General features: G+C 42.7%; 1 protein-coding gene across 4 annotated transcripts; it reads right to left on the bottom strand.

Annotated features, from left to right (window-relative positions):
- Positions 1-31750: 31750 nt before the first annotated feature.
- Positions 31751-140388, bottom strand: AIFM3 (AIF family member 3). 4 transcript variants are annotated; one of them, XM_068271644.1, is made up of 20 exons: positions 140127-140388; positions 99619-99845; positions 96449-96662; positions 90009-90118; positions 86805-86914; positions 85899-85943; positions 82221-82317; positions 82029-82141; positions 80721-80807; positions 72110-72201; positions 69387-69517; positions 67562-67677; positions 64489-64560; positions 60596-60659; positions 57970-58046; positions 55903-56020; positions 53170-53268; positions 52277-52352; positions 36777-36881; positions 31751-33120 (listed from the first exon to the last, which is right to left on the bottom strand). In XM_068271644.1, exons 2-20 carry the CDS (start codon positions 99647-99649, stop codon positions 33081-33083), a joined length of 1797 nt encoding a protein of 598 aa, XP_068127745.1. In that variant the 5' UTR covers positions 99650-99845; positions 140127-140388; the 3' UTR covers positions 31751-33080. The 4 variants fall into 4 exon arrangements, 3 of the variants coding, with proteins under 3 accessions (XP_068127745.1, XP_068127746.1, XP_068127744.1); XM_068271645.1 differs by lacking the exon at positions 140127-140388 and adding an exon at positions 111205-111254; XM_068271643.1 differs by lacking the exon at positions 140127-140388 and adding an exon at positions 102627-102696.
- Between the last annotated feature and the right edge of the window lie 3791 nt (positions 140389-144179).

Raw genomic sequence — 144179 nt, 5'->3', positions numbered from 1 at the left:
AACATATCTGTGAAAAAGCTGAACAGCTGACATATCTGAATAAAAGAAATGAATTTTTCATTTTGTTGTTATACATTCCATCGAATTTCACCAAAAATCTCTGCAGCCAAAATTGTCATCGCACCCATCGAAGGATATCTAAGGGGGTGTAGTTTACTAAATGAGGCCATTTTTGGCGGGAATTTGAAACTCTCTGTACCTCAGACTTCATTGTAAGTGGTCTACGCTGGAAAATACAAGCATGTGAATTATGCTCTGTGAAAGCTCAATTATTGACAACTTTCTCTGGACATTGGTTTTTACTACAGAAACAATGTAGTCACATATATCTTATATCATTTTTGTTCAGAAGGAGTTACTGCATCATACTCCAAAACATATCTGTGAAAAAGCTGAACAGCTGACATATCTGAATAAAAGAAATGAATTTTTCATTTTGTTGTTATACATTCTATCAAATTTCACCAATAATCTCTGCAGCCAAAATTATCAATGCATTCAACCAAGCGTACCTCAGGGGGTGTAGTTTACTAAATGAAGTCATTTTTGGTTCGAATTTGACAATCTCTTTACCTCAGGCTTCATTGTAAGTGGCCTACACTGGAAAATACAAGCATATGATTTATGCTGTGTGAAAGCTCAATTATTGACAATTTTCCTTGGACACTGCTTTTTACTGCAAAAACAATGTAACCACACATATCTGATATTGTTTTATTTAAAAGGGGTTACTGAATCATTTTTTGGGTAGATTTTCTGCCATATTCCAAAGCATGTCTGTGAAAAAGCAGAAATGTATATACTACCATTGAATTGCAATAGGTAACATTTGATTGGCTGTTCTAAGCTCCGCCCAGTTTTCTGAATTTTAACTCCAGTCACCCAGTCATGGTCTGTGCCAAGTTTGGGGTCTCTGGCTTTAAAACTGTGAGAATGGCAATATTTAAAACATTTACATTGACGTCAATAGGTGAAATCTGATTGGCTGTTTGTGGCTCCACCCACTTTTGCTAAATTTTGACTGCAGTCGCCCAGTGAGTAATTGTGCTAAGTTTGGGATGCCCGGCATTTAAACTGCAATAATAGCAGTAGTTAATCTTTTTTCATTAAGGTCAATAGCTGAAATCTGATTGGCTGTTATTGCCCTACCCCTTTTTCCCCCTATCTGTGAACCACAGTCACTCAGTGGCCAACACTTTAAGGTTTGGGAATCCTGGCATTCAAAGTGTCGAAATGGCAGAAGATTTAATTTCTCCATTGAAAATCAATGAGTGAAATTTGATTGGTTGTCGGTGGCTCCGCCCACTTTTTCTAACCTTGAAGTGCAAACACCCAGTGAGAACATTTGTAAACTTTGGGGTCCTTGACATCAATAATATGAGAATAGCAGAATTTTAAATGTTACCATGTAAATAAATCACTAAAATTAAGTTGGCTGCTTGTGGCTGCGCCCACTTTAAAAAATTTCAACCCAAGGCCCAACCCAAGCTGCAATTTAAATTTTCCCATATAAAACAAACAGCTGAAATGTGATTGGCTGTCGACGGCTCCGCCCACTTTTCCAAAGTTCTAACCATAGTAACCCAGTGACCCATGGTGCCAAGTTTGGGGACTCTGGCTTTAAAACTGTTAGAATGACAGTTTTTACAATTTTCTAATTGAAGTCAATAGGGAAAATCCGATTGGTTGTTTGTGGCTCCGCCCACTTTTGCAGTCCCCAAAATGTGACAGAAATGTTACGTCAACCCCATGACTAAGTGACCCAAGTTTGGTGAGTTTACCTTCATATCTGTCTGATTGGTGAAAGTTTAACATTTTCCATTAATAGTCTATGGGAAAAAATGGGGTTTTCGGGGGCCGCCCCAGGGGTACCGAGGGTAAGATCGCTTAACAGAGCACAAGCAACCTACACGGCTATGGGCCGAAGAAGTGTGCAAAATTTCACACATGCCCTCCTAAAACTCTTAAAACTGTGGGATGAATAGCATTTCCATGTTAAAAGGATTATTTGCACCGATTAACATTGGGCAGGTGTGTAAGCGAAGGGGAACTGTGGCTGTCTACCAAGCGGAACGTTGTGAGTTCGACTCCTGGAGCTGGCATGGGCAACATGGACGTGGGTTAATGTCCATGGCGGGAGCTGGGACATTGACTCAAACACCCTGGGGACGAAGCAGTAAACCTCACACACATGTCACAATACTTTCTGACTGATTTTAGCAGCAATTAATTTTTTCCCTTTGGCTGTTGCTGGTTCCACCCAGTTTTTTTTAAAGTGTACACCCCATTCTGGCTTCAGGTACTTTAAAGGTCTTTACAGCACACATACAGTACCTGTTGTCCTGGTCTGGACCGCAATGTCCCGTGATGCCTCCCTGTCCCTACAGTGCCCGTGAAAGTACAGTAGGGAGCTCCACCCACTCCCTGTCTACTCCCCCCCTCCCAGCCCTCCTCTCCTCTCTTTAACATCAAGTTGGGGAGGGCTGGAAAAGGTGGAGAGAGGGCAGTGGGTGGGAGGAAAGCAGGGGGAACAGGAGAGAAGATCTGCCCCTACATGCTTCTCCAAATTCAAAAATATTGTTGAATTTTTTTAGATGGGCGCCACAGGACTGGGATGCAGCATATCAGAGGATGGCACAGACAGAGTAGCAGGTAGGTGTTCTGTAAAGGCACATACCTAACCTTATCTGGTCACGCAATCCGATCTCTGTATGTAGCATGTAGAAAACCCTGCAACATGTTGATGTGTGGCAAGAATCCTTGTAGGAATAGTGGGCAGTAGCACATGCCACTACTGGCAGTATTGTAGAGGAACACTACATGTCATGGTTCGGCTGAATTCATAGCATAACCAGCGTTCCTGTCAGAGAATGGGGAGTTGTTCAGTGTGGGATGAAATCACAGCTCATGTTCAGTCAGTCAGAAGTAAAAAGGAGATCTACTGAAGAACCTGAAGTTGGAATGGCTTCAGGTACACTTGAAATGCACTTCTGGTGTAATTTTCGTTTTTTATTCTGAAATGTAATGTACTCCAGGATGTGGAACAAAAGCTGTACACTACTAATACTGACTACTTATTGGGCTCGATTCACAAAGCGGTGCTAACCCAGTTAGAGACTTTAGGCGTGATAACCATCACACCACGCTGGTGAAAAGCCAGTTTAGGCGTGATAAGTTTAGGCGTGATAAGTTTAGGCATGATAAGTTTAGGCATGATAAGTTTAGATAAGTTTAGATCACGCGCAAAGTCCCACACGCAAAGCAGCACCATTAAACTCTATGCGAAGTGCACCAGACTTTGCTAGCGCAAAACTTTTGATCAGCTGTGCACTGCAATGCTAACCCAGTTGGTGCTTAAACTTATCACACCTAAACTTATCATGCCTAAACTTATCACACCTAAACTTATCACACCTAAACTTATCATGCCTAAACTGAGTTTAGGCGTGATAAAGGGCTTTTCACCAGCGTGCTAACTGTTAGCACCGCTTTGTGAATCAGGTCCATTGTATCCAAGTGTCATGTGTCATATCTTCCGTGTTGTCCCATAAAAATATATAATGAGATACTCACAAGAATGTGAGATGTACTCACTTTGTGAGATACTGTATGATTTTAAATGTTACAATTTTTTGTGATAGTGGTCCTTTAAAGTGACACTGAAGCGAAAAAATGTATGATATAATAAAATGTATGTTTAGTACAGATAATTAATAGAATATTGGTAGCAAAGAAAAGAATCTCATATTTTTTATTTTCAGTTATATAGCTATTTTTCTATACATTAACATTGCATCATTCTGTAATATTTGCACTCTACATTTTACACTCTATTACACTCTGTATTTTAAATGATGAAACAGAGCAGAGGTATTGACCCTTTGAACTTCTTGGCAGAGAAAACTCAAATAAACTAGAACCAGCGAGAAACAGGTTGTGATAAGTGCTTCAGAAAATAGCATTGCTCAGTGACTAAATTAGTCAGAGAGCTCAGAGAATCTCTTTTATATAGATGTCAATTTAAAGAGGAACTCCAGTGAAAATAATGTAGTAAAAAAAAGTGCTTCATTTTTTACCATAATTATGTACAAATGATTTAGTCAGTGTTTGCCCATTGTAAAATCTTTCCTCTCCCCGATTTACATTCTGACATTTATTACATGGTGACATTTTTACTGTGGGCAGGTTATGTAGCTGCTCCTAGCTGTTTTGGCTGTTAGAGACAGCTGTAAACAGCTAATTCCTGTCTGTGAACATTGTTACATTGTGGCAGTCTGCCCAGAGTACCGCGGTACTCAGAGCTTCTTGTGGGAGGGGTTTCAGCACAAAATCAGTCATACAGCGCCCCCTGATGGTCTGTTTGTGAAAAGCATCATATTTCTCATGTAAAAGGGGGTATCAGCTACTGATTGGGATAAAGTTCAATTCTAGGTTGGAGTTTCTCTTTAAATTTCTTAACTCTTTCTGTACAGGAAACAATATAAGTCTCGTATCTGTGCTACCAATGTTCTATTTCTTAGCTGTACTACACATACAGTTCATTATATTATAAGTTTATTTTCACTTCAGATTAACATTACAAAAGCCAAAGCCTTGCATGTAGCATTTTTACAGTGATTGGAATTGTGTTAAAAGTATAGATATGCAGTAAAAAGATAAAACACTTTGCAGTCGCTTAGCACTTGCTATTGTGTTTGCCATTTGACAGTGTTAAACAGCCTGTGTGCAGCCTGGACAAGCTACAGCACCTCTTCCTTAAACATCTTCCATTCCTAGCCCTGATGAGTACATCCTTTCTCTATCTCTGATGCAGGGCCGGGCCGAGGCATAGGCTGGAGAGGCTCCAGCCTCAGGGCGCAGTGTAGGAGGGGGTGCACAGTTCATTCAGCTGTCATTCCTAATTGTGTATGAAGCAGAAAGAAATAAGAAAAGGGGATACATATCAGTGACTGCAAGCCAGATAACTAGATATTAAGGTGTTGGGGAGGTTGTGGGCCCTGTGGCCCTCTTAGTCTAACAGCAATCAGTGAGTGACAGCTGGGGTGGGAGGGATGGAGGGGCGCACTTTGGTGTCTCAGCCTTGGGTGCTGGAGGACCTTGTCCCTGCTCTGCTCTGATGTAATGACATGAACAGGGGGCACGTCTGCACTTCCAGCACTCAGCTTGGTTTCAGAACAGAGGATTTATTAAAGCAATGCTGCAGCTTAGTAGGTAAGGCTGGCTAATAACAGACCGTATATCCTAACTTTTGCTTTGATACTCAGAGTTCAGGTCCGACTTATAAACATTTGACTGTTTTTTTATGCCCCGCATGCGCAGTATGATCCTGTGCTGCAAGATTTCCTATTCTTTTATGCTGCGGGTGATATCGCCACAGTCACACCTCCTACGCTCCCCAACTTTTGAGGGTATTGAGTGGACCCCCGAACTGCCTGTGTGCCAAATTGCAGCCTCCAAAACACGCCGCTACCCGAGATAGGTTTGTTTGATCTATCTCTGCCTGCGGTTTTGCTGGCAGTGGGAAGTAATCTCTCCAGGGGAGACTTAGACAGCAATAATAACACTTTTTTTTAGTAATGCGGAGAGGAGTTTTATGGAGCAATTTTCTCAGTTCCTGTAATGTAATCAAGGAACACAAGTCAGTAGAAGCTCTTATGGTGAAGCAGAGACAGACCGTTATCAACACTTCACAAAGGTTCTAACTCTCCCCCACTTTATTCACACTAATAATAAAAGTATTGTCTGGTGTACCAAGTAAGAAGATTGCGTGTATAATATTCTGTTCCAGTTACCACATATAAAGTCAATGTGATTATTACACGTAATTTATGATAAAAAGAAGAATGTGTACAGATCCCTGTTAACAGGTAGAGTATTTGGGGGCTTGATGGGACACATGCCAGAGAAATGAAATTAATAGGTATGATTATCATTGCGTCCGAGACGTCACAGCTCATCCCTCGGTGCTTTCAGGGGATAATGCTGGAACTCTTTAGGGACCTCTTCTCCTTTTTCGGACTTCTTGTAAAATCCTGCTTCATCCAGTATTGCACTCATTTCATCTGCTGTCTTGTTTTTTATTTTAGTCACCTAGAATATAGAAGTCTTATTTCAGTGAACTCATGAAATGATTTTCGAACAGTCGTTAAAACCCAACTCCAGGAAAATTTGAAATAGACCATGTGATAGCTAGACCAGGTGCTAAACTGTCAGTTTGCTAGCCTGTGTTCTCTTAGGGATTCAGGACTGACAAGGCAGGTATTCCAGAATGCAAACATTTGAGTAGGTCAGCTCTCATAGTTAAACTATAGCTTTTTATTCAAACATATTTCTCCCTCCCCATTTGACTTCCCTGGTGATCTAGGGGTCCAATATAGCTTCCCTGGTGGTTTAGAGTGGGCCAAACATAATGCAAAGTTGGGAAACCACTTGCTGGCCAAATTTGATGACTCTGCGGGCCAGCTTTGGCTCGTGGGACAAAGTTTGACATGTGTGGCTTAGAGCCTTCATGTACCTCTATCCAGCCTGTCATTCCAGCGCCATCCCTGGGTGTAGCTGTTCCACTGAAAAGCTCTTTGTGGGTACTTGGGTAATTTCAGAACTACTCTCATCCCTAGGTAGTTCCAAGGACGAGCGAATCTGTACTGTGCATGTGTGAGTCCAGACCTGAGCATGCTCATTATAGATGTACTTGTGCTTGGAACTACTCGTGGATGCAAGTTGTTCCAAAGATTAACGGGATGCTTAAAAACAGCTTATCGACAGAGCAGCACAAATAGCTACACCAGAGGACAGTGCTGGAATGACGAGCCAGATCGTGGAACAAGAAGGTGCTATTCAATCCAAAGCATTCCTTCTACTAGTTTCCTCCCTTCTGGTTTACTTTAACATTACATTAGATTAGAACAGCAGGACACATACTACAAATAAAGATGTAGGCGAAGAGCTCGCTGTGAATAGCGTGCCCTGTACTACCTCTGGGTCGCAATGTCCCGGAGTAGTACGCATGTCCGTGTCTGCACGCGTCCTTTAGTATGCATGCCCTGGCCCGGTGGTGCACGTTGTTGCAACCAGGGACACGCACCGCCAGGCCAGGGCATGCGTACTAAACTACGCATGCAGACATTGCGACCCAGAGGTAGTACGCAACCAGACTGCCCATAGAGATTCACTAGCGAGCTGTTCGCCAGCATCTCTAATTACAAAGTTTAAAAAAAACAAAGCTCTCCATTCAGTGCCACTTGTCATTGGAAAAGAATAAGAATAGCATACATAAATAAAAATAAACCATAAATAAACTTCTTTTGGGCTCAAGCATCGTTTAAAAGGAACCTGAACCAAGCAAAATTATTTAAAATAAACACATGTTGTACCTGCAAATAAATATGACATATTTCCCTCGCCATCCACTCCTCTCAGAAGCTCACCATTTGCTTCTAACAATGAGTCCTTCCAGTTCTGACAAGATTTTGTCAGAACTGAAATATATCAGTTGCTGTCAGTATTACATCGGTTGCTGTCACTTACAACTGAAAGGACAACTGATGTGCAAGGTAATGTCCATGTTATCCTATGGCTCATGTGAGCAATATTACAGTTTAACAGTTTGCTGACCCAGAAACTGCTACAGGGTTATCACCAATTTTAAAATGGAGGATGGAGAATTCCATCGATCACAGTGAACAAACAGGAGGCGGTAGAGGAGAAAGAGATTGATAAGTACTCTGCCCGGGAGGTAAGTATGACATTTGTATGATTATTTTGACTTTTAATTTTTAGTTCAGGTTTGCTTTAAGTCTTATGAAAAAATATCTTCAGTCAACCTCAGAAGTTTAGAATAACCAATTAAATGTGATCATTTTAGATCAATTGCAATCCTTTTAATAAAAATAGTAACCTAAAAAACTTAAATCTAATAGACTATTTTAAAATATGCAAAGAATCCTTTTTCATTTTTTTAAATTGATAGTTTAAGAAGATTAAATGAAAATGTATGCATGTGTGGCATTAAAATCCAAAGAGATGATAAGGGGTTGCTTTTAAGATACATTCACTGGCAAATGCATAATGTGCTATCAAGATTTAAAGGAATCATCAACCATACTATGCTACCCCCCACTCTACTTACCTGGGGCTGCCTCCAGCACTTGGCAGCTGTTATGTCCCACGCTGCATCTCCGCTCGAGGCCACTGGCCCTGGGTCCCTGCAGGTGCAGAGGATGACCCCCATCTTATCTGGGGCTTCCTCCAGCCCCTGGCAGCCGATATGTCCCGTGCCGCGTCTCCGCTCACAGCCGCCTGCCCAGGGTCCTCGCCAGTGCAGAGGCTACTGCGCCTGCGCTGCTGTCAAACACCTCCACGTGGTCCAGATTGTACTGCGCGGAATTACTGCGCCTGCGCAGTACACTCCGGACCACGTGGAGGTGATTGACAGCAGCGCAGGCGTAGTAGCCTCTGCACTGGCGAGGACCCTGGGCAGGCGGCTGTGAGCGGAGACGCGGCGCGGGACATATTGGCTGCCAGGGGCTGGAGGAAGCCCCAGATAAGTAGAGCGGGGGGTAGTATAGTTTGATTGAAGATTCCTTTAAATAATTGAACCTTAAAATACTGACCTTGAGAACTTCATTTTTGTAATTGTAGAAAATGATCTGAGGTTCAATATCATCATTCGATTCATATTCAAGGTTGTGGCTGTAAAAGGTAGCATTAAGTAAAACAGCTTTCATAAAACTCATTGTTTATGTCATTTCCTACGTCCATCCTTGCAGCGAGAACATAAACCAGTATAGTACGTGCTAGTGTGAAAAGAGGCCTACACTTAAAATTTCACCCTCTGCTCCATCCAGTTAATGGACTGAAAGTATACCCAAGGTGTTGCAGTGGGGAGGCAGATGGGACACAGAGGCATGTTTCCTGCCTCATGACATGCCTCTGTGTCTGCCTCTCCCCCTCCCCCCCCCCCCCCACACACACCACTATCTGTCCCTCCAGCACCACGCTATAAGCCCCCGACATTGTTGACAATGATTGTCGCTAATCATGAAGGGAAAGGAGGAGAGGGATTCCCTGCTCAAAACACCCACTGGGGATTGCCATTGGGCAGCTGTCTCTTACTAGCCACTCTCCCTGCCACTCCCCTCCTCCCTGCACGCTGAGAGAGCAGCTCGCCCTCCTTCCAGCATCGTGACCCCAGAGATCACAAAAATGGAAGTAAGAAGCTGCAGGCCACAGGAGAGGCGGAGGAGATGGAGGCTACCTGATCCACCCAGCCCCCAGATCAAGTAGCATTTTTTAAAATTATATGACCCCATCTCGGGTTCCTAAAGACCGCGTCAACCGCGGCCGCAGCCCCAGGACCACCTAATGCCAATTGGCATCAAGTCCTGGGGCCGGCTATTGCAGGAGATCGCGCACAGGGTGTGCGCGCATCTCCTGCTTGACAGGCGGAGCTCTTCGATTGCCACTCGGAGACTGTTAGACGGCGAAACCGCCATCTAATTATCTCGTACAGTGCTGTGATCTAAGGCAACGCTGTTGCCTCTGTTGCTGTGGAAGTGACCTGCTTTCATAGGTTGAAGCCTATGACAGCCGATCACGCTGATTGGCTGGCAGGGGGAGGGAGGAAGGGAGGGGGATTATAAAATGGAAAAAAAAATAGTAACATTTTTTAGCAAAATAAATAAATAAATATTTATTTTAAAAAAAAAAACACACCTTGGGGCGATCAAACCCCACCAAAAGAGAGCTCTGTTGGTGGGGAGAAAGGGGGGGGGGAGGATTACTTGGGTGCTGAATTGTGCGGCCCTGCAGCTTGGCCTTAAAAGACCTGGTCTTTAGGGGGTTTAACACTGTGTTCCTCAAGTGGTTAATAGGTGTAGTTTTCTTTTTTTCCTATAGCCTTACCAATAACTGCTGTGAAACACAGAGCCACAGCACTAAAGGTTCCATTACACCTAACAATTTTGCGGCCCCTTTGACCATCAGATCCAATAATTTTATCAAATCAGATGAAAATCTGTGCCGCAACGTGCATGTCTGAGCAATGAAATGACAGAATTAATCGGACATGCTGGAAAGATCTTATTTGAAAGTGTTTGGTAACAGCGGTAACAGTGTTCAATATCCTGATGACCGACGAACGTGACGGAGGCCGCCCGCCTGGACACCCCCGAGTGTTAATGTCCTCCCGGTGCCTGTGCACTGTAAAATCTTACTGTCCCTCTGGCCTCCTCCTCCTCTGTCACCTCTATGTGGCACCAGAGGCATGCGCGACTTCACCATGTGGTACACTTGCCATGCGGTGACACTAGGGGGTTGACGGCAGAGGAGGCCAAGAGTCGCAACATCATGACAGGTGAGATTTTCACGGCACGGGGGGAGGAGCATGCGGTGACACTAGAGGGTTGACGGCAGAGGAGACTAGGAGTCGCAACATCATGACAGGTGAGATTTTCACGGCACGCGGGGAGGGGCATTTACATTTGGTGGGTGGCCAGGCAGAGGCAACGTCACTAGGCTGATTCCAAATAGATTGCATGCTGAAATCTATCGGGAAATGGCCTGTAGTGTATGGGAAACAGATCTCTCTTCTATCAGAGAGAGATCTGTCTCTTGGTTGATCTGCCTATACATTGCTATATATATGGGCATTTTAAGCTCCCCAGACTGCCTAGATTGTTCATTTATATCTGATTGCAGGAGATAAGACTTGCAAAAGCTTCTGTGTGCAAGCTGCAAGGACAGGAAGGTGTACAATTTTAAAACGTCAGTGTGGTTCGCGCCCGTGCGCCTCGCACCACGCACCCTACGCATCATCTCGCCGGCCGGCGTCAGAGTCCTGCGCATGCGTGGTTCTCTAAGACTAACAGGACGCTTAGCATGTGCGGTGGGGACGCGTATGGGCGATTTCAAGGCAAATTATTAAAAGGATACTATAGTCCAAAGATGTTCAGCATGAAGTTGTAGAGCTCTTTCTTACTTTTTATGGCACATCCAACAACACTTGGGGCCTGCAAGAGAATAAAAGCAAAAACTTAACATAATAAACTTTGCATGTCCTAACAGGAGATTCATTATGCCAGTGGCTTTTACATTTACATCAATTTTTTATTGCTAATGAACTGTCACAATTTGACAAATTTAATAAGGATCCTTAAAGCTGGAAATTGTTGCAGTGATCCTGTAAACTTTTGGTTGGATTTATTTATCTTCGAAAAGCTTTTATTAGATTGCATACATTTGCAACCAACCCTGCCTGGGTTATCTCAGACCGTACCAAGGGTTGTTGAAAGGTTGGTGAATTGGCAGCTGTGCAATTATAATCATGTGCCTCCCCCTCCCCTGTATGTAGAGAAAACATTTTCTTTTGGAAAATTTGTGCTGTCCTGTGTTTATTTCGAATTTTACAAGCTTTAATACTGTCTATAACACAAATTATGCCTTTGAATCCCAGCTTGTGGACTTTGCATGGAGCTCTGCTGTCCACCAGCAGATGTTTCCGCTTGTCCTGGGATCTCTGTAATTTTTCGGCTCACCTACTGATGGAATATGAGAATATTCTGAATTGTCACCTGACCAATGTTCAATTTTTAAGGCTGCTTCTGCCATCAATGAACTGTTAGATCATTGTGCTAGTTGGCCTTGTGATTCTGGTCATCAGTCCTTTCTCCCTGTGCCTTGTTCACTGCTTCTGATAGTCTGAATGATTTCCTGCCTGTCTGACTACTCTGTTGCCTGGTGTTTTTTTTTCTTGCCTGTCTGATGATTCTTTTGCCTACCAATTGTGTATATTTGCCACTGTACATAGGGTATATTGTGTGATCTGTGCTCTTGTATATTTGCTGTTGTATATTAAAACAAAAAAAAATGTTATTGTTTTGTCAGAAAGCAAAAAAGGAAAAAATAGACAGAAGAAAAACAAATGAATTGAATTAAATTTACGGAAACACAGAAAACAGAAAACTGATTGTTGTGAGTTTTTTGCCCAGTGGAATATAACAATTTGCACACATTTTGGGATACGTCACTTGATAAAGTGCAGATGTACCCCCAAACAATTATTATTATTATTTAGTATTTATATAGCACCAACATCTTCTGCAGTGCTTTACAGAGTATATAGTCTTGTCAATAACTGTCCCTCAGAGGAGCTCACAATCTAATCCCTACCATGGACATATGTCGATCGTAGTCTAGGGCCAATTTAGAGGGAAGCCAATTAACTTCTCTCTGTTGTGAGGAAACTCACGTAAACAGGCTGTGATACTCCACCAATAAAGAAAGGAATATTTCTGGTTATTAAAGCAGTTTAAAACTCTGACAAAATTTTCAACAATAATGTTTTTATAATCCATACAATTATCATATTTGCTTTTGTGCACAAGTATTATTATTCATTTAGACATTATAACTTCCCAAAGTTCAGTTAATTTATTTTTAAAGATGCTGGTGCATTTTATTCATAACTGTTGTAATTCTGTTGTGAATGCAGCCACCAGTGATTTCTGACCTGTGTTTGGCCCCAGGACTCATCAGCTGAAGTCCTGCACAGCCAGAGAATGTTTACATAAATGTATCAAGTAAAGAATGTGTACACAAGATAAGCTTAACAGCAGTTCGGATGCGGGTTCTCCCTGCAGCAGAAAGAGTCAGCCCTGTGATGTAACCCTTTGAATGCTGTTTTACTAAAAAGAAACATTGTGTTAGTATATTATATGCTGTAAATAATCTTTTAGAGCAAAGAAGAAATTCTGGGTTATATTCTGCTTTAAGTTTGAGTCTCAGACATCCTGTTTTCTTTCTACAACAATCTCTCACAGTCTTGAAATATGATAGGTTGTTAAGTGCTACTGTACTTTGCACATTTTTGTCACTGCTTCGTACACATTTTCCAATTCGCTCAAATATAGCTGTTTTTTTTAAATAAATGTCTATTTAAAAGGACCACTATCACAAAAAAATGTGTAACGTTTAAAATACGTTTTATGCATATATCAGAATGTATATTTATCCCATAGTAAAATGCACTATAAATGACTTTGTTTGCATTGTTCCTATCATTTACAGTAGGAAGTAAAAATCTGACAGATATGATGGTTATGGACTGGTCTAGTACCTCATGGGAGATTCTCAGTATGTATTTTATTCTTTACAAAAGCACGCCTTGGAAAGGACTTATACAAATATCTAATTCATAGTCAGTTTTACACTGGAACAAACGTATGTATTATATGTATGAATATTCATATATGTTTTTGTTTTACAATTTTTTTGTGATAGTGGTACTTTAACTATGCCTTATCTCCTTTATTATTTACATTGGTACACTCATTTTACCAAAACAACATGTACCATTATTGGCATTGTTGGATGCTTTTTCACTATGCATAAAATCAAACCTGAAGTGAAAAAAACCCCCTTATGATACAATGAATTGTATGCCTAATACAGATAATGAATAGAATAATAGTAGCAAAGAAAAAAGTCTCATATCTTTGATCGAAGTTGGGTCAGAGAGCTCAGAGAAGCTCTTTTGCTTAGATAACAACTGAAGTTTCTTTATTCTCCCTGTACTGGAAACAATATGAGACTCTTTTCTTTTCTACTCATGTTCTATTTCTTAACCACTTGCCGACCGCCTACTTCATATTGGCGGAGTCAAAGTGGCAGCCCCAGGACCACGTAACGCAGAATGGCGTCTGGTCCTGGGGCACTGTTTTGCCGGGGATCGCGCGCTGAGATGCGCGCACATCCGCCGGCAATAGGCTCCGCCCAACCGCGACGTCAACCCGCTGGCCAATCGGAAGCGCCGGCGGGTTGTTAACCCAACGATCGCGGGATAGGAAGCGTATAATACGCTTTGTAATGTTTACAAAGTGTATTATACAGGCTGCCTCCTGCCCTGGTGGTCCCAGTGTCCAAAGGACCACTAGGGCAGGCTGCAGCCACCCTAGTCTGCACCCAAACACACTGATCTGCCCCCCCGCCCCCTGATCGCCCACAGCACCCCTCAGACCCCCCCCTGCCCACCCCCGAGACCACTGATTGCACACAATCACCCCCTAATCACCCATCAATCACTCCCTGTCACTATCTGTCAACGCTATTTTTTTTTAGTCCCTAAACTGCCCCCTGGGTACTCCTGATCACCCCCCCACCCCTCATATTATACCCAGACCCCCCCCCCACTGTGTACTGTATGCATCTATCCCCCCTGATCACCTGTCAATCACCCATCAATCACCCCCTGTCACTGCCACCCATCAATCATCCCCTAACCTGCCCCTTGCAGGCAAACTGATCACCCACCCACACCAATAGATCGCCCGCAGATCCGACATCAGATCACCTCCCAAGTGCAGTGTTTACATCTGTTCTCTACTCTAAACACCCACTAATTACCCATCAATCACCCCCTATCACCACCTGTCACTGTTACCCATCAGATTAGACCCTAATCTGCCCCTTGCGGGCACCCAATCACCCGCCCACATGCTCAGATTGCCTCAGACCCCCCCCTTATCAATTCGCCAGTGCATTATTTACATCCGTTCTTCCCTGTAATAACCCACTGATCACCTGTCAATCACCCCCTGTCACTGCCACCCATAAATCACCCCCTGTCACTGCCACCCATCAATCAGCCCCTAACCTGCCCCTTGCGGGCAATCTGATCACCCACCCACACCAATAGTTCGCCCGCAGATCCGATGTCAGATCACCTCCCAAGTGCAGTGTTTACATCTGTTCTCTCCTGTAAACACCCACTAATTACCCATCAATCACCCCCTGTCACTGCTACCCATCAGATTAGACCCCTATCTGCCCCTTGCGGGCACCCAATCACCCGCCCACACGCTCAGATTGCCCTCAGACCCCCCATTATCAATTCGCCAGTGCATTATTTACATCTGTTCTTCCCTGTAATAACCCGCTGATCACCTGTCAATCACCTGTCAATCACCTATCAATCACCCATCAATCACCCCCTGTCACTGTCACCCATCAATCACCCCCTGTCACTGCCACCCATCAATCAGCCCCTAACCTGCCCCTTGCGGGCAATCTGATCACCCACCCAAACCAATAGATCGCCCGCAGATCCGACATCAGATCACCTCCCAAGTGCAGTGTTTACATCTGTTCTCTCCTGTAAACACCCACTAATTACCCATCAATCACCCCCTATCACCACCTGTCACTGTTACCCATCAGAATAGACCCTAATCTGCCCCTTGCGGGCACCCAATCACCCGCCCCACACACTCAGATTGCCCTCAGACCCCCCCCCCCCTTATCAATTCGCCAGTGCATTATTTACATCTGTTCTTCCCTGTAATAACCCTCTGATCACCTGTCAATCACCTATCAATCACCCCCTGTCACTGCCACCTATCAATCACCCCCTGTTACTGCCACCCATCAATCAGCCCCTAACCTGCCCCTTATGGGCAATCTGATCACCCACCCACACCATTAGATCGCATGCAGACCCGACGACAGATCACCTCCCAAGTGCACTGTTTACATCTGTTCTCTCCTCTAAACACCCACTAATTACCCATCAATCACCCCCTGTCACCACCTGTCACTGCTACCCACCAGATTAGACCCCTATCTGCCCCTAGGGCACCCAATCACTCGCCCACACCCTCAGAACGCCCTCAGACCCCAGCCCTGATCACCTCACCAGTGCATTGCTTGCATCTATTCCCCCCACTAATCACACCTTGAGACACCCATCAATCACCTCCTGTCACCACCTGTCACCCCCTAACACACCTACCCATCAAATCAGGCCCTAATTTGCCCCGTGTGGGCTCCTGATCACTCGGCCAAACCCTCAGATCCCCCTCAGACCTCCTTCCGATCACCTCCCCAGTGCATTGATTGCATCTATTTTCCCCTCTAATCACCCCCTGAGACACCCATCAATCACCTCCTGTCACCCCCCTAGCACTCCTATCCATCAGATCAGGCCCAATACAACCTGTCATGTAAGAGGCCACCCTGCTTATGACCGGTTCCACAAAATTCGCCCCCTCATAGACCACCTGCCATCAAAATTTGCAGATGCTTATACCCCTGAACAGTCATTTTGAGACATTTGGTTTCCAGACTACTCACGGTTTTGGGCCCGTAAAATGCCAGGGCAGTATAGGAACTCCACAAGTGACCCCTTTTTAGAAAAAAGCCACCCCATGGTATTCTGTTAGGTGTATGAAGCGTTCATAGAAGATTTTATTTTTTGTCAAAAGTTAGCGGAAATTGATTTTTATTGTTTTTTCACAAAGTTTCATTTTTCACTAACTTGTGACAAAAAATAAGATCTTCTATGAACTCACCATACACCTAACGGAATACATTGGGGTATCTTCTTTCTAAAATGGGGTCACTTGTGGCGTTCCTATACTGCCCTGGCATTTTAGGGTCCCTAAACCGTGAGGAGTAGTCTAGAAAACAAATGACTCAAAATGAAGTGTGAAAGCCTAAAGGTACTCATTGGACTTTGGGCCCCTTAGCGCACCTAGGCTGCAAAAAAGTGTCACACATGTCATATGGCCGTGCTCAGGAGAAGTAGTATAATGTGTTTTGGGGTGTATTTTTACACATACCCATGCTGGGTGGGAGAAATCTCTCTGTAAATGGACAATTGTGTGTAAAAAAAATCTAATATATGTCATTTATAGAGATATTTATCCCACCCAGCATGGGTATATGTAAAAATACACCACAAAACACATTATACTACTTCTTCTGAGCACGGCAGTACCACATGTGTGGCACTTTTTTGCAGCCTAACTGCGCTAAAGGGCCCAAAGTCCAATGAGTACCTTTAGGATTTCACAGGTCATTTTGCGACATTTGGGTTCAAGACTACTCCTCACGGTTTAGGGCCCCTAAAATGCCAGGGCAGTATAGGAACCCCACAAGTGACCCCATTTTAGAAAGAAGACACCCCAAGGTATTCTGTTAGGTGTCACAAGTTAGCGTGAGTTAAACCGTGAGGAGTAGTCTAGAATCCAAATGCCTCAAAATGACCTGTGAATAGGACGTTAGGCCCCTTAGCGCACCTAGGTTGCAAAAAAGTGCCACACATGTGGTATTGCCGTACTCAGGAGAAGTAGTATAATGTGTTTTGGGGTGTATTTTTACACATACCCATGCTGGGTGGGAGAAATATCTCTGTAAATGACAATTTTTTGATTTTTTTTTACACACAATTGTCCATTTACAGAGATATTTCTCCCACCCAGCATGGGTATGTGTAAAAATACACCCCAAAACACATTATACTACTTCTTCTGAGCACGGCAGTACCACATGTGTGGCACTTTTTTGCACCCTAACTGCGCTAAGGGGCCCAAAGTCCAATGAGTACCTTTAGGATTTCACAGGTCATTTTGCGACATTTGGTTTCAAGACTACTCCTCACGGTTTAGGGCCACTAAAATGCCAGGGCAGTATAGGAACCCCACAAATGACCCCATTTTAGAAAATAGACACCCCAAGGTATTCCGTTAAGTGTATGGTGAGTTCATAGAAGATTTTATTTTTTGTCACAAGTTAGTGAAAAATTACACTTTGTGAAAAAACAATAAAAATCAATTTCCGCTAACTTTTGACAAAAAAATAAAATCTTCTATGAACTCGTCAAGACACCCCAAGGTATTCTGTTAGGAGTATGGTGAGTTCATAGAAGATTTTTTTTTTTGTCACAAGTAAGTGAAAAAAACTAAACAATTAAAATCAATTTCCGCTTACTTGTGACAAAAAATAAAATCTTCTATGAACTCACCATACTCCTAACGGAATACCTTGGGGTGTCTTCTTTCTAAAATGGGGTCATTTGTGGAGTTCCTATACTGCCCTGGAATTTTAGGGGCCCTAAACCGTGAAGAGTAGTCTTGAAACCAAATGTCGCAAAATGACCTGTGAAAGCCTAAAGGTACTCATTGGATTTTGGGCCCCTTAGCGCAGTTAGGGTGCAAAAAAGTGCCACACATGTGGTATCGATGTACTCAGGAGAAGTAGTATAATGTGTTTTGGGGTGTATTTTTACACATACCCATGCTGAGTGGGAGAAATATCTCTGTAAATGGACAATGGTGTGTAAAAAAAAATCAAAAAATTGTCATTTACAGAGATATTTCTCCCACCCAGCATGGGTATGTGTAAAAATACACCCCAAAACACATTATACTACTTCTCCTGAGTACGGCAATACCACATGTGTGGCACTTTTTTGCAGCCTAACTGCGCTAAGGGGCCCTAAGTCCAATGAGCACCTTTAGGCTTTACAGGGGTGCTTACAATTTAGCACCCCCCAAAATGCCAGGACAGTAAACACACCCCACAAATGACCATATTTTGGAAAGTAGACACTTCAAGGTATTCAGAGAGGAGCATAGTGAGTCCGTGGCAGATTTCATTTTTTTTTGTCGCAAGTTAGAAGAAATGGAAACTTTTTTTTTTCTTTTTTTTGTCACAAAGTGTCATTTTCCGCTAACTTGTGACAAAAAATAAAATCTTCTATGAACTCACCATGCCTCTCAGTGAATACTTTGGGATGTCTTCTTTCCAAAATGGGGTCATTTGGGGGGTATTTATACTATCCTGGAATTTTAGCACCTCATGAAACATGACAGGTGCTCAGAAAAGTCGGAGATGCTTCAAAATGGGAAAATTCACTTTTTGCACCATAGTTTGGAAACGCTATAACTTTTACCCAAACCAATAAATATACACTAAATGTTTTTTTTTTTTATCAAAGACATGTAGCAGAATAACTTTCGCGCTCAAATATATAGGAAATTTTAATTTATTTGAAAAATGTCAGCACAGAAAGTAAAAAAAGTCATTTTTTGACAAAATTCATGTCTTTTTTGATGAATATAATAAAAAGTAAAACTCGCAGCAGCAATCAAATAGCACCAAAAGAATGCTGTATTAGTGACAAGAAAAGGAGGTAAAATTCATTTAGGTGGTAGGTTGTATGACCGAGCAATAAACCGTTAAATCTGCAGTGGTCTGGATGAAAAAAAAAGGCTCTGGTCCTTAAGGGGTTTTAAGACTGCAGTCCTTAAGTGATTAAAGCAACTGTAGTGTATTAAGTGATAAAGATGCTAATGCAGCATTTAAAACTTTCAAAACTTTTTCTGCTGTTATGGTTTGAAGTTATCACATACCTTAGGAGCACTGGCCCTTTAATTGCCATTGCTATGGGCTGGCAATACAGTTGCATGCTGGGGGGTCTTTTTATCTATAACATATTCCTCCTCTTCCTTTTATTTCCCCCTCCTTCTAATGACATAAGACAGTGCACTTCCTAGTGTAGACCTCAGTAGGAGTGTTTGAAGACTCTAGGAGGAGGGTGGGTAACAAATACACAATTAGCAAGAGGAGAAAAAAGAGTGAGGGAGGAAATGATGTCAGGATTAGCTTCATTCAAAGGTAACCAAGATGGAAACTGTCTAGAATGGGATTCTCTGCTTTTCCTTTATATATTTTAACAGGAATCATAACGTGGACAGTGCAATACATCTGTTATGTAAGTAGAACAACTATTTATCTACTTATATATGTGTTTTTTGTATTTCTAGGTTAGCATGGGAGTCATTAATTATTTCATAAGTTTATTTTCGCTTCAGGTTTGCTTTAAAACTGTGTGTGCATTCCAGATGGGCCACCCTTCCCACTCACCTCAGACATAATACAGTCATTAAAGATACCATCATTACCTGGAAAGAAGTTAGGAAATTATTTCATTTGCCTTGGAAAATTTCCAAATATATGCCGCTCTGGGGCACACCTGAATTTATACCTGGAATGCAACATAGCTCTTTTCTTAAATGGGAGGACAAAGGTATTAACAAACTTAGTCAATTATTTAGCCTAAAAGGGAAAAGATGGTGGAAAATGCCTGAACTCTATAGACTTTGGGATATCCCAAAAACTGATTTCCTGGCCTGTAACCAAATCAGATCTTATGTACATAAACATTTAATGAATATCTCTTGTTTATCTGAAATAACCCCTTTTGATCTTTTCCTTAAACCTGGTACCGAGATACTTTCCCTCTCCTCGCTTTATAATGATCTTCTTCAAATTGATGCTCAAAAATCAGCACATCTCAATTTAACACGATGGAATATACATTTTCCAGTTCCACTTCTGGAAGAACATATTCTAGAAGAGTTAAATACTTTCCGTAGCATTTTTATCAAGGAAACCTGGAGAGAATCTCATCTCCCTTTTTCTCTGCATGCAAAATACGCGTTTAATATTCGATATAACACCCCTCCTCAGGGGTACATAGCTGAATGTCCCAAATGTAAATGCCCTTCAGCAGACATGGTACACTAAATTTGGCAATGCCCCAAGATAGCCAGGTTTTGATATCAAGTCTCTTGGTTATTAGTTGCTAGATTAAAATGTGGTCAGCATGATAAAGACCCTATGTTATATCTATTTCATAGCAATACTCCTCCATTCTCAAATTCCCCCAAAGCACCTAAGAAATCTGATCTCTTACATGTTACCCTAGCTCAGGGGTAGGGAACCTTGGCTCTCCAGCTGTGATAAAACTACAAATCCCAGCATGCCTTTGCCTTTATTAATCATATCTGTGGCCGTAAGACTCCTGCAATGCATTGTGGGACTTGTAGTTCCTAAACAGCTGGAGAGCCAAGGTTCCCTACCCCTGCCCTAGCTCCTGCACTGCAATACCATTGTTAACAGATGGATCTACCCTACTACACCTACAATACAAGAAGAGGAAATGTTTGACCTAGTCACCATGGATAGATATGATGCTCTTCTTCATGAAGAGAAAGGAGCCAAGCGAGTCTTCAAAAAAATGGAAATCTTTCATTCTACTGAATTTCTCCCAGGTTGAAATTCACAGCATTGTGGAAACTTTCAAATACAGTGCCTGGTACTGTACTGAGGACCTACTTGGAACCTTAGGGCCCCTACACCTATCTGCTTAAGCTTTATAATCCCTAACCGAGGTGTACACGTAAAATATACTTTTATGATCTTTCCCTGATAGTTCCAGTTGAGAGAGCAACAGGTTAGTAGGGATGGTTGGGAATAGAGAGTTGGGATTCTAGATTATTGTTAGGTTATCTGTTCTACTCACCGCAGTATATGTCATCTGAAGACACTGTTCTAGTGTCTTCCAAGATTGTAATCAATATTCTCTTTTTTCCTTAGAAAATGCTGTATGGCGGAACTACTGTAATCTGATTTACTATCTTGGTGTCATGTTAACTGATTGTTTAATTCAAAAACCAAATAAAAAAAAAATCATGTTTAAAAAAAAAAACTGTGTATGCATTTGCTGTTGCCACCTAATAACAGGAAAAATGTTAACTGGTTTGCAGGATCACTTGCCATATGTTGTTCAGTGATCTCTAGCCCAGAATCTGGCTTGTAAATTAAGCCTATGTTCACATACGTATAATAGTTTTTATTGTTCTATGTAGTGCGTAATGTTGTGTTGAGTTAAATGATATGTTTCATTGGCAGACTGAGAAGATTGCAATAGCAAGAATGCAAAACCGCTCTCTTGGTCAGACGCAATGCTGAAGACACCTGAGCTGTCTCAGAAGCTTGACTCACCAGCCAAATGAGATATTAAGGTATCATTTAAACTTATATTTTCCTGGTTGTTTGATGGGAACACACGACCACCTAACTGCTTTTCACCTTCCCTGCACATGTGTGTTTAATGTCAGATCCATTTTCTTTGTTATCAGGAAACAGAGATGAAGGATGGGTCTTAAGAAGATTCTATTATCATTGTCTAGGTATGCTAAGGATAGCCCAGTAGCTGAGAAGTACGTGCACTGGTCTTGTAGCTTAGGGGTCCTGACTACTATCTCTGCCAAAAGCTCTATCTGCATGGAGTTTGCATGTTCTTCCCCTGTTTGAGTGGGATTCCACTGAGTGCTCCCATTTTCTTCACTGATAGGTTATTTTTCTCCCCACCACCCAAAATTGACTGTATAATATGTTAGTGACATTAGATTATGAGGGGCAGTTAGCTATATAACTGGTTCAGTGTTCTCAGTAAGGAGCTGTAGTGTATATTAGCACTTTTTGAATCAGGAAACAACAGGAATAGAGTAAACATAAAACCACCATGTGAACGGTCAAACTTTTAGAGTTTCATCAAAAAATATATATAATAATCATAGTAATAAAAAAGTACTTGATAGATTGAGGTAGACCACCACCATTATCAGCAATGCATATTCATGAATTTTCTCTGTAAATTGAACAATTTAGAATGAGTTCACAGGTGCTAAAACAACTTGAAAATATTACAACTACTACATACTTACAATGACTTTGCCCCTGGCAATCTCTGTATCTTCAATAAGGACCCTTTCTATGGTATCTGTAGAATTATTTGCATTGACACATATCAGACACAGTGCCAGAAAGCACAGACTTGCTTGTTGCACCATCTTGCTTGATGCCACCGAATAGAAAAATCTCTTGGTTGTCCACATCAGCTTAATGTATCATGGGAATAAACCACCTTTCTAGAAGGGGTGTTTCTTTAGTGATGATGATGTAAGCCCCATAAATGGAACATACTGCGCAGTTTCCACCGTAAGACACAGATGCTTCAGGACCAAATTTTCTCAGATCAATCAGGCTATATTTACTTTAGTAATATATTAACTTAGTGAATAAAGAAACTTATGAAACTACATGTAAGAAAAGATCAGTAAAATGTTGTGGGTTTTTTTTTCTGTAAACCAAAATAAGGCCTCATTTGCAGCCAGTGATAATTAAGATGTTTGACCTGCATTTAGAGGGGGTTCACCACCTAGGTAAGTATGGTTTTCTAGAGCTTGGTATCCAATGAACTAATGCAGTAATGACCTCCCAAATGTACTGTTCTCTACGGTTCTATAGATTGCTATGGCACTCATTTTGAGAACAGTAAAACAGAGGTTTGAACAGCATCTGGTGTGAATAGGTTTAATACACATGTTTCAGTCCAAGACCTGTAATGATTCAGACTGTGTAATCAACATTTTCAACTAAAATGAAGTGAGGTATGGGGATTGGGGTTAAGCAAAAATATCTAAAAAATCACTATTTTTACTGTGCAAATTAAAATTTGATTATAATAAGTGTTTGGTGAAATTAGAACTTGTTGGCCATAATGGAGGTCACAAGTAGGGATGGTCAGAATTGCTGAATCCGACGGATTAACAAATTCGTCTCTGAATTCTGAATGCCAAATGGAACTCGTATACATTTAAATCAATAGTTTTGACTTCAGTGTTAAAGAGAAACTCTGACCAAGAATTGAACTTTATCTCATCAGTAGCTGATAAACAAAGACAAACACTTATATAGCGCTTTTCTCCTGGCAGACTCAAAGCAACAGAGCTGCAGCCAGTAGGACGCGCTCTATAGGCAGTAGCAGTGTTAGGGAGACTTGCCTAAGGTCTCCTGCTGAATAGGTGCTGGCTTACTGAACAGGCAGAGCCGAGTTTCGAACCCTGGACTCCTGTGTCAGAGGCAGAGCCCTTAACCATTACAGTATCTGATACCCCCTTTTACATGAGAAATCTATTCCTTTTCGCAAACAGACCATAAGAGGGTGCTGTATGATTGATATTGTGGTGAAACCCCTCCCACAAGAAACTTTGAGTACCGTGGTACTCCTGGCAGTTTCCTGTGTGTGAACCTTGTTGCATTGTGGGAAATAGCTGTTTACAGCTGTTTCCAACAGCTAAAAAAGCATGCAGCAGTTACATCACCTGCCAGAAGTAAAAATGTCCCCATGTGATAAATGTCAGAATGTAAATCAGGGATTTAAAAGATTTTACAATGGGCAAGCACTGACTAAATCATTTATACATAATTATTGTAAAAATGAAGCACTTTTTTTATTGCATTATTTTCACTGGAGTTCCTCTTTGATTGCAAAACCCCCATGCACGCTATTGTCACCAAATTTGCTAGGTATGTTAGGGAGAGTAATGGAAACAAGTCATTTTAAAGACCTTGTAGTCTTTGAAAAAAATTGATTTCTAAAAAGTTCAAAGAAAAAATGTTTTTTAAGCTTGGAAAAATGACATTTTGCTCTGGTAAAATTTAATGTATGGCGTTCCAAATTTGATATACATTTAAAAAAATGGACAGCATGGCGTCTCCCCTCCAAGTCTTTTTAACCCCTTGTCACCCATGCTGGCTAATATGGCCAGAATATGGAGCCCACATGATGTGGGACTCCGCGCCCTGAGCAATATGTGCCCGCATCATCCTGGGTATGGGTGGACTCTGCAAGAGAGGGGCGCAAAGCCTCTGCCCCTCCCCAAAGCCCTTTTCCATTTCATGGACAAGGGGCTCAAGGGATTGGAACCTGTTGGAATAGGCCCTGTCGGGGTTCATGGTGGCATCAGGGGGGTGGGTCTCCTTTAACAATGTGACATGACGGAGATATGATTTGCAGTATTGAAATTTGTCATCCAGTGTACCCAGCACATGGAAGCTGTGACTCCCTCAAAGCAGTGAAACACCCCAAACTCCCCACAGAGCCTTACTCGATGCCCCCCACTGGCCATGGCTGATTTCCAAGGAAAGTGGAACAGCAGTCATGTGAAACATGCTTTCATGCATCACTTCCTTGCACTTGCATTTTTAAAGCTACAGTAGTTGCTAAGTTAATAGAAAGGTATCTTCTCCCTGACTAGCTCATGTGGGTGATGATCGGAATGGAGAGGAGTTTGGACAGTAATTAAAGACATGATATGTCCAATAAAATCGCATTCTCATCTTAACAGGAAATGCAGCTACAGGACCCAGCCAGCAGGGTGTTTTCATCAACATTATTGCAAAAAGTACAGCACCTTTTTAACAGATGCCATTTTACTGTATCTTTTGCATTCAAATAATGGGAGGCTGTAGTATAGATTTAAACAATGTTCTTGAATGGCTATTCTTACCCCACAGCTTCAGTGTTGTCCAAAATAAGATTACAGCCAGCCAATGCTACTGCAGTAATGAACACAGACAGTCTAGGACTTATTGATGGCAATATAATATTTTATTCACATTTCGAAAATACATTTCAAGATAATGCCTCATAATTAATACCATTCCAGATATAAGAAACAAACTCGCAGGGACGTTTTAATTAAAATAGACTTTACATACATACAGCTCAACCACAAAAGCAATCAGTTGCTTTAAAAAAGCAGGAATTTCTCAACAAGTTCCAGTCCATTCTTCTGTTTATCCAAGAAATGTTTTTATGTACAGTATTTGAAACAAAGATGGCACAACATGAGTAAAATACATACCTGGTCCATTACTTTAGCTCATTCATGCCAGTGCAGCATAAGATGTTTGTATTCTACTGAAAGACGTGATTCTCTGGGCCCGATCCAATTCACTTTTTCTCCTAAGTTTTCCCCTAGGTGATATTTCACATCACATAAAATGCCTTTTGAGCCCCAGCAAGCAAGAAAATACTGCTAATAATTTCTGACCTACTTTTGTGGTAGTTTTTTTATTTGTAGGCAAGGCTGGATTTAAGCCATGGCCGCATAGGCCATTGCCTAGGGCACCACTGGATCAAGGGCAGGTGGGTGGCAGACTACTAAAAATGTCATATTTAGGAACCAGCGGCATAGCAGCGGCAACAATCTGTGTCCCAGGAAGATAACACTTCCTTTCAGGAATAATCAGCATCCTTTGCAAGATCTTACATCATCATCATTATCATTGTCATTTCTCAGAACACTATCCCTTCAAATTCTAGAATCTGTGCAATGGATGTTCCGAATATTTTACAAAAACAATTCTAAAAAAAAAATCAACTTTCATAGTTTACTGCCCCATTTACATAATCCATATACAGGATCTTCTCAAAAAATTAGCATATTGTGATAAAGTTTATTATTTTCTGTAATGTACTGATAAACATTAGACTTTCATATATTTTAGATTCATTACACACAACTGAAGTAGTTCAAGCCTTTTATTGTTTTTCTTATTGATGATTTTGGCATACAGCTCATGAAAACCCAAATTTCCTATCTCAAAAAATTAGCATATTTCATCCGACCAATAAAAGAAAAGTGTTTTTAAAACAAAAAAAGTCAACCTTCAAATAATTATGTTCAATTATGCACTCAATACTTGGTCGGGAATCCTTTTGCAGAAATGACTGCTTCAATGCGGCGTAGCATGGAGGCAATCAGCCTGTGGCACTGCTCAGGTGTTGTGGAGGCCCAGGATGCTTCGATAGCAGCCTTAAACTCATTCAGAGTGTTGGGTCTTGCGTCTCTCAACTTTCTCATCACAATATCCCACAGATTCTCTATGGGGTTAAGGTCAGGAGAGTTGTCAGGCCAATTGAGCACAGTAATACCATGGTCAGTAAACCATGTACCAGTGGTTTTGGCACTGTGAGCAGGTGCCAGGTCGTGCTGAAAAATGAAATCTTCATCTCCATAAAGATTTTCAGCAGATGGAAGCATGAATCCACTTTTGAACCAGAAAAAGCGGCAGAAGCGCCTGTCCTGGGCTACAGAGAAGCAGCACTGGACTGTTGCTCAGTGGTCCAAAGTACTTTTTTCGGATGAAAGCAACTTTTACATGTCATTCGGAAATCAATGTGCCAGAGTCTGGAGGAAGACTGGGGAGAGGGAAATGCCAAAATGCCTGAAGTCCAGGGTCAAGTACCCACATTGAGTGATGGTCTGGGGTGCCATGTCAGCTGCTGGTGTTGGTCCACTGTGTTTTATCAAGGGCAGGGTCACTGCAGCTAGCTATCAGGAGATTTTGAAACACTTCATGCTTCCATCTGCTGAAAAGCTTTATGGAGATGAAGATTTAATTTTTCAGCCCGACCTGGCACCTGCTCACAGTGCCAAAACCACTGGTAAATGGTTTACTGACCATGGTATTACTGTGCTCAATTGGCCTGCCAACTCTCCTGACCTGAACCCCATAGAGAATCTGTGGAATATTGTGAAGAGAAAGTTGAGAGACGCAAGACCCAACACTCTGGATGAGCTTAAGGCTGCTATCGAAGCATCCTGGGCCTCCATAACACCTGAGCAGTGCCACAGGCTGATTGCCTCCATGCCACGCCGCATTGAAGCAGTCATTTTTGCAAAAGGATTCCCGACCAAGTATTGAGTGCATAACTGAACATAATTATTTGAAGGTTGACTTTTTTTGTTTTAAAAACACTTTTCTTTTATTGGTCGGATGAAATATGCTAATTTTTTGAGATAGGAATTTTGGGTTTTCATGAGCTGTATGCCAAAATCATCAATAAGAAAAACAATAAAAGGCTTGAACTACTTCAGTTGTGTGTAATGAATCTAAAATATATGAAAGTCTAATGTTTATCAGTACATTACAGAAAATAATGAACTTTATCACAATATGCTAATTGTTTGAGAAGATCCTATATATACATATACATTATACTAAATATTTTTTTAGCTTTTCCCCTAAAAAAACAGACTCATTATTTGCAATCTCTGTAAATAAAACTAAGATTTCAAGAACATTAATGTTTGGCCACATTTCAGTTTGTAATTAAACATTATTTTACTGCTCTCTGTATACAATATACATGTCCTTTTAAAGAGACACTGAAGCGAAAAAAAAAATATGATATAATGAATTGGTTGTGTACTATGAATAATTACTAGAAGATTATCAGCAAAGAAAATATTCTCATACTTTTATTTTCAGGTATATAGTGTTTTTTTCTAACATTGCATCATTCTATAATATGTGCACATTACACAACACTCAGCATTCAAAATGAGTCTTTCAGAGCAGTCTGTGAAGTAATGACCTCTCCTCTAGCAGAGGAACAGTAAATAGTCCAGGAACAGTTGAGATAATAAAAGTCAGATAACAGCCCTCTCCACGACTAACTTAGTCGGAGAGCTTAATGGCTTGTTTGCATAGAGATAACAACTGGAGTTTCTCAACTCTTCATGTACTGGAAACAATTGCACTGATGTATCTGATCTTAATGTTTTATTTCTTATGCTGGGAATACACGGTTCGTTTTTGCCTTCGTTTAAACCTTCGTTTCGATTGTGCCTTTTGTCCTTTTCGATCCTGAAATAATCGGTCATACGGTTAATATCACCACCCACGGTTTCGTTTTTTTTTTTCGATTCTGATGGTTTCGTTTTTCCAATGATCGAAGGCTGCAAAGAAACGAAACGAAAATCCCTTTTTACAGGGACGGACTAGCATAAACGAATATATAATCGATCTGAACAGCCATCAAGCCTACCAATGGCTCGATTAGATGGATAAAGAGAGATAATATCAAACATGTTCGATCACTAGTCGTTCGTTTTTGGGGTCTATTAATCGAAACTATAATGAGATTATGACTATTTTCACATACGTTTTCAACACTCGATTCGTTTACCGAACGAATCGAAGGTTTAAACGAAGGCAAAAACGAACCGTGTATTCCCAGCATTAGCTGTACTACACATACAAATCATAATATCATCATTTTTTTTTTCACTTCAGTGTCTCTTTAAAGAAAACATTATTAGCACAGTTCTTCTTGTACAGTAATATACAAAAATATATCTAGACTTTATAAGTTACCATATGATACTAGCTGTATGTTATAATAATATAAACATTTCATTTCTTGAATTAATATAGGCATTTAGCAATTTTTCTTGTCCGCTTGTATGCTGAATATACAAGTTTTGAGGTGCATGCAGTGCAGTGGTACTGATTGTGTAAGACTGTTAGTATTCAAGCATCTAATAGCTTAAAGGACAACTAAAGTGAGAGCAATATGGAGGCTGCCATATGTATTTCCTTTTCAAAAATACCAGTTGCCTGGCAGTCCTGCTGATCTATTTGGCTGCAGTAGTGTCTGAATAACACCAGAAACATGCATGCAGCTAATCTTGTCAGATTTGATAATAATGTCAGAAACATCTGATCTGCATATACTTGTTCAGGGTGTATGGCTAAAAATATTAGAGGCAGAGGATCACCATGATAGCCAGGTAACTGGTATTGCTTAAAGAACAACTGTAACGAGAAGAATATTTGGCTGGAGTAGTGTCTGAATAACACCTGAAACAAGCATGCAGCGGATCTACCTGGGGCCATATGCAATTCACTTTTTCACCTTGGTTTTCTCCTAGGAGATAATTTTTCATCTTCTATTTAAAATAACTTCCCAGGACTTTTCAACTAAAAAAGTGCCAAAAAGTAAATAAGTACTATCAAAATTATTTTAAGTATTTTCTTGCTTTCTGGCGGCTTAAAATGCATTTTATTGACAAGTTTAAAAATACCACCTAAGAGAAAACTCAGGAGAAAAAATGTATTGCATATGGGCCCTGACCTGCTGCATGCTTGTTCAGGGTCTGTGGTTAAAAGTATTAGAGGCAGAGGATCGGCAGGACAGCCAGGCAACTGATATTGCTGAAAGGGAAATAAATATGGCAGCTTCCATATACCTCTTGCTTCAGTTGTCCTTTAAGGCTGCCATTCACTTACCAGTGGTGGTGATTCATTTCAGGGAGATTTAATACATTTGATGGTGTCTTTGCGAAATCATTTGCTTTCCTAGATATGATTTAACAACATCTGACTGACTTTTAGGACCAAGTCAGCTAAAAAAGGTTATCAGTTACAGCAGGAAATCTTGCTTAATGGTCAGCAGCATGTTGGTGTTATACTTTTTCCAAGTCATGCACAGCGGAACATTGCATTATACATATATCCGATAGAAAGTACCATAGGCACAGTATATTTTCATTCAACTCCTGAGTGTTTCAATAGTTATCTAAGGGATCATTTAGTGTTTGGTAGGGATGATCAATGATATGCAAATATTTCCGAGTTTATACAAATGTATGTATATTTTTATGCAAATATATGCAGCTTGAAAATGGACCAATCAATTTAAACCTGGTGGGACTTGATTGGTCCATTTCCAAGCTGCATATATTTGCATACAAATTTACATAAATTTGTATAAACTCGTAAATATTTGCATCTCATTGATCATCCCTAGTGTTTGGCTGTTATTTATGTAGCGCTCAAAAACTTTCTTTGTCTTTTAAATGGAATTGAGAAGGTTTAAGTTTTGGTTTTAACCTTTGTTAAGGAGGTTATTCTGCTTCATTTTGCCTGTGGCAACACCAAGGAAAAGGTACCCGCCTAACAAGCACAACATTTCAGAGGCAAGCAGGCCATACAAGCACATTGCCCATGTACATGCACCAGCAGAGGCAGAAAACATCTTCATTAACTACAGCAATTCCACAGGCAGACTACACAGTTTCTAAAAACCATACTACCACACTATCAAAGAAAATTAAATAGAGGGGTACTGGACCCGTGATCTAAAGAACATTACAAAAACGCATCAAATGTTGACTGAAGTATAAATCAGACAGAGGTGATAACCCAGTATTTTCTGCTATTACAATCAAGTCAAGTACTACTGGTTCATTTCACAGAGGCAGGAAAGCCTTAAGTAGAATATACAAAAATATATAATGTCATGTTCCTCTTTTGATAATCCACCCATTTAAACTCCTGACTACAGTTTTTTTTTTCAAGAACCATGAGATTGGCTTCCAACACTCTGAAGAATAAGGTTTTCCCATAGACTCCTCTAGCCTTAAAAGGTTCCCAGAGGTGTAGTAGTAATGATGTAGGTGGAAATGGTGTATCAACAGAAAAGCTACAGGAAGTGTGCACATTACACCTCTCTTTGGCCATACCTCTTAACATCCTTCAAGGCATGTGGACCGCCCCCTTAAATAGAGTAAAATAATACAAGAATGTAGGTGTCAGTGCTTGATTACAAATATGTAATATATTTTAGAATGTCTCTACATCTGCAGATATTCTGCTATTCAGAAAATATCAGAAACCTGATTTACTAAACTTTTAAAAATAATCAAAATCTTCTAAAATTCTCAAAAATAATAAAATATTTTAAAAAAGAAGGTAAGAGATGGCTTACCTAAAGATGGATGCCAAAGCTGATATTCAGAAGAAATAGCTTTATTTGCACATAAGACAACGCGTTTTGTGAGCCTCGATGCTCAATTCTTCAGGTCAATACTGTGCCTGGTTAGCAATTGTAGTGGAGCCTGAAGCACCTCTAATGAGACATCCGTCTTTAGGTAAACAATCTCTTACTTTTTATGTTCAAGAGACTCTGAAGTCTAATTTTTTCCATGTTTTTTGATGTAATCATGTTTAGCTTTATAGCCTAGAGGGAATTGCTGCAATCCCGCCGAAAAATTAGGGTTTATTAATAGAGAAAGCAAGAAGTTTTTAAACCAGGATGATACCATTTATAGATAATAATTTATAATAATAATAATATTAATTTATTAATAGAGAAAATGACCTGCAAAGCTCCATGACTTTGCAGGTCACAGAACGTGCTGCCCTGGAGAGGCTGAGCTTTGAGCTGTAGCTCTGCCTCTTCTCAATCAATCTTCACGGATCTCCGCCCCTCTCAGTGAAAGAAGACTGAGAGGGGCAGAGAGGAGGCGGTGATCGGCAGAGATTGACTGCAGAGGAGGCAGAGCTACAGCCTAAAGCTCTGCCTCTTCTAGGAAGTAAAGCCCTGCAAGCCCCGGAGCTTTGCAGTGCTATTTCTCTATTAATAAACCCTTATTTTTCGGCGGGATTGCGGTGATTCCCTTTAGGCTATAATGCTAAACATGATTACATTATAAAAACATGGAAAAAATGAGACTTCAGAGTCTCTTTAACTAGGTTCTGCAAAACAGAAATTTTAAAACATCCTATTTTTGCATTTTTCAGTTCAAGATCGGAATACACCTGTGGGTTCTTTGGGGGGCCATTTTACACCACCAATGAGCGAGTAGGAAGTGGTTAAACTGTTTTTAAATAGTTTATTTTTGGGCGCTTCCTACCAAATGGTCTTAGTCTTGGTCTCATTTTTTAGAGAGAAAGACCTTCCTACAGGGAGACCCTTTGTTTACCAGAATGCGGGACGGGTGTTTTCTCACACGCACTAACAGTGATTGCTTTTTTGCAACCTGGTTATGTGAGTACCTCGTTTTACTTTCTAAGTATTGTCCACAGTCCAGAAGCTTACTACACTACATTGGGCTCCTTTCTGTCTTGTGTGTACCTTTTCTTTCAAGGTCCACTTGATCCACTCCTTGCATAGGGGAACATAAATGGTCCTGCTAAATTGGCTGGGATGTACTTAATGGTCTATATGGTGGTAACAGTGTTCAGCCTGCACCTGGGTCATACAGAGGCATGGGTAAGGTTGGATAGAAAGTTTATCTCTGGGTTTTCAGACTCTTTATATCTAATGGACACATTTTAACAGATACCATTTAGATATCCAGTAAGGTTAATGATCGCCAGCCTAGAGAACCTTAGTGAAACTGGCCCCACTCATTTCAGATAAAAGATCCCATACCTACAGTTTATCATATTCTTTTTTCAATGGCTTGATTTAAAGACCTGAATTGTCTTAAAGGAAGCAGCATCATTTTCAAAAAAATATTACAGTGAAAACAGTTGAAATATGTGCAATTAAAACAATTTTACAGTAAATCTGGTTGTGAAAATAAGCTTCTAATGATTTTGTACAGTTATAAACTGAAAAATTAAAAATCAGAGTTGAGACGTTTGGACTTTTTGGCTCAATGTTTGATTGGCTTAAAAAACTGGTCCATGAGATGTAGCCAAATAAAGCAAAACATGTCTCAGTCCAAGGTTAAAACTTCATTTTATGAGCTAAATTAACTGTGACCTTTTAACATTCAAGTAAGTTCAATGAATCATAAGGAGAATGAAGTTTGCAGCATCATAGTAAATCTCTCAAGTGTCCAATAATTGAATGGTTCCAACTTCCGTGTCTCATAAACATCTTTACAGCAGAATTCTATGAGGTTCCTCAAGAAACGTGTAAAAGCCAAACATCAATCTCATTGCAGCACAGAATCAGACCTTTACTGAGAAGTATTTCACCATTCAGCATGCATTAGGCCATTTAATTCAATCCAAATCTCAGCTGGCTATGATCCCTTTCCTGTGAGCCACGAGATATCACCAGTTCTACAATAAAAACAAATGAAGAAATGTAATGCAGTTATGAAGAACTTATAATTAAAGCACACTTGAAGTGAGAGGAATATGGAGGCTGCCATCTCCATTCCCTTATAAACAATGCCAGTTGCTTGGCTGTCATGCTGAGCTTTTGGCTTCAGTTGTTTTTGAGTTACACACCTGCAATAAGCATGCAGCCAGAGGAGTCAGAGCAGGGTTAAAGCATCTGATCTGCATGCTCATTCTGGGACAGTGACTTAACCACTTCAGTACCAGTGGCCTCTGGCCCCTTAAGGACCAGAGACCATTGGTACAGAAAAAAAACAGGGGCTACTGTCATCAAGCTGCACGGACCCACCGATACCGCCGATCGCGGCGCTCTCCCATGCTGAAGCTCACTCACTCTGGCGTCGCTATGACAGCAGAACTCTGTGAGGTGGTTAGGAGCAGATTTTTTGGGCTCCTGACCCTGTGATCAATGTGAGCCAGTCTCATTGACTCACATTGATCACAGGGTCAGAAGCCAATGTAATCGGCTCCTGACCGGCTCACAGAGCTCTGCTGTCATACCGACAGTAGGGCGAGTGAGCTGCCCTACACAAAGTAACCAACGACCTGGCAACTGCTAATTCTAAAGGCCTCTATTCTCATCCTCTTAGATCTCTCTTCTTCTTTCAACACAGAGAATCACCCTCTTCTTCTCCAAATCCTCTCATCCATGGACATTTAGGGTCTTGCTCTCTCCTGGCTTTCCTCTTATCTCATAGATAGGACCTTCAGAGTCGTTCACTCTGGCACCACCTCCTCTCCACGACCCCTCACTGTTTGAGTTCCTCAAGGCTTAGTCCTTGGACCTCTCCTTTTCTCTATCTACACTTATGGCCTTGGTCAGCTCATCAGTTCCTTTTGCTTCCAATATCACCTATATGCTGACGGTACCCAAATCTACCTTTCAGCGCCTGACTTGGATACTTTTACAGCCCATGTCCCTGACTGTCTCAATGCAATCTCCTCCTTCATGTCCTCCCGTTTTCTAAAACTCAATATGGGCAAGACTGAAATAGTAATCTTCCCACCTCACAATTCAATGCCCCTGCCTGACATCACTATTTCTGTTGATAGCACTTCAATAACGCCTGTCCCCCAGGCTCGCTGCCTAGGTGTAACACTGGACTCGAGTGTCTCATTCAAACCACACATTGACAAACTATCCTCCTCTAAAAAAACATGTCCCGCATCTGCCCTTTTCTCATACAGGACACTACTAAACTTGAGGTGCATGCTCTGATTATTTCATGACTAGACTATTGCAACTTTCTGCTCTGCAGCCTCCACGCTAACCGTTTAGCCCCACTACAGTGTATCATGAACTCTGCTGCATGACTCATCCACCTCTTCTACAGCCAAATCACACTCTGTCAGTCCCATCACTGGCTGTCAGTTACACAAATGATACTATTTAAAATCCTTACTCTCGCCTGCAAAGCTTTCTACAACCTAGCTTCTTCTTCTCTAAATAAACCTAATTCCAGATACCATCCTACATGCAATCTCTGCTTTACTAACAATATTCTCCAGTCTTCCTCTCTGGTCACCTCTTCTAACTCCCACTTACAAGACTTCTCCTGATCCTATCCCCTCCTCTGGAACACCCTTCCTTAAAGCGGTATTGTCACCATAAAAATCGAATTTCAACAGCAACTGGTCTGAGTGTATTAAGTGATAAAGATGCTAATCCTGCATTCAAAACTTGCAAAACTTTTTCTGCTGTTATGGTTTGGAGTTATCACATACTTTAGGAGCACTGGCCCTAGTGCCAAACAGTGCCAAAAAGTTGAATGCTGGGAGTTCTTTTGAATTCTGGGAGTTCTTTTTATCTATAATATATTCCTCCTCTTCCATTTATTTCCCTGCCTAGCTGATCACTTGTGTTTACAAGCAAGGCTGAGGTGACACAATGATTGGATGTGTAAATAAAAAAAAGATTCTGGGAGGAGGGCAGCTAATGAATACACAATGAGCAAGAGAAAGGGGGGGGGGGAAACAAGAGTCAGGGAGGATATGATGTCAGCATTAGCTTGGCAAGATGGCCACTGCCTAGAATAGGATTTTCCGCTTTCCTTTGTAAAATTCACAGGAATCATTACGTGGATAGCACAATACATTTGTTATGTAAGTAGAAGTAGTATTTATCTACTTATATATATGTGTTTTTTATTTCTAGGTTAGCATGGGTGTCGCTTGTTCTTTAACACATCCGCCACTCACCCACACTTACCCTTTTAAGGCAAGCATACACTCCTACCTAGACACTTCGGCCACTGACCACCATTTCTACCAAGAAAACAAAAGGTGTCCAGTTAAACTTGCATTAAGTTTTTGTTTTTTTTAGGGATAAACCATGATCTTGATGAATAGGAACCTTCATACCCAGAGAGTCTCATTATCAGTTCCCATCCTCACCTGTCTGTGGGTGCCTTTTCATTTACTTTCACTATTTCAACCCAGAAATATGCTTTCACATAAACTTTGGTAAATATTGTAAATTATTTTTTAATAAGGAAAATTGACTTATACTTAATAATTGCATAGCAGCAGGTAGATATACAGTATATAAGAAATTATGAACATACTTGCCGTGACGAACAAATATCCTTTGAAGCAATGAAAGAAGAATTTACATAATAAGCCACCTTTTTACACAAAAATGTAAAATGCACAGCTGCATTCAGGGCTAGTTCACAGATCAGTTGCATTGCAGAATAATTCAACTCACTGCCCATACAGTTCTATGGGGCTGCGCACAGTACTGCGTTGTAACGGATTGCACTATTCTAACTTTCTACTTGCAGGCTTTGTATTAAATTCTATGTCCAGTCTACATTGCTGTTCACACTCATGATGCATGCATCATGCAAGTGACCACTTTGAATCCATTTACACTGAACTGGAATCCACGTCACAGATAGGTTACCTACCTCATTGTACATCTCTTTCCTTTACAATCCTGCTGTTGTCTAGGAAAGCAGGTGCTATCAGTGCTGGTCCTTCTGATCATGGTAAGAACTGATTCATGAATAGTCATCAGCCCAATGGTCTCTCAACATGCAGATTTCCACTGATACTGGTACATCCAATCAGCTAAAGCAGTGGTGGTGTCAGAGCATGACAGCCATTTGCAAGGTAAACCTTGCTTCTTCAGAGGCAAAACATGTACTGTTTTGCCTCTGAAGAAGCAAGATTTACTTTGCCAAACAGCTGTCAGGCTCTGACAGCCCCACTTCTCTGTACCACAGTGTCTACCCAGCTGGATTAAATGGTGTTCAAGCAGCAGTGACTAACTTTCTCTCGTTTTACATGCATTAACAGTGAGAGTGAAGCATACATCTCATGACTGTATGTTTCACTGTATGCAATGCAACGGACAGATATAATGTGCTCCCCCCCCTTTCCTGTTAGGATCCTGCTGTCACAGGGAATGCAATGTAACTCTTAGCCTTACACCTTATACTTACTATGATCATCTATCGGAGTCTGTCTGTATACATTGAGCAGGCATTCTGTTTAAACTCCTTCTGTATGCTGTGCTCACAAAGAAGACCTCTACTGGACATATAATGAAAAGATTTACACACTTCTGATGAATGAAGCTTTTCACTACTTACTCAACATCACGCTTGCGAATAGATTTTCCGGATGCCATGACTTCAGCTACTTTGGACACTATTGGATCATAATTCATACTGGCCACTGCAATGACTTCATCGTTCCTAAAATATGCAGACAAAAGCACAACCCAGTTTAGTGAGTGAATTATAACCTCTTTTATTCTTACATATTTAATTACTGAGAACCAATGTCCAGAGGGCAGAGGAAAAATGAAATGAGCATGCAAGTTACAGTCTACATAATTGTCAGATGCCAATTGAGCAAGTATAATATAGATTGAACATGTAGACAAACTAAAGATTTGCATGTTATTAGGCATAGTGCTTCTGTCCTGAAAATGTTACAGTGTAACATGAAAAAATGTAAAAATCAAGAAGGAATAAGGGTGCATTCACTATCTCCATTGTATTGTAGAATAATTCTGCAGGTCAACTCACTGCCCATACAAATCTATAGGCCTGTTCACATCTCTGTGTTGTAAGGGATCTTGGTATTTGGACTTGCTGCATGCAGGCTTTGCATTAACGTGTGTTTTATAACTTTTATGTGCGGTTCATTCCATTGTCCATTGTGGTTCACATAAATTATAACTAGTGCCTCAATTGCAGTTCACATACAACTAGTGCGTTATGCAATGCACACAGTGTGAATTCACAGAAAAACAACAGTGAGAGAGAAATGTAATGCAACAAGACATGTATAATGAACCTGCCCCAAAACAGAAGATCACCAACCAAAAATACGGAATTTTAATTAGCATCTCATTAGGCCAAGTTTCATAATGTATATTATTATACTAGTGACTTTAGCCTGTTTAAAAACGGGCTAGGTCTGTCATTGCGCATAGCGTGCACATGCCCGCCTGTCCGCCCCTTGTCTCATCATCCCTTGGCTACGCTTGCATCCACTGGCTCTGATTGGCCGAAGTGACTGGACCCAGTACTGGTGATAGAGGCGGCGGAGGACGGCGGCTGTGTTGGAGCAATCCATGCAGATGGGGCTAGAGGAAGCCCCAGTTATGTATAAATCTATTATGTGTTTCGTCTCTGGTTCTCTTTAACACTTAGATTAACTGACCCTGGACAAGTATACAAATCAGGTACACTGACTCTGCTGTGTTATGTCTAGGTTCATGCTTGTTCCAGGTGTCTGACTGAGAAACTACTAAGTCAAGAGATTAGCATAATAACCAGGCAACTGGCCAATTTGAAAATAAATAAAGATGGCTGCCTCCATAATCCTCTGACTTCAGGCTCTGTTTGGACAAAGGCCATAAGGAAAATCAAGTTTCCTTATTATTATTTTATACACAATATACTTAATTTTGCAGAAAACCTCTCCATTTCAGTTTCACGTTTTATTAGCATTCAAGACCAATTCAGTCTCTCACGTTTTAATGCATATGATAGCAGGGACGGATCTAGGGGGGGCAGGCGGGTATCTTGCCCCAGGCACAGTTTGTTGACTTCTTAAGAAGGCGGCAAAATTTGGATGGGGAAATAAACACTTGCCAGTTGGCAGCATTGATAGGCGGGAGCGGGAGCGTGACGTGTCGGTGCGTCTGGCTTATGTGTTGCTGGTAATGTTGAGTGAGACAATTGTCATTACCAGCAGGGAGATCTCTAGCTCTTCTGCGGCATTTTCCCCGTTCTATTCCCCCCGTGTGTATAGCAACCCCCCACCCCCCTTCTTCCTCTCTGAGGGTGGCGATTTACTGCCCCCCCCCCTTTGTTGCAATCCCCCCTTCTTCCCCTCCAAGGGTGGAAATTTACTGACCCCCTGTTTGTTGCAATCCCCCCTTTCATCTACCTCCGAGGGTGGCGATTTACTAACCCCTCCCCCCCTGCAGCTGTCCCCTGTTCGGTGTAATAATACATACCGAGCCTTCGATCCTGCAGATAAATGTCACACAAGCTCTGCGCTGCAGCTCTGTCTTCCCTGCTGAGGACACAGACACTCTGCTTGGTGACGTCACTAAGCCGCGAGTCTGCGTCCCGACAGAGAAGAAGGAGCTGCAGAGCTTGTGTGACATCCGCAGGATCAAAGGCTCGGTATGTAATGTTACACCGGGCAGGGGATGGCTGCAATGGGGGGGGTCGCCACATGGGGGGAGTTCAGTAAATCACCACCCTCGAACAGTAGGGATTAGAGCATAGGCGGCGAAACCTGACCTTGCCCCAGGCGCAACTTGGTCTAGATCCGTCCCTGTATGATAGTAAGTACACAGTGATCAGCAATCCAAAGTTTTTGTGCATTGCTTGTCTATGTTTTTTTAAAATAAATATCCTGCACTGTAGTTTCTGCCTGACAGTAGAAATGGTCCAGTGAGATACAATTAATACCAGCTTGCATAGAAATTTCATGTAAATTGTATGCAAATTTGAACTGAGCCAGGCAAATTTAAACTGGCAGGCAATTAATATGAAAGGCCAAGTTCCAAGCTGCATACAATGCATTACATTAACATGTAAGCTGGAATTGTTAGCATCTCACCATTTCTAATTGGCAGTATACAGTAGCTCTTTACTGCAAGCAGAGTTGGAGTTTTCTCCCTAGCACACAGCTGATCATGTGGCCCAGGCCCCCTCCTCCCACTGCAGCAATAAAAAATTGGTAGCTCCCGAGTCCCTACTGCATAAAGAAGCATTTAACCCTTTCACACCCACCCAGTGTGTTTATAAAAAAAAGTCACCTCACAACAACCTTCTCACTGCTCTTTTATTTAACTTTTTTTCACAAGCACACCAGGAAGGGTAAGCTCCTTCCGAGTACCTCATTTAGGTGATGACTGGAGGAGTCTGGAAGTGTAACAGATTGCTATTCAGTTTAACCAAGTTGCATATGACATTTCACAGGAAGTCAGTTTCGCAAACCCAGCAAGATATAAAGGAAATAAAGATGAATGATGCATTGATGGTTTCTATGCAAAGACACAACTCTGTGCATTGCAAAACATGATATATTCCACACAAAATGCATTAAAACATAAGGTTGAATTAGGGCTTTACGGTTATTTAACAGGGCAAAAGGCCAAATAACAAGCAAACAATTTCCCTCTATTTGATTTTGTGAAATGCAGTGAAATATCTATTTACTGTTATTTTAAAAAAAATTACTCCAATTGAATTACTTTCCTTTATAGACTACAGTCTAGATTACCACTGTGACTTACAGATCAAATGAGTTTCATCTTTCTGGGTAGAAAGTCATATGTGGTTACTTTAGGGCATATGTGTGCACAATATTTGTAAGTATTAAAGGACCACTGTCGGGAATATCTTAAAATGTAAAATAGATATAAACATATAAATACGAAGTACATTTCTTCCAGAGTAAAATGAGCCATACTTTTTTTTCTATGTTGCTGTCACTCACAGTAAGTAGTAGAAATCTGACATTACCGACAGGTTTTGGGCTAGTTCATCTCTCCATAGGGGATTCTCAGCATGGCTTTAATTCATTAGAAAGAAACTCCCTAAAAAAAGATTTATATAAAGATGCTGGCCAGGCTGCTTGCTCACTGCACCCTTTTTGGCAGTTGGACGGTTCAACTTCCATTCACTAAGTGCTTTTGAAAATAAAGAAAACCTTGAGAACCCCCCCCCCTTCCCCCCACTCCATAAGGAGATGGGCTAGTCCAAAACCTGTCGAGTTCTGTCAGATTTCTACTAATTACTGTAAGTGACAGCAACATATGAGAACATTAATTTATGGCTCATTTTACTCTGCAAGAAATGTACTTCTTATCTTTATATGTTTACATATATTTTACATTTTAAGATTTTTGTGACAGTGGTCCTTTAAGAAATATCGTACTATTGTACTATATGATTTTGAACATATTTGAAAATGAGCTAAAAGGCACTTCATAATATCTCCTCACACAAGTACTTGGCAAATGGTTATATAAACGTCTTTACTAATATAATTCATTGAACAATATCACTGTACATTTGTCTGCTACTGATGTCCCTGAAACGCATACACAAAAAGAGGCGCTGGGAAATATGGGCGCAAAATTTCGGCAAGTAGAGTATCAGTGAATTTACTTTATTTTCTATGTTTTGAAAGTGTAAATTTTTATAGTAAAATGCTGGTAAATAATACCAATATTTCACTATAACTAACCCTAAACCTATTCTCACACTGAACCCTCCCACTGCCGATGCTTAACCTTAACCAACCCTCCCCCCCCCCCCCACCACCACGGCTAACCTTAACCATCCCCCCACTGCTAGCTAACCTTACCTACCCTCGTGGCTAACCTTAACTCCCCCCCCCCCCCCCCCCAGCCAACCATAAAAATACTCCCTATGTCTAACATTAACACAAACCCCGCCAGCCCTAATGCAAAAAAAAAAAAAAAAACAGCAAAAATTATAATTATTGGCGCCCATACAAATTATCGTTTATGGTGTGCAATTTGGGCACTGAAGGCACCCAATAAATAACGTTTGCCGGGGCCGCCCGCTATGAAATCTGTAGCTACAAATAGCGGGCATCCAAATATCACACTATAAATGATGATTTATATGGGTGCCTATGGGGTGCTTAATTTTCTGCCGACAATAGGTGGCCAAATTTCCTTCTTCCCCTGAGAAATCACAGTACATACAGTATGTCACCAAACTCTGGCTACCTAACTGTTTGCAGCAGCTAATCACAGTCTCCATAGCTACTTTTCACCATGTTAACATAAGTGGGGATTACAGGAACTCCCTCTCAGGGCTGAACTTCAGTACTAAAGCCACAGTATATAGGGATGCTGCATGTGAAAGGGGAGGCTGCAAATGGAAATAGAGGGGCAGCACATGACATAGGGTATGTCACCAAAAGCCATTTTTACCAGTTCCTGTGAGTGAAAGTGCCAGTTCTAGTGGGATTGGCTGGAGATTGTTGACTCAGTGAACCTCATCTGGGTTATAAGAAAAACCTAGTGGAATAGCTGTAAATTAGCGGCTGTGTAAGTGCATTCATCTCCAAAGTGCAAACGCCTACACATTTTTCTTTTTTTAAATAAATCCATGTTGTCCTGGTATTATAAATCAGTTCTTCTTATGAAGGTGGACACACACTGTAGTCTCTAACCTTTTAGCAATCCTTGCAATGTTATGACCCAGTTGAGAGTGGAGAATGTTTGCTACCTTATATAACACATTTTTGTATATCACATTATTGTCTGAATAGCTGCCATCAGTTGAGAGAGAATTGTTTATCACTGTATTCTAATCATAGGATAGAGCCTGCTTCATTAATGGGAAGTCAAATAGTCTAACTACTAACTTTTCATCACAAGAAATATGCTCAATAGCTATGTCAGAGCTGTAGTCCATAAATAAAAACAAAATTAAAATTACATGGTTGTCATGCATAAATGAGAGTGATCATTTGTTGATAAACCAAACATTGTATTGTCAGCCTCATATTCAGAAAGATAAGAGTAGAGTTACCATGTAGAATAAAAGGAAGATCCCAATTGAAGAGTTGTTATTGAAATACTGAACAATAGAGCTACTGCCTTGAGGAAATCCTTATACAACTGTGCCATGTACAGAACATGAACATGATTTTCTAAGTATGGCAAATGAGCTTCCTTCTAAGAAATGCACACAATACTAAACCAGAATGTACCTGCAACCCATGCTAAACCTCTGCCTTCCAGGAGAATCACTAACGTTGGGTTCACACATAAAGGGTGTCCAGTCCTGTCAGTTTTTGACAGTTCACAATAAAATAAATATCAGCGCAAACACATATAGGATGTTTAAAAAGTTCCTTGGAAAAGCAGCCAAAGTCCAATACTCAGTAAAGCATCCTCTTCAAACTTGTATATATATAACCTTCAGCGCTAATTCCATGTATCCACCACCACAAACACCATGAGAAATGGATATGCTTACCAAATTGCAACAGACCTTAATTACAGGGTCTGCAACAGAGCAAAGTAAGGTCAGCGGCCGACAACTCCCCCAGCTGGCCTCCTCTCCACACACGGGTATCAGCAATGTTTCAAGATCTCACATGCAGTATTCACAGTATGCATGAAAAAAATAATAATACACCCATCTAAGCGTATCTGTCTTCAGTTTAATAAAAAAAATTGTTAAAGGATACCCCAACTGAAATGTGACATAATGAGATAGACATGTGTATGTACAGTGCCTAGCACACAGATAGCTATGCTGTGTTCCTTTTTTTATTTTTCTGCCTGAAAGAGTTAAATATCAGGTATGTAAGTTGCTGACTCAGTCCTGACTCAGACAGGAAGTGAGTACAGTGTGACCCTCACTGATAAGAAATTCCCCTTGTTTACCTCTTTCTTGCTCTCAGAAGCCATTTTCTGCTAGGAAAGTGTTTTATAGTTGGAATTTCTTATCAGTGAGGGTCACACTGTAGTCACTTCCTGTCTATCATGTCTATCTCATTATGTCACATTTCAGTTGGGGTATCCTTTAAAAACAATCAATAAAACATTAAAATCCACACACACCTTGTTACAGGGACCCACAGCAGATATCAGCATGTACATATAACACACAGGACGCCGTCCAGCCACACGTCCGCCTCACCCGACCGGTGTCACTGCTATAGTATTTTTTTCATGCATACTGTGAATACTGCATGTGAGATCTTGAAACATTGCTGATACCCGTGTGTGGAGAGGAGGCCAGCTGGGGGAGTTGTCAGCCGCTGACCTTACTTTGCTCTGTTGCAGACCCTGTAATTAAGATCTGTTGCAATTTGGCAAGCATATCCATTTCTCATGGTGTTTGTGGTGGTGGATATATGGAATTAGCGCTGAAGGTTATATATATACAAGTTTTTGACAGTTGACAGTGGTTTTGTATGAGTTTTACATGGCTGGGTTTACACATAAATCTGTACTGTTCCAATCCTGCCAGGTAAAACTGATAGAAAACTGATGCAAAACTGACAGGAGAGTACAGGACTGGACCGGAAATGTGCAGATTTATGTGTGAACCAAGCCCAAGCTAGCATGATGAAAAGGCCGCAAAAAGACCTCATGAAGGTTCATTTAAAACTGTGCATTTGCTTTTTGGGTATTTTCAAACTACCATACAGCTTTGTAATGGACACTATTGTGGACACAGTAATGCGGTGCGATTCAAAGTCTATGGACAGTTCACCACTCATGAGTTGCACTGAGATGCAAGGGATTCTGTTGTTATGACACTGAACACAAAGCGTGCAGTTAGATGCGCACAGGTTGATGAGTACAATGTTAGTCAATTAGGTGCATAGTGGTCAGTTGTTTTTTTTTTACATGCATTTCATCGCAAATGTTGTCTTTGGTTGCGTTATGTGTACAATGCCATGTCCCTGTGTGGCTTACTTGTAAAGTATTTCATACAGTACAAGTGACCTTGTCTGCAACAGCCGGTGACAGCTCACGTGGGGGCTGATTCATGAAGCTGCGAGGTCGTGCTGCGTAGAGTGCCTTCCTTAGTTACGCGCATTGCTTACATAGCAATGCGCGCTCCTTTAAATGTCGACCTCTGCTGTGACTGCGATACTTCACTAGTGTGGCCGCTACTATGTTATTTAACATAGTTACTATGTTATTAACATAGTAACTATGTTAGTTAACATAGTAGCGGCCACGCTAGTGAAGTATCGCGGTCGCGATACTTCTCAGCCGCACCCGACATTTATAGGTGCACGCATTGCTATGTAAGCAGCACGCATAACTAAGGAAGACGTGCTACACAGCACGACCATGCATAGCATGCCTCCCTGAATTTAGCTTGCGGTGCTGTCATGTTGCTCATGCTGCAATAGCAGCGCAACTTCATGAGTCAACTTCATGATGTGTTATGGAACACATTCCTACTAAGCCACATCCCTTTCCATTAAGCTCCACCCCTTGATCTATCTATGTCAGCACTGGCACGTATGCTCATACATGCCCTAAGGTTGAGGCAACAGGACTTAAAGAGAAACTGTAACCAAGAATTGAACTTAAAGGGAACCTTAACTGAGTTTTAAAAAATAAGTTTTACTTACCTGGGGCTTCCCTAAGCCCCCTGCAGCCATCCTGTGCCCTCGCCGGTCCTCGCCGGTCCTCTACTATCCTCCGGTCCCCGCCGCGACTGTTTTTGGCCGACTGAAAGTCGGCAGGCCACTGCGTCTGCGGGCCCTGGCTGTGCGCATCCTTGTTCACGTTTCTGTCATCGACAGCATCCTGCGCAGGCGCAGTACGTGTTTTTTTCTTACTGTGCCTGTGCAGGACGTGCTTGATTATGGGAACACGAACAATGATACGTACGGCCAGGGCCTGCAGACGCCCGCTGACTCTCAGTCGCCTGAAAATTAAACTTAGCTGTGGCGGGGGACCTGAGGATAGTCGAGGACCGGCGAGGGCACAGGATGGCTGCAGGGGGCTTGGGAAACCCCCAGGTAAGTTATTTTACTTTTTTTAAACTCAGTTCAGCTTCCCTTTAATCCCAATTGGTAGGGAATACCCCTTTTCCCATGAGAAGTCTTCCATTTCTTGAATAGATCATCAGGGATGTCTATATGGCTGATATTGTGATGGAACACCTCCCACAGTGTAGATACAAAGGGGAAAGTCACCCTGCGCTGCCTTAGTGTAGGAGATGGTAATGTAAAAAGTTAATGTCTTGGGTGCTGCTCTTGGTGCTGGGTGGCACCAGTAAGTCTAAAAGAGCAAAAAGAAAAAAGAGCGCGCCTCCTTGTGCATTAACTTCATTTAATTCCAGTAAAAGCGCTTACAATTGCATGTACAATGTTGTAGCGATGTAAAAGGCGCATCAGGGTCCTGCCGGCAAGTCATCCCTCCCCTCTTGCGCTTGGCCAGAGCTGCAGGGGTGATGTTCGGCGTGGAGCGAGGTGCGGTGGGCGGGGCCTGGTTGCGCTGGTGCCGTCTGACGTCACGACGCTTTTCGGCGTTTAACCACGCCTTCGTCAGGTGACGCGACGGCGGGGACGGCTAAAATTTATACTCTCAATGAGAGGCGGGTGGGGGGCGTGACAGGGGAATCCCTGCTGCCCGCTTTTAAGAAACAACAGTCCCACAGTGCACGAGGTCCTGACATCACACCGTGGGAGCATCGTTGCATTGTGGGAAATAACGGCTGTTTCCAACTGCCTATCAACAGGTATCTCCCTCTGTGCATATGTATATTTTTTTTTTTTTAAAAAAACAACCTTTTAGCCTATCACAATGTCTGTTTTTTTTTTCATGTCAGCCAGTAGTAAAGATGATTACGTGCAAGCTGATTGTGGATCAAACAATATGAACAAATTACATGGTGAATATGAATCATTTCTTGATCTCTCTTCTATTTTTTATGGTAACTTCTTATTTTGCAATGTATTGATTTTTTTTTCCCCTTTTCGCTAAAGTTCCTCTTTAACATTTTTATTGTTAACTGCTTGCTGCAAGTCAGTGGTTAAAAAAGTATTATTTTGTACCAAAGAATAAAATTAAAACAAATATGAAATCAATACTGTCTGGCACATTATTATTATTATAAGAGATTTAAAATCTTGTGCTGCTGAGTCAGGAAAAGTAATTAACATTATCAAAACACAAGGCAGTTAGCTTTATGGTTCAGTTCAATAAGAAACCAGAGAGAGCAGACTTTACCCAGGAGGAGCCTCCAGTATAAGTGCTCCGTAACATTACCTCAATCGATCTACGCAGGATGTCATCTGACTATTGGGATACAACCTCTTTACGGATCGCCTAAACAGTAAAATAATGCAAATCCATACTTAAGAGTGACTGAAACGCATGGTTAGAGAAATCAGGCATGATAAAGGAAACCTGTTAATGGAAGAGTCAGTCTGTACATTCAATGGAAAATAAAATGAATAACACTGGCATAACTGGCATAAGTAAATAAAAAGTCCATGTAGAAAAGCAAACCGGAAGGTAAGACACATATATTGATGCATCTTTCAGTCACTTTTATTTTCAATCATCTATACATTTAAAACAGTATATCAGGCAATAAAATTACTTTATGTGGCAGTGTTAACGGAAAGGCAATAGAACCCAGCAGTTTGGATGTTAAAGGATACCTGAACTGACATGTGACATGATGAGATAGACATGTGTATGTACAGTGCCTAGCACACAAATAACTATGCTGTGTTCCTTTTTTTCCCCTCTACCTGAAAGAGTTAAATATCAGGTATGCAAGTGACTGACTCAGTCCTGACTCAGACAGGAAGTGACTACAGTGTGACCCTCACTGATTTTTTTTTTCCTCTGTCTTGCTTTCAAAAGCCATTTTCTGCTAGGAAAGTGTTATAGTCTGAATTTCTTATCAGTGAGGTTCACGCTGTAGTCACTTCCTGTCTGAGTCAGGACTGAGTCAGCCACTTGCATACCTGATATTTAACTCTTTCAGGCAGAGAAAGAAGAAAAGGAACACAGCCTAGTTATTTGTGTGCTAGGCACGGTACATACACATGTCTATCTCATCATGTCACGTCAGTTCGGGTATCCTTTAACCGAGCGGTTGCTGCTATGTAAGGCTTAGTTTACGTTATACAGTAAATTGCCAGCGCTATCGCAAGCGCTGAGCAATTTATTGAGCCATTTTGAAAGTGCTTTTCTAAGCGCATTTGTGTAGCGTTTTTTTTAACTTCCCGACGTCAGTCAGGAAGTGAACTCTTTGCCCTGGAAATGAATACATTCAATGTATTTATTTATTAAAAGTGCTGGGGAAATCGCTTTTCAAAGCACTTTTTCAAGCGTGGTGTTCCCACTACCCCTGCATAGAACAGCCTTAGCCCTGCAGTGTCACCTCTGCAGAGATCAGGTCACAATCCCCATTAGGGCAACATTGATTGAGAATGCGTGCAGGTTTTAATTCTGCTAGCCATAGACTCTGAGCAAGCATACGGATCAGATATTTCTGACTGAAGTCTGAACCTGCTTGTTTCAGATGTGTGAATCAGACAGTACTGATGCCAAAGAGATCAGCAGGACTGCCAGGCAACTGGTATTTACAAGGAAATTAATATGTCAGCCTCCATCCCTTTCCCTTCGGGTGTCTTTTAACTGCTTGTGAGTAGTCATTTAACAGGGAGACCATTCTTTACCAATTGCTGTTATATGCCCTGGTCTCAGATATACAACCTTCGACCTTTTGTGGACCTATGCATAATGATAGTGTCAGCACGTCATCCATCCCCACATTCTAAAGTGCTGCATTATGCTGCATAATATTAAGTCCAGTTTATTTTGTGCACATTGGACTCTCTGTGTTATTTTCTGTATTTTAGATACATATGGGGAGTCTTTATCAATCGTGTTCTATAAAAGAATTGCAAAGCAGTAGCAGTATGATATCTGATATAGCAATGCAACTAGATTTTAAAGTGTGCTTAAAATTCTTTCAAATAGGGACCTAATCAGCAATCAGTACACTTGTGTTATTGATTTTAGCTCAATTTTGATATGTCAACCTCAGTGTGTGCTTACAGTGGTTTGCAAAAGTATTCGGCCACCTTGAAGTTTTACATATTTTGTCACATTACTGCCACAAACATGAATCAATTTTATTGGAATTCCACTTGAAAGACCAATACAAAGTGGTGTACATGTGAGAAGTGGATCGAAAATCATACATGATTCCAAACATTTTTTACAAATAAATAACTGCAAAGTGAGGTGTGCGTAATTATTCAGCCCCCCCTGAAAGCGCTGATCAGAAATGCAGTCAAGAGGCCCATGGTGACTCTGAACGAGCTGCAGAGATCTACAGCTCAGGTGGGGGAATCTGTCCATAGGACAACTATTAGTCATGCACTGTACAAAGTTGGCCTTTATGGAAGAGTGGCAAGAACAAAGCCATTGTTAACAGAAAGTATAAGAAGTCCCATTTGCAGTTTGCCACAAGCCATGTGGGGGACACAGCAACCATGTGGAAGAAGGTGCTCTGGTCAGATGAGACCAAAATGGAACTTTTTGGCCAAAATGCAAAACGCTATGTGTGGCAGAAAACACTGCACATCACTCTGAACACACCATCCCCACTGTCAAATATGGTGGTGGCAGCATCATGCTCGGGGGGTGCTTCTCTTCAGCAGGGACAGGGAAGCTGGTCAGAGTTGATGGGAAGATGGATGGAGCCAAATAGAGGGCAATCTTGGAATAAAACCTCTTGGAGACTGCAAAAGACTTGAGACTGGGGCGGAGGTTCACCTTCCAGCAGGACAATGACCCTAAACATAAAGCCCGGGCAACAATGGAGTGATTTAAAACAAAACATATTTATGTGTTAGAATGGCCCAGTCAAAGTCCAGATCTAAATCCAATCGAGAATCTGTGGCAAGATCTGAAAACTGCTGTTCACAAACGCTGTCCCTCTAATCTGACTGAGCTGGAGCTGTGTTGCAAAGAAGAGTGGGCAAGGATTTCAGTCTCTAGATGTGCAAAGCTGGTAGAGACATACCCTAAAAGACTGGCAGCTGTAATTGCAGCAAAAGGTGGTTCTACAAAGTATTGACTCAGGGGGCTGAATAATTACGCACACCCCACTTTGCAGTTATTTTTTTTTTTAAATGTTTGGAATCATGTATGATATTTGTTCCACTTGGTGTACACCACTTTGTATTGGTCTTTCACGGGGAATTCCAATAAAATGGATACATGTTTGTGGCAGTAATATGACAAAATGTGGAAAAATTAAAAGGGGCCGAATATTTTTGCAAACCACTGTATGTTGATCATAAAATAGCTGTTGTGTGTAATGATACATAAAAAAATGCTTTTACCGGTAAACTGCTTCCCCTGCTTATACAGCTTGAGGCTGTAGACACACTATGAGCGCTTTCTGACAGATTTTCTGATCATCAGAGCTTTCTGAGCATTTTTTAAAAACGCCCCCATTGACTTGCATTGAAATCGCAGAAAAATCATGGTAAAATTGCAGCGATCACGATTTTTTGATAAATCACAATCGCAGCAATTTTACCACAATTAATGCAACTCAATGGGAGCGTTTTTTAAAAAACTGCTCATAAAGCTCCGATGGTCAGAAAAGCTCTCAGAAAGAGCTCATAGCATTCGGTAATGCTGAAAACAGCTGATATTACCAATCACCTTCCCAACTTACAATTGAATTCACTAAACCCATCTCTGCAAAGAAAATCACAGTTCCAGACTAATGAGGTAAATTACTAACTTGTGCGGTAATTACCTCGGGAAATGTGAAGAAATGTCAATTCACAAAGATTCCTGCATGTAATTTACCGGCCAAAAGTGTTCAGAATTTTTCTCCAGCTCACAGCAGCTGATAACCGTCTCTCTCCATGCTGTCTCTGTGCGGTAGATTTGACAGACAGCCTTTGGGGAGAGCCAGGCAGCCAATAGAGAAAGCCACACAGCCTGCTTCCACGCTGATTGGATGCGATAGGGATGCTGGTGGGTCTTTCAATCTATCAAATCAGAGGAAACTGGCAATTCTGCGTGCATCCCTTTAGATATGTATTATTAGAGCAGATTTGTATTGCAGCATACAGAATAGTTTCCCCTGGTGGCTGCAGCACATCTAAAGGGATGACAGGCTGCATTGGACAGAAAACCTCAGAGTCACACACACAGCTCCCTGCCTGCTGCCCTGCTAGAAGGCTGGTAAGTGACACTTACCGAGCAGGGCTGAGTGAATTGAGGCATGTTTGTTCAGTAAATTACCGAACTTCTGCCTCATGGGGGAAAACTATAGTGAATTTGGAGAAAAGGTGTAAAATACCGCATGAGGTTTTTTACCGTCCAAAAAGATTTTACTGAACTGCCTATTGTGAATAAAGACCATGTTTTTCTACAGCCATAAATTGACTATCTGCACCACTCATCGCTCTACAGATGTTATCAACACGTCAGTAAACACTGAGTACAGTAATTCACTGGCGATTAAACATTTTGTAATGTAAATGCTTATCTTCTAAAACAAAGCTAAAATTACTAATGCAAGTACATAATATTTTTATCAGAGTAACATTTTAAGTTATTTATGCACCACACTTTTAAAGAGGATCTTTAACTAAGGATTGAACTTCCAATCAATAGCTGATACCCCCTTTTCCACCAGAAATCTGGCCCTTTTCTCAAATAGAACAACAAGGGGGGTTTGTATGGCTGCTTTTGTGGTATAACCCCTCCCACTGTGTAAAGTCATGACGATGGTTCTGACAGTTTGCTGTCTGTGAACCTTGTTGCATTGTGGGGAAGTAACAGCTTTTTCCAACTGCCAAGCAAGCAATGTCTCCCTTTGTGCATAGAACTCTCAGTAACGAACATTCCGTACAGATCGCCTGGCAGAACTAAAGATGTCACCACCAGTGATACATTTTAGAATGTAAATCAGGAAGAGGAAAGATTTTACAGTGGGAAAACACTGACTAAATAATCGATAACTATATATTGTAAACAATAAGCAACGTTATTCATTGTGTTATTTTCACTATAGCTCCTCTTTAAAGAACAACTATCAAAGAAACTGTCCTTCTGTAAAACCCACACACCTATACAGCTTTTAGCCAGCAACAAGCTTTTCAGAGGTCTCTCTGCACAGCCTGTGTGAAAAAAATGCTTTGTTTATAAACTGTTGTAATAACTTGTGTTGGCCATGGCGATGGGGGGGGGGGGTGCGGCAGAGCTGTACTATGTAGATAGGTTTCCCTTCTCTGTCACTATTCACAGAGGAATGATTTACTGTTTCTTTCTGACAAATGATATGAGAACAGCTGAGGGATTTTTTAGATACAGAGAAGGCTCTGAAGTGAGGGATGCTTCCTTTATTCCTGTTCTTGGATGCTTTCACCCCTCTTCCCCCCCCCCCCCTCCATTCAAAATGAGCTCTTCCTAGCTCTGTTCACTTTACACTGCCAGGCAGAGAGAGAGATACACAGGTACACACTGAGCTGCAACTGATGATGATGAGTTATGTACACACTATTTGAAGCTATATTTCTGCTTCCTATCATTCTGAAGAGATTCCAGTCACAGTTTCACTGCTAGCGAGGACTTTCATAGTAATGCCCACAGTGAAAACTGTTCTCTGTAAATGTCATATTTTATTCACATAAACATGAAATTTTTTTTAAAAAGCCTTTGTATTGCTATTTGCTGGTAATTACTGGAAATATATGTGGCATTTCGAATTTTAGTTAACTTTGACAGTTGTCCTTTAAGTATTATTACATAAAAACTTTTAATTTCCCCATCCAGAGTTCCAAACATCAATACTGTTTATCATCGTCTGTCACACTTATTTCCACTGTACAGCTTCATCTTTACACTTCAAACATGGATTAAAATCACATTTCCCCGCACTGCATTTTATTAACGCAGGAAACCCTGACAATAAGCAATGTACTACAAGTAAAATGGATTCCTGCATAATAAGAAGGATGCTGTATCTTACGAATTATTCAGTGAGACAGATTTTTATTATTTGAAAAATTCACATACTATTATGCTAAACTACTATCTTACCGCGTATAGAATGCCACAAATTTTAACTCCTCGATGTCCCCTTGAATTATGACATCATCAAACCCCTCCCCATTGCCTAAAATAAAGAAAAAGTAATCAATAATGTAAAGAAAAATATATAGATAATATTGTCATTATTTTACCCTAATCTATGGAATATGAACTAATATAGAAAGATTTACTGATCCCTACAATCTACTAGGTAAATTTGTGTATGCCTAAAACCAATATACTGTAACACCCTTCATAGTTTTATACAATCCTAGTCATGTATTCTAAAAGATAAGCCGAGAATTCTCCCAACTGAACCATAAAATGACAGTAGACTTGACAATGATGTCGCTACAATCACATCATTGTTGTCAGCTAGACAGTGGACTCTGGAACTATGTAGGTGTGAGGCTACAAGGCAAGTAACAAGGGTGATGTGGAGAGCACAGGTACAAGATAGGAAAGATATGGACAGGATATAGATTAGCATCAAGGATGGCAAAAAAGGGCCAGAGATGACTGACTTGGTTGGAAACTGACAAGGTAATAGGACCACCATTAGAAAATAAAATAGTACAAAAATCTGGTAATGGGCACCTGTGTGACCTCTTTAAATTTGTATATGTTATGGCCAGACCCCCAAGTTGGCCACTGTGTCAAGATACGATTCAAGATATTTGAACAAAAATACAATACAAACTGAGTTTAGAAACTTCTCCACAGATGAATGCATGCTTGATATAAACAGAATGAAATGTCACTGCTCTTCACTAGATTCCCTGGTCAGTCTCGCTCTGCCCCCTGCCCTCATCACATACAGCCCCCATTCTCTACCCCTCATAATGATCACTGGTGACTATAGAGACACTTTTATCACTACATGAATTCAATAATCGTTTTACCTGCATACCGTATACTCTTTCCAAACATGGCTGTCCACAGGTATGGAACTGTGTTGATTTCAGTACCTTGTGCAAGCATGTTCAGTGCTGCTATACGACCTGGATTCCCAAAATAAATTTGTCATGGGTTAAAAATTAAAGAAGTTATTCCAGGATGCATTCAATAAAAGTATGGCTCTGCTTTTAAGGGAAATCTGAAGTGAAAATAAACTTATAGTATAAGGAACTGTATGTGTAGTACAGCTAAGAAATAGAACATGTGTAGCAAAGAAAACAGTCTCATATTGTTTTCCAGTACAAGAAAAGTTAAGAAACTTCACTTGTTATCTATGCAAAAGAGCTTCTCTGAGCTCTCCGACTAATCTAGTCAGAGAGCAGTGCTATATTCTGAAGCACTTATACAGTGAAAGACAACTTCAGATAAGATTTTAGTGCAGAGATGGTTAAAAAGGTCATTAGCTCTGCTCTGTTTCATAGTTTAAAATACAGAGTGTAGTATGAAAACTGCATATATTAGAGAATAATGCAGTGTTATAAAAAAAAGCTATATAACTGAAAATAAAACTATGAGACTCTTTTCTTTGCTACTAACGTTCTATTAATTATCCGTACTACACATACAATTCATTATATCATAGGGGTTTTTTTCGCTTCAGCGTCACTTTAATAATTAATAAAACAGCCTTCTGATTAATGATGTAAGCAGTGTGATCCTAACTTACATGCGGTACATTGCTGGCGTTAGTACCAGTAATATTGCCATGCCCTGTCTGTGCACAGCAATATTACTGCTGCTTCGTGCATCAACCCCCCTTAAAGGTGGCCATACACTAATAGATGGCCACCAGATCGACCAACAGATAGATCCCTCTCAGATATAATCTCATCAAAGAGGGATCTAATTTTGCCCAAGGGTTTGAATACATTTCAGCATGAAACCGATTCAAATCCTGTGGAGCTGCTGCTTGCCTCACCTTCCCCTGGCCTCCTGCATTCGGGCTACCCCGGCCAGCAGCAATACATCACCTGTCTGGCCGGCGCAAGTCCACGGGATTCATACTGTCCTTACTTCTTCCCCTCTTCCCTTCCTGTCGCGTCCTGTGACTAGCAAAAGTTCATACAGTAGAGGGCGCTCTACTGTTTGAACCTCAGCTAGTCACAGGACGCGACAAGAACTGAAGAGGAGATGGAGATGAAATTAAGACAGCAAGGACTGCGGGAACTCGCGCCGGACAGGTCATGTTATTGCTGCCGCTATGATGCGTCGCCCATTGCCAAATTTAACACTGCTAGCGACACGCACCCAACCCGCCAACGATCGAGCAAAATGTTCCGTCGGGAGCGATCGACTGAATTGACCAATGTCGGATCCCAATCAGTCTATCGGTCAGCGTTTGGGTTAACGATTTCACAGCAGATTCGATCACAGTGAACGAATCTGCTGTGTATCGGCGGGAATTCGACCCAGTGTATGGGTTACTTAAGACATTATAGCGGCAATTAGCATTTCTCGTGAGTTAAAAAAAAATGAACAAAATAATTATATAAGGGAGAATGACTTATGCATTACTTAAAGAGAGTCTGAAGCGAGAATAAATCTCGCTTCAGACCTCGTATATAGCAGGGGCACGTGTGCCCCTGCTAAACCGCCGCTATCCCACGGCTTTACGAAGGTCCCTGTCCCCCCAAATCCCCTCCGTAATGCGGGGGAGCGCTTCCTGGTTGGGGCAGGGCTAACCGCCGCAGCCCTGCCCCACGCGCGTCTGTCAGCGCGTATCTCCGCCTCTCCCCCGCCCCTCTCAGTCTTCCTTCACTGAGAGGGGCGGGGGAGAGGCGGCAATGCGCGGCTGATAGACGTGAATGGAGGCAGGGCTGCAGCCGTTAGCCCTGCCTCCAGGAGCGACCAAGCCTGCGACCAAGTGTTGCAGTGGGGGGTTTGGGGGTGAAGGGACCCCGTTTAGCGGCGCGTAACTATGAGCTCTGAAGCAAGATTTATTCTCGCTTCAGAGTCTCTTTAAATTTGAGCTCTGTCCATCTCCAGCAGACTCCTGAACTCAGCCCAAGGGGAATAGTTAAACAACTTGCTGGAGGAACTTGCAGTCTGATTTCATCTGGATTTTCAACTTGAATTTAAAAGTCAGCACTGCTACAGGTATAGTGGCTATTTTTCTTTAAAATGTGTGCAGATTTTGCACAAATGCATTGAAGTATATGGGGCATAAGAAAACAAATTTTCACTTATGAGAAAACACATTTTCGCTTTTTCACATAAATGCATTAAAGTCTATGGCCATGAAAAGGGCGGAATTACAGATTACATGCAAAATTAATTTCACAACAGTCTGAACTTCCGCATTAATAATTCAACATTTATCTGAAAAATTACTACTATGCGGAACTAGTAATTGTTTTCTGCATATTTTAAAATATATAAGCAGCGTTTAGAGATACTGTAAGAGATAGAGTGACTGTTTATATCTTTTTTACTATCTTTATTACAGAGCAAATTCTAAGTGAATAATGAAGATAAGGAAGGTACAAGTTACAGAATGTCATAGTTGTGATGACCGAGGGCAAGTGGTATGACCTTAGCTCCTCCTGTACTATACCTCAGACCTCAGAGCACGCCATAACTTACATTCACAACCATTGCATATGCTCTTGAATTGCTGTTTTACAGTTCCAAACATTCTTAACAACTCATTGGCTTAAGTTGCTTCATTCGGATGTTACCTTGCATATGTGCCATCTGCCAGTGAGGTACATTGACTTTCTTGTTATTGCGGAAAGCTAAAGGGAAAGTCACAACATCCCCTGCAGCAAAGACACCAGGAATGTTTGTCTGCATCATCTGGAAACAAAAAGTGTACCGGTAATTCATTAGACAAGTGTGACTACTAGGTTCAGCTACTTACTGTTTCAGATTACAATGTAATATCAAGTATGACCCCAGTAGCTTCTTATGTTTTCTGTAGGCAATGTATGAAAATACACAGTGTTTTTCAACAAGGCCAGCAACAAGCAGCCAGAAATGATTGGATCTTTGTGACCTGAAATCTAATTGGCTGAAATGGGCTACTCAGGGGCGTAGTAATAGCCATAGCAGCCATAGCAACTGCTATGGAGCACTGAAGAAGAGGGGGGGGGGGGGGGCAGATGGTACTTTATGTGTTCACTATTAAGTTTGCTTTTTTCCTCCATCCTCTGACTTTGTCTCAGTGTTCATGGACTATACACAGTGTGCATTGCATGAGAATGTAAATTGACCACTCAAATCATATCCATGGGGTAGGGGCAGGTGGAATTGCTTAAGAGTGCCTAGATATGATGGCTCAATAAAAATGTTGCTATGGGGCCCTATAATGTCTAGCTACACCACTGGTTTCCATATAAAATGTATTTAAAAAAATATAAAACTTTAAACAGAATATAAATTCTAACTTTGCTACTTGTGTGCCAACTTCCAAATATATAGGAACTATAAAGTAACCTGATGTGAATGGAATATGAAGACTGCCATCTTCTCTCTTAAAAACACAGCTGCCTATCTGTGATAGAATATACAATGAAAACACTGTGCTGACAAACACTTTAGGGTTATTAAACGGTGGAGGGCTCCTAGAATAAATATTCAGGCAATGCAAAAGTTCATATTAAAAAAGCTCTCTTCTCATAAACCCCACCTGGCAGGGGGTCATTTATTAAGGGTGAGTGCCGCGTCTTAAGGGTGAGGTGGTGGGGGTCACTCGCTGAAGGAATACTACCTGCATGATTTATCCTGCAGGTGGGGTAATTAGGGTATCAGCTACATGGAATCCACCTAGCTGAGACACTAATTACCCCACCTGTACATAGGGGAGGCTGCCTACAAAACATGCACCGTTGGGGAGTCACGAGGACAGGTTTGGGAAACACTGGCATAGAGGATAAATCATGCAGGTAGTATTCCCTCAGTGAGTGACCCCCACCACCTCACTCTTAAGATGGGGCACTCACCCTTCATAAATGACCCCTGCCAGGTGGGTCCACGGTGCTTCTGGAGTATTGAGGCCACCCCCTGCCTGCAACAAACATTCTCCCTCCGTACACCAGTCACTTATATGAGTTTATTAAGGGTGAGTGCCCGTCTTAAAGAACAAGCGACACCCATGCTAACCTAGAAATAAAAAACACATATATAAGTAAATAAATACTACTTCTACTTACATAACAGATGTATTGTGCTATCCACGTAATGATTCCTGTGAATTTTACAAAGGAAAAGCAGAGAATCCTAGTCTAGGCAGTGGCTATCTTGCCAAGCTAATGCTGACATCATATGCTCTCTGACTCTTGTTCCCCCCCTCCCTTCTCTTGCTCATTGTGTATTCATTAGCTGCCCTCCTCCCAGAGTCTTTTTTTTATTTACACATCCATTCACTGAGTCACCTCAGCCTTGCTTGTAAACACAAGTGATCAGCTAGGCAGGGAAATAAATGGAAGAGAAGGAATATATTATAGATAAAAAGAACTCCCAGCATTCAAAAGAACTCCCAGCATTCAACTTTTTGGCACTGTTTGGCACTAGGGCCAGTGCTCCTAAAGTATGTAATAACTCCAAACCATAACAGCAAAAAAAGTTTTGAATGCAGGATTAGCATCTTTATCCCTTAATACACTCAGACCAGTTGCTGTTGAAATTCGATTTTTATGGTGACAATACCGCTTTAAGGGTGAGGTGGTGGCTTTCACTCACTGAGGGAACAATGTTGTCAACCGTGGAAACTATATAGTAGAAAATGCAGCTTTAAGAAATAGTACCTTGTTAACAGGAATGTATCCTTTGGCATCAATGGCAACCCCGCTCTGTTTCAGGAAACCTGTAGTAGGACTTGCACCTGAAAAAGATTATTTTTCATTAGAGAAAATCAAACGTGTTAAATCTCCCGGACAGTGGGTCCATATAATGCCCCTCAAAATCCCTTGGATAATCGTGCATAGAGAAAATGGATTGATAGTGTTGTTTTTCCTGCATGATTTCTATTTATTTTTGTCTTGCATTGATATGCAGATGGTAGAAATGTCTATGTTATACTTACCTCATATACTGTAGCTAAATACAGAGATCTAGGCTTATATCTCTTCATAAGTGCCATACATTACATATTGAGTGCGTCGGTACCCTGACAATGTTCAAGATGCTTAATTTAGCTACACTCATCAACCTTTGCATCTTTATTACTTTCTGTAGTGTTATTCGCCTCTACTTCACCAGCCAAATACACACTGGATGAGGAGGGGAAGCTGGTGTTACCCATATGACCATTATGCACTGTCCATTCTTAACTGGATTTGGACCGTAGTAAGTAATATCTACGCCGCATCTGTAGCTCACTAACTCTAAGGCTACTTACACAGTGGGATGTTGCGTTTGATACAACATTAAGGTCGCACAACGTGGCCCTAACGCAACGCATGCACACTTTCACAGTGCAACGTTAAAGCCGCACGTTACAAAATGTATTTACTATGGAACGAAAACGGCGCATGCGGAACATTTTAAAAAAGGGTAAAAAACATTACTGAGCATGTGCAACACAAGTAACGCAGCAGATACATTGCTAAACGCGCAGCATGCAGCACTTTTTAATAACGCTACACGTTACACACTAACGAAAGGTGCGCACTGTGAATGTCGCACAGACTTTGCATTGCTGTGCGTTACTCTGCGTTATTAAAGTATTTTATAACGTGCGACTTTAACGTCGCACTGTGAAAGAGCCCTTACCGCGGTCCCGAGCCGATCGCTGTTCCTGGAGGACGTAAACTCGGCTGACATGTGATAGCTGAGTTTCCTCGTATCGGTCATGAGCTGTTTTAATTGGCTCCTGACCTCCTGATCAGTGTGAGCCAATCAGTCCCTGTTTAAGGTCACCTTCTCTTATGGTTGTAATTGCTACTTGAGCCCTCTAACCTTTTGCCGACCGTGTCACGCCGATGGGCGTGGACACGGCGGCAGCCCCAGGATCTGTGTAAGGTCCTTGGGGCAATTGCCGCTCGGAGACTGTTAGACGGCGAAACAAACAGACCTGTATATCGCTGCGATCTAAGGCAGCACTGTACTGGGGACAGCCGTGTGACACGGCTGTCCCCTCCATTGGCTCAGGGGTGATCCGCTGTCGTAGGCTGAATCCTATGACAGCCAATCACAGTGATTGGCTGGTGGGGGGAGGGTGGGGATTAAAAAAAATAAAAAAAAATAAGCACATTTATTAGAAAAATAATAACATAAATATTTGGGGGGAAAAAACCACTGGGGGAATGATCAGACCCCACCAACAGAAAGCTCTGTTGGTAGGGAGAAAAGGGGGGGGGGGGGGAGAATCACTTGTGTGCTGTGTTGTGCGGCCCTGCAGCGAGGCCTTAAAACTGCAGTGGCCCTTTTTGTGAAAAATGGCCTGGTCTTTAGGGGGGTTTAACACTGCGGTCCTCAAGTGGTTAAGGGACATATGAATATATGTCAATACCTAGCTCTGGTTGTTAATTAACAGTTCTGGTCCTTAAAGGGACCAGAGGCGACCGTCCCAAATGAGTCAGGCCTCGTTCACATCAAGCCAACGCAGATGGCTGTGCGATCGGAACGCAGCGCATCCGATCGCACGCCATCTGCGCCGCTGCCCGCTGCGCTGCTGATCCCATCCATTGACAGTGATGGGATCAGCTCTGCGGTGCAGGCAAAATGCAGGCAGCAGTACGCAAGCACTTCCCAGCGCATCGTACTGCTGCGCAGCGCGGTAGATGTGAATGGTAGAAAGGCAGTCTATGCCCTTCTGCCGTTCCTGCGTTTCAGCACATTATACGCGATTCCATATCCGCACGGAAGCGCGTATGATGTGAACGAGGCCTTAGGCCTCATTCACACTTCGTGCGCTTCTGTCCGCTTTTTTTGAGCACATAATGTTAACAGATACATGTTGCTGAAAAAAGCGTACAGAAGCGCATTTGGTGGGAATGAGCCCTTAACTGTGCTTCAGTCTCACCTAGACCAACTGCAACACCTTACTCCTTTTTAGGAACTCACCTAGCCAGCGTTTCCAAGCGAAAGCACATGTACAGGAATGTGTGTGCCCCAATAAAGTTTTGCCCATAGAGTGCATCTTCAGCCATGATAGCGTTTAGTCACTTGTGTGCTACTCTGCTAGGTGTGATTATCAAACTGCCTTTGTGTATGAACATTGCCTGGCCTTTGCCTACAAGTTTGATTGTCACCTGTATCGAACGTCACTGTGCGCCTTGAGCTGCTCTTAGCATATATATGCTTAGAAATACTGTGCCTGAACTTGACAATGTAATTCCAGTTTCCAATTTCCTTTAAGTGAGCATAAAAAATGATGAACTTTGTGAATGCACACCAGATTGGACACAGAGAAACTATTTCCAGTCTTACCTATTCCGATCACGCACACATCAGCTCTCAGGACCTTCCCGCTCTTCAGCACCACTTCTTTCAGCTAGAAAGACAAGACGTTGAGTCAATGAAACATGAACATTTGCAGGAACATGCTCATAACTGTTTAACAGGAGGACCTGTGCCCCTTCTGGCAGAGACTGCATTTACCACAGTCTGAGTGACATTTGCTAATAGGGCTCACTGAACCTTGCTAAGCAATGTTGTAGAAGTGGCCTCTGGTGTCACAGCGGCTTTCCGTGTGGAGAGGCTGATTAGAACATGCCCTGTTCACCTACAGTGCTTGTCCAGCCTTACTGAAACACCAGTGTACACATTAGCAGCTGCTGTTCAGGCATGGGAAAATACAGCCTCTGTCAGATGTGCCATTGAAGGGGTGCTGTTGAAGGATGGCATGTATTTATGCTTGAAAAAAATATCTCTTTTCCCTTTTGATGTTGCATGTATATAAGCTGTCTGTACCACCAGCCTGCAAACTAACAGGATATAAGCCCGACGAAGGCTGAAAGGCCGAAAGCTTGCTTATTTTTATTCATTTTTAGTTAGCCAATAAATGGTATCATCCTGATTTAAAAACTTCTTGAATATTAATAAGTGACAATTTAATAAGCAATAAAATTAATCTGCAATACTAGGAAATACTACAGTACTTAGGCCCTGTTTCATCTGCTAATGGATTTATAATTTTGTGTAGTCAGTTTTGCGATTCGCACACCTTTGCTACACTACACAGTCAGGCAGGCTGAACAATCCTCTTATACTGTGCATACACACACACAATTAGTGTCACCCATCAGATCTAGCTCAGTCCTGCAGGTGACGTTGCAGAGAACGGTGCTGTATAGACACCCAGGCATATTTGTTTTTTCAATAAATATTACATTAGGGTCTAAAGAACACAGCCACCCACTAGTTTTCAGTATTTTCCCTTTGCAGGCAAAGTTTACACAGGATTCTCTGTTTTTAGTTTTCACCCTTTTGTTCCACTGCATGCGCTGCATGGACCTGCTGATCACCTACCCCCACTTCACCCCAGGGAGTGACTTGTCTCACTCATCCTAAAAACGGGTCTGCTGAGTACAGTACCCCCCTATTGTGAATAACATACTGCATTTTTATAATACCAAACGTAACTGTAAAAGATTCACAGGCCCACTGGAGCCTATAGGCACATATGTCCTAGCACCCTAGACTTTGCCCTCCATGAGCCTACAAATACCTGACGAACCGCACCGCAAGTGTGCTGGCTGTCTGTCACTTCTCCCTTACTTCCCTTGCCCATCATAAGTAGCTACAAGTGTCCCTTAAAAAGACTCTGTAACAAAGTTTTGAGCCTTATTTCTTCTATACTATAAGTTCCTATCCCTGTTCTAATGTGGTCTGTCTTACTGCAGCCTTTTCTAGTTGCACTGTCTCTGTAATAAATCTTATCTTCTCTCCTCTGTCGGGCTCAGGCTGGAATGTGTGGAATGTGCAGCACTGCTTGTCATTGGCAGAAGCTATACACACCCTCTCCAAGCTCTGCATGAGTCACACAGTGAGCTGTTCTCACTCTGGTTAGAAGACATGTTTTTTGTTTTTAAACACTGCATAAAAATGGCAATTACAAGCCAGGATTGCAGCAGGGAGTGGCAGAAACAGCACAGAGGGGCCCAGGAGAACATCATTGTAATGATTGTGGAATTATCTCCGTGGTCAGCGCACAAGATGTGCGCTGACACTGCGGAAGTACTCCACAAGTGTATTAAACGACAGAACCCAGCTTTGGTGCAATGCACCTGTAGAGAGAAAGTGAGCACAGAGACAGAATGTATGGGTGTCCACCAATCTAGTCGCTACCCGGCGACGGGGAACACACAACAGCGGAAACCAAGTGGGAACGCAATCGCAAGAGTGGCGATTGCCAATAGTGACACAAGACCGAGTAAGACAGAGCACAAGTGTAGCAAGAAAGACACAGCAAATAACAAGATCAGAACGCCAAGGAAAATAACAAACGCACTCGCTAAGCACGGTCGTCGCGCGAAAAGCACATCAGCGACAAAGCACGCTAATGGCGCGGTCTCGGCACGAAAAGCGCAACAGAGACAAAGCACGCCAACCCTAACTAACCAATGTAACACGAAAACGAATAGAGAACACGAACGCTTGCTAAACGGTTACCTCACCGAGCCTACAGCAAGCGTTCGTTCAAGACAAGACAGACAGAAGGAGTAGCCAGTAGCAACCGCAGCTCTGGCCTACACTCCCAGACAGAGTACAGAAGGAACCACCGCCACTACCGCTAGGGCGGATGCAATCCAGGCAGACAGACAGATGGAGAAACCAGTAGCAACCGCTGCTCTGGCTTGTACCCCTAAAACAGAGTACAGAAGGAACCACCGCCACTACCGCTAGGGTAAATGCGATCCCCACAGACAGAATGATTTCCTGTCGACCGCCGCTGGCGACAAGACAATCGCAACAGATAGACAATACAAGGCAGTACAGATAGTACAACCTGACTACGCTAGAAGGGATGCCTAGTGCACTCCCAAGGAATTACTTTAAGATAATCTTAGCAAACAGTTAGCAAAGGCTGAGACTCCAGGTAAGTTAGCAGGAACAAACCATCATGACCAGCAGGGAATTCTGGGAAGAAATGGTATTTATACTGCAAGCCATCAGAGGAAGCAGCTAGGCAATTTGCATGACAAGTCGATGCAAATTCCTCACCAGCAGAGCAACTCTGAAACTTGCAGAGTGAAGACAGGTCTCTTTTCCAGAGACCTAAAGACCTCAGACCTCAGACCTAAAGAATGGTCAAACAGCTGTCTGCCGTGCAGACAGCTGAGAAGATCATTACAATCATGAATAGAATGGTATGCTTTTTATTGTAAGAATTTTAGAGTACAGATTCTCCCAATAGGTTACCAGAGGTACCCTCAATATTAAGTAGCTAGAGTACTAGCTACAAGTATTAGGTAGCTAGAGGAACCTCAGTATTAAAGTACTACTGTAGGGGGGTTAGGGGAAAAAAGAGTTGAACTTACCCGGGGCTTCTGATGGTCCCCCGGAGACATCCTGTGCCCGCACAACCACTCACCCATGCTCCGTCCCCGCCTCCAGTTCACTTCTGGAATTTCAGACTTTAAAGTCAGAAAACCACTGCCCCTCGCTCCCACTGACATCACCAGGAGCGTACTGCGCAGGCGCAGGCCGTACTGGACCTGTGCATTAGACTCCTGGTGACGTCAGCGGGAGTGAGGGTGCGGCCGCGCAGGCGCAGTGGTTTTCCGACTTTAAAGTCGCAAATTCCGGAAGTGAACCGGAGGCGGGGCTGGAGCATCGGTGAGTTCCTGCGCAGGCATAGGACATCTGCGGGGGACCATTAAAAGCCCCAGGTAAGTTCAACTCTTTTCCCCCTACCCCCCTGCAGTACTCCTTTAAGTAGCTAGAGGTGCCCCTGACTGAATGGAGATCTGGTCAGTGGAATGCCGAGAGCCAGGTGAGTAACCTCTCATTTACACTCTGCTCGGGACGCTGCATAGGGAACGAGGGAGAGAGGCACTCAGGGAGGAGAGTGAGCCACCTTTCCATCATCAAGCTCCTGTAGGCAAATGCCTACAGTGCCTTATGGTAAATCTGGCCCTGTACGCTCACGTACCCCCAAAAATCAACCCAAGTACAGAATACATTTAGCATATGTTGAAAACCTAGGTACTGAACAACCCAAGTCTGTTTTTTTTTTGTTTTTGGAAAGGGGGAGGGCGAGGTGTTGCTTGTTTTTAGTGTGTTTATGAGGGAATAAAAATACCCTATTTTCCTGCTTATAAGCACATCATTCATTCAGTGTTTTCATAGACCAGAATCGAATCTTGTATTGTCATTACCTTTCCTTCTTGTTCTCTCAACTCGGAAACTTCTGTCTGCATGTAAAACTTCACCCGGTTGCTTTCAAACATCTGAAATAAAAAGATACAACATGCAGTTCCATGTTCCAATCATGACGAGGACTCTATCTGCATGGAGTTTGTCCAGGCTTTTTTTCAGTGCCTCAGTTTCCTCTCACAACTCAATAACATAGAGGTATGTTAATTGGCTTCCCCACCAACAAATCGATGCAGAGATATGAAGACATTACAATATGTGCCCTGCTGATGGACAGTAATTTGTATGTTCAATAATATTGGCATTTTCAGTCCACAAGGAAATTCAAGGCTGTTTAAAACCACGGGTGATTCCGTTGTGATTGCCAATCAGCAAATAATTAATGCAGTGGCCCCCTATGGGAGTATTTACATTGCAGCGTTTGCGATCGTTAGAACTCTACCCTTAGGGAGCAATCACAAAGGTTGAAGCACATACGTGATTCAGAAAACCTAGTCTGAATATTTTAAAATGTTCTTCAATTAGGTGGCAAAAATGTGGATCCCACCCTGGGTCAAATCAGAACACAGTGCAGGTTGGTGAAAGGCTAGAAAGTTAGTGATCAGGTATATGCAGTCATATGCACACATGCACAGTGAGAACTTTTCTCTTAAAAAAGTGAACGTAAACTGATGACATAGTCCCAATACTAAATATGACTGTCCTGGAGTCCCATAATCTTATTTTGATTTTAAAGGTTAAATCTAAATTGAAAGTTTTGACTGTCTCTGGTTAATGACCACAGTTTTATGCAGCTCCCACACACAACATTTTGAACTTTTGGTTGAACTGTTTACCTATTCCCTGGATTCAGAAGTGTTTGTGAGCCATAATGGATTTCATGATTTGTTATTATTTATCAGTGAGAGTTAAGCTACAGTACGATTGTAGAGAAACTGCCATTTAGTGCCCTGGAATATTAACTGTTACAGTGAAATAAAAAAATAAAGATAGAAAACAAAGGTTACTTCTAAGTGAGATTGAGACCGTGCATACTAGTGTTTATCTTATCATATTACAAATGAATGTGTCAGAAAGAGCACAAATGTTAATTCATTACCTTTTTAGCAATCCTCACAACATGTTTCATATGACCCAGACTTCTCTCTCCATATCACAATCTGGAATGTACAGCCAAAATAGGTGAGCACTCCTGTTTGTGAAGCTACCACCCTACAGAATGTCTTCTATGCCTCAGGATTCGCCTGCCCTGGCATAAACCGTTCATCACAAACGCATAGTCGCCAACTAAACCAAATTTATTGAGTGCAACTAAAGCAAATAGCTGACAATAAAAAATAGGCACATTTTCTTTGCTCAGTTGTTTGCCACAATGCCACCGAAAGAGGACTTCCAAATAATCAATTTAATGTGTACCTAAAGGTGGCCGTACATGATACAATCAAATTGATCAAATCAATCAATTTTCCATTTTTTCAATAAATACAATCAATTGTATAAGAAAGAACAGATTTGTTAGGAAGATCAGATTTTTCAGAAAACTCAATCTTAATGTATGGTATATTGGTTTGATTTTTGTAGATAATCGATCAAGTGGTAAAATCTATCAGATTTCTCTTGCAAGACCACCTTTATATCTATTAAAACATTTAATGTACTCACTTGCTCGCCCGTACATATAAAATATTCTGAAAACTCCCCTTTGTCGGTAAAAGCACTGTGGCGCCTTTCCAAACAGGTCTGAAGCACTGTAGCTACCTGTGTTGTGATCGGTGGTGCTGAGCTGGGGGCGGGCCGTGGCAACAAGGTGTTATGGCCACAGAGTTGTTTGGAAAGGTTTATGCCAAAAATCACCACAATGGTTTTGCCAACAGGGGATGGGGTTTAAAAATATTTTAGATTTATGGTAGAGTGGACAAATACATTTAATTTTAAGGTACTCAGTAAACTGATCATTTAGAACACTGAGAGACTTCTTGAAAGCATTTGAATGATGTCTGCACTTCCAACTGTCCAAATTGGCTTCCAACTGTTGTAGGCAGCTAACCTCAGAGCAGGTCAGGTGACTAGGAGGAGAGTAAATAGGTTATATACAGTGGGGCAGACTTATGAAGATCAATTCAACGAATGTTGGTAGAAAATCAATGAATATATGAAGCAGATGCCTAGCTCAATAATTCTGATTGGCTGCTCTGAACAACTGCTCTACTTCTTCACCTGTTTTGCTCCATTTTCCTTGAACTGGTTTTGATAAATCTACCCTAATTGCATCCACCTACCCTGGAAATTAAGCCCAGTGAAAACAGTTATACAAGATTTGAGGTTATGATGTTCTCTAAAAACAAGATTTGCAAGGAATACTCTGAATTTCTGCTAGTTCATAAATGATCAAAGTTAAACTATTTACACAATTTAGATATTCCTTGGCTGAAACCGTTGTTCCTGATCATCTCTGCCTGAAATGTAAAGTGTATCCAGTTGTCTCCCTGTAGGGTAACTAGTAATTACCAGGACCGTAGCAAACTTTGGATGGGAGTAGGACCCCTCTACCCCAGCCCAATTTACTCGCATTAGGTGTCCTTCTGGAATGGATGATACACAAAACAATATCCCAATCTTGACTCATGGCAGGAAGAATTCTTACCTTTGCACACCACATAAAATTCTTTATTAAAGGACAACTCCATACAAATACAAGAGGGTGTTGTGTACTTTGTAACATGCCTTTAATGGGAGCATCATGTTTTGGTTTACCCTGTTTTGGTGTATGCTGTTTATGTTCATCTAGGACCAGTTAGGTCTATGCGTTTCAATGATTATCTTGATGTATGTAAATTTTAAAAACTGTTTGTAAACCTTACTAAGCATTTGAGAAAAACTCCAATAAAATTTGAAGTTTAAAAAACATGCCTTTGGTTGCCTGATTTATTTTTTAAAGGTAAATGTGAAAGCAATCATCATATCATTTATCTCTACAGCTCTACACTTGCAGTATAGATGTGGGATTTTTACACATAAATTGTAAGTAGTCACCCCCTATAAAAACATAGCATTTAGAGTTTATAAAATTCTTACCTTCATGATTGCAAGTCCAACCTTTTCCCCAAGGAATTTCTTAAATGGAAGGTTCTCCAGTTCTACCACAGAGACAGAGTGGGCCTTCTCGCTCAGGTAGGCAGCCACTTCCATGCCTGGTGAGCAGAAGGTGTAATGATGGTAAGCTACATGCATAAATTACACCATATAGCTTATTCTATAAGACAGTGCAGGAAGGCAGCAACATGTGCATATGCATTATCCCCCTAGCCAGCAGTCTTTTATTAGTTTTCAATTTTTTTTCCACACCTCTGGTTTCCCTGAGCTTCTTGCATTGGCACAGCCATTCAACAGGGAAACTGAATCTCACATTCATGGGGAAGGTGTTAGGGGGTAATCACTCCCACCTCAGTAACAGCTGACAGCAATGCCAGGAAACTTTTCTACTGAACCATATGGAATGGAGAGGTTCAGAGGAAACGGGAAACATTAAAAGAATGTGAATGCACGTCATTCCACTGCAGTTTGCTAATGTACATCTAATTCAATGAGGTGATATGAAAAGGGTGGTCTTTTTCTTAGGGAAAGCAGAAATATGCTCCCTGCTTGATATACTGAGAGTAGATCCAATGTATCAACATGCCATGCAACAGGAGAAGTTGAGTCTGTTGAACGCCAATTCTACTCATAGGCATCACCATTGGAGGCAGGCTGCTATGGTGTGGAATCAACACAGGCTCGGATGGAAGCCCCAGTGTGATTTTCCTCCTGGAACTTCAGAGGTCATGTGATGTGAGTATACATAGAACACCCAACTCTAACATGATACTAATATAGTAAAAATAAAGGTGAAAAAAGATGGGCACAGCTGCTAAAATACCCTTTTTTTGTGGCTGGATAGACACATATAGATTACAGCAGTGGGGGAAGACAAAGGCTGGCAGCTGTTTCACAGGGACTAGCCCTGCTTCATCATCTGTCTCTGATGAAGCAGTGCTAGTCCCTGCAAAACAGCTGTCAGACTTCGCCTTCCCCCCACTGCTGTAACCTATATGTGTCTATCCAGCCACAAATAAAGGGTATTTTAGCAGCTGTGCCCATCCTTTTTCACCTTTCTTTTTACTGGACTTGTGGATCACTATTGGAGCAGGCTTCAGGTAAGCCCAGTGTGGTTGTATCCGTCCCTGCTGCATTTTGTGCCAGTGTCTTAACCTTCTTCCAAACAAAATTATACTAGTATAGTTGTCATTGTGGGGTAAGAGATGGGAGCCGAAAATGTCAATAATGTATATAGGCTCTACACATTTCCTGCTATGAACTCTATGTGATGGCTAGTGCTGTCATATGTACATTGTACAACAGAAAAAGGTAAGTAATTGAAACATTTTTGAAATCCTTGCAATGTATAGAAATAGTTTAGAGAGTTTTCTTCTGTACTACAAAATTAACTTTTGCTTTGAGTAGAGGAATGTCCAGGCACAGCAACGGGGCAAACTGATTTTGTAAAAAAGGAGTGATGATGGTCCACATAGAATGCTTCATGCTTATTTCAGTTAATTAAGTTTAAAGTAAATCTAACCTAGAGACACTGGCCCATATGCAATTCACTTTTTTCCTAGGTGATAATTTCACACCTCTTGTCATAAAATTTCGGCAAACAAGAAAATACTCAAAATAATTTTAATAGCACTTTTTCACCAACTTTTGGGTGCTTTTTCAATAGTAAAATACTAAAAAGTTAATTTTAAGAGAAGATGAAAATTATCTCCTAGGAGATAACTCAGGAGAAAAAGTTAATTGCATATGGGCCACTAATGTGAACTCAAACACTCAGAATACATTAAACATTCAGGAGACCACACACCTAGGAAAGATGCTCCTACAATGACAACGTTCCTGCTACTCGCCAGCTTCACCACCCTGTTGGCATCCTCAGGGGTTCGGATTGTGAAAACATTATCCAGTTCTTTTCCTTTACATTTCAGAGTTTTAGGCCTGTAAAAATGCAATGTTTCTGAAACAGAAATATCTTTCACATCCTTAGTTTGCTGTTCTTTTATATATATATATATACACACACACACACTATATATTTTTTTATTTTATTTTTTATATGTATAAAAATCTAACACTATAAAGCTGAGTTAATTTTAATTTCAATTTCACTGAGATATGCATAGTACCTCAGCTCATTTTGCACATTTTGGTTTTAGTGTCGAATTGGCTTTTTAGCCACTATCACCTATTTTTGTGAATTTTCCATTTATAAAAACAATGATGCCAATGGTCAGCTAAAGAAATCCAAGACTTTCCCTACTCTTCTGAGTGATGCTTCCCCTCTATGGCAATACATTCACTGGCTGCCAATTATCCAGTGGATCTGGTTCAAACGCCTAACCCTCTCATATAAAGCTCTCCATAAGTTGTACCCTCCATACATTTCTTCAGTAATTTGCAGGTACCACCCCTTACAAACATTAGGCATTGGACAACAGTCTCCTGTCCTCTACAGTATATTGATCACCTCTTCCTAGTCTTGCATCCAGGACTTCTCACAAGTTTCGCCTCTCCTTTAGACCTCTGTTCCACACCATGCTCTTACTAGTATATAATCTTCTCAATTTTGCTTTACTTATTTCATAAAATAAAGATGTACTACCCATAAACTATTTATGGATTTTGTACTTGTGTTCCTGACCATTTTACTGTATTGTACGTGAATTATTTATATACTGTATCTATGGTCCCCACTATTGTCTATTTCATTCTCTGTGCATTGTCAAAGAAAATATTGGTGCATTACCGTATACTGTAAATAAATATAATAATAATAATTATTATTATTATATTAAAATGGTGTCCTCATAATCAATCATAAAGCAACAGCACTATACTCAGGCTAATGTGTGATTGCACAATATTCTTTTTTTATGCTTCTAAGTAAAAGTACAGTGGGTTGCAAAAGTATTCGGCCCCCTTGAAGTTTTCCACATTTTGTCACATTACTGCCACAAACGTGCATCAATTTTATTGGAATTCCACGTGAAAGACCAAAAAAAGTGGTGTACATGTGAGAAGTGGATCGAAAATCATACATCATTCCAAAAATGTTTTACAAATCAATAACTGCAAAGTGGGGTGTGCGTAATTTTTTGGCCCCCTGAGTCAATACTTTGTAGAACCACCTTTTGCTGCAATTACAGCTGCCAGTCTTTTAGGGCAATGTCTCTACCAGCTTTGCACATCTAGAGACTGAAATCCTTGCCCATTCTTCTTTGCAAAACAGCTCCAGCTCAGTAAGTTTAGATGGACAGCGTTTGTGAACAGCAGTTTTCAGATCTTGCCACAGATTCTCGATTGGATTTAGATCTGGACTTTGACTGGGCCACTCTAACACATAGATATGTTTTGCTTTAAACCATTGTTGCCCTGGCTTTATGTTTAGGGTCGTTGTCCTGCTGGAAGGTGAACCTCCGTCCCAGTCTCAAGTCTTTTGCAGTCTCCAAGAGGTTTTCTTCCAAGTTTGCACTGTATTTGGCTCCATCCATCTTCCCATCAACTCTGACCAGCTTCCCTGTCCCTGCTGAAGAGATGCACCACCCGAGCATGATGCTGCCACCACCATATTTGACAGTGGGGATGGTGTGTTCAGAGTGATGTGCAGTGTTAGTTTTCTGCCACACATAGCGTTTTGCATTTTGGCCAAAAAGTTCCATTTTGGTCTCATCTGACCAGAGCACCTTCTTCCACATGGTTGCTGTGTCCCCCCATGGCTTGTGGCAAACTGCAAACGGGACTTCTTATGCTTTCTGTTAACAATGCCTTTCTTCTTGCCACTCTTCCATAAATGCCAACTTTGTACAGTGCGAGACTAATAGTTGTCCTATGGACAGAGTCTCCCACCTGTGCTGTAGATCTCTGCAGCTCGTCCAGAGTCTCCATGGGCCTCTTGACTGCATTTCTGATCAGCGCTCTCCTTGTTCGACCTGTGAGTTTAGGTGGATGGCCTTGTCTTGGTAGGTTTACAGTTGTGCCATACTCCTTCCATTTCTGAATGATCGCTTGAACAGTGCTCTGTGGGATGTTCAAGGCTTTGGAAATCTTTTTGTAGCCTAAGCCTGCTTTAAATTTCTCAATAACTTGATCCCTGACCTGTCTGGTGTGTTCTTTGGACTTCATGGTGTTGTTGCTCCCAAGATTCTCTTAGACAACCTCTGAGGCCGTCACAGAGCAGCTGTATTTGTACTGACATTAGATTACACACAGGTGTACTCTATTTAGTCATTAGCACTCATCAGGCAATGTCTATGGGCAACTGACTGCACTCAGATCAATGGTGGCCGAATAATTATGCACACACCACTTTGCAGTTATTTATTTGTAAAAAAAAATGTTTGGAATCGTGAATGATTTTCGTTCCACTTCTCATGTGTACACCACTTTGTATTGGTCTGTCACGTGGAATTCCAATAACATTGATTCATGTTTGTAGCAGTAATGTGACAAAATGTGGAAAACTTCAAGGGGGCCAAATACTTCTGCAACCCACTGTAAGTACATAGTGTAATTGTATATACATGAACTCACGTGTTTCCAGTAGCAATAAGCAGCTTGTTGTACTCCATTTTAAATCCATCCTTAAAAACAACAGTCTTGTCCTTTGTATCCACGCTGACAACCTGAAATCATTTCTGTACAATGTGAATTTATGATGCAAAGAAATTTGAAATACTAGTAAATATTTCATACAACAATAGTTATACTTTAAAGCACCCACTATCGCGAAAAATCTTAAAATTTAATATACATGTAAACGAGGGGCGTAACTAGGAATTGCTGGGCCCCCCTGCAGAAATTCTGAGTGGGCCCCCCTGGGGCCTGTTCAGGACGGTTTTTGGGGGGATGGAGGCGTCGCAGCATGAGAGGAGAGCTTGGTGGCACATCGGTGGGGGGGGGGGACGGTCCACCCCTTCCCTCACCTCGGGCTCTCCACTCCAGCATTGAATAAAGTGTATGCAGGCGGTGGGCAGCGGCAGATACATACCTTCCGTGCGCTCCACGGATGTTCCTCTCTCTAGTGTCTGACGCAACTTCCTGTATAAACAGGAAGTCGCGTCAGACACTAGAGGTAGAAACATCCACACTGGAACGCACGGAAGGTATGTATCTGCCGCTGCCCACCGCCTGCATACACTTTATTCAATGCTGGGGGGAGCGCAGAGGGGAGAGGCCGAGGTGAGGGGGGGGGGGGACCATCCCCCCTCCCCACCGACGTGCCACCAAGCTCTCCCCTCATGCTGCGACCCCTCCAGCCCCCCAAAAACGGCCCTGAGGGGGGACCCCCCGCGAGAGCATGGGCTGCATCCCCTATTGTTACGCCCGTGATGTAAACACATACAAATAAGAAGTATGTTTTTTTTTCCCGAGTAAAATGAGCTATAAATTACTTTTATCCTATGTTGCTGTCACTTACAGTAGTTAGTCGAAAACTGATCAAACTGACAGGTTTTTGTTTAGTCTATCTCTTTATGGGGGATTTTCGGTATTTTATTTATTCTTTACAAAAGCACTCCCTGGAAACAATCTATACAAAGATGCAGGCTGCCCACCCCCTTCCTGTTTGCACACTATTCTGGCAGTAGGACTGAGAAACTGCCATTCACCAAGTGTTTTTGAAAAAAAGGAAAACTAGGCTAGTCCAAAACCTGTCAGGTACATCAGATTTCCTACTGTAACTTACTGTGAACAACTGTAAGTAACTGCAACATAGGAGAAAAATAATGTATTGCACATTTTACTTTGGGAGAAGTGTACTTTTGATATATGTATTTTAACCACTTAAGATTTCTGGACATGAATTTCACGTCCTAATTGGTCCTCCAGTGTATTCCAGGATGTGAAATTCACGTCCTGCAGTTAAAAGGCTGCAGAGCCCTCCTGCACGAGCATGTGTGCAACCCCGTCGGTCCCGCACGTGCATTTATTTAACAGTAAATGAGTGCTGCGAACAGCAGCACTCATTCATGAAAACAAGAAGAAAAAAAAAAGTAAAAAAAAAAAAAAAGTATTAAAGTGATGGTGTCCCCATTAAATAATAAAGTGTTTCTCTCCCCTCCTAAGGTAAAATATTAACTCCTACCTAACTAATTAACCCCTTTTGTTACTTATACTTAGCCCTAAGATTAGTGGACACCTGTAATGGCTGCCACCCGTAGCGTTTGCACGCAATCGATAGGGCGACAACTTGGGGACCTAACACCAGAGTCGGGACAAGGTCCTCAGCACTCAAGGCTGAGACACCAAAGTGCGCCCCCCATCCCTCCCACCCCAGCCATCACACACCGAATGCTATTAGACTAAGAGGCGCCCCAGGGCCCCCCAACACCTTAACCACTTGCCGACCACCCACAGCTGATGGGCGGCGGCAAAGTGGACACCGAAAGGACCGCAATACGCCGAATGGCGGTGGCTCCTTTTGGCTCGTAGGGGCAGCGATCGCGTCACTGGTGACGCGCGCTGCCCCTGGCAACAGGCTCCGCCCACCTGCGACATCATCCCGCCGCCCGGAAGTAAGCGCCGTCGGGATGTAAACGCTCGATCGCCGCATGCAAAGTGTATAATACACTTTGTAATGTATACAAAGTGTACTATACAGGCTGCCTCCTGCCCTGGTGGTCCCAGTGATTGAGGGACCACCAGGGCAGGCTGCAGCCACCCTAAGTCGCACCCAAACACACTGATCGCCGCCCCCCCTGCCCTCTGATCGCCCACAGCACACCTCAGACCCCCCCTGCCCACCCCCCAGACCCCTGTTTGCACCCAATCACCCCCCTAATCACCCATCAATCACTCCTTGTCACTATCTGTCAGCGCTATTTTTTTTTATTAGGTCCTAATCTGCCCTCTGGGGTCTCCTGATCACCCCCCACACCCTCAGATCCTCACCAGACCCCCCCCCCCCCCCCTATGTACTGTTTACATCTATTCTCTCCACTAATCACCTGTCAATCACCTGTCAATCATCCATCAATCACCTGTTAATCACCTATCAATCACCCCCTGTCACTAACACTGCCCCCTGGGGGCTCCTGATCACCCCCCCACACCCTCAGATCCTCCCCAGACCCCCCCCCCCCCGTGTACTGTTTACATCTATTCTCCCCACTAATCACCTGTCAATCACCCATCAATCCCCCATCAACCACCCCCTGTCACTAACACTTCCCCCTGGGGGCTACTGATCACCCCCACACCCTCAGATCCTCCCCAGACCCCCCCTCCGTGTACTGTATACATCTATCCTCCCCTGTAATCACCTGTCAATCACCTGTCAATCACCCGTCAATCACCCCCTGTCACTAACACTGCCCCCTGGGGGCTACTGATCACCCCCCACACCCTCACATCCTCCCCAACCCCCCCAGACCCCCTCCCCCCGCCATGTACTGTTTACATCTATTCTCCCCACTAATCATCTGTCAATCACCCGTCAATCACCCCCTGTCACTAACACTGCCCCTGGGGGCTACTGATCACCCCCCACACCCTCAGATCACCCGCAGACCCACCCTGAGATCACCTCCAAAGTGCATTGTTTACATCTGTTCTGCCATCTAATCACCCACTGATCACCCATCAATCACCCCCTGTCACCGCTATCAATCAGATCAGACCCCTATCTGCCCCTAGGGCACCCAATCACCCGCCCACACCCTCAGAACGCCCTCAGACCCCAGCCCTGATCACCTCGCTAGTGCATTGCTTGCATCTATTCCCCCCTCTAATCACACCTTGAGACACCCATCAATCACCTCCTGTCACCACCTGTCACCCCCTAGAACACCTACCCATCAGATCAGGCCCGTATTTGCCCCGTGAGCTCCTGATCACTCGGCCAAACCCTCAGATCCCCCTCAGACCCCCTTCCGATCACCTCCCCAGTGCATTGATTGCATCTATTTTTGCATCTATATAAATACTAAATATTAATAATCTATTTTCCCCTCTAATCACCCCCTGAGACACCCATCACCTCCTGTCACCTCCCTAGCACTCCTATCCATCAGATCAGGCCCAATACAACCAGTCATCTAAGAGGCCACCCTGCTTATGACCGGTTCCACAAAATTCGCCCCCTTATAGACCACCTGTCATCAAAATTTGCAGATGCTTATACCCCTGAACAGTCATTTTGAGACATTTGGTTTCAAGACTACTCCTCACGGTTTAGGGCCCCTAAAATGCCAGGGCAGTATAGGAACCCCACAAGTGACCCCATTTTAGAAAGAAGACAACCCAAGGTATTCCGTTAGGGGTATGGTGAGTTCATAGAAGATTTTATTTTTTGTCACCAGTTAGCGGAAATTGATTTTTATTGTTGTTTTTTTTCACAAAGTGTCAATTTCCGCTAACTTGTGACAAAAAAAAAATCTTCTATGAACTCACCATACTCTTAACAGAATACCTTGTGGTGTTGTCTTTCTAAAATGGGGTCACTTGTGGGGTTCCTAAACTGCCCTGGCATTTTAGGGGCCCTAAACCGTGAGGCGTAGTCTTGAAACCAAATGTCTCAAAACGACTTGTTAAATCCTAAAGGTACTCATTGGACTTTGGGCCCCTTAGCGCAGTTAGGGTGGAAAAAAGTGCCACACATGTGGTATCGCTGTACTCAGGAGAAGTAGTATAATGTGTTTTGGGGTGTATTTTTACACATACTCATTCTGGGTGGGAGAAATCTCTCTGTAAATGAACAATTGTGTGTAAAAAAAAAAAAAACATTGTCATTTACGGAGATATTTCTCCCACCCAGCATGGGTATGTGTAAAAATACACCCCAAAACACATTATACTACTTCTCCTGAGTACGGCAATACCACATGTGTGATACTTTTTTGCAGCCTAACTACGCTAAGGGGTCCAACGTCCAATGAGCACCTTTAGGCTTTACAGGGGTGCTTACAATTTAGCACCCCCCCCCCCCCCCCAAATGCCAGGACAGTAAACACACCTCTTCAGAGAGGGGCATGGTGAGTCCGTGGCAGATTTCCTTTTTTTTTTGTCACAAGTTAGCAGAAATGGAAACTTTTTTTTTTTTTCGTCTCAAAGTGTCATTTTCCGCTAACTTGTGACAAAAAATTAAATCTTCTATGAACTCACCATGCCTCTCAGTGAATACTTTGGGATGTCTTCTTTCCAAAATGGGGTCATTTGGGGGGTATTTATACTATCCTGGAATTTTAGCACCTCATGAAACATGACAGGTGCTCAGAAAAGTCGGAGATGCTTTAAAATGGGAAAATTCAGTTTTTGCACCATAGTTTGTAAACGCTATAACTTTTACCCAAACCAATAAATATACACTGAATGTTTTTTTTTTTTATCAAAGACATGTAGCAGAAAAATGTATACAGAAATTTTACTTTATTTGACAAATTTTATCACAGAAAGTTAAAAAAATCATTTTTTAGACAAAATTCGTCTTTTTTGATGAATATAATAAAAACTAAAAATCTCAGCAGCAATCAAATAGCACCAAAAGAAAGCTGTATTAGTGACAAGAAAAGGAGGTAAAATTCATTTAGATAGTAGGTTGTATGACCGAGCAATAAACCGTTAAATCTGCAGTGGTCTGAATGGAAAAAAAGGCTCTGGTGCTTAAGGGGTAGAAAGACTGTGGTCCTCAAGTGGTTATTCTCTAGTTATCTGGCTTGCAGTCACTGCCATGTATCCCCTTTTCCTCTTTCTCTCTGCTTCAAACACAATATGGGACTGATAGCTGATTGAGTTGTGCGCCCCCTCCTACACTGCCCTGAGGCTGGAGCCTCTCTCGCCTCTGCTTTGGCCCGGCCCTGCCCGACACTGTACATATGCATTGCTATGCTGTTGTGTAGAAATGTATCTGTACAGCACTTGAGTCCCCAAACTGTGCTCCATAGCGATTGGATCCAATCGCTACAAATGCATAAGCTGGCGATAATGGTGCACAACATTTCCAACTAGTGATGAAATATGGCATGCAGGGTATCAATTTAACCAGGAAAAGACAAGTAACTTACTTGGATATGTTTTATAACTGTGGCAATTGTCGTGTAAAATTTGTGAAGGGTGAAATATGAAAAAATGCGCACTTATGATTATTTTTTTCCATATCAATTTCCTGTAAAATTAAATAATTTGTAAAAACAAATATTACCCAAAGAAAGCCTAGATTGTCCTTAAAAAAACTACTTGTGTATCACTTTGATGGCATAAGTATTAAAAAATATTATTGATGTATCAATAGTGACAGCTGAATGACAAAGTTGTCAGGAATCTTAAAGGGCAAAAGCCCCCGAAATGCAAAATGGTTAAATTGTAAAATTTTTCGTTATAGTGGTGCTTTAACAAAGGTTCAACAGGAGGGTTAATAGCAAAAAGATTTCTATCCTCTATAATAAAACCCCTGTGTCCCTGCGTGTGCCTGTCTTTGTGTAGCTGGGTCCGTGCTTTTTGCTACTGCGCATGTGCGCAGCACGGACCCAAACAGCCGTTCAGACAGAACGGGGCCAGTGAGCCAGCCCAGCATGTGCACAGGCGGACGGGTGCGTGCACGAGCAGCAGTTGCCGTGCAACAGAGAGATGTACTTAAGCCTGGTACACTCCTTCAATTACAATTGGATGATCGCTGACCAATGTTACCACCTCTATGTAGTGTGAGGATTTACTTACATAATCTGCTCATAATATTCAAAATCTGTTAACCCTCATACTACATGGAGGTAGTAAAATTGGTCAGTAATTGGCCAATCATAATTGAAAGTGTGTACCAGGCTTTAAGCATGTAGATGTTGACAGTTACCAGTCCTAGCCTGGTACACACCTTCAATTTTTATTGACCAATGATTGGCCAATTTTACCACCTCCATGTAGTATGAGGGACAACAGATTTGTAATAGTATGAGCAGGTAAACTCCCCATCAGATAGAAATCTTTGCAAGATGCTGAACACAAAGATGCTGTACACATTCAAAAGATCAGTATCTGCAAAAGATCTGTTCCTGCAAAACATCCGTTCCTGCAAAATGCATTCATAGTCTATGATATCTGCAGATCTCATACACACCTTGTTTAACAGACATTCATCTGCAGATCTGAAGATTCATCCTGGTGGATCTGATCTGCAGATGAATGTCTGTTAAACAAAGTGTGTATGAGGATCTGCAGACAGTGGTGCTTCAAAATTTCGTATGCGCGAAATTTCGCATCGTAATTCGCCATTTTCCATCGTAATCGTAATGCGACATTTACGGTAGGATGCGTAATAAATTACGTGTGAACCGTAATTATGTATCGTAATTTCGTATGACTTTGTAACTGAGCTTTCTCATCCAGATAGGCACTGCATCTTCCCCTGCGTGGTGCGCGCGATCGGGCGCGCGCCCGCGTGCGTACCCGCCGCCCCCCGCTAGCCCCCCGATCAGTGAATGGGAATATAATTCCCATTCACCGATCTAACCTCCCCGCAGAAATACCGACGCTTTCTCTCCAGAGAGCGCGGTATTTCTGCCCCCAGGAAACAACTCCTCTGATCTTTAGTTCCTAGATGCGAAATCGTTCGCATCTAGGAATTTTTTCACTGTGGCCATCTTGTGGCCAAATAGTAAACTGCACCCACATACATTTTTAATTAAAGAAAACTATTATTTTACATGTAAAACAAACAGTTTCCCTCCCACACCAAAAATTACCCACATACATTTTTTATTAAAAAAAAAATAAAAAAAATACAATAAAAAAAAACTAAAACAACATAAATAGTTACCCAAGGGTCTGAACTTTTTAAATATGCACGTCAAGAGAGTATGTTATTATATTATTTAAAATTATAAGCTTATAAATAGTGATGGATGCAAATTGAAAAAATGCACCTTTATTTCTAAATGAAATATCGGCACCATAAATTGTGATAGGGACATCGTTTAAACAGTGTAATAACCGGGACAGATGGGCATATAAAATACATGAGTTTTAATTACGGTAGCGTATATTAATTTCAAACTATAATGGCCTAAAACTGAGAAATAAGGAATTTTTTTCATTTCTTTCTTAATCTTCCTGTTAAAATGGATTTAGAAAAAAATAATTCTTAGCAAAATGTAGCACCCAAAGAAAGCCTAATTAGTGGCAGAAAAAACAAGATCTAGATCAATTCATTGTGATAAGTAGCAATAAAGTTATAGGCGAATGAATGGGAGGTGAACGTTGCTCGGATGCATGAGATTTTCGGACTGCGGTGCTGAACCGGTTAAAATATAATATGCACATGCGCACTGACTAGTTAAGTGATGCTTAATTATGTTACGCAAATTCGTTTACACGCGTAGTATCGTAACCATAACTACGCTGTACCCGTAACTTCGTAAAATACTACGCAAAGTTTAATGCAAGGTTTTACGATGCAGAAAACTTCGCGAAATTTGCGAAACAAAGTTTTTTGGCCATTACGAGCACCACTGTCTGCAGATATCATAGACTATGAATGCATTTTGCAGGAATAGATCTTTTGCAGGAACAGATCTTTTGCAGATACTGATCTTTTGAATGTGTACAGCATCTTTGTGTGCAGCATCTTGCAAAGATTTCTATCTGATGGGGAGCTCAGCTCAATAGAATAGACTGTGTATGGCTCTCATACTACATGGAATGGGGTAAAATTGGTCTGTGATCTTTCATTTTCCAAAGACTATGGTCTGATGTGTGTATGCACCCTGAGTGTGTGTGTGGGGGGGGGGGGGGAGGGCGGTTGGTGGTACCGGGCCTAGGGCACTGGGAAGTCCAAATCCGGCCCTGACTTTACTAATATGTAAATATGTAATCTAATATGTGTAAATATAATCCATTTGTGAAGAAAGAAATATTGATCGCATCCGTTTAGTGAAGAAAGCAGCTTCTGATCATCAGAATATACCAGTAAATCAGTTTATCAGCAAGTAACCATATCTCAAGAATGACACATTGCTTTGAAAAGAGGAATGCAGGCAGACTAAGCTAAAAAGTCCCTGAACAGTGGAAAAGGGATGTGGTGCTGTGTAATGCATCCCCAATAAGCTTTTAATTGATTTCCTGACTAGTGTGACTAGAGCTGTGACATTCAGTACAGCATTGCTTTTTGCCCTGTTACTTAGTAAAATTAATAATTTGCCTTCTCTTAATTCCTTACCTGCATTTCTGTAAGAACTTCAATGTCATATGTATGGAAGAAGTCCTTGGATCTGAGCAAAATCTGTTCTGCCTGAGAATCCATTGACTACAAAAAAAAAAAAAAAAGCAGTAACATTAGGATACTAAATTTAAATATCTCACATTAAAGGCACTACACTTAGGGCCCGTTTGCACTATCGCAAATCCGCATGCGTTGTCCGCATGCGGATTCACATAGCCAATACAAGTGGATGGCTCTGTTTCCCCTTGTCAGTAATCCTGAGCGTTTTTTCTGTGCGGGAGAAATCTGCACGGAAGAGGCCTCGAAATTTGCACCCCGCACACCGTTATGCGAAGCGCCGCTAATGTATTTAATAGGGAAATCGCATGCGGTTTTGGCATGCGTATTTTACCGCGATTTCGCATAGAAACTAATGTTAAATCACACAGGCAGTGACATGGTTAAAATCGCATAAATACTAACCTATGCGAAATCGCGGTAAAATACGCATGCGGAATCGCACCCGCATGCAATTTCGTCTGCGGGGGATTAGCAGCAATTCCGCACCACACAAGTGGAAACGGGCCCTTAGAGTAAACATTCCAATCTCAGTAGCAGCTGACCACTATGCAAGCAACTTCCTCAGTAAAAATTTGGAGTGGTTCAGAGGATAGATAATAAAACACCTGAATAATCATAGGTGTATCAAAATAGCGCCAATTAAACAATCACAGCTGATTTGATAAGGATTGTTATTTTCTTTGATAACGTGGAGATACATTTTAATGATTGAAGGGATGTGTTAATTGCCTAAAATACAGTTTAAAACAATATTTTTTGAGAAATGACTCCTTGAATTTGTAATTCGTTTGAAACAGCCCTACTTGTTTTGGTAACTGAAATCTAAGCCCTTTTTCTGACTGCTTATTCCTGGCAGGGCATAGATTTCAGTTACTGGACCTGCCGATCTCACTGCTCTTCCATCTCTGCAGGACACTCGCTCTGCCATCGCGATGACAGCAGAGCTCCGTGAACCAATCTTATTGGCTCACATTGATCACAAGGTCAGGTGCCAATGAAATCGGCTACTGATCAACTCACAGAGCTCTGCCGTCATAGCAACGGCAGAGTGAGTGGGATTCAGTGACTGGTGAGCAGTGAGAGCAGTGGCTCCATGCTGCGAGATGTTGGTAAGCCCCGTTTTTTTGGGTACCAGATGTCTGGTTTTTAAGGGGCCAGAGACTGTTGGTACGCAAAGTGCACATTACTAAGCAAATAGCTGTCATCTAATTGCTATGGCACCCAGCTCCGCCTTCTTGCACATACCTTGCTTAATTTTGGTCGGTCGTATGGTAGATACTTGTCAGAGGTACACATCACAATCCTATCAGAAAAGCCCTCCTGCCGTAATGTTTCTGCACACACTAATCCAGCAGGCCCTGAAAGCAATGCAAATGAAAGAGTGTATTTATGTTATCATATATTATGGTCAGTAAGGCCCTAGTCTAGATATGTTACCTGCTCCAATTAAGAGAACATTAGTAATTGCAGTGCTATAATTACTGAGCGCTATACATTTTGCCATAACTTTGGTCCTTCGTTGAGATTGTAAAGCCTTTAAAAAAACAAAGAAAAACAAAGAAACATCAATTTACATACACATTTTTCACTTCACAAATACAATAGGTATATGATGAGTTTATTATATCTTAAAGCAGGAGGATTAGCCATACTATGCCAGGGCAAAAACACACATATAAGTAGATAAATACTAGATCTATTTACATAACAGATATATTGTACTGTCCACATTTTGATTTCAGTGAATTTTATAAAGTAAATGAAGAGAATTCTGTTCCTGGCGGGGGCCATGTCTTTTCCCCACAGTTTGAGGCTAAATCCTGATGTCATTTCTTCCCTTAACTTTTTTTCTTTTCTCCTCCAATCGCTGAGTCACCTGAGCCTTGCTTGTAAACATGAGTGAGCAGAGGATCATGTTTCTGCTAGGCAGCTTCACACTGCAATCTGCTCAGCCAATCAGTGAGAAGCAGAAAGGTGGGAGGGGAGATGACAAACCTCCCTTCTCTCGTTGTGGTTGGTGATGGCACAGAAAAGAGCCTGGGGGACTGAGAGAATATAACAGCAGAGAGATTCCTGAATAGATTGGAGAGTTTGTACTGCAGGGTGAGATTTCTGGCAGCATTTTAAAAACATTGCAGTGTTTAAATAGAATTTGGTTTTGTGGCTGACAATCCCCCTTTAATGTGTTCTTAACCACTCAGTGGTTACAGACGGTACATCTACATCCCACAGGATTTACGTTTCTACCCAGGGACGTAGATATTCGTCTGTTGTGGCGGATGGCTGCCACCGCTCCAGCGCGGGTACTCCCTGCCGCTCGTTAGCGGGGAGATAAATGAATGGGAACTTAGTTCCCATTCATTAATCTAAGTCCCCGTGTCAATGATCGCCGGCATCAATGAGATGCCTGCGTCATTGTATCTTTCGGATTAACACATCCACGCATTACTTCCTGTTTAGCGTACTTATATTACGTTAATAGAAATTAATGCATAAGGACATCTTGCGGCCAAATAGTAAATTTACACCTACATTCATGTATTTTAATATAAAGACCCATATATACATTTAAAAGTAACTCCTTCCCTCCCACACTCTCCCATAGTACCCTAATAAATTATATACATGTAATAAAAAAATTGACAAATAAAAAAATACATAACTAGTTACCTTAGGGATTGAACTTTTTTTTTAATATGTATGTCAAAAGGGTATATTAATATTATTTATAAAATTATGGGCTTGAAATTAGTGATGGAAGCAAAATTGAAAAATGCACTTTAAATTACACATAAAATATTGGCGCCATACATTGTACTAGTGAAATATTTTAAATGCTTTACTAAGCGGGACAAATGGGCAAAGAAAATGTGTGGGGTTTAATTATGGTAGCATGTATTATTTAAAAACTATAATGGCCTAAAAATGAGAAATAATAATTTCTTTTTTTTGATTTTTTTTCTTATTTTTCCCATTGAAATGCATTTAGAATAAAATAATTCTTAGCAAAATGTACCACCAAAGAAAGCCTAATTGGTGGCAAGAAAACAAGCTATAGGTCATTTGTTGTAATAAGTAGTAATAAAGTTATAGGCAAATGAATAGTAGTAACGCTGAGAGGTGCTCTGGTACAGAAGGGGAAAAACCCCTAAGTAGTGAAGTGGTTAAAGGACAACACTCACGGAAAAAAAATGTAAATTGTAAAATGCATACATGTACATATAGATTTCTCCCAGAGTCAAATGCACTATAAATGTCTTTTTTTCCCTATGTTGCTGTCACTTACAGTAGGTAGTGACAATCTGACAGATCAGAAACAGTAAGGTTTTGGACTAGTCCATCTCCTCATGAAGGATTCTCAGTTGTTTCTTTACTTACAAAATCACTTACTGAATGGCAGTTGGTCAGTCGATCTGTCAAAATAGTGTGCAAATGGGTAGGGAAGCTGGCTGACATGTTTTGTTTAGATCTCTTCTAGGGAGTGCTTTTTGTAAAGAATAAAGGAAATACTGAGAATTTCCTATGAGGAGATGGACAAGTCCAAAGCCTGTCAGATCTGTCAGCTTTTTTACTATCTAATGTAAGTGACATCAACATAGAAAAAAAAGTAATTTATAGTACATTTTATTCTGGGAGAAATGTACATTTAATTTGTATGTATTTAAAATTTTACAATTTTTCCTGACAGTTGTCCTTTAAGGGAATTGTCAGGCAAAAAAAAATGAGTTTCATTTACCTGGGGCTTCTACCAACCCCATGCAGCCATCCTGTGCCCTCGTAGTCACTCACTGCTGCACTGGTCCCCTGCTGCCAGCCAGGTTCATTTTTGCCTACCTCGGGGTCAGCAGGCCACATTGCTTACATTTTTTAGCATTCCCGCTGGTGCAGGAACATTAACGCATACATTTTTTCACGTTAGCAGTGCAACGCTAACAAATTTTCGCGTTAGCGTTGCAACGTGAAAATTTGTTAGCGTTGCATCGATAACGCTAAAAAATGTATGCGTTCATGTTTCTGCACCAACGGGAATGCTAAAAAACAAAAACGAAACTAGCTGGCAGCGTGGGACTGGAGCAGCAGTGAGTGACTACGTGGACACAGGATGGCTGCATGGGGCTGGTAGAAGCCCCAGGTCAGTGAAACTCATTTTTTTTTTTTTGCCTGATAATTCCTTTAACCACTTGAGGACCCACCCTTTACCCCCCCCCCCTTAAGGACCAGCGCTGTGTTGAGTGATCTGTGCTGGGTGGGCTCTGCAGCCCCCAGCACAGATCATGTAGCAGGCAGAGAGATCAGATCACCCCCCTTTTTTCCCCACTAGGGGGATGATGTGCTGGGGGGGTCCGATCTCTCCTGCCTGCATGTGGCTGGCGGGGGGGCACCTCAAAGCCCCCCTCCGCGGCGAAATTCCCCCCTCCCTCTCCTACCTGCTCCCCCCCCCCGGAGATCAGGGCTGCACAGGACGCTATCCGTCCTGTGCAGCCAGTGACAGGACGTCCCCTGTCACATGGCGGCGATCCCCGGCCGCTGATTGGCCGGGGATCACCGATCTGCCTTACGGCGCTGCTGCGCAGCAGCGCCGTACATTGTAAACAAAGCGGATTATTTCCGCTTGTGTTTACATTTAGCCTGCGAGCCGTCATCAGCGGCCCGCAGGCTATTCACGGAGCCCCCCGCCGTGAATTGACAGGAAGCAGCCACTCGCGCGAGCGGCTGCTTCCTGATTAATCAGCCTGCAGCTGGCGACGCAATACTGCGTCGCTGGTCCTGCAGCTGCCACTTTGCCGACGCACGGTATGAGTGCGCGGTCGGCAAGTGGTTAAGGAGGCTCTGGAAATTGATGCTACGGATGTGAAGGCTTTATTATTACATAATTAGTTTAATTGAAAAAGACAGGTCTATTGAGTTAAATAAATGTAAGTAAGCACAAGATCCTGGACCCTCAGAAACGTCAGCTGATACAGAGAAACTAAGCTAAACTGACCCGGGTTACAAGAAAGCAGTTTTAGTACCATTTGGATCCCCAGCATAAAGAAATGGCTTATCTGTTGCAATCAATGTAAGTCATTGTATAAGTTCAAATACTTTCTTGTGACATTAAAGAAGATTACTTGCCTGTTTACTTGCCCGAATATAAACTCTTTCCTTCTCTATTTTAACCTACAATACAGAAGAAAAAAATGAAATCTACTGGTAATACAAAGATGAAAGAAAACATTTTGCAGTAATGCTTAAGGCTCATACCCAAACACAAGTAGGGGTGTGAAAAAATCATGTGGATGTCAGCATGTTGAGCTGTGAATGAACTACTACAGTGTAGTTGATTTTAACTGCAGTTCATGTGTCTGGATAGACAGAACAAAAAAATTTCATTGTAGGAAAAAGCAACTTTGCTTTTATTAACTAGTAGCTGCAATCTACACCCCGTGGGAGTACTCTTTCCATCCCGTAAGCATAGACACTTGTCTTTTGAAATTTATGAGTGTTGGCGCACTTGCCCCCTGCGGCAGCAGTTAGAGGGTGATTGGTGAATGGGAACATATGTTCCTAAAACCAATCTAAGTGCCTTATTAACGAACAATCTCTGCAGTAGAAATTATTCATTGAAAGTGTAAAAAAATAGCTTTCACTTTTGTTTCGGCAAAGAAAGCTGTGAAATTTAAAATTGCAAACACACACACAAAATCCTACACACATAAGTAAAAATTATTAACCCCTTCCTGTCCCTACCTCACTCCCATATAGCTACAAAAATGAATTTCAAAAAGAATATATAAATTGTTACGTAAGGGACTTAGCTTTTTATTTATGTATGCCATAAGGTATATTATTGATATTTTGCAAATTAGGGATTGTAATTATTAATAAAGGATAGTGCCTTCAGCGACTTACAGGGGGCAAGCTGTGGTACATCTCTTTCTCTTTGAATGTCTCCCTTGTTAAATAACAGCGTTCCATGACAAACAATAGCCTGATTCTGGAATAATAGCACCGTATACTGTATTTTATGGAAGAATTTACCTGAAATTTTGGTAAACCATCAAATCCCGGGAAATCCTCTATATCGCCAGTCGCAATATTAAAACATGCTCCATGCCATGGACAGCGCACTCTGCCTCTGGAGAGCACACCTGGGCAAGAAATATAACTGTAAATTAGGCAAACAGAAATTATATGCAACAGGAATGGCAGTTTTCAGCAGAATATAACTGAAATTATAGGCTGGCACAGTTTGTTAAAGGATCTCTGTTGTGAAAATCTTAAAATTTAAAATACATGTAAACATATACAAATAAGAAGTACAATTCTTCCAGAGTAAAATGAGCCATAAATTACTTTTCTCCTATGTTGCTGTCACTTAAGTAGAAGAAATCTGACATTACCAACAGATTTTGGACTAGCCCATCTTCTCATGGGGGGGTTCTCAGGGTTTTATTTATTTTTAAAAGCACATAGTGAATGGCAGTTGCTCCGTCCAACTGCCAAAAAAGTGTGCAGTGAGCAGAGAGGCTGGCCACCATCTTTGTATAAATATTTTTCAGGGAGTGTCTTTATAAAGAATAAAGACCATGCTGAGAATCCCCATGAAGAGATGGACTAACCCAAAACCTGTCGATAAAGTCAGATTTCTACTGCCGACTGTGACAGCAACATAGAGGGAAATGTACTTCTTATTTGTATGAGTTTTAAATTTTAAGATTTTCGCGACAGTTCCTCTAGCAGAGCAACTACAGTGAAAATAAAGTAATGAAAAAAGTGCCTCATTTTTACAATAATTATTTATAAATTAGGTATTTACGTAATATCCCATCTGGAAAATTTGGCAGCTTTTTATTAAAGTTCTGTTTGCTCCCCCAGGAAGATCTGACCATTTTTGGAAAGCTGAAAGTCCCGGCTTTCTGTTGCACCGGGTCCCGAGTCGGTATGATGCTAAGTTCCCAAGTTATGGGGTTTTGAAGTAGGGGTGTCCCCTAAACTTGGCTGCAGAAAGTGCAATTACAGAAGTATGGGATGAACCAGACATGATGATAAGCAGTACACCCGGTAGGTCTTCTTCTTCCTTTGCAGCATAAATCTGTGTCTTCAAAACTTATGTTAAGTACCCTGGGTCTCTCATTACAGATGAAGGAGCAGCGCAGCTATGCACCCTCGTCTCTTCTCTGCCTTACTGGCATGGCAGGAGACTCAATTTCACTGTGCTCTCTGCAGCAAGGTGCAGGGGACACCTGTCCCCCCAACCCCCCCCTAACTTGGGAATGGGGCGTCGCATTGACTCGGGATCCAGTGCAAAGGAAAGCCGGGACTTTCAGCTTTTCAAAAATGGCTAGACGTGGCTAGGGGATCAAACAGAACATTAACAAAAAGCTGCCAAACTTTCCAGATGGGATAATACGCAAGTACCATAAATTATTTAGTGAGTGTTTGCCCATTTTAAAATCTTTCCTCTACCTGATATACACTCTTTTATTGACATTTATCTGACATTTATCACATGGCGATATCTTTACTGCTGGCAGGTGAGGTCTGTGAAAAAAGCTGATGCATTTTGGCTGTTGGAAACAGCCGTTACTTCCCACAATGCAACAAGGCTCCCACAGTGTGATGTCAGCACCCTGGTGCTGACATCACACTGTGGGAGGGGTTTAACCACAATATCAGCCATATAGAGCCCCCTGATGATCCAATTGAGAAAAGGAATAGATTTCTCATGGGAAAGGGGGTATTGGTTACTGATTGGGATAAAGTTCAATCCTTGGTTACAGTTCCTCTTTGAAGGGAACTCGAGGTGTGAGGTATTTCGAGTCTGCCATATTTATTTCCTTTTAAACAATATCAGTTGCTTGTCAGTCTTCCTGTTCCTGTGTTGCTAATACGTTTAGCCATAGACCCTGAACAAGCATGCAGCAGATCAGCTACTATGACTCATCTGACTCAAACTTGGATTTTTGGATTAGCCATATGCTTGTTCCAGGGTTTAGACTCAGACACTACTTATGCCAGAAGATCAACAGGGCTGCCAGGAAACTGGCATTGTTTACAAGGAAATAAACATGGCAGCTCTATATCCCTCATACCTTGGATTTCCTTTAATGATACAATCTCATAGCCGATTGATTTTTTCCATGGTTCCACAGCCATGCCCATTAATTGCTGAACTTCTACTGCATCGATTCTAATCTTGCGGCCAATTGATTGGCTGTAGGATTGTATCATTAATGGCAATCTTAGGACCTGAAGCTGGAGCTGAGATTCTCATCCCGTCGTTTAAGAAAATAGTAAACGCGTATTTGTTTCCAGAAGAAGCGGCAATGCAAATGGTTGTCAGGCCACTGGTCCCTCGCACTCTTCACCCGGCGCTGGTATGTGTTAATGTGTTACATGCTTCAGGAAAGCAACTTATGTACGCACATGCGATTAACCTCCTGAGCGGTATGGACGAGCTCAGCTCGTCCATCACCGCCGGAGGCTGCCGCTCAGGCCCTGCTGGGCCGATTTTCTTCAAATAAAGTGCAGCACACGCAGCCGGCACTTTGCCAGCCGCGTGTGCTGCCTGATCGCCGCCGCTCTGCGGCGATCCGCCGCGAGCAGCGGCGAAAGAGGGTCCCCCCAGCCGCCTGAGCCCAGCGTAGCCGGAACAAAAAGTTCCGGCCAGCGCTAAGGGCTGGATCGGAGGCGGCTGACGTCAGGACGTCGGCTGACGTCCATGACGTCACTCCGCTCGTCGCTATGGCGACGATCTAAGCAAAACAAGGAAGGCCGCTCATTGCGGCCTTCCTTGTTTATTCTGGGCGCCGGAGGCGATCGGAAGAACGCCTCCGGAGCGCCCTCTAGTGGGCTTTCATGCAGCCAACTTTCAGTTGGCTGCATGAAATTGTTTTTTTTTTATTAAAAAAAAACCCTCCCGCAGCCTCCCTGGCGATCTCAATAGAACGCCGGGGAGGTTAAATGCTTCATCTATAGGACTACAGCAGTTCCATACTTGTCTCTCCCCACAGGCACACATGTATCTTCTGTCAGCATTGAGCACACTGCATAGTCCATTCCACTCCAGCTGATCACACTGCAGCCCCCCCCCCCCCCCCCTCATTTGCCATCCACCTGTAAGCGGCATTAATGATGTGGCTGCTCAATGTATATCTCCCAACAGGAAAAGATGTATATGAATCAGACTTTATTTTATTTATTTTTATTGGGCTTAAAACTAAGACATGTAAAAAAAAATACCTTTCACTAGCGGTGCCCCATAGTGAGGGCATTTGTGTCCCATTGCATAGTACTCTCCATTCTGCTTAATCAGCAAAGCTTTGCCACATCCCAAGTCCACCTCCCGCATCCTAGTAATAGACACAAAAATAAGCAAAGTAAAAAGAATTTACAAAACTATAGCATTATGTCATATTGAAACACTAAAATAAGCAAAGTAAAAAGCACTTATAAAACTGGCATGATAGTGGTGAAGCCTGTACCCCTCGCCATGGGCGTTGCTAGCCCTATTTTGGGGGGGCATGTGCCCCCAATCTGTCCTGGGGTGCCACGGATCTCCTCCCCAGGGGTGCCCGCAGGGCCGCGCCTGGGCGGGTGCACTGCACCCGTCCGGCCGCCGCTCACCCCCTCTGTCAGCGGCTCCCTCCAGCCGCCGCCGCGTCACTCAGACCTTGATCAGGCGGCGACCAATCGTGCGGGCGCTAGGACCCAGCGCCCGCACTGATATGCGGAAGTGACATCGCTCGTATTGGTCGGGTCGCCGCTGATCCTGAGGTCTGCGAGTGCGAGGTAAGGGGGGAGCGGCGGTGGGGGCTCCCTGTCACTCACTCACTGCCTAAAGGGGCTCCCTGGCACTCACTCACTGCCTAAAGGGCCTCCCTGTCACTCACTCACTACCTAAAGGGGCTCCCTGTCACTCACTCACTACCTAAAGGGCCTCCCTGTCACTCACTCACTACCTAAAGGGGCTCCCTGTCACTCACTCACTGCCTAAAGGGCCTCCCTGTCACTCACTCACTACCTAAAGGGCCTCCCTGTCACTCACTCACTACCTAAAGGGGCTCCCTGTCACTCACTCACTGCCTAAAGGGCCTCCCTGTCACTCACTCACTACCTAAAGGGCCTCCCTGTCACTCACTCACTACCTAAAGGGCCTCCCTGTCACTCACTCACTACCTAAAGGGCCTCCCTGGCACTCACTCACTGCCTAAAGGGGCTCCCTGGCACTCACTCACTGCCTAAAGGGGCTCCCTGGCACTCACTCACTGTCTAAAGGGGCTCCCTGGCACTCACTCACTACCTAAAAGGGCTCCCTGGCACTCACTCACTGCCTAAAGGGGCTTCCTGTCACTCACTCACTACCTAAAGGGGCTCCCTGACACTCACTCACTACCTAAAGAGGCTCCCTGTCACTCACTACCTAAAGGGGCTCCCTGTCACTCACTCACTACCTAAAGGGGCTCCCTGTCACTCACTCTCTACCTAAAGGGGCTCCCTGTCACTCACTCACTACCTAAAGGGGCTCCCTGGCACTCACTCACTACCTAAAGGGGCTCCCTGGCACTCACTCACTACCTAAAGGGGCTCCCTGGCACTCACTCACCACCTAAAGGGGCTCCCTGGCACTCACTGCCTAAAGGGGCTCCCTGTCACTCACTCACTGCCTAAAGGGGCTCCCTGTCACTTACTAACTACCTAAAGGGGCTCCCTGGCACTCACTCACTAACTAAAGGGGCTCCCCTCCCTGGCACTCACTTACTACCTGAAGGGGCTCCCTGGCACTCACTCACTGCCTGTAGGGGCTCCCTGGCACTCACTCACTGCCTAAAGGGGCTCCCTGGCACTCACTCACTACCTAAAGGGGCTCCCTGTCACTCACTGTCGGGGTCCCTGTCACTCACCACCTAACTGGAGGCGCCTGTCACTCACTAGCTAACCTGGGGGTCCCTGTCACTCACTACCTAACTTGGGGGCTAGCATATTAAGGGGGCATTCTGCCTATTTATGTGAAATGCTGTCTATTTATGTGCTTCATGACTGCTGAATTTGTCTTGTTGAGAGCCTTATGATTTGTTGGGGGCCTCAAGATTGCTGAATTTGTCTTGTTGGGGGCCAGATGATTTGTTGGAGGCCTCATGATTGCTGAATTTGTCTTGTTGGGGGCCTCATGATTTGTTGGAGGCCTCATGATTGCTGAATTTGTCTTGTTGGGGGCCTCATCATTTGTTGGGGGCCTCATGATTGCTGAATTTGTCATGTTGGGGGCCTCACGATTGCTGAATTTGTCATGTTGGGGGCCTCACGATTGCTGAATTTGTCATGTCGGGGGCCTCACCATTGCTGAATTTGTCATGTCGGGGCCCACACGATTTCTGAATTTGTCTTGTCGGGGGCCTCATGATTGCTGAATTTGTCTTGTTGGGGGTCACATGATTGCTAACTGCGAGACTATGGGAAAAGCTGAATCCTTATCATATGAGACAATAGCATTAAACCTACTTTTTTAGCTTTTTAAAACAGAAAATAAAACTGGGAGGTTCTAAAAAATTTAATACATTTTTCAGGAGTAGGATGGATGAAATTGTTTATCTTCACAGTTTATTTTCAACTTGTATTTTCCATAATGTTCATGTATGAATTAAAACGTTTGTACAGTATTTAGTTTAAATTGCTGTTGCCACTTTGCAATAGATAAGTGACTTTTGGGTTGCAGTTTGGGCACTCGGCCTCCAAAAGGTTTGCCACCACTGTCATAATCTAATGTCCCACCATTGCTAGGTTCATGTAAATTTGTCTCCACCCGTTACCACACCTATATTCTGGTCCATGGCCCACCCATTTTTCAGTGCGGCGCGATAAGCACGCCGCACAACGTGATCCTCATATTTTTGGCACGCTAGCTGCAGTGTGCTGAATTCTGCTGCCTACAGTATGTACAGTATACGCTGTTTTCTAGTGCCTGCACTGTGTGCTGATTTACCTACAGTGTGTACAGTGTAAGGTGTTACTCTGTGCCTTTACTGATTGTAAACCAGCTGTATTGTATGCTGATCCATGCTACTTTCAGTATGTACAGTATTAGCTGTAAAGCCTGGTACACACATACAATTTTGATTAGCCAAGTTTAGCTCTGTTCATAAAATTCATTGTCTGTTGGCCCACTTACTGCACGGGGGTGGTAAAATTGGGGGTCAGTGATTGACCAATCAAAATTGTATGTGCGTATACATCTATGATCTATGCCTATACTGATTGTAAATTATCTAAATAAAGGACAAGGGGACTCCATCCAATATTTCGATGGGCAGGCCCGTTATCTGTAGCTTACACCGCTGCTAAGTTCATGTACATTTGGCCCCACCCATGGCCATGCCCACTCACCTCATGGCCATGTCCATTTTTTGCCGCGGCGCATATACCTCCCCACATGGTGCCCACAGGTGCCCCCGATCTCCAAGGACCCTAGAAACGCCCCTGCCCCTCACAACCTCTTATCTACCCCATAACCTATAACACTTAAGACAAACTCAATGAAACTCGGACCACCTGGCGTTGGATTAATAAGGCCAAAGCAGCCCGTCTTTATTTTAACCAAAGTACAACTTTCTTTATCAAAATTAGTGCAACATAAATATCACCAGAGAGCTGAGGTAAGGGATCCGGCAGTATACCAAATACTGATGATACCCAGAATTTGGCAAGCAGCCTGAACCAGCGTCCAGCCATGGTCGCCGACTCGAAGACAACTGCATGCCCACCAAAAGATCACTTTCCTGAAGAAGGCCGTCACGGGGCGATTTGCCCCCAAGGCAAATCCCCCCATCGAAAAACCACTAACCTCCAGAGCCCTTACCCCTCCGGCTGCAATGACAAAATTCAAAACAGTGTATAGAAAATAACAAACTAATGAGGGAGGGAGAGAGGGAGGGAGCTTTCCTCCGTACGTTCCCCAACTGATGCTCCACCCCCCTTCTTCTTTCAAACGTCCTGCCCAATCGCCTACCACTTCCCTAACAAACACCTTCCCCTTCCTGTCTAGCCTTAACCCTGCAGGTTCCAGGACAGGCTACACTATCATGTGTGGCCTTCCTGATTGCGCTGCTCTACGCCTCCAGGCCCCTGTCTTTATGTAGTACCCATGCATACATTCAACACCTGGACTATTGTACTGATCAGCAAAAATGTTGTAGATCCCTTTTAGACTTGGTGTGGTGCGATCCTTAACAATTGCACCACTCCCAAAAAGTTGCACTGCGCGTTATAGCCGCGGTGCGACAAAATCAGTGAGGCATATTCCCCCTCCCCCCCCCCCCCCCCCCCGCTCTGCTGTCCCCCATTAAAAAAGCGCCAGGCTAGCGACAGTCAGATCGTCGCCAGCCTGTTATTTACCTCTGCTTATCAGTCACCGCTGCTCCCGCCTCCTGTATAGCGCAGCTCCCTGCCTGTGTCCCTTCCCTCCCCGCCTCCGCTTAGAGAAAGCTTACGGAGGCGGGGAGGGAAAGGACACAGGCGGGGAGCCGCACTATACAGGAGGCGGGGGAGTGCCGGTGACTGACAGGCAGAGGTAAATAACAGGCTAGCGACAATCTGCATGTCGCTAGCCTGGCGCTTTTTTTAATGGGGGACAGCAGAGCAGGGGGGAGAAAGGCACAGAGGCTGGGCATTGTAAACAGAACGTGCCTCTGTGTCCTGATATGATTTATCAAACCCACCTCAGGTTCTCTTTATTAATTGCAATGTATAGAGCAGAACCGAAAGGATTGCTTTATTTTTAACAAAGTAAAGGGTCAGTTTACAGTAAGAAATTAAAGCCTTATTCCAGCCATTTTTTAAATTTTAGCTGGATGGTGTAATGGTTGAGGGCTCTGCCTCTGACACAGGAGACCTGGGTTCGATTCTCAGCTCTTCCTGTTCAATAAGCCAGCACCTATTCAGTAAGAGACCTTGGGCAAGACTCCCTAACACTGCTACTGCCTACAGAGCGAGTCCTAGTGGCAGCAGCTCTGGCACTTTGAATCCACCAGGAGAAAAGCGCAATATAAATGTTATTTTTCTTTGCCTTGTTTGTCTTTTGTGTTGGGAAGTGAGAGATACAAAACTGTCTAAAAAAATGTACAGGCAAATCCCTTTCTGGCTTTATTGCTGTTTGTGCTGTTAAGGAGAATGTTCTTCACTTTGCTACCAACAATAGATTTTTTTTCAGAATGCAAGTGGTGGTAAATCTATTCAACTTGAAGGACAGCAGCCATGAAAAAGAACATTATGCAAACCAGGATTGGAGTCTGAAATATTCATTTATAGTGCATGAAATTGGCAATAGAAAGAATCCTATACTATAGTCTCCCTGTGTTGCTGCGTCCAGCTGTCCCTGTGTCCCTGTTATTTGCCTACTGTTCATGTGCGCAGTACGGACAGCTGGACGGGACCAGGGTGCAAGGCGGGCGAGCGAGGTGGGCGAGGCGGGCAGGTGCGCGACGGGTGCGCGCATGCGCACTGGCGGCAGCAGGAAAAAGACCTAGAGCCCGTTTTTGTAAACGGGCTTGGGTCTACTAGTGATAATATGAATTACAGTGGTGGTAGAATTTTTATCATCATGCCAAACAAACAGTAATCTATAATGCAGACGTAATTAAGAAAATTAGAAAGGGAACAATTTGGTTAATAATTAAAATTAAAATTTGGAAATTTTTTCTCTTTAATTACCATATTTTTCAGCATATAAGACCTCCAGACTATAAATTGTACCTAGCTTTAGAGGGCAAGATCCAGGGGAAAAAATATACTAAACCTGATGTGTCCATGGTCCAGGAGAGTCTTGTAGATGTTCTACCCCAATTATTGTGTCCCTGTGTCCACCATGTTTCCTCCTTTGTCCCCTTCTGTCCCCCATGTGTCCCCTTCTGTCCCCCATCTGTCCCCTTCTGTCCCCCATGTGTCCCTTCTGTCCTCCTTTGCTCCCCCTGTATGCCCCCGTGCCCTCCTTTGCTCCCCATGTGTTTCCTTCTGTCTCCCTGTATCCTTCTTTGCTTCCCCTGTGTGTCCCCTTCTGTCCCTCTGTGTCCTCCTTTGTTCTCCATGTGTACCTTTCTGTCCCTCTGTGTGGTCCTTTGCTCCCCCTTGTGTCTCTTCTGTCCTGTGTCCTCCTTTGCACCTCTGTGTGTCCTCTTCTCTCCCTGTGTCCTTCTTTGCTCTCCCTGTGTGTTCCCTTCTGTCCCCCTGTGTCCACCTCCGCTTCCCCCATGTCTCCTCTGCTCCCCGTGCATAAATGTAATTAGCCACAGCGCAGCTCACCTCATCCACGGCTCCAGCAGCAATCAGAGACCTCACCTCACAGCTCTCCTTGTGCCAGCTTCTGCTAATTGTGTCCATCGCTGCTGGAGCCTCTGGATGAGGTGAGCTGCGCTGCCACTACTTACATTTATGTATGGGGAGCGGAAGAGACATGGGAGGGGGAGTGGAGGAGGACACAGGAGGACAATACAGTAACTCTTCTTTACCAGCTTATTTATATACTGTATATCAAAAATACAAAAAATAAGGTGATAAAGGTAATTGTAATATCAAATTTATGTTAATCAGGAACAGCCTAGTCTGCATGATTTTTAAAAAAAAAGAGATAATGAGATAATTTAGAGATAACATTTGTGAATAATCTACAGAGCACACACAGGAACACTTACTGTCCATTCTCCAGGTCCTTTACATGGCACACTGAGGCCTCCACTATGTCTTTGGGATTAGTGTAGGGGTTGAGAACAATAGGTCGCTCCTCATGGAGATAGTGCCGAGCTGTCCCATTTGCCTTATAAGCAAGAGGACTGGCCTTCCCATTAGGAGACAGCTCCTCTTTTTCTCTTTCTTTCTCTGGTAGAACAACTTCAACTTTGACTTCCACTGCAGGAGAAACAGAGTGCACGCTTCTTTCAGACAGATTTAAAAAGAAAAAAAGAAACTTCTAATAATACATATCATAAGGATTGTATTTTATTTCCTATTTCTATGCACACATAAAACAATAAATAAGAGATTAAGAAGACGTGGTTGGCCAGGTAAACGCTCACATATAAGGAATCTGTTGCTCAAAAAACACAAAGAAAAAATAAAACACTAAAATAATGGTAAACCGTGTGTAAGGATTTAATTATATTCAATTGGTTATTGGAACATTATGGACCTGTACTGTCCTGTACTCAGGAAGTGTAAACATCACTGTGTGTGCTGGAGGGGTTTGTGCAGTTCATCATTAATAAACACCAGAGCTATATGGAGACTGCCATATTTATTTCATTTTAACCTCTTGAGGACTGCAAGGCTAAACCCCCCCCCCCCTAGTGACCAGGCCATTTTTAGTAAAAGTGGCCACTGCAGCTTTAAGGCCAAGCTGCAGGGCCACACAACACTGCACACAAGTGATTCCCCCCCCCCCTTTTCTCCCCACCAACAGAGCTCTCTGTTGGTGGGGTCTGATCGCTCCCCCATATTTATTTTTTTTTAAATAAATATTTTCGTTTGTGTTTTTTTTTTTTTTTTTTTAAAAGCCTGTTTCTTTAAACTGCTTCCCTCCCTCCCCTCAGCCAGCCAATTACTGCGATCGGCTGTCATAGGCTTCTGCCTATGAGAGCCGATCGCTCTCTTGTCCCCCAGGGGGACAGCCGTGTCACACGGCTGTCCCCAGTGCAGCGCTGCTGCTGATCGCAGAGCTGCACAGTGTAAATAGACGGCGATCAGGCCGTCTGTTAGTCACCCGAGCGGCAATAGCTCCGCCCCCAAAGCAGGAGATGCGCGCGCACCCTGCGTGCAATCTCCTGCAAAACAGAGCCCCAGGACTTTACGCCAATTGGCGTTAGGCGGTCCTGGGGCTGCCACCGCGGCCACGCCCTTCGGCGTGACGCGGTCGGCAAGAGGTTAAACAATACCAGTTGCCTTGCTGTCTCTGCCTCTACGCTTATGCAGTACCTTGTCAATGAATGCCTTTTAAGCCATCAGCAAGCAAGATAATACTCAAAATAATTTGACAGTACTTTTTCAACTACGTTTCAGTTTTCCTTTCAATTCAAAGTGCTAAAACTTTTTTTTTGAAATGAAATGATGAAAAATAATCTCCTAGGAGAAAATTAAGGAGAAAAAGTAAATTGAATAAGGGCTCTTTTACACGGGCAGCTGACAAGCTGTGAAGTCAATGCCTGTCAGCTGCTCTCCTGCACTGGCCAGGTGCTCATTAGCCCTGGGTACCGGTACTGTACAGGTGCCACCGCCCACAGAGCAAGATCTGAGCACTGCCACAACTGTGCTTAGGCTCAACATGTCGCCTTCCTCCGCCGTCCAGTAACACCAACGTGTGTCAACAATGCTTAACGCGCATTGGCTATCATTCATAAAAGGCTGTGCGTTAATTAAATCTGGTTGGTAAAATACTGCATTCGGTACTTTATACTTTTGTGTGCTAATTCATAAACATTTTCACAGCTGCGATAGAAGGGCGGTGTTTTACCGAAGCCCAACTGTCGGTAACATGAGATGAGTAGCTGCCTGTGTTTTGTTACATTCCTGTTCTCCATGCAGAGACAGCATTACATTATAAGAGGCATCCCCAACTTCCCTTTAGATGTACATGTTTTGTTATACTGCCTCTGCTTGTCCTGAATCTGCTCTAAATCTGTCTTTCTTAACAATCTATTTAATTGCCACAGCGTAGAAGAACGTCAAGAAACTTTACACATGGCAGGCTTTCTGATGTGCAATACACATCTTAAAAGCAGGAACCCAAGAGGTTAAACACACAACCTAAGGTATTTAGGGGAAGCCTTGTTTGTTCCGCTCTCGCTGCAGCTGCCTGAAGGGGAGATCTCACTGCTTCTGCTTGTGGGTCTCCATTAATTTGCTCTTATTGCTCTCTCATCAACTCTTCAAAGCAGGTGGTATTCTTTGTGCCATTACCGTCTGCTCTAATCTTTATGAATTGACATTTATTGACATGTGTTGAGGTAATTACTGCACAAGTCGGTAATTTACCTCACTGCTCGGGAATTTCAGCTTTTTCAGGCGGTAACTGCTTTTATGAATTGACATTTTGCTCGGTAAAGTCACTTGTTGTTTGCATTACCAAATGCAGTAATGCTTTATGAATGATAGCCATTGTGTTACAACCACTGCAGTTTGGCTGCATTTAAATTGCACCCGAATTGCACTGCTGATCGGCAGACAAGAGACTGAATTGCTTGGCAAATGCACAGTTAAGCCGCCCGTCTGAAAGGGGCCTGAGGGTCAGAGTGCGAATGGTGAGAGGGATCAGTGGCAATCCTCTTGGCTCTCTTTTTAAAGAAACCAAGTAACCATTTCTCTTTGTTTATTCTAAAATCTTGTTAAAATCTGAAACCCAGAATCTGTATGCTATGGGTAACACTTTCCGGTTTGCATAAATCCACCATATATACGCATTCTCTTCCACATCTTAAAACTGTTTAGCTGCATTTTTTCATTAAAATATTTTTCTCTCATAATGAACGACTAAAACTGCCCATTAATCAAGTAAGCCCCTGCTGAGAGTGATGGGATTTGGAATTATCGTTATTGTGACTTAGGACTGCTGCTCACAAACTATATTAGTTCAAGCTCATTATAGTAAACATGTTGAGCTCATTCCAGCTGAATGTTCTGTGCGTGAAAGAAAAGCAAAGTGTAATTTTCCTTGGATTAATTGTAACCTAGAGCGTTCTTTAATCCTCCCTGCGAGAGCACAGAATTAACATTCCTTCCAGCAGTAACCCCACAGAGCCTCCAAGTCTGACCAAGTTCATTGTGTGTAACAGCGTGATGTGTGACATGTAGTGCACCATTCATGGCTCCTCACCTGGCTTGGGTTTGGAGAAGCATCCCCCCATGATGGGTTAAAGGCAAGAAACTATAAAAACACAAAACATGAAATGGTCCCCCACAGACAGAAACCAGACAGCATCCTAAGCCATGCTGCAATTGAGTGAGTAGATACTATAAGATCCTGGAATGTGAAGTATTGAAGAAGTGTGTCCGAATTGTGGATAAAGACTGTCTCTCCATTTTGTGAGGTATCTTCATAGCCTGTGAGAAAGAAAAGTGAATAATTAGAAAGATATCTACCAGATATATGTTGTTTCTATCTATTCCTGTACCATCCATAGCCACTACTGACCTGGGCGGTGCCAAACTGGGGAACGCTGGGGCTTCATAACACCACACACACACCATCCATAGCCACTACTGACCTGGGCGGTGCCAAACTGGGGAACGCTGGGGTTTCATAACACCACACACACACCATCCATAGCCACTACTGACCTGGGCGGTGCCAAACTGGGGAACGCTGGGGCTTCATAACACCACACACACACCATCCATAGCCACTACTGACCTGGGCGGTGCCAAACTGGGGAACGCTGGGGCTTCATAACACCACACACACACCATCCATAGCCACTACTGACCTGGGCGGTGCCAAACTTCACTCTCCCCTTACTTGTATCAGCCTATAGGCTTTTGAGATGTAAATCCAGCCCTGACTCTAGAAAAGTACCTGCTGTCTAGAACTGTGCACAGTACTCAGGGGTGTAACTAGAAATCACTTGGCCCCTCTGCAAAACTTTGGATGGGGCTCCCAGCTGTCATTGCTGGTGGGGGGAGTGCTGGTGGTAGCCCGAGGTGAGGGACTGTGTTGCGGGCCTCCTTCCCCATTGCTGTTTGTGCCTGCTACTTCTCCTTCCTGGGCTGCACCCCCTCCTGCCCCTAAAACTCGTACTGGAAGGCCTCAGAGCCAGGGGCCCCCCTCAGGCTTCTACCCTTAAGGCCCCCCCTGCGACTGTATCCCTTGCAGGGACTATTGTTACACCCCTGACAGTACTGTACATTTTGGTGTTTCTTTACAGCAGAACTTACAGTAAGTTCTCCAGCACACTAGTAATGCACATAGAATCCACTTTACTCAGTGTGTATTCTCTACCATATTCCTAAAATAACACTCACTCTAGATTTGCATTGCTGGAGGCAATTTTTTGTGACCATCTCAGGTGAAAACCATTTGTTTACATTGCTGATGGAATTATTAGTGGTCCTCTGTGTTTTGATCCTGCTTATCCAACCACTTTACTGAAGTCTCGGCAGCACATCACCTCCTGCTTGTCCTTCCCCTCCCTGCTCTATAAGAACACATCAGGCTGCTCAGAAGATAGCTGCTTGCTTGGTAAGAAAAGCATAAGATGATCAAATACACCTTATGCATTTAGGCGTTTTTTTTTTTTAGTAAGCGTGATGAAAGTAAATATGCTGGTTGGGAGCCGGCTGGTGCAGATAGAATATCTAGATTCTAGAACATCAGTAAAGTGCTAGTATCAATATTCTACCAGCAGCTTGCAACAGTGCTGCTACCTATGTTTTTGGACATTAGACCCGTCCAGTGACTATAATTTAATGACCACTTTCTTCTTAACATAACTCACCTCTCCCCTTCCCTCCATATACACCCCTTTCAGATACTCAACTTTACCGGCCACGTTGGGCCGGCTGTTTGGCGTTTCAAAAGCAAAATAAATAACAGAATCAGTACTCTTAACATTGCAGCAAGAAGGGTAGCCTAACAGCAGAACAAGTCTGAATCCAGCCTTGCCACCTCCATACACCATTTTCTTTCAAACATAAAGAAAACAACGTTAACGAGAACAACGCATTAGTACACTGTACTTGCGGTCACTTCCTGCTTCGGGTATGCGGAAGTGCACGGAAGCGTATTGAAAAAAATTGACTTTTTTCATTTCATTATTTTCACTGCAGTTCCTCTTTACAGTGAATATACAGTTTATTGAAATCACATACAGTCAGATGCTGGTTTTACCTGATATTCAAAACCACTGTTAGTTCATGTAGTGGTCATCTAAATACAGGTTTTATTGTGTAGTACTGAGTTTCTACTGTGCCATCAAACAGCATCCAGTATTTCTCAATCCCACTGCATGAGATTCCAGCAACTGAAGAACATCTGGCTTTGTTTTCACTCCATGCAAAGTGAGAGTATGACAGAATAACACAGCATTGTTTGTATTATACAACAGTGTGACTCCAGGTATGCGTAACCATTACATTCTCTTCATAATCTAGCTCCTGAACCAAGTAAATGTATATAAATAAACGCATGATATACGTGCAAATGAATATTACATACTTACCTCGCTGTCAGTTCCTCTCAGACGCTCACCATTTTCTTCTAACAATGATCCCTTCCGAATCTGACAAGATTTTGTCAGAACTGAAATATATCAGTTCCTGTCAGTTATAGCTGAAAGGCCACCTGATGTGCAAGGTAATGTATATGTTTCCCTATGGCTCAAGTGGGCGACATTACAGATTCACAGAGTTCTGACCCAGGAGCTGTTAAGGGGTCATTGCCATTTTTAAAATGGCAGACGGAGAATTCCATTGATCACAGTGGACAAACAGGAAGCGGAAGAGGAGAAAGAGATTGAGGAGTAGACTACACTGGAGGTAAGTATGATCTGTGTATGTTTATTTAGACTTTTAATTTTCATTTCAGGTTTGCTTTCAGAAAGACTCTGTTCATGATAGCCAGACAGTTTAAAATGTCTTTTTATTTGGGGAGTCGTTAATTTTGCATCCAAATTCGTGAAATTCTTGCACAAAGATGACAGGGCAGGTGATTATAAATTTATAGAAGATGAGGACCCAGTGAATATGTGATAGTCACTGGAGGTCTGTGTTAATTGAGGGGTTGGTAATCTAGGGTTAGAGAAACTTTAACACAAATGACCCTACAAGACAGGACTGATCCTTCTTTTGGACGTCTCATATTAGGTGACAAATGATTATTGTCCTCACCTGGGTTATCTTAGAAAATACATAAGTGAAATGAGTTTGTCTCCTTCAATGCTACGTCTGTTGTTTTCAGTTATAACTGATGTGCAGCCCAGGTGAGAGTTAATGCCCCTGCTTCCCTATGGCATCTTATACACTGTACAAATAAACAGTTAAAATGCATTCAGTTTTCAGCGTACAGTGTTAAGAGGCCTCGGCTGGGTTCCCATCTGCAGCTCCTGCAGCCGGATCACATGTGGCCAGCTGGAGCAGACAGTGTAGTGTCCGCTGTGATGGTCCGCTGTGGTCTGGCTGAAGCCAAGGGCAGATGCGTTACCACCATAGGCTATATGGGGATTGCATCCGTCTGCCCGGGATTATCGCGGACTGTACAGAAGTGCGACCTGCTTACCCCAGCGGATCTCATGGATCTGTTGCTGTGCGACAAGTGTGAATGGCTCCTATCTATAAAATAAGAGCCATTCACTGTCAGTTTTGTAATGCAAGTGGGAACACAGTCTAATACTTACATTTAAAGCAGCCTGGATTCACTAAGGGCTCGTTTCCACTATTGCGGTGCGGAATCGCCTGGATTCCACCGCTGATGAAATCGCATGCGGATGCGATTCCCCATGCGTTTTTTTGCCGTGAATTCGCATAGGTGAGGGTATATGCGATTTTAACCATGTCACTGCCTGTGTGAATTTACATTGGTACCTATGCGAATTCGGGGCAAAAAACGCATGGGGAAATCGCATGCGATTTCCTTATTAAATACATTGCATGCGATTCGCATGCATTCCACTCGCAGGCGAATTCTGCGGCTCTTTTGTGCGTTTTTTCACCGCTGAAAAAACGCACCTCAACAACGCTACAGTGGAAACAGGCCCATCCACTTGCATTACATGTGCGAATCCGCATGCGTTGGACGCATGCGGATTCGCGATAGTGGAAACGAGCCCTAAAGAAAAAGATCTCCCAGCATGTTCCTAAAATAACAGCCACCACTGCCTTAAAGTGAACCTGAGGTGAGAGTGATATGGAGGCTGCCATATTTATTTCCTCTGCCTCTAATACTTTTAGCCATAGACCCTGAACAAGCATGCAGCAGATCAGGTGCTTCTGATATTATTGTCAGATCTGACCAGATTAGCTGCATGCTTCTTTCTGGTGTGATCCAGACACTACTGCAGCCAAATAGATTAGCAGGGCTGCCAGGTAACTGGTATTGTTTAAAAGGAAATACTGTAAATATGGCAGCCTCCATATCCCTCTCACCTCAGATTCACTTTAACCCTTTTAAACCATTAATGTTTTTACACACAGGTAACTTCTGCCATCTTTTAGCAGACATATTTTTTACCCTGTTTGTATCCCGTGAAGGTTTGCTGCATCATTTGTTCTCTTGGACACCCTGCAAGATTTGTTGTTCAGGCAGGCGATCAGGTAAGGTGTTCTGAGCTCAGGCTGTGCTTACATATGCAGCTAGAGGGCAGTAAACAGTAAACTGGAATCAGGAAATTTGAGCGCCTGGGGCTAATGGACTATTTGGCGGCCCCATAGGCGGCTAATGCAAAATATCAGCTATTGGGCACCAAAGAAGCAATTTGGGCACCCGATAAATAGAGGGCGCTGGGCCCGTCCAACCGAAACTTTTCATTTTGAGAATTAGTGTTTTGAAAAATATTGTTTTGAAATTCATTTTGACAATTATAATTTCGTAAATTATCATTTTTAAATGTATTATCGCTTTTTGTATAAACATTATTTGCAGCATAGAAAGGGGGTTTTAGGGCTAGGCATCAGGAAGGGGGGTCTTAGGGTTAGGGACCACCGGGTGGGGGGGGGGTCTTAGGTTTAGCCAGGGTGAGTTTTAGGGTTACGCACAGCCAGGGGTGGTCTTAAGTTTAGGCACCACCACAGAGGTCTTAGGATTAGGTACCACCAGGGGGGTTCTTAGGGTTAGGCACCACCAGAGTAGGATTAGGTTTAGTTGTAGTAAAATATCGATAATATTTACCAATGCTTTTGTATACTCATTACGACTGTAAATATATTTTCGTTTTCTTTCTTATAGATTATATGTTGTCCTTTTTAGTTATTATTCTTAGATAAAGATGAAGAAACAATAAAAGTGTTATAGACAATATCTTACAATTTTAGCTATACCCTGCACCCTTATTTCCTGGCACCCTTATTTGATGTATTCCAGTAAACTGCAGCATTTCACTACCCTCTTTAATCACAAATTGTAAAAGGCTATGTGCCACATACAGGTCAGATGACCACGCCGTCCATGCCGACCTGATACAGCCCTGTATGCCGGTTTTGGAGCTTCGCTGTGCATGCACTGAATGCAGCGCTTGACAGCGCGGTTTTGAGCCCTGAGCTTCTGCCACTTCATCTAGCGTTCAATGGAGAAAATCTGAAGGGGCGACCTGTATCGTGGTTTGGTGAGACACATCTGATTCATAGCGCACAGTTGCACATCCTCACAGGTGCACTCCTGTTTGTGTTTGATAAGTACCATCTGCTGTATATGACTGTACACCATGTGCGTGTGACTGGATGCTAGAAGTCTTGCGATTGGGGACCTCGCTAATGTTACGCAAGTGGTTGCGGCGTGTGATGCAATACACACAAACGCAGAGGAACTAGTGTAATCCCAGCCTGGTCATGGCTTTAGCAGCTCTTTATAGGTGACTTGATAACATGGAGTGCAACTTGTTATTGGATTGATTACCGGATATAGCGCTGGTTTCCTTCACCAGTACTTGCTCTAAAGAAGATTCAACACAGTGTTGTTGCTGGATGTAATCCATGTGGAACATTGTCTGCCAGTGGCGTAGCTTAGGAGCTGTGGGCCCTGATGCAAGTTTTACATTGGGGCCCCCCAAGCACTCTATACATAAGAATTGATACGGCGCACCAAAACCTGCCAATGTCAACTACAGTGTCAGAGGTGCAAGAAGGGGATGGGGTGCAGTTTGTTAATGATTACCACTATTCAAAGTATCTACATAAGTCATTATTGTGAGCACAGGATCAATAGAGAGCTAATACTGAAGTTCAGGGAGGGCCCTACGGGGCCCCTCTGGCCCAAGGGCCCCGATGCGGTCGCAACCTCTGCACCCCCTATTGCTACGCCCCTGTTGTCTGCTATAGTTTAGCACAGTGAGATATATCCATGTAGGCAGATAGCTGTAGGTCAGTGTGTGTATGGCATGCAGTGTGGGCTGACCTTGATGTTTTTAATGTATTGACAGATCAGTCAACATCTTTATCGGATGTTTGCTACAGTATGCACTTTATTCTTCTATAATGCCTCGTAAAAGTCAACGCACAATGCTTTCATTGGACCTACATCATGCTTATTTTGTTCTTACCCCCCTCATTCTCCCTTTTTCATACATACAGGTCAGGTGGTCAGGTTGCAGCACTGTTGAGGATGTTTACAGTTTCAGTAACATACAGTGTTTGGGTCGCAGCAAATGTCCTCAATGCTACAAACACAGCTGTGGAGGAATGGTTATGATACCCTTTTAGATACTATAAGCAGTTTTCTAGGTATTTGTTTTATCGCAAATGTGAACTTAGCCCTAAATAGGCTGAAGCAAGCAAATCAGGAGCAGAGAGAAAGTTCCTGGCATAGCTCCACTATTACGCCGCAGGACACACAGGTCTAGCCCTATAAACTGAAGTTACTGCATCAGAAGATCCAATGATACAGAAGAAGAGCAGATACACCCCCTACAGAGGAGACCAGGTTTCAGGATTTCTGGGATCTGGTGAGAGTTCCCATTACATGAAGGTGAGGTAGCTGCAGTATTGACCATAGAGCAGGAGTGGTCAGTGACAGTAGGTGTCATTATTTTAAAAAGCACTTGTTTAATATTTTCCAGTTTTTATAGCACAGCTGCAGTGTAAGGATTTAAAAAAAAAACAACATTAACAAAATAAATCCAAACTGTGACTAATGGTTACAAAAGTACCCGTATTACTGTCTGCAGTTTCTCTAATTTAGCCACTGGCATTTTCAAAACTCTCACATCAATCAAGTCACTTAAAAAAGAGCAAAACCAGTTTATATGGTGAAGCGTGCACTTAGATCCGGACTACTTTCATCCAGCCCCATCCTGCTAATGCACAACATCTGCTATTTCAAAAGTTGACTTTCAGGTTTGGTAATTGGGCTGGAAGTGTCACTCTTATAACAGGACATTGATATATTGCCTATATTTTATTTTCAAGTAACTTTAGTAGTTGCACATGCTGCTGCATATGAATGGAATATATATTTTTAACTGTACAGGAAGTATAAGAATGCCCGGCTTCCATTCACACTACCAGTAGGCTCTGTGAGCACTGAGCACTGTGAAGAGGATTTGGCCACACACATTCGGCCGACTTCCTTTCATGCTGCCGGGACCCATGAGTTTGAACTATGATTCTTTGGCCATGGCATATGCAGCAGTAAGTGCTGAAGAGGGGGCACAGAAAAGGGCATTGAACATTTCAAGCGCCACAGTAAAGGGGAGGGAAATACACTCGGACGATCCAGGGGCACAAGGGGGTCAGTGAGGCTACTAGATCAGAGAGTGTGCATAGGGGCAAAAGTGGGGACACTAGTAATTACAGGGAAAGGATACATTTGGGACAAAAGAGGGTAAGAGTGCGAACACTCGATTGGGAGGAGCCACTGCTGGGATACTTGAGTGTAGGAACTTTATATGGCACAATAGCAGAGAGGGGACCATAGTTAAAGTTGAGACATTAAACATAGGGAAGAGGGCAGAGTACTTGGTTAAGACAAAAAAGGGCCACAATGGGGACACTGGGAGGGAAAGCACATAGCTGTGAAACTAGCAAGGAGAGGCATCACAGAAGGGACAGAAGTGGGGAACATGACTAGGACTTAAAACAGCAGCAGTGGTGCCGCTAACGAAAGGAGAGGGGGCACATTGGAGACACAGTAAAGGGGAGGGGATGACAAAGGAAACTCTTAATACATGAGAGGGGGTCAAAGTGGTGGTGCTAGCCACAGGATAAGGACCAGAGTGGGAACACTAGGAGGATGGGGTGGCGGGTTGGCCATAGTGGTGGTACAAACTACAGGGAGAGGGATACTAGGAGGATACCAATTTATAAGGAAGGGGCACTGGGTCAGACACTAACTATAAGAGGTGGTCAAAGAGGAACACTATAGGAAATAACCTATAGTGGGCGTAAAGAGCATCAGAGTAACCAAGCAGCGTGGGGTTACCTAAAACCACTAGTTAAAGGGCATAACTTCTTAGGGAAGATTCTCAAAACCAATAGGCAGAGCCGGGACAAGGTCCTCCAGCACCCAAGGCTGAGACACCAAAGTGCGCCCCTCCATCCCTCCTACCCCAGCCGTTACACACTGATTGCTATTAGACTAAGAGGCATCCCACAGCCCCCAACCCCCTCAACACCTTAATCTCTAGTTATCTGGCTTGTAATCACTTCCATGTATCTCCTTTTCTTATTTCTTTCTGCTTCAAACACAATTAGGAATGCCAGCTGAATGAATTGTGTGCCCCCTCCTACACTGCGCCCTGAGGCTGGAGCCTCTCCAGCCTATGCCTCGGCCCAGCCCTGCCAATAGGAAGGTCCCGCCAGCCAGCAGCGGATCGGCATGTGTCCCAGTAGGTAACGTGTGAGAAACGTCTTTTTTTTACAGTAAATAGGTAGGGAGTCAAAAGTGACTCTCTTTACCTATTTAAAATACAAGCATCTGGGATTTCCTTAGTAAAGGAGCCTCCCAGATGCCTAAAGAAGCTGGCAGCACATAGGCGATTGAGACTTTTCATCTGCTCTGAGCAGCTGAAAAGTTCTTGCCTATGTTTGATGGGAAGCATCGCTTCCTGGTGGGTGATATTTACAACTGCATGGTGGAAAAGAACTTGTTCTTTATCGGCCAGCTGGGTGCTAAATAGAATTGAATTAGTCAATTGTCCCGTCGCCTAATCTTAGAAACTGGCAAATTTGTGTTTTGCACAGGTCTCATGGTATGCCGCATCAGAGTCCTTTTGTGCTGCAAAAATCATAAACGTTTTTTATAAAAGTCAAAATTTAACCCAGCCCACACACTACTGTAAGGGGTCAGGTGAAGTCTTGACCTTAATAAAAACATGAATATTTCAAAAACTATAAAAGATAGAACAATGTTTTTGCAGCAAGTGTTTTGGCACTAACCAACCATACCAGTTTCATGTCAAAACAGTACTAACCAAAAATGATGGATTTTTTTTATGTACAGTATGTAATGGTGTAGGGCACACGTGACAAACACATGTATAAAACGTAAGGCTCGCAGGCCGAATGCGGCCCTCCTTGCCCTTTTATGTGACCCCCGAGAGCCTCAAATGGGCATCATTGTAAGCAGTAAAAGAACAGTAGAACACTGCCTTCCCATCCAGAGGATGACAGTGTTTCTGATTGAAACATTGTCAGTTTAAACCTGGTTGTAGAAACAACCCATGGGACAGCCCTGCAAAATTAGCATGGGGGCCTCTCCTTGGATCCAAATACACACAACTCTACACACCTTTCCCACTGGCACCCTTTCCTCACATAGCAGAGTAGCGCAGGAGAGCAGTGCAATATTTACCTTCTCCAGCACTGGGTCATGTCTCCTCTGTTCTCCCAAGCAGCTGCACGCTCTGTGCTGCATACCTCCAGATCCTGATCACATGACATGCATTCACAGCCAGGGGTGAGCAGGATAGAACATGGGTCTGTCAAGGAGATTAGAGGAGACCCAAAGCAGCACTGGAGCAATTAAATGTTAAACTGCTCCACTGTGCTGCAGAAGGGGAAGGAGTGGGGATCCAGGCTCTCCAAGGTCACTATAGTTACGCCACTTTATTTGAGGCTGTTCAATTATTTTACATTTTAATAAACAATTTGGCCCACTACGATGCTTTAGCTTTTGGCCCCTTATGTGATTGACACTCCTGGTGAAGGGGCATGCTGCCTGTCTATATGACTTCCTTACTACATGCAGTAGCCTCTTTTCCCTGCACATGCTGAATTTCAGTTCTTGAGTCATCCCAGGAAGCACAGGAATTTAAGTGAGGATTGGTACATTTCTTATCAACCATCATTTTTATTTACACATCTGTCAATCTATGGCCATCTTAACCTGCACTGTAGGTCTGTCAGCCAAGTCTCTTTATTTTGGCCAACACAGAGTCTTTTTCCTCCACCACTTAGTATAAATCATCCTTGCAGAAGGAAACATCAGCACATTCCTGAAAGATGGATACAATCCTAAAGTAGCAGTTCCAGCAAAGTTCCAGCATTGTTAACTAGAGTCAGCAAAACCTACCTTAACAAATGAAGGAAATGTGAATGTTAGAAATGATGGGGAGAGACGAACATTATCTGTCTCCCCTCGCACAATGGCAAGAAGCTGGGAAGTCAACAAGCATTGTTTCCCTCTATGAAACGTCAGCTCCCTGAGGGTTCATTTACTAGAGCTACTGGTACCAAGTGTTAAAATCCTTGGCTGAGCGCCGGCAGGCTTGGAACAGCGACAATGTAATCCCAGCTTTAATTCTGCATTTCTTATAAGTGACCCTGTCTTCAAGTGACCCTTTTTTAAGTGTTCAGTTTTGTAATACTAATCCTCTGGGGGCTGCACAAAGACACATGTACTTGTAAAGGTGCAACCTATCCTTCTGCATTAAGTGTCTAAACCACCAGGCAGACTTGTTAGCTTTATCTAAACTGAAATCTTGGTGACTAGCAAATTTAATGAATGAACTTTATCTCATTGAAGGCTTTTTGAAAAATAATGACTTCCGAGTTTACAAAAATACAGAATAACGAAACCTTCATCACAATGACCATTGTTCTTTAATCTTTTATTAAATAACATGAGCAGAAAGTACATGTATCAACACTTATGTCACTAAACATAGTAAGCAGATCTTAATCTATACAGGGTTGTGTATAGTTCAAATCCAATCACAATAAAGATGTCTATTGGAAGGGGGAGGAAAAGAACTGGTAAGCAAGGAGTAGACACTGCAGGCACCACTATTTTCAGGGACCAGTTCTATTATCTGGTCCCTTAAAGTGAACCTCCGGACTAAAAATCTACTCAGCAGAACTGAAAAGGGTTGATGTTTCTTTAAAAGTTTCACAGCATCAGAACGTTGTTTTTCTTACCAAAGCATCATTTTTAGCTGCATTTTTAGCTACGCTCCACCCATCAAAGAAAAAAAGCCCGAGCTTTTTTTCCCTGATGCTGTTCAGAGAATGCTGGGATTTCCTATGTTGTTATTCCTCTTTAAGGACCGGTACCCCTTTTTGCATTCTGCTGCTTGTGATCACTGTGATTGGCTCACAGTAATCACCTGGTAAGGAGCCAATGAAATGGGCTCCTTACCGACAGAAAGAAGAATCAGAGGCCGCAGCAAGCAACGATTGACTCGGGCCTGCAGAAAATCGCTGGTGTAGTGTCTATGCTACATCAGAGATGGAGAGCTGCAAGTGCAGCATAGATTGTAATGCGCATGGTCTAGACTAGTTGAATAACAACAGCAAACAAGCACATGGTTATACTCCTTACCCTGCCCACTGGAAGTTGCTGCATCATGCGTCATATCATCTCTTCCTCCTCCCCCCACAGCAACAGTACACATCACTCAGCTGTAGCCAAGGGGCGTGTCTGTGTGGGCTGTTGCCCTGAATTAGTGACCTAGGGATTGAGTCTTGGTCCCTGTGGGTGTCAGTAATAGTGCATATGAATGCACCTCAACTGACCAGTTTTATGACAATATGACAAATTGTATGGTAGGGAACATCTAGGCATCAGTGACTATTATCGGTATCACAGTTATCTTAGAGAAATGGACACCAGCTCAGTTAATGTAGTCGAGAACCTTGTAGAAAGCTTAGGTACAAAGACTAAAAGTTTCCTTATGGTACCCTACAGGAAACATGGTATGTCCCTCAGTTTGTCATATTCAGAAGAGTCCAGTTGGTGACAGATGACAACAGGCATAATAGCAGAAAGAGTCAATACAAATTATCAAGAATTCAGAGAGAAGCAAAGCAAAGGATAGACCAGGAGACAGTCAAAGCCAGGATTTGTGCAGACTGGTCAGGGTCAATACACAAGCCAAGGTTGCCAACAGAGGATCAGCATGCAGATTCAAGAGGGGTTAATGACTGCACTGCATACAGTATTGCAGCCATTTACTCCTCCTGTCCCTTAAGTGCAGCCAATACCTCCTCCAGGGCCCCAAGTGCAGCAATTATTCATTCCCCTTCCTGCAGCCCAGTATTTCCCCCCTGCCCCTTTCCTTTGTATTTGTTGTGGCCAGAACTTTCAGACATATGTTTTCTTGGCATTGCCTTTATCAATAAAGTGTCACTTACCACTGGTTATATTGCTGCAACTGGGAATGTCACTAATAGTGCACACATCAGTGTACTCAGTGTTACACGTGACCCCTATACTTTTATTTAGTGAGTCAGACCTATATTTCTAGACTTACAGTATTATAGTATATATACATACTTACAGTATATATAGTATAGTCGAGTATATACAGTAATTAGCAGCTTTATTAATTAATCATGAGTTTGCAATTTATGGTTCCGGTTGGACCTGAATTTGCATATTAGTCAAATTATCCAATCCTTGATATTCATAAGCAAAGAAAATAAGCTGCCTAAGGCTCAACACACACCATACAATCTTGGTTGTTCAATCTTACCACTTTGATGTAGTATAAGAGCTTATCCAATCAATCATTCAAGGTATTTTCAATCTGTTGGCCCTTATACTACATAGATTTGGTAAATCTGTGCAACCAAGATTGTATGGTGTGTGTTGAGCTAAAGACTGATGCTGATAAATAGATTACAACAAGTAATAAATCAAGTCTCCAAAGTTTAAGAAGTATATAAATTCTTCATAAACTGGATGTAACCTCCATCAGCAGTACAAGATAACACAAAACAATGCACCTGTACAGTGTAGGCTCTGCAATGTCGCCCAATCCCCACCAGGCAACATTCATCGTACAAATTCTTTGATAGAGGAAGAGGTTGGAAGAAATACAAGCTGAGCATCAAAAACACTCCTATCATTTTGATCAGGAAAAAAAAACAAGTTCACAAGGAATCTGTGACTAGTCAGCAAGAAAAAAAAATCCTACAGATTAAGGTGGCAACAGTTATTAAACAGATGCAAATGAAATCAACTGTAAGAAGACAAAGATGGTCCGCAACTTGTCCACTTGTTAATGTGACTTTATTAAGGACGTATCCAGCAACACAAAGCCAAACAAGTGGACAAGTTGCAGACCATCTTTGTCGTCTTACAGTCTCTTTTGGAATCAAGCATCCATGATCCAGCACTGTCCGGTACTGGGGGTTTAACGGCATCACTACCCTATCCTATCTGGATCAACTGATATGACTGCCTTTGTAGAGGTAGAAAGAAATATTTTCTCTATTTTGCGAGGCAAAAATAGCCACAAATGCTGGGGGTGTTCCTTATCTTCCTCTGCAACAACTTGCATTAAAAAGATAGAGGGAGGAGCGCTCCGTAGTGTATTAAAACTTTTAATAGAGATCACGCAAAATATAAAAACACTTACTAGAAAATGGTGACAAACGAGCATATCTTGGGAAAAAAAACCCAATCAAATGATCTTGGATGGCAGCCTGTTCCTCCTCTGTGGCCAGCAGTAGGGATGGTCCTAGATGGTAATAGACCGTGGGTGCCCTTCCTATAGTCAATGTGTGCAGCAACTTCGCGACGTGTTTCGGCGTATCCACGCCTTTGTCAAGAGCTTGACAAAGGCGTGGATACGCCGAAACGCATAAATTACTTTTGTCCTATGTTGCTGTCATTTATAGTAGGTAGTAGAAATCTGACAGAACCGACAGGTTTTGGACCAGCCCATCTCCTCATTGGGGGTTCACAGGGATTTCTTTATTTTCAAAAAGCACTTAGTGGATGGCAGTTGCTCAGGTTAACTGCCCAAAAAAAGTGTACGGTGAGCAGGGAGGCTGGTCAGCAAAGTTGTATAAATCTTTTTTAAAGAGTGTCTTTATAAAGAATAAAGGCCATGCTGAGCATCACCTATGGAGAAACCGATAATGTCCGATTTCTAACTACTTACTGTAAATGCCAACAATACAGGAGAGAAGTAATTTATGACTCATTTTACTCAGGAAGAAACATACTTCTTATTGTGTATGCGTTTTACATTTTAAGATTTTCGTGACAGTTCCTCTTTAAGTCTGGTTACGACTGCTTTAAAGTAGCCATATATGTGTTCCAATGTTTTGCCACATTTAGCAATTTGAGAGCTGCATTTTAAAAACAAGAAATCCAACTTACAAAGTTGCAAAGCCTGTCATGATTGTTCTTTGCTATAGGCCAGGTATGTCAAACCGGTCCTACGAGGGCCGAGACCCTCACACATTTTTGACACAGCTCAAATGAATTGATAGGTCTGAATCAGGAAAGGTGTGGTCCATCAGGTAGAACACATTCCTCTCTGTCTCAGTCCATCCTAAACACTGGCATGGATCTGGCCCTCCAGGTCTGGAGTTCGACACAGGTGCTATAGGCAATGCTTAGATCTGTTTGATGGCATTTGTCATGTGTAAATTTAATTTACAGTCACCCTGAAGTGACATGCAGCATGCTGAGATAAATACTTATCCTACCTAGGGCTTGCCTGTTTTCACTTTTTTGCTATTGTTGTTAGTCACGGCAGAGTTTCTTTATCATTATAATAAAAGTATGTATTCTTATTTCTCTCTTCAATATCTGCTAACAGGTCATAAATGGATTGTTTGACTGGTCCTTTTCCACCAGCCGTGTTTGTGATCGTGTTTTTGGATTGCTGCGATTCTCTGCAATTTGCCGATCACAAGAGCATGTTAATTGCAATGCCCCTTTTCCGCCGCTGCACTTTGTTTTCTGCTATCACATTTTCTTTGCAATTGTGATTAGCCTGTATTAGCTTTTTCAATACTCCCTGCAAATCACTGCTAAAAACGTGCTCAGTTTTAGGGAGAAAATTTTCGGATGAAAAGGGCGCTTAAGCTAAATACTCACCGACCGACGGAGTAAGAGGGATCCGGCAACATCCCCCTGACAACGTGTTCCATGATCCATCCTGCGGCCGGCAGGTATGCATGGTGTCATGACGTTACACGACGGACGCAAAGGGGAGGTCAAGCATTCACAGGTACTTTGCGGGGAGTCATTGGGGATCTTAAAAGATCTGCGGTAATGATCGTTAACACTGCACGCCGCTAAATGTTCTTCAAGTGATCGCACGCTTGTACCCACGTCGTGAAATCCGGGAAATGCTCACTCGTCACTCAAAAATAGCCAGTTGACAAAAAAATTGGTGGGAAAAGCGTGTAGTGGGTACAGGTCTTTAGAAGCACTTTTGGCAGCAGAGAGGGAGGAAAGAGAGGGGAGAAAAGTTTGATAGGTCATTACTTGTGTTTAGGACCTCCACAACCACAAACAGCCAGAGTGGATGCCAGTGAGCATCTCCTCTATAAACCTATGGCTGCCAGAAAAATCCTTATCATAAATACATATGGCAATCTCATCATGCTAATTTCACTAAGAGACTCACTTTATAAGACTTCATAAACACTTTTAAAGTCAGGCAGGTGTCTAGCTAAGAAATTACAGGATGTAAGAGATTTGCTGACCTTTGATCACAGTCGCACTCGCACCCACTGTATTCAAGTATGTATATTTAGGAACATTGTGAGGTGGCATGCAAGATAGGGGAGACTGTCAATGCCACAGTGATTTATCAACAGACAGTATGTGCGATAGCCTGGTTACTTGCTCAGCATTAGCACTACCATATTATTGTGTGTTAGACTCTTTTTTGTACCATGACAGCCTGCTATTGCCATATTCATAATAATTCGAGTACAGTTGTGTGCTATTTTGTATTTTTTTTTTGTATAATTGAACGCATTCATTACCTTTTTGGGCATTATTTATACTTTTTGTACACCCAGTCATGTTGATGACTATAATTAGGCTCTGAACACCTATCATTCAGATGCAGCCTGTTTTGGGAAGCACTGCCCCCTCTCCCTGCTGTCTAAAAAACATGTTGATTACTTGGTACCAATTTTAACAGGTTTACGTTGCTCTTTCAACAGGTTTTGTTTTCTAGCACCAGAGTATACAGCTTTTTCAGCCCTTTGGTGCCCCATTCCAACTCTGCTGCCATGAACTGTATAAAACAATAACATTTGCCAGTTTCAACATTTGACGTGTTGTTTTTCAAGTAAGTATAGCGTTTAATTATTTGGAAATCATTGCGTCTTGTGTTTAATTATTACACAGCATCCTACCATTTTTCATGAGCCTGCCTTGAGTCCATCTACAAGCTGAGTAAAGAACTCAGGAAGTCATAGCCATCAACAAGTGATTCATCACACTTTTGCTTTAAGAAGTCTAACCAGCAACAAGTACATTGTTCCACTTTAATTTGACTCGCCAGCACTGAAAATGAAAATAACTTGCATCCTGGAAAGTACAAAGAAACACCCCAACTTAAAAACACATCAAATCTGCAAACATATCTCTATCTACAATTAACTAAAAACAGAGCGATAAGTTGCACTGCTGCTAAAATACAGGAAACCACAGTGCTGAAATCATCCAAAATGGGTATATACTGCAGCAGACTTATGGTGGCCATACTTCAGGCGACTTGGCATCCGATCAACCATCCAATTCGATTATTGTAATCAAATTAAATGAAAAACGGTGCCGCCAAGTGCATGCTTGACCGACAAAGAGTCAAATTTCGGGGCGAAAATTGGTCGCATTGTCAATCTCACATGCAGCAAGATTTAAGGCCGAAGTTGGTTGGTCAGGTGTGCGGCAGTACAGTGGCCAGTTTCGGAATAAGCGATGAAGCGATGAAACCCCCGTCGCCGCAATGTATAAATGTGCCCCCCATGTGTGCACTTATATATTACCTGTCCTGTGTCAGCCTCCGCGTGGTGTCAGTTCATCTCACTGGGTTCTAACAGCCGTATACACGCTAGCAGCTCATAGCGTCTGCCAATCAGGACACTCTTCCACTCTATGCTGTGCTCTCCTCTGTATGCAAGAGTGGCCGTTCTGCACAGGCACCACTAGGGTTTGTGCCTGCGCAGTAGCACAGAGCTGCTTGTGCACCAGTGGCTCCTTGCTACTGTGCAGGTTCGGGGTGTACTTTGCGCCTGTGCACTATGGTCACTCTGATACACAGAGTGGAGCACGGCCATTAATGGCAAATATTTTCAGAGGGTTGCAGCGGAAAAATGGAGTTACCATCCAGAGGCATCCACCTACTGAAGTAATTATCTTACTTTTTTTCTTACTTTAGGTACCCTTTAAAGGATACCACAACTGACATGTGGCATAATGAGATAGACATGGGTATGTACAGTGCCTAGCACACAAATAACTATGCTGTGTTCATTTTTTTCTTTCTTTGCCTGAAAGAGGTAAATATCAGGTATGTAAGTGGCTGACTCAGTCCTGACTCAGACAGGAAGTGACTACAGTGTGACCTTCACTGATAAGAAATTCCAACTATAAAACACTTTCCTAGAAGAAAATGGCTTCTGAGAGCAAGAAAGAGATAAAAAAGGGGGAAATTCTTATCAGTGAGGGTCACACTGTAGTCACTTCCTGTCTGAGTCAGGACTGAGTCAGCCACTTACATACCTGATATTTACCTCTTTCAGGCAGAGAAAGAAAAAAAGGAACACAGCATAGTTATTTGTGTGCTAGGCACTGTACATACCCATGTCTATCTCATTATGCCACATGTCAGTTGTGGTATCCTTTAATAGGCAACAAAGAAATACACAGACTCCAGCACTCTCCAAGCGAATCTTCTTTTAGGGCTGGTTCAGACGGGCGTTTTTGTGGCGTTTAACGCAGCGTTTCAGACGCAGCGTTTTCTGGGATCTACTGCCATCCCATGCAAGTGAATGGGAGCGTTTAGAGCTGGCTTTTGCAGGCTTTCATGAAAGCCTGGCAGTAGATCCCAGCGTTGCGTCTAGTCTCAAAAGCAACATGCTGCTTTCAGAGGCAGTAAACGCGAGGAAACAATAGCAGAGACCAGAACTGCTAGCCCTGAACGCTTTTCAAAAGCTAGCTTTTAAACGCTGGCGTTTAAACGCTGGCGTTTGAACGCTGGCGTTTGAACGCAATGCCAAGCAAAAGCTCAGCAGACGCCCGTGTGAACCAGCCCTAATTCAGGCCATGAAGCACAGGTACAAATAATGTCCCTACAGTCTACAGCTGTTTCACGTGCACAGGTACCCTTTATATTTGATTTGACTTTTCTTCAACATTTCTAATACTTTTTTCTTCCTAGGTGTTACAAAATAATTGTGTAGAGAAGATAAGAAAGCATCTCCCAGGGGAAAACCTAGAAGAAAATGTACCTGAATCAGGGCCCAAGCCTGAAAAAAAATACTGTTATAGGCCTCAATTCACGGAGCATTATCAAACGCTTTATCAAACGTTTGATAATTTACCTCATGGGTAAAATCTCACTAAGGTGCTATATATTTGTTGAACGTTTTATCGGTAAAACATTTGATAAATATATAACACCTTAGTGAATTCAAAATTAGATTTTACCCATGAGGTAATTTATCAAACGTTTATCAAACGTTTGATAAAGTGTTTGATAAAACTCTGTGAATTGAGGCCATTGTCTCTAAAAGTTGCTGTTCTATCCTGCATGACTGCCTCTCTTCTAAAACAATCTCTTGAGAATTTGAAGCAACGTGGATAATGTGAGCTGTGCTGACCAATCAAAACAGAATTATCTTCTGGGCTAATCCTGGTGTTAGAATTGAGTGGAGAACTTTCTTTACGTTCTGATCTCTGGCTCTGCTCACATACAAATAGAAGAAGCTGATAAATGGAAGGTGTTATCCAAAAACAAGCTGACTGCCGATTAATTATAGTTCCCTGCCCAAAATAAATCACACTGAACATTGTTTTTCAGTAGGAGGGCTTTTCGGTCTCATTTAGTCCCCTTGACTTTCCTAGTGGTTCTGGGGCACCCGAGCTGCTTGGTTACTCTGTTGGGGCACCCTTGACTTGTATATGAAAAAAAGAAACTATACATACATATGCAACTATATGTATTTCATATACAGTATTTCTGTAGTATTCTAAAGCTTTTCCGTTTTTTTCTTACATATAGCCAGGCAGAAACAGAGCAGAGGTCATCTAGGTTAATAGCATCATTAAATTCATTTGTCCATGTTCTCACATCCTCTGTAAAGACTCTAAATAATAATGATGTAATAAAGGAGCTTTTCTATCAGTTACCTTTCTAAAGAGACTGGGTGTAATGAAAAAAGACAAATATTTAGTAGACTAAGTGATTACGTATTTGGAAAAAATATAGTCGCAAGTTGTTTGCCTATAAAATGTTTTAATTAATGATAATGTTTTTCTTCCCAAAAATGCAAGTTTGACAATCAAAGAGCTGAATCAAGCAGGGCAATCTGCTAGCAGAACGAAAGGCCTGTACACATTAGCAACTTAGGTCACCATTACCAGGCGTGTACTGGTGTCCTTTGAGCTCTGCTGGGAACTAGCTGGCGGTTAGCATGCTGGTGATTCATGTTTAGCCACTTTTATTAGCATTCCATAAAGCTACACTAGCCCATCCCCAGCTATAGGGGTTTGTAACAAGCAGAGAGAGACGCAGCAAGTATGGGTTCTCCTTCAACACCGATGGACTTAAAGCGGTATTGTCACCATAAAAATCTAATTTCAACAGCAACTGGAATGAGTGTATTAAAGGGAAGGTTCAGGGAGGGTGGGTAAAAAATGAAAATCAATTTCCACTTACCTGGGGCTTCCTCCAGCCCGTGGCAGGCAGGAGGTGCACTCGCCGCTGCTCCGCAGGCTCCCGGTGGTCTCCGGTGGTGGTGATAAAAATGTTAATCCTGCATTCAAAACTTGCAAAACTTTTTCTGCTGTTATGGTTTGGAGTTATCACATACTTTAGGAGCACTGGCCCTAGTGCCAAACAGTTGAATGCTGGGAGTTCTTTTTATCTATAATATATTCCTCCTCTTCCATTTATTTCCCTGCCTAGCTGCTTATCAGAAACACCCTCTACTCACTTGTGTTTACAAGCAAGGCTGAAGTGACTCAGTGATTGGAGGATAAGACAGTGCAGTTCCTAGTATACACCTCAGTGGGAGTGTCTGAAGACTCTGGGAGGAGGGCAGCTAATGAATACACAATGAGCAAGAGAAGGGAGGGGGGAAAACAAGAGTCAGGCAGGATATGATGTCAGCATTAGCTTGGCAAGATGGCCACTTCCTAGAACAGGATTTTCTGCTTTTACTTTATAAAATTCACAGGAATCTTTACGTGGATAGCACAATACATCTGTTATGTAAGTAGAGTAGTATTTATCTACTTATATATGTGTTTTTTATGTCTAGGTTAGCAAGGGTGTCGCTTGTACTTTAAACAGGAGGGTGGGGAAAGGAATTATGTCACACAGCAGAAGTCTGAAATACAGGCGTGATCCGCAGTGGCTTAGAAATAGGGGGTGCGGAGGTTGTGACCGCACTGGACCCTTGGGCCACAGGGGCCCCGAGGGACCCACCCTCAACCACAGTATTAGATCTTTATTTGTCCTGTGCTGGTAATGAATAATTCTATAGATTCTTTAAATAGTAGTGATCATTAACTAACTGTTCCCTATCTCCTTGTTGCACCTCTGAAACTGTGGTTGTCGTCCTTGGCATGTTTTGGTGTGCGGTATTAATTGTTATGTATAGAGTGCTTGGGAAGCCCCAAGTAAAACTTGCACTGGGGCCCACAGCTCCTTAGCTACGCCACTGGTGATCCGCTATACGCTCTTCACTGCAGTATACAGTGTTTTTTAATAACTACACAAGTGTCAAGTGACCAGTGTTTGAAGTAATAAAAACAGGTATTTTAGCTTTTCAATAGGCTGACAAATATGGAGTATTTTCCATATGCAGTGTCGGGGAAGTAGATGCATAAACAATCTTGAAAACATATTATACACTTTTTTCATTAATGTTTCATAATGAAATCCTGCTTTTCCATTTATGAAAGACTGCAGTAATATCTGAGGTACCAAAACAGAAATTTCATGCCCCAAAGAACCTCTGCGCACCATGTAATCTTGTGAACCTGCACATAGCCACAGGTGGACTCATGATAAGCATGTGTACATTTGTCTGACTTTCCACCAGCTTTTGCTCACATAAGCATGGACACTGGTGTAGAAGGCACCAAAACACTAATTAGCTGCCTATGTAAGTATCATTTTGACAGTTCTCTCCTGTGTTAGGCCTGGTTCACATTAGAAATATTGAGCCAAATGGATCTGGTGAGCGGATCTGGTCTCCGCTTCACCGGATCCGGATGGCTCTGTGCACATTGGCAAACAGATTGTGAAAACTCATCTGATCACCGATGGATCGGATTTCACTCCATTTGCCAGCAAATACATACCTAATGGCAGTGGCAGAGGCTTCTTCTTCTTGCTCTGTGATTACACAGCTCGTCATGTGACTAGTCACATGACGCGGAAGAAGATGGAAGTCTCTACCACTGGCCTTTAGGTATGTATTTCGGCCCTGTTCACCCTTCCTCACCCACCTGCCCGGCTGCTGCACCCTCCCTCACCCTCCCGCCGATCAGATTTGCGTCTCCACATCCCCCCATCCCCCGTTCACTAGTGTAAAGAAAGTTCCGTTTTCCATTGCCCCAATGCAGCAGCCATTTTTTGTCTGGTTCCGTTCCGCTGGGCAGAACGGTCCGGAGAATTAGGGCCTGCTGCATTTTTTTGGTCCTGGGAACGGAACGTACGGAATGTATCTGTACCAACGGACGCATGTGAACGGTCCAATAGGTTAACATCGGATCCTTTCACATCCTTTCCATTTCTACAGTATACATTCCAATTACGTTAGGTTAAAAAAAACTCAGATGTCAACAAGGCCTTACTACCGAATTAGGCTTGCCTATCTATAAACTCCTGCTTACTACTGCTACAGATCTACCAGTTGTGTGAACAGTCTCCAAACTGCAGAGCCACTTGTTCCTACACAACTGTCAGTGGGGCAAGCCTGGGGGCCACAACCTGTTTATCGGCAATTAAGATTACCAGTCCATCATCCCTTAAAGGTGCTCAGTTGAAGACTTGGGGGATGGGAGATTACCTTTGTTTCTCAGTACTGGTGCAGAGAGCCTGGTATTGTGGGTCATAAAACATGCAGTGTACATGTGATAACACCTGTAGGGCATAGTATTGCCATGTGGACCATTCATTTCTACACACAGGGCCATACATAATGAAATATACCTTGGACAGATAACGCGGAAGGAAACAGCCATGGAGTCATAATATTACAAACGTCTCCTGAATGGCACTGCCAGAGAAACTGCAGCGCTTATGACTTCACTAAATGTCTAATTTCCATAGGTTAATGTATTCAGGTGATACACAGCGGTAAGCTAAGGTGAAGAGCCAGTGGCGTGTTTCTTCTCTAAATAGTCAGAAACAGAATAAAAATGTAGTTGCTGGAAAAGAAGGTCACTTAATAAAAAAATAAAATCTTAAATGATTTTATTGGCTTTTTTCAGTATTTTAACGATGGACCAGTACATAGTGTTAACTGGGGCACATTTTATCAACCTTTTCCAAAAAGATCATTTATAATGTCTTGCCTATGAATATATATTTTAGCAGCAGCAGTTACCGATCCTATATAATAATCCCCATCTCTACATTCTCCTGTGTCCCTGTGACCGTGCCAGCTGTCCGGACGGGCTTTGGGCAGCGGCCATGGACGAGCACATGTGGGTTGGTCACGGCCCTGTGCATGCTAGGGGTCGCGGATGTGCCTGTGGGGAGGGGGGCTGGGGTTGTGGCTGGTTGTCTAGTGCCCGTTATGACACAGGCTTTAAGACTAGTGCCTTTTACACTCCCTATTATATTAAAACTAAAGTTGCATAGTTGCATAGTATTATATTAAAACTAAAGTTGCATAGTGTATACATTACACTATGAAGATAATTCAATGACACTGACGTACCCTGTAATATCCTGCACACTTTTACCACTTGATATCTAATTCATTAAACTTACCTGAGATCTAATTAGCGTGTAAGATAGTGTGATCATGTGCTGCAACCTTCTTGCTCAGTTGCTACAGTGCTGGAAGCTTACAAGTTGCTGAATATGTTCAGCTCTGAGGAAAATCAGAAACAAACAGCAGGAGGGCATCCTGTCAAGTTATACTAGCCTGTCCCAGCTATAATGCCTAGTAACAAGCAGAGATAGAGAGCATGCAAGTGTAGGGGTCTCCCTTAAGCCTGTTTACCAAGTCCTATAACCATCAGCAGTGTGTGGGGATGCCTTTTAAGGAGAAGACTCATGCTCCTCATAAAGCACCACATTCAGTGAGTAACAACCCCCAGTGTTACATCACACAATGCCCAGCACCACTTCCCCAAATACCATGCTCATGGCTCTGTCACCCTGCACTGCAGCCACATCCCTTTCTTAGTAAACAACAGAGGGGGTTGAACAGTGGCTGTAAATGCCACTCTATCCCTCAAACAGAGGAAAGGGAGAAGGTGACTGCTGCCCATGGCAGCTCCAAGAGGCCTCAGGATTCTGTAATAATTGCCTCATGACATCATTGCTAATCCTTTGGTGGTGATTTCGTAACTTATTAGACTTTTGGAGAAGAGGAGATATTTTTTCTTCATTCAAAATTGTTTTGACTTCTCTTTACTTTTCAGGACTTGGGGCTAAATTCAGCTGTTTGTTAGACTTCCTCATTTGCATAGATAACAGAACTTGTATTTTTATAACTGATGTACAGGAAGATGTCACTTTGGGTATCCATTAATGGGGGAAAAAACGGAGTTGTTGATATGGATTAAAAAAAACTGTCAATTTTTTTAAATGGAATGCAGAAACATACTTTTAAATTTTGTTTTTAACTCTCTATAACTTTTGCAATAGTGAAGGTACCCTCACTTATAGGGAAATCATTTTGCTGTAGTTAAAATGTATTTACTATCGCTAATGAAGTAACGCTAAGTCTGACTTTACTGCACTTCACTGCACAGCTCTCCATTATCTTACAAATTGAATATGAGGGAGATATATATTATTATGGCTTTGACATTCTAGCAACAGAACCTTATCGCTGCAGCATATTCTTTTTAATGCAGACTTGCATCTGATTGCAGTACACTCAGCCACAAGTTGATGATGCTACTGTGTCACAGAAAAACATGCCACTGAATAAGTGCACGTTACCTCGGAAACGATCGTATTGCTACTGTAATGCAAGCCACGCAAATAGAGACATGGGTGCAATGGGTGCTTAGGTAGAAAAAGCAGGTGGCGTGCTACCAATGATGTCACTAACAGTAAAATTGCTGTGTGCTGCTAACTCATGCCAGTTTTACTGCTGGTTAGTGAATATGTCCCTATGGCATTCATTATATTAAATCTAGTACACACAAATATGACCATAAATCATAAAGTATTTCTCACTAACAGCGCCTACTCATAGGGTAAAGGCCACAGGTTTGCAGAGGGGGCTATTGATAAATCAGCAAACAAGTCAATTTTTAACTCTAAAATACATATACTAAGTAAAAAAAATGTTATGGTGTAATAAAGCCACAGTGAGTAAATATATCATATCTACAGGTAATATACCGGTACTTAACATAAGCAGGAATGATATGAGTGTTAATAATATTCAAGTTTACATGTATATTCTCAGAATCATATAAATAAGCTACATTCCATTCACTATTCATACCGCAGTTTTGAGACTCCCATGTTGCTACTCTTCAGCAAAAATTAAAAGAGGAGCGAAACTCACAATTGACCCCCTTAAATACTCTTTCTCATAATTGGATTCACCTGTGTATGTAGGTCAGGGGTCACTGAGCTTACCAAGCCAATTTGAGTTACAATAATTAGTTCTAAAGGTTTTGGAATCAATAAAATGACCAAATTTATACACCTGCCTAATTTTATTTAAACAATTATTGCACACTTTCTGTAAATCCAATAAACTTCCTTTTACTTTTCAAATATCACTGTGTGTGTCTGCTATATGATATATTTAATTGACATTTTTTATCATAACAACCAATGATTTATTGTAATGATCCGCTCAGCTGGATGCACTGGCAGACAGCTGTTTGACCATTCCTCTAGTCTGTGGGCTGCAGGTCTCTGCAAGAGAGACCTGTCTTTCCATTACAAGTTTCTGGTCTGTTCTGCTGCTGAGGAATTTGCATACACTCGTTATGCAAATCCCCTACCTGCCTCCTTTGATGACTGGCAGTATAAAGAGCTATGTTTCCCAGAGTCCTTGGCTGGTCATAAGGGTTAGTCCTCTGGAACACTCTTGGAGTGTCAACCCTGCTCATTGTTTGAAGATTAGTTTAGAGTAATTCCTGGAACTGCACTAGGCAGATTCCCTAGTGCAGTTAGGATTGCATATCTGTTTTGTTTGTCTGTTGCGATTATCCTGTCCCAGCGGTGGGCGACAGGAGATCGTTCTGATCTTTGTTCTTGGAGTATAGCTGGAGCAGCGGTTGCTACCAGCTATCTCCTCTAATCGATCTTGCCTGGATCGCACTCGCCTTGCGCTAGTGCTGTGGATCCGTCTCTCTCACTTATTCCTGTTTTCGTGTATCTGTCTTGTCTGCTACGAACGCTTGCTGGAGGCTCGGTAAGGTAACCGTTAAGCAAGCGCTCGCGTCCTCTGTTTCATGTTTGTCTGTCGGTGGTTAGTTAGGCGTGCTTGTCTCTGTTGTGCTTATCACGCGGAGACTGCGCATAAACGCGTGCACTGTTGCGAATGAGTGCGGTGTTCGCGTTTAGCTAGCGTTTGTTATTTTCCTTATCTTCTCATTGTATGATTTGCTGTGCCTTTGCTACTCTCATGCTCTGCCTTGCTGTAGCCTTGTGTCACCTCTGGCAATCGCCTCTCTCGCGATTGCGTTCCTACTTCATATCTGCTGTTGTGTATGCACCGTCGCAGGTTGGCGACTAGTTTGGTGCACACACATACAATCTGTCCCTGTGCTCATTCTCTTTCGCAATCGCTTCTCTTGCGATTGCGTTCTCACTTGGTTTCCTTTGTTGTATGTCCGCTGTCGCAGGGTGGCGGCTAGATTGGTGGACATACATACATTCCTCATCTGTGCTTATTCAGTCTTGTGTCGCTGTTAGCAATCGCCATCTCTGGCGATTGCCTTCTCTCCTGTTCTTCATGGTTGTGTATGCACTGTCGCGGGTTGGCGACTAGATTGGTGCACACACATACCCTCTGTCGCTTTGCTCTCTCTCCTTCAGGGCTATCTTGCCCTGCGTTTCTTCCCTTCGTGCAATTCCTGTCTTGCGTCTGTGGCAGGGCAGAGGAGCTGTTCCTCTGCACTCCACAGCTCCACCTGCCGACAGGAATTTCCCTCTACAGGTGCATTGCACCTTTTGCTGGGTTCCCTCAAATTACACGCTTGTGGAGGATTTCCGCAGTGTCAGCGCACATCTTGTGCGCTGATCACGGAGAGAATTCCACAATCGTTACATTTATACAGGAAAATCATGACGATTAACACAGTTGCCCAAACGTTCGCATCCCTCTGTATATGTATATTTACATACAGTAGCTTTGTGAGTTCAATCCTATATAATAATGAGCCTGTGTCACTGCGTCCAGCAGTTATGCAGCATCCCCGTGTCCCTGTTATTTTGTTATTGCGCATGTGCGCAGTAACGGACAGCTGGAGGGACCAGGGAGCAAGGTGGGTGGGCGGGCAGTTGCAGGCGCGTGCGCAGTGACTGGCGGCGGTGGTAAAAAAAGACTTAGAGCCTGTTTTTAAATAGGCTTGGGTCTACTAGTTTTGTTATTATTTTTTAAAACTTCTTGAACAAGTGTGAATGTATCCTAGTTGATTAAAGAAAAGGGGCTGGTGTAGATATGAAACATAAAGATGCAGGGGTTGTTTATTTTTGAAGGTAGGTTTACTGACACATTTAGAATCAAATGTTTTTGTGATATATGGGATCACATGTACAGTTTGTCAGATCCAGTGTCTGTACTTTCTGATGAAGGGGACCCTTTGTGGACCCGAAACAATTGTCAATCGATGTGTTGGCTTGCATTAAAGTTAAACTGAATTGAGAGGTATTTGAAGGCTGCCATATTTATTTCCTACAATACCAGTTGCCTGGCTATCCTTCTGATCCTCTGCCTCTAATAATTTTAGCCATAGACCCTGAACAAACATGCAGTAGATCAGGTGTTTCTGACATTATTGTCAGATTTGACAAGATAAGCTGCATGCTTGTTTCTGGTGTGACAGACACTATTGCAGCCAAACAGATTAGCAGGGCTGCCAGGCAACTGGTGTTGCTTAAAAGGAAATAAATATGGCAGCCTCCATATCCCTCTCATTTCAGTTGTCCTTTAAAGAATAAATACTCCTGCAAATTAACCTTTGGTGTGCCAACCCAAACTTGGACTCTCTAATGTGTGGGGAGGAGAACTAGACTTTTACAAGACAGGGAAAGGGCAGGAGGGCTATAGGGCAATAAGACATACTAACAATATTGAAAATGCAAGGGATACTAATGTAACCATAAACCGTATTTCAAAAATCTCTTCTGGCCATAGTACAGGTTATGACTCCATTTAAAGGAGGGGATAGGTTTAGGTTGGATTTTTCAATTACAGTATGGGGAATCTGTCCATAGGACAACTATTAGTCGTGCACTGCACAAAGCTGGCTCTTATGGAAGAGTGACAAGAAGAAAGCCATTGTTAACAGAAAAGCATAAGAAGTCCCATTTGCAGCTTGCCACAAGCCATGTGGGGGACACAGCAAACATGTGGAAGAAGGTGCTCTGGTTGGATGAGACCAAAATGGAACTTTTGGCCAAAATGCAAAACGCTATGCAGGGCCGGATTTACCATAAGGCACTGTAGGCACGTGCCTACAGGCGCCTTACATACGAGAGGCGGCCCCCGCCCTCCTCCCCAGAGTTATTTAGATTGCAGTGGCGCTTCACTGTTTAAATTAAAGTTGCCCCGTGCAGGAGTACGGCATGCGCTTCTCTGGTCCGCTCCTCTCCCTCCCTCAGATGTAGTGTACTATGCAAGCAGGCAGCTGAGTCACTTACTTACTTCCCGTCCCGCTGGCAGCGGTGGCTGGGATCGGCACTATACCGGGTCCGGCAGTGAACTTCTGTGTCTTTAAGGGTCCTCGCTTGATGAGGTCATCATCAAGCTAGGATCCTTACAGGAGAATGCTGCCAGACCCTGTATAGTGCTGATCCCAGCCGCCGCCAGCTTGACGGGAAGTAAGTAAGTGACTCGGGTGCCTGCTTGCATAGTACACTACATCTGAGGGAGGGAGAGGAGCTCAGCGGACCAGAGCAGGACACTCCTGCACGGGGATACACAGTCAGAGCAGCATATGCTGCTGCAGCCGCCACCTTCTTCTCCCTGGGATCGGCAGGCTTGCTCATCCTGCTGCAGCTTCAGACACAGAGGGGATCAGTCAAGGCTGTGTAAATTAAGCATATACATTAGGTTTGGAGTATTATTGCATTTGTTGTGATGTGATGTATTGCATTTATTGTGATTTAAGTATCCTGTGTTTTCTATTTGCGGGGGAGGGTGGCATTAAGGTGCTTGTGGGTAAACAATGTGTTTCCTAATGGTGGGGGAAGGGGTGTTGGTGGAGCTCTGGGTCAGTGTTCTGTGTTTCCTGGGGGGGGAGGGGGGGGGGCTCTTTGATTGTGTATTTTGTGTTCCCTATGGGAGAGGGGCTTGCTGTGATTAAGTATCTGGTGTTTCCTAATAAGGGGTGATGGGGGGCTGTGATTAAACGTTTTGTGTTTTCTATTGGTGGGGGGAGGGGTGTTAGAGTTCATCAGTATTTTGTGTTTCCTATTGGTGGGGAGGGGGCTGTGATTAACTGAAATTAAAAAAAAAAACTGTTTCACTTACCTGGGGTTTCTGCCAGCCCCTTGAAGCGCTCCTATCCTGCGCTGATCCTCCTTTCTCTCGGCGCCAGCTAGTTTCGGTACTGTTGTAGAATCGACTTGTAAGTCGTTCGACAAGCCGCGCATATCTTTCATTGCGTTCCTGCCGCAATAGTGTCCTGCGCTAAAAGCGCAAGACAATATTGTGGAGAAAGATACGCAAGGCCTGGGGTGCGCAGGCGCCAAGTCGACCGAATCAAAAGTAGCTGGCGGTGTGAGAACGGAGGATCGTGGAGGACCAGCGCGAGACAGGAAGGTTGCAAGAGGCTGGCATAGGCCCCTGGTAAGTGAAACTTTTTTTCTTTTTACGTTTTAGTTACACTTTAAGTATCTTGCGTTACCTATTATGAAGCTCAGTGTTTCCTATTAGTGGTGGTTGTTGGGGGACTGTGGTTAAAGGGAACCTAAAGGTGCATACACGTCGGATTTTTGCAAACGACCGGTCTTTTGGGCGTTTGAACGTCTGGTCGTTTGGATGTCAAATCGGGCGTGTGTACTGTCGGTCGTTCACCTGATAAGACTGGATTTGAACGATCTGCAAAGTGGACGTTCAAACTACCGGTCGTTTGCAAAAAATCCGACGTGTATGCACCTTAAAATAGTAAACAATTTTATATTTACCTGGAGCTTCCTCCAGCCCCCTGTAGTCCGTCTGCTCAATTATCATCCTGGATCACTCCGTCCTCCCAGGACGCTCGGTTCTTCTGCAGTGGAGTCTGAAAATCCAGCCCTGTTGTGCACCGCTGTACATGCCCCCCGATTTGGCTTCTGTGGCTTGGAGCATTCTGCATAAGTGCAGTTAATCTTAGTGCTACAAGAGCAAAATCAGGGGGTACACACAGCTGGGGCTGCACATGTGCAGTGTAGTGCGACTTGGACAGGATTGCAAACTCCTGCGGGAGAACTAAGCGGCCCTAAAGGGCGCAGATCGAGCAGATGGACTACAGGGGGCTGGAGGAAACCTGAGGTATCTTTAAATCTATACGCTAAAGGTGGCCATACACATTTACTATTTAGCTCAATGTGGCAAACAGATCGATTCCTCTGTGATCTGCATCTGATCAGAGTTACATAGAATAGATTCCCCCCAAATGCAACATTGCGTGATAATATCTGCATTTCATTGCATGGTTTTATTTCATAACAAAAGGGGGCGTGGCTTGGGGGTGTGTCCTGTGCTAAGGGGTGGGGCTTAGGGCACCAGAACTTCTGTGCCTATAGGCTCCTGAGCTGTAAATCCGGCCCTGACGCTATGTGTGGTGGAAAACTAACACTGCACATCACTCAGAACACACCATCCCCATTGTCAAATATAACTCTCAAATGAAGAGACAAAGATTGTTCACCATCATGGTTTAGGGGAAGGATACAGAAAGCTGTCTCAGAGATTTCAGCTGTCTATTTCTACAGTTAGGAACATATTGAGGAAATGGAAGACCACAGGCTCAGTTCAAGCTAAGGCTGAAAGTGGCAGACCAAGAAAAATCTCGGAAAAACTGAAGCGACAAATGGTGAGAGCAGTCAGAGTCAACCCACAGACCAGCACCAAAAACCTACAACATCATCTTGCTGCAGATGGAGTCACTGTGCATCATTCAACCATTCAGCAAAGGAAGACTTTTCTCCCCCCACAGCACAAACAGAGCTGCTTGAGGTATGCTAAAGCACATTTGGACAAACCAGCTTCATTTTGGAATCAGGTGCTGTGGACTGATGAAACTAAAATTGAGTTATTTGGGCAGAACAAGGGGCATTATGCAGGGGAGGAGAAACAACACAGCATTCCAAGAAAAACACCTGCTACCTGCAGTAAAATATGGAGTTGGTTCCATCATGCTGTAGGGCTCTGTGGCCAGTGCAGGGACTGGGAATCTTGTCAAAGTTGAGGGACGCGTGGATTCTACTCAGTATCAGCAGATTCTGGAGACAATGTCCAGGAATCAAAGCTGAAACTGTGCTGGGGCTGGATCTTTCAAGAAGACAACGACCCTAAACACTGCTCAAAATGCCCTAAGGCATTCATGCAGAGGAAAAAATGCAACGTTCTGGAATGGCCATCTCAGTCTCCAGACCTGAATATAATTAAAAATCTGTCGTGTGAGTTAAAGAGAGCTGTCCATGCTCGGAAGCCATCAAATCTGAATGAACTAGAGATGTTTTGTAAAGAGGAATGGTACAAAATACCTTCAACCAAAATCCGGACTCTCATTGGAACCTACAGGAAGCGTTTAAAGGCTATAATTTGTGCAAAAGGAGGATCTACTAAATATTGGTTTCATTTATTTTTTTTGGTGCCCAAATTTATGCACCTGCCTAATTTTGTTTAAACAATTATTGCACACTTTCTGTAAATCCGATAAACTTAATTTCACTTCTCAAATATCACTGTGTGTGTGTCCTATATGATATATTTACCTGACATTTTTTAAAGAAAGAAAGAAAGAAAGAAAGAAAGAAAGAAAGAAAGAAAGAAAGAAAGAAAGAAAGAAAGAAAGAAAGAAAGAAAGAAAGATAGATAGATAGATAGATAGATAGATAGATAGATAGATAGATAGATAGATAGATAGATAGATAGATAGATAGATAGATAGATGTGAAACTCAGGAAATTAGAATATCATGCAAAAGTCCATTTACTGTATATCAGTAATTCAATTTAATAGGTAATATATTAATTAGGAACCCTTTGCAGGTGTTTTGGATTAATTAGCTGATTTGAGTCTGACATTTTGATCCTAGAATATTGAACAGTTTCATAATATTCTAATGGTCTGACATTTTGATTTGGGAGTTGTTTTAAGCTGTAAGCCATAATCATCAACATTATAGCAAATAAAAGCTTAAAATATCACTCTTTGCATGTAATGAGTCTATTTCATATATTAGTTCCAGCTTTTAAGTTTAATTACTGAAATAAATGGACTTTTGCAAGATATTTTCACCTGTAGATAGATGGATGGATGGATGGATGGATGGATGGATGGATGGATGGATGGATGGATGGATGGATGGATGGATGGATGGATGGATGGATGGATGGATGGATAGATAGATAGATAGATAGATAGATAGATAGATAGATACTGTAGACAGATCATAAACCATACCAACTTTCTAAACTGTAAAAAAGGGGGTGCCTAAACATAAATAGGGAACTGCCCCCAGTTTAATTTCAATGTAAAACTAGCTGGAGGCGCGCACTACAGTGTGCAAAGCAATAGTGCAAGCACCGTCTCATTGGACTTCACACGTGCTATGCGCTCAATCCCCCATCGCATGTGCAGCAAACCATCCAATCAATGCCACAGCCAATCACAGCTGGGCGGATGGGCAATCACAGCAGTGCAGATGAATGCACACACATACAGTTGACAACTTGGAAATTCTTATTATATATTATGGCCTTAGGCTCGTTTCCATTCGGCGCAAATGCAAAATGGCCGTTTTGCATCTGCTCCACCGTCTGTTCGGTCTGCTCCATCCATCATAAAAACAAATGTCTCCTGGTTTTGCCGCTGCTTACTCCTCATCTACTCCGATTGGGGTCTCACATATACAAACCGGTAGAGGGCAGTGGCATGCGGCTCCTCATTGGTTTACAATAGACTAATTTCTGCCTAGCAACAGTGAGAAATTTCAATTGGTCAACCATGAACCAATGATAATCCTCCCTGTTGCTCAAGATACCAATTGGTCTTTTGAAACCCAGTAGGGCTCTCCATGCTTCTTCCTGGCACTGATCTGTATACCGGGGCCAAGCAGAGAGGTCAACAGCAGCAAAACCCGTGGATATGTATTTACGTGACGGCCGTGGGCAAAGCGCCTTGGCGACCAGCTTTATGATAACAGACACTATCCATTCTCATAAGCTTTATTTGCAACTGGCGTTTCTGTTCTGTTCCAGAAAAATGTGGTAGGTTTGAACTTTGTGTTCCATTTACCAAAGCAGTAAAATTATCCCAAAAAGTGAGGACTGAGCCTTAAGCTGCGTACACATGCAAGACTGAGGGGCCAATATCGACCGCCTCAGCCAATAATCCAGCATGTGTACAGCAGCCCTCGACAAATGGCCGCAGCTTGGCTAGTGATCCGCCTGGCAGATCAACGCAGCCAATTGTCCGTGCTGCTCACCCCGTCCGTCGCGTGACTTCACGTGTGCACACTCCATCGTCCCTCCCCCTCCCTGCATAGCAACAGAACTCGTTCTCAGCTGTAAAGCTGACATGCATCTGTATAGTCCAGCCCAGTGATGTTGCCTGAGGGATCGAGTCCTGATCCCCAATGGGTGACATTAGTCAGCCCATGTGTATGGGCCTTTAAGCCAAACCTGATGGGAAAATAAACTGATGATACTGTATCTTTAGCCCTAATCTTAAACAGAGGTGTTTTTTTTATCTAAATGTTAAAATAATGTTCTAATGTTTATCAGCTCCCGAACAGACAGTTCTTGAACTACTAACCGCTTTATCAGTTCCCCGCACTCAGCGTTTCCTAGTCACACAATTGTTTTCTCATAGCACACTACTACCCTCACTGTACTTTGCGGACAAACTGACATTTAGAGGCATGAATGCTTAACTCGTAGTGTGAGATATAAGAAAAATGGTGCAGAGCCTAGTTCTAAGTAGGGCAGCAGTGGGTACACTGCTCCTTCTCTCCTCCTCAAACAGCAGTGCTGGATTAAAATCAATGACACTACAGTGGCAAAAGGTCTGCAACTTGCTGGATGACAGTAAAAAAATCTAAGCTTTATTTATGCATCAAAAAGACAGGCTTCAAACAGCTAGCCCATATTGCTCGAAATAGACATGAAAAATGTATGAAGATTTGAACCTACTGGGTTGTGTTTCGTAGCTCTGAGAAATTTAACTCAGATCTAGAAGGAAATAGGGAGTGTCTTGAAGCTGCCTAGCTCCTTGAAGTGTTTCCATGGTGTTGAGTTAGGTGCAAAGTAAACCGTGAACTGCAGTAAAAATTGGGCAATACACAATCTATCATGTTTATCATTTATGTATCATTTATCATGTATACACTTTATGTATACTGTTTGAGCGCATCATGCTTTTACTTTATGACCGTTCCTATTGACACAGGGATTAGCAGCTCCCATCGGTCTGGTGATAATGTGTGCATAATTAAATAAGTGAGCTGGAAGAAGGTACCACTGAGAAGCTAAAAGCAGGTGGGCGCTACACAGGACCTAGAAGCAGAGGGCACTACAGTGGGCATAGGAGCAAGAGGCCCTGCAGGGTAGCTAAAGGCAAAAGGAGCTAGAAAAAGGGGCCTGGCACCATAGGAGAGCTAGTAACAAAAGGCCCTGCAGAGGAGCTAGGAGTAGGGGGGCCTACAGGAGAGCTAGAAGCAGGGGACATTTACACTCAGAAGTGGTGGCTGGCAAAAGCTAGCATTGGGTGGTGAAAACTGAGTTAAAGTGCACAGTTCAGTTGGTCAGTTGCTTCTTTGCCTGCATCACATTGTATGCAACCACACACGTTGTTTTGGGGTTAGGTTATGTGCATGTTTTAACACAACGCAATCACACACCCCAGTGTGAAACTAGCCTAAAAGCATCAGTTATGTTTTAATTGCTAACTGTGTCACCTGTAATGCTGGGAATACACGGTTTGTTTTTTAGCTGATTAGATGGTTCGATAGATAATTTCCGACATGTCCGATCTCCCTTTCGATTCTTTGGCCGCTCGTTTTCTGATAGAAGTGAATGGAAAAAGATAAGAAAAACGAGCTGAAGATAATAGAATCGACTGCAGAATCGAGCGGCAAAAAACGATCGAGAGCAGAAGCGCACGGCAGAAACGAACCGTGTATTCCCAGCATAAGATTCTCTTCACAGATGGCAATTAAAGCCCTACAGATAACCTTGCTCTGCTCTACCCAAAAATAAAATGAGAAGTTTGGGCTGGAGTTATCCTTTAAACTCGAATTCAGGAGGCCATGCTACAGTATGGGCAAAGGCATTGACTAAAGAAAACGCACATCACAAAGACAAACTTCAAAACCAATATAATGTATAATAAAGCAATATAATGTCAATGAGGGTAAAAAAATACTATTGTAATGTTTTCTTTTACCAATACAACTTCAAAACGACCCAGTAGTGGAGATGGGGTATAACTCAGTCTAAAAAAACAGAGCTAATTGTCTGATACCAGCATCCAAAGGTTCCATCAAAGTGACTGGCTTTAACTGTATATAACTTTATTACAGTACAGATGGATGGCCATAGGCATGGTCTAGAAATGAGACGTATCAGTGCAGTTGGAATAAATTGCCAAGAAATAGCCCTGTCTGGTATATTGCTACACATTTATACAAAAAGTAGACTTTAGGGGCTGACTTATCCTTATCCTGAATACACATTAAGATGGAAGCAATTTGTCTTCCTCATTCAGTCTAATTATCCTGGGTAGTCTAGTGGCGTACATCAAAAAAGGGCGCGTGGTGTAAACGATAAGCAGTATTATCGTTTATAAAAATATTGTGTAGAATTTCATTTACAAATAGTGTTTTAAGAATGTATAAATCATTAAATAATGTGTATGAGATCGGCAATTCTTAAAACGTTAATCTTCCCTGTTTCTAAACTGAAACTTATAATTACGTTTGTTAAAAACCCTCCCTGTACCTATCCCTAACCCCTAGACCCCCTGGTGGTGCCTAAACCTAAGACCCCCCTAGTGGTGCCTAAACCTAAGACCCCCTATGGATAATAATGTTTTACAAACATTAATAAATAAAACATTTAAATAAAAAAATGTAAATAATTTTTTTGGGTGGATAATAATGTTTTAGAAATGTTTTACAAATAGTGATTTAGTATCTTTATAAATGTTATTCGTCACGGGCTCATTTTGTAAAGTTAAATCATCACAAGCACAGTTATAAAACCTTAAAAATCTCCGGGCGCCGTTTGTAAAACGTTAATAATCTCCGGCGCCTTTTTTTCCCTGTTCGGCGCCCATTAAACGATATTTATAATGGGAGTGAATGGGGCGCCCTTTTTGTCCACTTGTCTCATGCGCCCAAATCTCCTGCTTCCAGTCTAGTGTACTTATATTTACATTTAGTTAAAAGGTCTGCAAATGGGGTCCTGATCAATAATGTGATACACTGTAAATACTGATTTAACCAAAGGCTATTTTACCCTTCCCGTCAAGATCCATTTTTACATTTCAGAGCTCCTCCCATTCATTTTTCCATAACTTTATCACTGCTCATCACACCTAAATGATCTATATCTTGTTTTTTTGTCCTCAAATTGTTTTTTGTGGTTGATACATATTTTCAGTAATTACTTTATTTTCTATGCAGTTTAAAGTGAAAAACAAAGAAACACATTAAAAAATACACTATTTCTCCAATTTCATCCCCATAATTTAAAAAAAAATAATGCTTCTGTAAATTAATCTCACACATTTTATTTGCCCATTTGTCCCTGCTATCACAACATGTAAATGATGTTCCTAGTAAAATGTATGGCGACAACATACCATTTTGTTTTTGTTCTCTATCAATAATTACAAGCCCTTATTTGCTAAAATAACAGTAATATACGCCCATGAAATGCATAATAAAAAAGCTGAGTTCCAAAGGTAACTATTTATGTATTTTTTTAAATGCTGTCACTTAACATCCTGAGTGGTATGCCTGACACTATGTCGGGCAAGGAATTTTTGCAGTAAGCGGTATACCTGACATAGTGTTGGGCATGCCGCTCAGGGGGTTTCCCTAGCTACAGGAGCCCCACAGTATAAGTTAGTTAGGTGCAGGGGCTCCTGTACAATGTAGCCAGCATTAGTAATGTTAGGCAGAGTACCCACCACCCCCCGATCCCCCCCAATCCTCCCAATGCAGCCGCTAGATACATACCGAGCCTCGTTCCAGCGAGTGCTCCAACCTGTCTGCACAGCTGCACATATCTTCCGGTATGCAGAGGATCGGGACTAGTGTCATGAGACGTCTGACGTCAGACATCACATAACAGCAGTCCTGATCCTACGCATACTGGAAGATATGCAGAGCTGTGCAGTGAGGCTAGAGCACTGGCTGGAACGAGACTTGGTATGTATCTAGCAGCTGCATCAGGAGGATTGGGGGGGATCAGGGGCACTCTGCCTAACATTCCTGTTGCTGCCTATAGTGTACAGGAGCCCCTGCACCTAGTGAACTTATACTGTGGTGCTCCTGTACCTAGCTAGCCTATACTGGGGGACACCTACTTAGCCTATACTGTGGGACACTTAACCAGCCTATCCTAGGGGGGCACCTAACTAGCCTATCCTGGGGGGCACCTAACCAGCCTATCCTGGGGGGCATCTACCTAACCTTTGCTGGGGGATGCCTACCTAGCCTTTCCCAGGGACACCTGCACCTAACTAGCCTATTCTGGGGGACACCTGCACCTACCTAGCCTTTCCTGGAGGACACCTGCACCTAACTAGCCTATTCTGGGGGACACCTGCACCTACCTAAACTTTCCCGGGGGACACCTGAACCTACCTAGCCTATCCTGGGAGACACCTGAACCTACCTAGCCTATCCTGGGGGGTACTTGCACCTACCTAGCCTATACCTAGCCTAGCCTACCTACAATAATCTGCGGGGGGATTCCGAAGACAGAGGAGCACCACACGGTGGGTGACACAGGGCAGGTAATGTATAAATGCACAAACATGAGTACATTTTTACATTGGGGGGAGGGGCGGCGACGAGGCAACGGGCACGGCCGATTCCCAAGCGATTTCATGTTGAAATGTATCGGGAATCAGCCTGCGGAGTATGGGCAGTCGACCGATTTCTCTCTAATCAGATCTGATTAGATAAAGTTGTGTTTCAAGCTTTTATTTGACTCAAAATGTACACTAAACCCCTGCTTGACACATTTTGTTAAGTTACAGGAAAAGAGGTTATGAAAATTAATTGCACAGAAATCCAGCAGAAACTGAACGCAGAGAAGGTTAGAGCGGATCTCCAGGCTGAGTTAAAAAAAACAAAAAACTGCAGTCTTGCTGTAATAAAAAGTTATATTTACCTGCGGTGTGATGTCCTGCAAAGCCTTCCTGAAGACCCCACATCACTCCACTTCTGGTGCCTGGCCCTGCCTTTTCATTACAGCAAGACTACAGGTTTTTGTAACCCAGCCTGGAGGTCCGCTTGAAGCTTTTTTTTTTTTTACAATTGTTTTATTTTGGTTTCTATGGGGGAGGAACAGGTGGAAGAAGGGGTTAATAAATAAAGAGGGGATGTTCTGTACTGTATTTTTTTTGTCCATTGTCCATTTGCGATCTAGCACAGCGCTATACAAGGGAAGGGACACTTACCTGTTCCTCCAAGCAGCTCACAATCAAATCCCTCTCATAGGCTATTGCCTATGAGAGGAGAGGAAGTGCATGGATCGCCGTCCAGGGCCAATTTAGAGGAGGAGAGGGGAGTGGGGACTACAGTAATTTAAAAAAAATTAAAACTAAGTTGTATGGGCGTGCAGCACACCGTTAAAGCTGCATTGTGCTGAATTGTTAAAAAAAATCTCCTGGTCACTAGGGGGGTTTAAGCTTGTGGTCCTCAAGTGGTTAAACCGTACTAGTTGCCTGGCAGTCCTGCTCACCTCTTAACCTCCTGAGCGATAATCCCGAGCTGAGCTCGGGGTATGTCGCGCAGGAGGATTTCTCAGGCCCCGCTGGGCCGATTTGCATAATTTTTTTTTGTTACACGCAGCTAGCACTTTGCTAGCTGCGTGTAACTTCCGATCGCCGCCGCTCGCCACCGATCCGCCGCTACCCGCCGTTCCGCGCAGCCCCCCCCCTCCCCAACCCCTTGCGCAGCCTGGCCAATCAGTGCCAGGCAGCGCTGAGGGGTGGATCGGAACTCCCTATGACGTCACGACGTCCATGACGTCGGTGACGTCATCCCGCCCCGTCGCCATGGCGACCAGGGAAGCCCAGCAGGAAATCCCGTTCTGAACGGGATTTCCTGCTTACTCTGATCGCCGAAGGCGATCGGAGTGGGTGGGGGGATGCCGCTGCGCTGCGGCTATCATGTAGCGAGCCCTGGGCTCGCTACATGATTTAAAAAATAAAAAAATTAAAAAAATAGTGCTGCGCCACCTCCTGGGCGATATAATTGTATCGCCCAGAGGGTTAAGCTGCAGTAGTGTCTGAATCACACACCTGAAACAAGCATGCAGTTAATCTTGTAAGTTTCTTGTCAGAAATATTTGCATGCTTGTTCAGCGTCTATGGCTAAAAGTATTAGAAGCAATGGGTCAACAGGGAAGCCAGGCTATGTGTATTGTTTAAATGAAATAAATATGGCAGCCTTCATATCCCTCTCAGTTAATGCAGGAAGGAGTGGGACCTTGTCTGAGGTTTTTAGTACTGTCTGTGTCCCCAGCTGGACACAGAATAGGGTACATCTCTCCAAAAGACAGAAATACATCAAATTCTTTTTGCAGGACACATGGGGATTATGGAAAATTTTAAGCGCAGCTCCTGTCCCAGGAACCATCATATTTTATATTAAATTGATAGAGGTTCCAGGGATAGTGACTGAGGAGAACTCAACCTAGCAACAGACTGCAATGAGGATAGAGATTCTATCAAAAAAATGAAATCAGTTTCTGGAGTTGGATATTTACATTATAAATTAAAATGCTAATTAGTAAATACTTACACACAGAAATATGAGTTAAAGAACTGGAGTTCCCTTTTAAGGTGCTTGAGTTTCTGCCCATATCTACACTATATACTGTATAGATCCCATTCACACTACACAGTGACAGCTAGCACTGTGACAGTAGCAGCAATGCTAGGGGCCAGCGTAGCCGATCTCGCCTCTCCTGTCATTCATGGTCTTCCACGCTACTACAATAAGCAGTCATGGCAGATTACATAATAAACTATATTATAATGAGATATCAGACTATCCTAACCCATGCATGTCCTGGGCTTGGGAAGCAATGGCTTCTGTGTAATCAAGTAAGTTCCCTGGTGCAGATACTAAAGGGCCAGCGTGCTCAGCCGTACAAACTGCACCAATTGCTTTTTTTAACTGAAGGAATGTGACAGATGCCTCTGGCTTATATGCTGCCCAAACTGCAGGAAGGAAATTCCCAGGGAAATGGCAATATTGAAATAGGCGTCCATTGCTATACTACATAATATTTCAAGTGTACCTAGAGCATAAGGCATGTTGAATGCACCTGCATTGTGTCACCCCCCCCCCCAACCTGCACTGCATAGATGTGCAGCCCAGCAGCAGCCACCTCTTGGGTCTGCAGGATTCTTCCATTCTGGACTAGTCAAGTTTACAGACATTCATTTCTGCAAGTGCTGATAAAAGCAGAAGTCTCTTACCTTAGGAAAGGGAATATGACAGTTGTTGAGAGCTCCTCTTGGCTCATTCACAGCATGCGGAACCTGACATTAGCTGGACTGCACATTCTTTACATTGTATTCCTGTGTGTGATGAGGAGGGGTGGTGGATGAGAAGGTATATTTGGAGAGAGAGAGAGAGAGAGAGAGAGAGAGAGAGAGAGAGAGAAGTGTTCCTCCTGTGTGTTTGCAGCAGAGAACACAGCCAGCTCCCTACAGCTGCATGCAGTATTGATGAAGTAAGTCAGGATGCAAGCACAGCAAGAATTGTCAAACACTCTGCCCCCTCCCATCTAGTCTATCCCAGAGACACTTCTACCTCCTGCAGGAGAAATCCCCGGACTCATAAACCTTGCGTCATTCTACTCTCCACTTGCACAGCAATTGCACCTGAAGGGCTGTTAAAAGATTATAGATGTGATATAATTGGTCAGAACAATCTGGTGTAAGATAGGACGATAAGCAAAGGTTTCTGGAAATATGGCAATACAACTTCTTGTTGACTGAGATATAAAAAAATCAAAACAATTATGTCCAAAGACTAGCCCCAGGAATGTTTCTTTTCATCATTATTTTAAATAGTATGGAAGGTAGCAGAAAAAAAGGGTGCCGGCTGAGGGTGGACGAAAAGGGCGCCACCATAGACTTTAATGCAATTATCGTTAATACGGCGAAAAAAAGCAGAAAAAAGGGCGCTGCGAAACATTTCATTAATAACATTAGAACATTATAGTTTTTGAGGTAGTTATCATTTTAAAAGTTTACAACGTTATAGTTTTTGTCACATTATTTTGTTAATAAGTACAGATTTCAAAGGTATTTTCGTTAATATATGTAAAAGGGTGTTTCTGCAGAGGGAGTGCTTAGGGTTAGGCACCACCAGGGGCAGTGGTTAGGGTTAGGTACCACCTAGGCAGCGGTTAGTTTTAGGCAACACCAGGGGGAGTGGTTAGGGTTAGGCACCACCTAGGCAGCGGTTAGTTTTAGGCAACACCAGGGGTGGTGGTTAGGGTTAGGCACAACCAGGGGGGTGGTTAGGGTTAGGCACCACCGGGGGGGTTAGAGTTAGGCATCACCAGGGAAGTGGTTAGGGTTAGGCACCCTGGGGGGTGGTTAGTGTTAGGAATAGGCACCACTAGGGGAGTGGTTAGTTTTAGGCACGACCAGGGGAGGGTTCTGTGTGAGGGTAGGGTTGGGTTAAGCAGTATTGACGAAAAATGCAACAACATTTAACGTTAATATCTATTCATTATTATATCTCATTTATTTTTGTGCAACGGTAAAAATTATTATATTGATAAAGCTTGACAACCATGGTTCTCGTTATCAAATTTTGTTAATACCTGGCGCCAAATTCGTTAACCCCCTTGGCGGTATGAAAAATACCGCCAGGGGGCAGCGCAGCAGTTTTTTTTAATTTTTTTTTTTTAAATCATGTAGCGAGCCCAGGGCTCGCTACATGATAGCCGCTGCTCAGCGGCATCCCCCCGCCCGCTTCGATCGCCTTCGGCGATCTCCGATCAGGAAATCCCGTTCAAAGAATGGGATTTCCTGGAGGGCTTCCCCCGTCACCATGGCGACGGGGCGGGATGATGTCACCGACGTCGGCGACGTCGGGACGTCATTGGGAGACCCGATCCACCCCTTGGCACTGATTGGCCAGGCAGCGCAGGGGTCTGGGGGGGGGCCGCGCGCCTCACCGGATAGCGGCGATCGGGCGCGCGGCGGCGGCAATCGGGGTGCTGGCGCAGCTAGCAAAGTGCTAGCTGCGTCCAGCAAAAAAAAAATTATTAAAATCGGCCCAGCAGGGCCTGAGCGGCAACCTCCGGCGGCTTACCCCGTGTCACACACGGGGTTACCGCTAAGGAGGTTAATAAGTCGGGCCCTTTTTTCACGGCGCCCTTTTTTCATGCACACGTATGGAAAGGGGTTACATTTTTTGTTGTTGTTGCCTGTGTGCCCATTGAGGTCCTAGAATCCCCATGGAGCTTTGTGGGTTTGATCCCAAGGTTAACCTGAAGGAAAAAATTAGATACTTACCTAAGAGGAGCGAAGCCTCTGGATCCTCCAGAGGCTTCCAGTGTCCTCCTGGAGACCACTGCCAGGAGCCTTTTGATGATCATGTCATGCACAACAAGTACAGCCGTGCTGCATCCATGTGAGCACGGCCACGCTTGCGTAGTAGCACACATCCGCTCTTAGACAAGTGGCCTTGGCTTACTGCTCAGGCGTGGCCAAACTTGCGCATACCCAAAGTACGGCCCTGCTTGTGCATGAAGAGGAGCGTGACCACGTAACATGTCCAGGAAGCTCCTCAGATATGATCTGGGGATAAGTGAGGGGCAATGGTGGGGGGCAGGAAGACATTGGAAGCCTCTGGAGGATCCCGAGGCTTCTCTCTTTTTAGGTAAGTACTGTATCTTGTTTTTTTTATTTTACCTCACCTCAGGTACACTTTTAGGCTGCGTTTACACCCAAGGATTCATACAGAGCATTATAGCCACAGTGCGGCCATATCAGTGAGGCATACTTTCCATTGAAAATATGCCTCATTTCCAGGGTTATTGCAACACTGCAACTGTAATTTTGCGGTGCAGCGACACAACATGTCGCACCACATTTAATGTGCTAGCCCCATACAGCAATCACTAATTTTGCGAGGGGATGCGGCGGTTTTCAGCAATGCTATGCACTGCGTATAGTGTAAAAGGAGCTTAATATAAAAACTGGTGAGTGGTAACCCTGGAGACTGAAAATAAGGCCCTTCCCCCCAGCAAAAACTTTATTAACCTGCCCCCAATGCTCATTAGCTTTCCCCTATCTCCCAAATAATTGGGCAACAGACTACTTTGTTACACCTATCTAGTATGTTCAGTGCTGGTGCAACAATATCCAACATATCAGTGTCTTAAATAGTCAAATAAATAAACTTAATTTTTTTTGCTACACCTATTTGCTGCAATCACTGCTGGTGCAACACTATCCAACATGTCAGTCTTAAAGCGGACCCAAACCAAACATTTTTTTTGTATTCAAAATATTTAGTTGCACCACTCTGACACATACAAAGATAAATAAACACTCCTTCAAGCCTATGAGCATTTCAGTGCATGCTTTTCACCCTTCTCTTGTCATAACTAGGGTTATACAGGTGGCAGCCATTAGCTATTCCTCCATTGCCGGACACCACTTACTCCATCAGTTTGCTGGATTCTGTCCCGGCAATTTGAAAGGAATGGGGGGGGGGGGGTTCCTCCAATAAATGTAAAATATTTCATATTTGTCATCATGCAGCTGAAAAAAGGCTGCTATTTATTATTATCATTTAGAAAATAGATTTTATTTCTGAAATCTTGTATTTTAATTTGGGTCCACTTTAAAGAGTCATATAAAATAATGTAAATGCAATTCAAACTCCTGTCTGGTGCGATCACTGCTGGTACAATGTTATACAACACGCCAGTGTTTTAAACAGTGAAATAAATGAACGTACCATTTTTTGCTACACCTATCTGATGTGATTAGTGTTGATGCAACAAAATCCAACACATCAGTGTCTTAAAGTGGATCTGAACCCTTGCACACAACAGAAAGAAAGCATAAAGAAATGCACCCTGTATGTATTTAGAGAGTTTAACCTGTCTAATCCCCCCTCATTTGTGACTAAATACAAGTTGTAATTTGATCTCTCACCTGTGTCAGCTGACTGCCACGGCAGAGAAGCTAATTGGTAAACACAGGATGTTGAAAATATGTTTGCCTCCATGAAAGCAGGAAGTAGACAAACTGCAGATTTCTTGCAGGATCTGTATCAGCTGTAAGAAAGAAATGTTTTTCTTTAAAGATTATTATACTGTTGCGCATCTTTTAGAGCAGAGAGGAAGTTTTGAGTCCAGGTCCCATATGCAATTAACTTTTCACCTGAGTTATCTCCTAGGAGATATTTTTTATCATTTCTTTAAAATAACTTTTCAGCATTTTACAGTTGAAAAGTACCTAAATGTTGGTGAAAAGGCAATATCAAAATTATTTTGA

This window comes from Hyperolius riggenbachi, chromosome 1, assembly GCF_040937935.1.
Source record: "Hyperolius riggenbachi isolate aHypRig1 chromosome 1, aHypRig1.pri, whole genome shotgun sequence".
Taxonomy (NCBI): Eukaryota; Metazoa; Chordata; class Amphibia; order Anura; family Hyperoliidae; genus Hyperolius; species Hyperolius riggenbachi.
The sequence above is the reverse complement of the archived record's forward strand: the minus strand, read 5'-3'. Positions and strand labels throughout refer to the sequence as shown.

Coding starts and splice junctions, on each gene's coding strand:
- AIFM3 (XM_068271644.1), bottom strand. CDS start 99,649: ATGGGGGGATGCTTCTCCAAACCCAAGCCAG. Junction 85,944..86,804: donor ATGGTTTACCAAAATTTCAG/GTAAATTCTTCC, acceptor TCTGTATTGTAG/GTTAAAATAGAGAAGGAAAG. Junction 52,353..53,169: donor AAAGAGTATACGGTATGCAG/GTAAAACGATTA, acceptor TCTTTATTTTAG/GCAATGGGGAGGGGTTTGAT.